This window comes from Wyeomyia smithii, chromosome 2 (assembly GCF_029784165.1).
Source record: "Wyeomyia smithii strain HCP4-BCI-WySm-NY-G18 chromosome 2, ASM2978416v1, whole genome shotgun sequence".
In the NCBI taxonomy this organism is placed as follows: Eukaryota; Metazoa; Arthropoda; class Insecta; order Diptera; family Culicidae; genus Wyeomyia; species Wyeomyia smithii.
This window is the reverse complement of record NC_073695.1, coordinates 23,023,949-23,168,127: the sequence shown is the minus strand read 5'-3', so window position 1 is coordinate 23,168,127 and position 144,179 is coordinate 23,023,949. Positions and strand designations below refer to the sequence as shown.

The following is a 144,179-nucleotide window of genomic DNA, read 5'->3' as shown; positions in this document are numbered from 1 at the left end:
GGCAAATGTTGCGTCAGATTTCAAACGTTAATAACAGCATAACCACATGATGGATAACAATAACCAATATGTTGTTGGATACATAAAATGTGTAACAATTTTATAAAACGCTAGTTATCATTATAACTTCACTGCTCAACGGTGAAAATTGATGAAAAGTTACAGGGAAACTTACGCGAACAATAACCCAATTACATGCGAGCATCCCTAGCACAGACGACGTGAATGGACACCATCCGTTCTCCGTGATATTCTCTGTATTAATATCGATATAAAAATTGACAGAGTCTCCCCGTCCTAATAGATCAATTTATTTTTGCTTCCATGAGCTTAGACTAGAATGATGTCTCGAAGGTAAAAGTTTTCCGAAAAGTTTGAACCAATCTCCATTTTTGAACAATTTCTAAACATGCTTTCAAAACCTTATAAAAACTGATGTCTTGAAAGAAAACATGCCGGTATAAGCAACAGTACCAGTGGAGTAAAGAAGAGTAGGCCTCTCGTCGTCTATGATTGCAGCGGTACTCTTCTATTCGTACATTTCAGCGGTACACTTCTATTCGTACTGCAGCGGTACTATTCATATTGCAGTGGTACACTTTTGTTCGTACATTTCTATTCGTGTGCAATCGAGGAAAAACTGCAATGCTGCTGTTGATGGTGATTGAAAGTTTATCTCATAACTATGATTACCATAACCTATTCAACAAGAATTGTAAATTTTGCAACGGATATTTATTCAATTTTATCTTCGATATTCACTAAATAATCGTGACCGGATAGAATCGAAAGAGTAAATTCCACATATACACATTTATGGAAGAGTATGAGCCTGCTTGTGAATTTTTGGTTCAATTACTAAGATTCATTAGAATCTCCTTTTACATTTCAAATTGTTAGATGATATATTATTATTCAAAGCTTTACCATAATGAATGTATATTAGCAGTCTACGTAATACAGCGAATGTAGTTGTAGATGGATGAAAAACATTGTCAAGCAAAAAACAATGGAATTGTTGATTGTTATGTTTTTTTTTTGCTGGAACTTGTTAATAATTTTGTTAGAGATATCTTCTTATGTTTGCCAATTAAAGAACCTTCGTAAGGGCTTCTATATTATTTTGAAAGTAAGAACCATATTAAAGATTTGAATTAATCAGAGTTAAATAAGACAAAACCATTTAATAAAATAACGTAAGTATTATTGGATTAGGTTTTCGAGGATATAGAGTTAATTCTGACTTTGACGCATTACGAGAAATTCTTGGTGGTTTTTCAACAAGAATGATATGCTTGTGCCTTGTCAAATACATGTTGATTGCACAAAAAAATACTACAGGCTAATATTAATATCCCCAAATATATACGATATTCTTTCGAGTGTTGTTGAATATATTTCAAAAAATTGATTTCAAGGGGAGGCTGAAAATAAAAATACGTACAGTCGCTGAGCAAACACATTGATTCTGTCTGCAGACTCTGTATATTTTGTAAAAAAAATCCCCTAATTACAGTGTTTAGTCCCACGACACCATTTCATACAACTCTAGGGCTGTATACCTTGTAGTTTTTTTAAGACACCCTAGCTCTTTGATGGCTTCGGCCAAGTTGTTAGGCATCAAAAAACCTACCATTCGGAATCATGAATCCTATGGTTTGAGCCACTTTGAACTCTTTAGAATAGAAAATGCAAAAACGTTGGTTTTTCCATACAAATCTGCATATGAATTTGAAATGCAAATAATTAAAAATTAATCGAGCAATTAGAATCAAATTTGGCATGTGAAAATTTTTGGAGATCAAAAAATATTTCCATGGTGGTGTCGAAGCTCTCCCTCTTCTGGAAGGGAGGGGTCAAATACAAATAAAACACAAAGTTCTTCACAACTCAGGAACTAATCAAGCAAATGGCACCAAATTTGGCGTGAGAAGATTCATAAATGACGAAGCATTAGAGAGAGGAGGGAGGGGGTTTGTAGTTAGCTACGTCATTATCAAGAGGGGGTCTGCAACTTTGTGACGAAATGCTAAGGGGAGGAGGGAGTCAAAAAACCCGAAAAAAAATCTACGTCATTTATGCATGTTCCCCTTTTTCCCCTGATGGTATGACACCTCTCCCTCTTCAGAAAAAGAAGGAGTACCAAATAGCCTAAAGTGACCACATACCGCCCAATATGGGTATTTCCGTAATCATGATAATACATAGACAGACAATTTCGAATTTCAAAATGACGACTCCCGGTTTCTGGAAAAAATCTAATGCTATTCCTGTAATTGTAATGACAACATTTTGAATTCTAAGACGGCGACGTTCGGTTCTGGAAAACAACCCCAAATTCCCAATTACCTCGCAATACGGATATTTTCGGAACCAGAATGTTACACAGAAGCAAAACATTAACCCCGGACATCATTTTGAATTCAAAGTCCGATTACAACTCAAAATGGTTAATTTCGGAACCACAATGACGCTCAGAAGTCAGAAATGAACGCCACATGCTATTTTGAAATCCAGATAGTGACTTCTGGTTTCTGTAAAACAGCCATAAATGACCGAATACCACCCAATATAAGTATATTCAGAACCAGAATGAGGCCCAGAGTCCAGAAAATAGCTTCACATGTCATTTTGAAACTTAAAATGACGACTTCCGGTGTCTGGAAATCAACCGAAAGTGACCAAATATGGTATTTTCTTAATCTTGATGATGCACAGATACTAAAAATCCACACCATTTTGAATTCTAAGATGGTGACCTTCGGTTTCTCGAAAACAGCCAAAAATGACTGAGTACCACCCAATATAGGTATTTCCGCTATCAGACTGATGATCAGAGACCAGAAATTGACTCCACACGCCATTTTGAAATCCAAGTTGACGAATCCTTTTCTGGAAATCAGCTGCAAATGATTGAATGTCATCCAATATGGGTAATTTTAGAATCGAGGCGATGTACAAAAACTGAAAGGCAAGGAAGTTTTCGTTCCGATAAAACCAATCATTTCAAACGATTTTTATTTGAGTTTAATGTATCCAATTATTGATTCTATGCATTTGCAGACTATAAACAAATCGAAAAGTAAATCTTTGGATCTAGATGGAATTAATTTAGAGTGTTTTAAATTATTTAAATAAAGAAAAAAATAGACGGAACGAAGTTTGCCGGGACAGCTAGTATCAATATACCATCACAAACAGATTTACTAGCAATTTGTAAAGCTTTGTAACCGCAAGGTTACAGAGTCTGCTTTGACAAGCAAGTGGTGATAGGTTCGAATTTTAGTAAAACCAAGCCATTCGTTGGCAAATGGACTTTGAGTATAACACTCTTCAAAGGATTTCGAATAAAATTCTGAAAATGATTTTGAAACGTCCTCCTTGGTTTGGTACACTCGAATTAAATAGACTTAATGGTGTTGAAGCATTCAAAAACAAACAAAACATTCTCAGGCTCTTTTACATAAAACATCCCTCTAAACTTAATAACCACTGATTTAAAGCTTCAATGATATCATGGACTATAGCACGTTTTACGCTGATAGAGTGTGATAGCTTGCAGGAGGATATGATAGGGTCTATAAGGAAGGAAGTAGGTTACTAAGTCTGAAGGAGAAGATAAAAGCACTATGACACGAAGCAGATTACTTTTCAATAAGTAGCAATGCAAAAGGGTAAAAAAAAAACAAAATGTGCTAGCTGCAAAAACGTCCGGACAATGCCACAGAAGATAAAAAAACTACTGGTCGCAGCGGGACCCATACAAAAAAAACAGCAATCAAATGAAGATAGAATCAAACTTAAATAATAAACTATAACCAAACAACTAAATGACGTATTAATATTGTTTCAAACCCCCAAAACACCAAATCAATCTTTTTTCCGACTTTGAGTACCTTTCCGTCTTCGATAAACTCTCTTGCAAAGCCCAGCGCGTCACCAGCTTGGCAAAACCGGACTGCTTTCTAGAAATTTTTGCTTGCATAACATTTACTTTGCTGTTTAGTCTAGAAATTGTGCACTTGTTGTGTATGTTCGTTAAATCGTCATAGTGAATTGCTCCCCTTGAGATCAACTTAGTCGAAAAAAAACATATCATGCTTTACTGTTATTTCCCAAGCATGCCCTATAATTAGGTGTTTATAGTCTAGTAAATAGTAATAGGTTCTTTCGCGAGGGAATCGCTGACCGGAATTTTATTGAGGTGTAACAAATCAACTGCCCTTGATTAGTCATAACGTCAAACTCAATCAACAAAGCGCTCCACACATTGATGCTAGGCAAAGCCGGGTTCGTCGCTGTAGTGCTATAGTTGAACAAGCCTCTACCTTTCTCAATCATCGCGAATCCGAGAGAACGTCGTTGCAACAAATTACCCGGCGTAAAACCACCGGCCACAGTCATTTAAATTTTCCACCCGCCACCGACGCTATCTTGATCGATCGGCTGTCGTAAACGAATGTGAACAAGAATAATATAAAATAAGCTTGTATCATCGCGAAATTAGTTAACCACATAGTCCCCTCAGTACTTTGTCAGCGTTGGATAGGCGCCGCCCCAGAATTCTATTAGAATATAAATTCAACACTAATCACCCCGATGCTAAAATTTTCCTACTGAAAGGTTGGTTTGTACGCACATGGAAAACACAGCGTGCAATGTTACCGGATCAAGTGACTAGAGGCAGGTAAAATTTTATTCCAGAGTGGCGTCATACACGGGAGACATTCGATGCATATTTATGCATGAAAATCGGTTGTGGTATTCTCCGTTGTATGGTTGAGATCATTAAAAGATGCGTATCCGCCAACACGACGGTACAAACATGGTTGCGATCAAATTGGATTTTCTTGGGAACGTTTAGAAGCCTTCTAATGCCTTGAATCCATTGGCAAGTAGCTGAACCGATGATTTGGTCGCAGCTTTGAACTCAATTTCGTATGCTTGCATGAAAGTAATTTAGTGCCATTCTGACCGCGGATTGTTCAAATTACGGAGGTATTGGAAAGCAACCATCAATGTTACGTTTCTTTTTACACTAGATATGCCATAATTAGTTTGTGGTTTACCGAGAGCTCAAGTGCGTTCGGCGCAGCTTTCGCGCTCTGCGGAACATTTTATGCAGACCGGCAGCGTTGGTTACGATTTTTGCAGGCGGTCATATTTCTGGCTTGAAATTCCTCTGCGCACCGCAGCACATAGGTTGACATGCTGCTGTGTGTGTTTATGTTGTATTTGTATTTCGTTCTTGTTTAGGTGGTGAACTGGCGAATGAGGGCAGAGCAAAAAAGCAGGAAATGCAAAATGCCGCAGACTTTTCTCTAGGCAGCGTTATGGGTACTGTATATTTGCTGCTGGTCAAATTGTGTAATTTTGAAACTGGTTTGAAACGTCACACGTGCCACCCGGAAGGCCCGGTTCGACTGTATAAAGTAAGGGATATTCGTAACGCATGTTTCCAATGATGAGTCAATTTTTAGAAATTCCGCATGACAACAGTATCTAGTTGATTTGGACGATTTACGACTTCTAATAAATTCGTCAAGTTAATTCCATAACTACATTTTGGGTTAGAAAAATTTCAAAAATCACAGGAAGGTTGTATGCAAAGCCACGACCGCAAGGTTGAAGTAGAATACTTTTACAAGAAAGATAACCCGGCTGTTTGCGTGTCAGTCATTTTTTCTAGTAAATAAACGTTGACCGTTCATTGGCAGTATTGCAATTTCTTTTTGTTTGATATTTTGAATGAAGTTCGTTGAATATTTTTCAAATTTTGTGCAAATGAGAAGCTGAAGTGCTGCCAAATTGTAAGATGCACATTTAATACGACATCATTAAACGGGAACGGAACAAAGGCTACGGTTATGCAGAACGCGAATGACGGCGCGATGCGATTCGCCTTACCGTGGTGAAATGTACAGCTTTTTTCAAGGCGAAGTAGAGCAATACATTTCAACACATTTCGTCTTGCTGAATCGCATCGCGCCGTTATTTGCGTTCTGAACATATTTCTCACTTTTTTCAGTTCTAGATTTTCATTTCACATCCCAATGTAGCCGAACTTCCTGAGAGAAGTATTCTACTTCAAAAGACAATTTCCACGTGTTGTAACGTTCTGGAGCACGAAATCTATGTCTGTGATAGGAAACCTTCACGTTCACGAGGCATGACTGGAGAAACGCGTCTGATAATGCGGTAAAATTTTTAATGTCTTTTTGTGCAAATTATCGTACTCAGACAAAAACCTGTTTTGAATTGGATGAATTTTTAGTGAATAAACGTTAACCGTTTGTTATTCAAAGTTGGTCATGCTGATCGCAGCCTTCGCGCTGCCCCTACAGTGGGGGGTTTACTAAATAAAGTAAAAATAAAAATTAGACAACTACAACAGAATTTGATTGCATCCCGCACAGAATGTCTGCTTGTGTTGATGCCAGAAAATTATTAACCTTCAATTATTTGCTTATTTGCCTTGAAAAAATCATTTCGCGGTTCAAAATCGGTTGCTGATTACAACTTTTGAGCTGCCATAACATTGGGGGAATTAAGATACACGGACAACATGCACTGTGGAAGCTATTTCACATTCAGTAAATTAGACGGGTGCGACAAATTTAAATTGCTAGGATGCAACACAGAATGCTTGCTTGCGTTGACAAAAATTACTAACCTTCAATGACTTGTTTATTTGCTTTGAAAAAGGCATTTTGATGTTCAAAATTGGATTTCCTGATGGCAATCTTCATGCTGCCCCAACACGGGGGGAATAATGGCAGTCTGGCGACACACACTGAGAAGAACCGCGCTGCTTCTGAGACGTGGGACCAACCACAGGACAAGTGTTTGATTTGAAGGCAGCCACAGGCGCGACTCGCTGCTATGGTCTGTTACTGCTGAGTGCCGATATCTGCTGCTACTACTGTCAACGTTTGGGACGGTCCATCCAGTTCACCCTCCGACTAACGAATGTAGCTAGTTTTCCCAGAAACACTCTTCTATAGCCGAAGGGTGCTACGTAATAGGCCACGCCTTTCAGTTCAGGTTTACCATTTCCTTATGTTCTTTAAACGAATTATTCCACAATTCGCATTTGATTTTTGTATCCAGCGAATAAACACCGATGGTGCTCTCACACACGCAACGGTTTTAAACCGTATCTTATTGCGGTTTGTAACATCAAGCGATTTCGTTTGCTCGCTGTTGCGTGTTGCATCATGTTGCAACTTGGCAGCTGGGAGACGACGAAATTCTGTTTATGCTGATTGATTGAATCGACTTCATATTAGCTCTGCATAGTCGAACTAACTGCTTTTGTGAATGCGTTCTAACAGGGCAGTTTATTATTCAATGTCGGTTATGCTGATCGCAGCCTTTGCGCTGCCCCTACAGTGGGGGGTTTACTAAATAAAGTAAAAGTAAAAATTAGACAACTACAACAGAATTTGATTGCATCCCGCACAGAATGTCTGCTTGTGTTGATGCCAGAAAATTATTAACCTCCAATTATTTGTTTATTTGCCTCGAAAAAGCATTTCGCAGTACAAAATCGGTTACTGATTACAACTTTTGAGCTGCCCTAACATTGGGGGAATTAAGGTACACGGACAACATGCACTGTGGAAGCTATTTTACATTCAGTAAATTCGAAGGCACAGTGGTCCAATAAGGCAAAAAGTGGAACTCAATTCCATAGCGCCTTTCAACTTCATCCTAGCTTAAAAGTGTCTTCGGAGCAATTGTTTGTATGAATGACCCGCATAATTGCAAATTGTCAAAAAATATGAAAAGTGTACTATACTTAAAATAAAAAAATTAACTTTTTTGTGTTAAGAGATAGAAGAATAGTTTTATCAGCAAAGTTATAGAAAATTCAAAAATATGAAACTTTGTTGAACAAATGAAAATCCTATCTCTTTTCGGTGCAAAGTTATAAAGTACACTACATGGAACTTATTTAAAAGTTAGTTTTTTGTACTTAACTTTTGTTAGTTTCATTCTACACGAAAGTGTAGTTCGGAGGAATTGTTAGAGCATACAAAACACACATTTTTGCCAAAGACCATATATCTCCAGGACTTTTCCTTACAAAGTTATATCATATTTTAGCTTAATTTTTCGATAACTTCAAGAACGTATAGGTTAAAAAGGGGCAAGTGGAATCATGATGTCTATACTTTTCCTTGAAGTTAAGCTGAAGTACTATAAACTTCTTTAGGTTCCATTTGTCCCAATTCACCCATTTTTGAGTACGGCGAGCATATGTCACTTTAGGTTTTCATATATCAAAAATACTAACTTTTTTGTGTTGAGAGATAGGGGAATGGTTTATTCAGCAATGTTTTAGAACGTATAAAAATATGAAACTTTGTTGAACAAACAAAATTTCTATATTCATTGGGAACAGAGTTACAGAGTATTTCATGTAAAAGTTACTTGAAAGTTAGTTTTTTGTACTTAACTTTTGTTAGTTACATTTTACAAGAAAACGTTGTTCTAAAGAAGCATTTGGGCATACAAAATACACGTTTTTGTTTAAGGCCACACATCTCTAGGACTTATTCTTACAAAGATATAGCACATTTCAGCATATTTTTTCGATAATTTTAAGAACGTATAAAGAAAAAAGGGGCAAGTGGAATCATGATGTCAATTCTTTTTCTCAAAGTTTAGCTCAAGTGCTCAAAACTACTATAAGTTCCATCCGTCCCAATCCACCTAATCTTTATTCTATACGTTGTTGAAGTTATCGAAAAAATATGCTGAAATGCGCTATAACTTTGTAAGGAAAAGTCGTGGAGATGTGTGGCCTTCAACAAAAACGTGTGTTTTGTATGCCCAAATGCTACTTTAGAACAACGTTTTCTTGTAAAATGTAACTAACAAAAGTTAATACACAAAACTAACTTTTAGGTAACTTTTACATGAAATACTCTGGAACTATGTTCCCAATGAAGATAGAAATTTTGTTTGTTCAACAAAGTTTCATATTTTTATACGTTCTAAAACATTGCCGAATAAACCATTTCTCTATCTCTTAACACAAAAAAGTTAGTATTTTTGATATATGAAAACCTACAGTGACATATGCTCGCCGTACTCAAAAATGGGTGAATTGGGACAAATGGAACCTAAAGAAGTTTATAGTACTTCAGCTTAACTTCAAGGAAAAGTATTGACATCATAATTCCACTTGCCCCTTTTTAACCTATACGTTCTTGAAGTTATCGAAAAATTAAGCTAAAATATGATATAACTTTGTAAGGAAAAGTCCTGGAGATATATGGTCTTTGGCAAAAATGTGTGTTTCGTATGCTCTAACAATTCCTCCGAACTACACTTTCGTGTAGAATGAAACTAACAAAAGTTAAGTACAAAAAACTAACTTTTAAATAAGTTCCATGTAGTGTACTTTATAACTTTGCACCGAAAAGAGATAGGATTTTTATTTGTTCAACAAAGTTTCATATTTTTGAATTTTCTACAACTTTGCTGATGAAACTATTCTTCTATCTCTTAACACAAAAAAGTTAATTTTTTTATTTTAAGTATAGTACACTTTTCATATTTTTTGACAATTTACAATTATGCGGGTCATTCATACAAACAATTGCTCCGAAGACACTATTAAGCTAGGATGAAGTTGAAAGGCGCTATGGAATTAAGTTCCACTTTTTGCCTTATTGGACCACTGTGGAAGGGTGCGACAGATTTAAATTGCTAGGATGCAACACAGAATGCTTGCTTGCGTTGCAAAAATTATTAACTTTCAATGACTTGTTTATTTGCCTTCAAAAAGGCATTTTGATTTCCAAAATTGGATTTCCTGATGGCAATCTTCATGCTGCCCCAACACGGGGGGAATAATGGCTGTCTGGCGACACACGCTGACAAAAACCGTGCTGCTCCTGAGACGTGGTGACCAACCACAGGGCTAGTGCTGCTGCTAAGGAAGGACGACTACTCTGCCGTAATCTCGCAGACTGACGTAAGCGCCAAAGTGGTCGATTTGTGTTTTTTTGCGATTTAACGATAGAACACACCTATAGGCACCGAAATTTTATCAAAAGTGCAAAAAATAGCGTCATTTATTCACGAAAACGGAATGACGTAACCGCCATTTCTTTTCATCGTGACGTAAATCCAACCCAACTATGTTTGTGATGCTCTTATTGCATCCAAAGACTCGCAAATTGAACCAAATTTGGCATGTAGATGCTTTAGGGAGCAGAAAATATTCCTATGGTGGTACGACACCTCTGTCTTTACAGCAAGAGAAGGGTTCTGTCCAAGTAAAACACATATTTGAAACAATTTTTCCGGAAAATAGCTTAAAATGATCGAAATGATACCCAGGAGCCAAGAATTGCCCCCAAAGACTATTTTGAATTTTATAATGACAACTTCTGGTTTCTTAATAACAGACCAAAATGGCCATATACCACCCAATATGAGAATTTCCGGAATCAAAATGATACCCAGAGGCCAGAATTTAAGCCTTTTTGAAATCCAAGATGACGACTTCTGCTCTCTGGAAAAAAGCCCAGAATTATCGAATACCACTAAATATGGATATTTCCTTCAACGGGATGATGAACAGAAGCCTACAATTGACTCCAGAGAAGACCGTGTTAATCTCCGACCACGGATTCAGTTTAGCGGGGATGAAATCGAGCTGGTTGGCAAGTGTGTGCACCTAGGCTAACTGGTGATTACCGAGAACGACATTAGCAGAGAAATTCGTCGAGGTCCTATGGCGGAAAATCGTGCCTTTTTTGGACCCCGGATGTCGCACCGCTCGAATAAAATTCGTCACGGAACGAAGTTGACCATCTACAAAACTTTGATCATACTGTAGCCCTCTAAGGCCACAAAGCTTGGTCCATGCTCATGGACAACTAAAGCGCACTTGCTTTTTGTACGGAAGATGGCAGAGGTCACGAATGCTATTATATTCCAAACCAATTTCATTTCCAAAAAAGAATTGTCGAATCGCTACTATTTGCCTGATTACGAAAAAAAATGTTGAGCGACTTGTCGCATACTACGAGGGATGTACGTCAATGGGTTGTATAAACAGTGAAATAAAAATCGCTGTTTCTACAACAAAATGACGTTGGTAACATAACTTCAGTTAATAAACCTTTTTCCTTGAAACATACGTTCGGCAATGTTTTGTGATTATATTAATGCATTATGTACAGATCAGCTTGTTGAAATTCGTCCTAACACTCATTATACAAACGTTTTTGGGAAAAGCTTCGTACTGAAAATTTTACTCGCTGTCGCATACGTCAGTCTGCGAGTTTACGGCAGTGCTGTTGTCGCTGTCTAGAACTATTATGAGCGGCTCCGGCTGAAACAGGCTCTTATATAGGCCAAATAGCATGTTTTCAATTGCAAGGTATATGATCCTGTCGACCGTGCTTGGGAAGCAAGCATATAACGACCAATCAGAGGTCGAATTTTTCGTTTTGACAAGGCTTGACTATTTTCAATAGTACAATAGTGTGAATAATAAAATTACAATTATCTTATTTTGGGAAGAATCTGAGAAGATTTTCCAATCTATTACTGCAAGAACGAAGGAAATCCATCTTATACTAACCGATTTATTAGCATTTGCAATTGATTATATTTTTCACTTTTTTCGGTTTTAGATTTTCATTTTACATCTTTATGTAGCCGAACTTCCTGAGAGAAGTATTCTACTTCAAAAACCTAAATTAATCTATCTAGTGGTCAGACCCAGCCTTTCTCATTCAAACTTATTATTTGTAAAAATAGATTTACATGAACGCTTCAATTCAATTAATGATTATTCACTTTTTGGGTTGTAAAATAATGATGTTGTAATAGAAGTATAAAATATGAAATTTGACTTAATGTAAATGCTCAAGAAATAGCGAAATAAAAGAAATGACTTTTAATTTCGAACAATACAATCACGAGCGATACCGGGAACTTTTAAATTATATTGTAGCCACATATATTGATCAAAGTAGGTATAGTTTTAAATAGCCTTTGAATTTCTTTTCTTTCCATAACTTTTGAACCACATATCAAATTGTTATGAAGTTTGTTATTTGTAAGTTTGAGAGATGACTCGTTCGTATGACACTAGTTATGTTCAAATAAGTCGTGTAATCTTTGAGATAATAGACTTTCGTTGTTTTATGAACAATTTAATACATAACGGTTGCTTAGTTCGATTATAATCGAATGAAATGGGAACGTATAGGGCAGCCAAACTTTGAAACCACGTGTTAAATCACAATTCATCAATTAACCCTTAACTAGCCCGTTCATCTGATAATACTATTGATCAAATCGGTTGTGTACTTTCTGAGATAATGAAGTTTCGTGATTTTCACAATTCGGTACATTACAGACGAAGTTACAGTTCGATTGCAGTAAAATTCAATAGGGTGTTATGAGTCAGCTAGACCTTTCAAAGCAAAGCAAAGCCTTGGTGCTACATTCCGATTCGAAACTTGAACTTCTTTTTACTATACACAGACTTCGCAGCCAACCGTAAAGTGTACAGGACAATCGCGGGGCTAGCGCTACGATCCTACTGACACTAACAGTCTCTCCCGAGACAAGACTTGAACCTACGACGACTGGCTTGATAGGTCAGCATCGTACCTCGAGACCAGCTGGGGAGGCTATCCTTTCATTTGACACTAATTTCGTGAAAATCGGTTCAGCCATCTCTGAATAAAGTGAGTGAGTTTATGTATTCTTCGGAATATGTTTCTTTTCATGGCTAGATTTCACATTTTTAAACATAACAGGCAAAGTAATAGTCCGATTGCAAAAAAATCAATAGGGTCTTATGGGCAGTGCTATGAAAATGACTGCAAGACAATGACAGCAAATTTTTAACTGATCCGGCTCTCATTGTCAGTGCTGATAAAAGTCATTTTCCCCAGCAAAATTCTTCGAAAATTACAGCCAATCATTTTCAATTTTCACTTCCAATGATCGCAGCACTCTTTCAGATACACTAGATTTTCGTCCTAGTAACGTGCTGTTATACTCAGATGAAATTGACCGCGCTCATCGTTCACGGTTACGGAATAAAATTTGACGACAAATCCAACCAAATGATCTTCACTTCAAAGCGAAAAAGAAAAACAAACAGTCCTCTCAACCAAAATAAACCTCACCGAAACACTTTTTTTTTTTAAGGGGGGATTTGTTAGTAGCTTAAGTATTTATGATAAATATTAGTAAATAATGAGTATGTGTGTCCAATCACAAATGGTGACTTCTCAACACTGTTAGAAATTTGAAATTTTAATTGTTTGGATTTGTTTGCTTTCGCAATTAGGACTTATCATTCGTAGGGATTTAAACCTACTTGTCAGAAAAGGGGAAGTAAACTTACAACTAACTTAATTGCTAACTTATTGGCTATAAAAAGAGCTTATCGTTGCAATTGAGGATTGCAACGATTTTTGTCGAAAATTGTTAATAATTTTATTTGACATAGCTTCTAATGGTTCAACACCAGTAAGTCTATGTAATTCGAGTGTACCAAACCAAGGAGGACGCTTCAAAATCATTTTCAGAATTTTATTCTGAATCCTTTGGAGCGTTTTCTTCCTTGTTGAACAGCAACTTGACCAGATCGGTACAGCATAAAGCATTGCTGGTCTAAAAATTTGTTTGTAAATCAAAAGTTTGTTCTTTAAACAAAGTTTAGAATTCCTGTTAATAAGAGGATATAAACATCTCGTATATTTGATGCACTTGGCTTGTATACTCTCAATGTGCTCTTTGAAAATAAGTTTTTTTATCATAAATTAGTCCCAAGTACTTAACCTTGTCGGACCAACTTAAAATAACCCCATTCATCTTGACAACGTGATTATTGTTTGGCTTGAGGAAAGAAGCCCTAGGCTTATGCGGAAAAATTATCATTTGAGTTTTAGAAGCATTGGGAGAGATTTTCCACTTTTGCAAGTAGGAAGAAAAAATATCTAAACTTTTCTGCAATCGACTGCATATGACACGAAGACTTTTTCCTTTTACGGAAATGCTTGTGTCATCGCAGAACAATGACTTTGTGCATCCTGGAGGCAAATCAGGAAGATCTGAAGTGAATATGTTGTACAGGACTGGACCCAAGACTGAACCTTGAGGTACACCTGCTCTGACAGGAAATCTATCAGATTTTGAATTCTGATAGACAACCTGCAGAGTTCGATCAGTAAGATAATTTTTTAAAATTTTGATTAGGAAAATTGGAAAATTAAAAGTTTGCAATTTCGCAATCAAACCTTTATGCCAAACACTGTCGAATGCTTTTTCTATGTCTAAAAGAGCAGCTCCAGTGGAATAACCTTCAGATTTGTTAGCTCGTATCATATTAGTAACTCTGAGCAATTGATGAGTTGTGGAATGCCCAAGGCGAAATCCAAACTGTTCATTTGCAAAAATTGAATTTTCGTTGATGTGTGACATCATTCTGTTAAGAATAATTCTCTCAAACAGTTTACTTATTGAAGAAAGCAAACTGATTGGTCGATAACTTGAAACTTCAGCTGGGTTCTTATCCGGTTTTAAAATGGGAGTAATTTTTGCATTTTTCCATAATTTGGGAAAATATGCAATTTTGAAGCAGCAATTGAAAATTTTCACTAAAAATTCCATTGTGCTCTCAGGGAGGTGTTTGATTAGTATGTTAAAGATTCCATCGTCACCAGGTGCTTTCATATTTTTGAAATTTTTAATAATTGATTTAATCTCATTCAAGTTAGTTTCAATTATTTCTGCAGGTAAAAAATTCTGGGAAGAAATTAAATCAAATTGACGTGTGACTTCATTTTCAATTGGACTCACAAAATTCAAATTTGAGTTATGAACACTCTCAAACTGCTGAGCAAGTCTTTGAGCCTTTTGTTCATTGGATACAAGAAAACGTTCACCATCTTTTAAAACTGGAATAGGCTTTGAAGGTTTCTTAAGAATCTTCGACAGCTTCCAAAATGGTTTTGAATATGGTTTCAATTTTTCAACTTTAGTCTCAAAATTTTGATTTCTCAGAAGAGTAAATCTATGTTTAATCTCTTTCTGTAAATCTTTATAAATAGTTTCAAAAACAGGGTCACGAGAACGTTGATATTGACGTCTGCGGACATGTTTCAAACGAATTAGAAGTTGAAGATTTTCGTCAATTATTGGTGAATCAAATTTCACTTGAGCCTTTGGAACAGAATAATTCCTGGCATCAACAATTGCACATTTTAATGCTTCCAAAGCGGAATCAATATTCACTTCGTTTTGCAAATCAAGCTCATTATTGAAATTTCTCTCAATATGAGTTTTGTATCTTTCCCAATTAGCCTTGTTATAATTAAAAACAGAGCTCATAGGGTTTAAAACTGATTCATGTGATAAAGAAAAAGTTATTGGAAGATGGTCAGAATCAAAGTCAGCATGTGTGATCAAATCACTACATACATGACTTTGATCTGTTAGCACCAAATCAATTGTTGAAGGGTTTCTTACAGAAGAAAAGCATGTAGGACTATTCGGAGACAAAATAGAATAGTATCCTGAAGAACAATCATTGAATAAAATTTTGCCATTGGAATTACTTTGAGAATTATTCCATGAACGATGTTTAGCGTTAAAATCGCCGATTATGTAAAATTTCGAACGATTTCTGGTGATTTTTTGTAAATCACCTTTAAAATAATTTTTGAGCTCGCGTGTGCATTGAAATGGTAAATATTCTGCGGCAATAAATAAAATCCCAAGTTCAGTTTGAACTTCAATTCCCAAAGTTTCAATAACTTTCGTTTCAAGATGGGGAAGGGCACGATGTTTGATTCGGCGATGAATAACAATTGCAACTCCACCGCCGGAACCCTGAATCCTATCATATCTATGAACCACGTAATTGGGATCATATTTTAATTTAATGTTAGGTTTCAAAAATGTTTCAGTATTAATTGCAATATGCACATTATTTACTGTTAAAAAATTAAAAAGCTCATTCTCATTGGCCTTCAATGAGCGAGCATTCCAATTTAATATTTTAATTGTTTTATTTAAAATCATTGCTAAATTTTAAATTAGAAACAATTTTAATAGTAAAATTTGTGCCTATTTGAATGGCTTCAAACATTGATTTTGCCTGCAACATGGCGTTCATAAGATCGAACATTGCCTGTTGCAAAAAAGAAAGTTTACCTGCCGTAATAGGCCACAGGCAGTTGACATTAGAAAAAATATTTTCGGCAGCAATATTAGCTGGAGTAATAGGTGTACAATTATTTTCTAGCGTGTTTTGCTTACACATATTAACGGTCATTTTCGAACTACCAACACTAGGCGGTATAATGTTCGAACTACCTGTAACCTGTGCATAAGTTAAACGGGTATGCAAAGGAGTAGGTAAACTATGCGTCACTGGTACGCTTGGAGAATTTTGTTTTGAAGTTGGTTTTAATTGAGAAATTGAATTTTGTTTACCTTGCCTTGCCTTAACAATTGCTAAACGGACTGGGCATTGATAAAAATTTGACATATGGTTGCCGTTACAATTCGCACAGCGAAAATTTTTACTCTCTTTCACAGGACATGTGTCCTTTTTGTGAGAAGAGTCTCCACAATTAAGACATTTTTGGTCCGTGTTACAGAATTTGGAGCCATGGCCATAACGTTGGCAAGTACGGCATTGGGTGATATGCTTTTCACCTCCGCCATAATTCCTATAAATTTCCCACTTCACACGCACATTATACAATGCATGTGCTTTTTCAAAAAATTTTAAGTTGTTAACCTCATTGCGGTTAAAATGAATTAAATAATTAACAAGGGAAATTCCAGTTCTCTGACTGTTTTCGCCTCGTGATTTTTGTTTCATTAGAATTACTTGGGTAGGGGCTATGCCAAGTAATTCTGTTAAAGTAAGTTTGATCTCATCAACGGTTTGATCGTTGGTGAGACCTTTCAAGACAACCTTGAACGGCTTGGCGTTCTTGGTGTCATATGTAAAAAATTTGTACATCTTGTCAGTTAAATACTGAACAAGACGATCACGACCCTTTACTGAGTCGGCTAATAAGCGGCATTCACCTCTACGGCCAATTTGATAGGTAACTTTAACGTCAGAAACAAACGTTGAAAGTTCCTTTTTGAATATATTAAATTCAGAAGAAATAGTTACCACAATAGGTGGAACTTTCTCCTTTTTTAAAGATTTTATATTTTGTATAGTTTCATTATTGGTAACTTCCATTTCACCAGCTTCTTGCTCAGGCAAAATATCAAAAGGATTGTCACTACAGACACTTGATGTGTCAGAAAGAGATGCCTCTCTTTTCCTCCCCGCAGCGATGCGAGGTTTCTTTTTCCGTCCAGCCATTTCAGGTGATACGAAAAAAGTTAAAACAAATGTTAAATTTAAAGTAGGTAGTCTTGAGAAAGACTGATGGGAAATAACTTTCAGGTAGTCTTTAAAAGACACACTGACAAAACACAAACTTTGAAGCTATAGGCAGTCAAAGACCAGTCCACAAGCAACCGAAAAAACGTCTGATCTGTAGGACAGTTCAAGACGCACACTGTCACCGAAACGCTTTTTCACTGACACTGACCGATGCCTTGACAATCTTCGTTAACTGATAAACTGATTTTGCTGTCTCGCTTCCATTGCATGATATATGATGAGGTGTTTTGACAGTTCACTTCCATGCAAAAAGCGGGAAAGGAGAACTCTGAAAGGATTGTAAAAAAATAACGTTTATGGATGCTTATTTTCACTTTCACTCAAGAGTGTCAACAAATATCAACCCTGGTCATTGTATTGCACAGCTCTCTCTGTTTCCCATACGTTCGGTAACAGTCCGACAGCAACTGACGACAGCACACATGCAACACCATACGGGCTGTTAGTTTTCATCTCCTTATGTCTGTTGGTTATTCCAAGCTGTCGTAAATGACAGCCTATAATCTTCCGACATCCTTCAGCACGAATCCGAGCGGGATGTCAGGTGATTATGATACACGACAGTAAGGCCGATGAAAGAATGAAAGAGAGATGGTGCGAAGCACGTTTTTTCTTAAGTGGGGAATAATATCAACAATGGAAACGGTTTGCTTTGTATTCAATATACCACCAGCCTGTGAAAAAGGAGAAACGAAAAAATGCGAGTCAATCACAGCCGCAGCCGATCAGCAGACTGTCACACTGAGCAAACTAGGCTGTCATGTCTGAAAGAACAAATACATGCGCAAGAATGAACTGTCGTACGCAACACACGACAGTTTCTTTGCCTTGTCGTCAGTATAATGTCGCTCTCCAGTCATTCTCCTAAGCTTGCTTATGGGGTAACTAGACCTTTCATATGACACTGATTTTGTGATAATCGGTTCAGCCATCTCTGAGAAACATGAGTGAGATTAAACACTCTCCAGAACACGTTTCTTTGAATAACTTCTGAACCACACTTTCAATCTTCATTAAGTTAGGGGTTAAGGGTCAAAAGTTAAGGGTTTTTTGAGTAGCTCGTTCATTTAAAACCAATTTTGTTAAAATCGGTTGAATAGTTTCTGAGATAATGATGTTTCGTGATTTTCACATTTTTAAACATAACCTCTAAACTAAAAACCCGATTGCAATGAAATTCAAAAAGGTTTTATGGGGCAACTAGACCTCTCATTTGCAATTAATTTCATGAAGATCGGTCCAGCCATCTCTGAGGAAATCGAGTGAGATTGGGAGAGCGTTACATACACACACACATACACCGACCCTTTGGAGCACTTTTATACCTTTGGTTTTTCCAGTGATTGCTATACCTTTCTAGGAGAAAGGCAAAAACATGGAAATCGATTCATGTGGTAACCTTTTTTTATGATATTTTCAAACAAATTGCTCATGTAATATTTTAAACTCAAGTGTTAGAGTTCATACATCTCTTTTTGATCACCAACTCCTTTAAAGATAGCAGAAAATTTTCTGCGTCCTCTATGATGTAACCATTTTGCGTTCGAATAGTTGTTTGTGGAATTATTGTTATTGCTGTTAACTCATCGTAGTTAATTTATAGATTTTTTTTTTTTGAATTTTGGAGATTTTTTTTAACCTCGAAAAGTTGTTTCAATACAAGACTTGTCACCCTCCGTTACGCCCGTTCTATAACGCACCTCGTTCAAATACATATACCGCACGTAGGCAGCTATTACTGCGTCGTGAGTGTAGACATTCTCTCACTCATGAAAATGCTTTTCGTAAACACTGCATTACGATAGTTAAGATAAACGAGCTAGTTGAAATGAAAGTCTGAACTGTAGGAAAAATTATGTATTGCAAAATGCCGGGAAATTACGTTTCTCGCCTAAATTTCGATTTTCTCAGCATCGCATGGGCCCATAGGCCAAAAATAGAAAAAAAAATTTTTTTTTGTTTTCTAGTTATCATTAATTTAATGGATCGGTTATAAACCTAAGAATGAAGAAAAGTTGTTCTCCGTTAACTTTTTCTATGAACAGTTTACTTTTGATCACGAGATAAGTAAAGGTATTTGACATTTGCGAAATCAGCTTAGGCAGTACGTGTTTTTTACATTGTATACATATCCGCTGTGGAAAAAATTTAATTGCTCTATCTGCTTATTTTCATAATGAACCTTCAGAAGACGGTGTTGTTTCGATAGCTATGTGCTAACCTGAAATCATGATTAATCGTTAGAGGAAATTTAGTACCAGTCAAAAAGCACCACTCATACTGAAATTCATGTAAACTTTTAAATGTGTTCCGCGCGAGGTACTATCACCTAATTACCATCGAACGAAAGATTTAGGAAAAAATTGTTATAGGTTACAGTTGCATATATTTGCATCCAAGTCAATAGAAACCGGCTAAAGATGGTTACTTTTTCATTTGAGTTTTAAGCTTTTTACATAGTTTCTTAGAAGGGTTGTAGTACTTATGACCGCCCATGTCATACAATTCGAACCACTGTGCATCGGCTGAACCGATTTGATTGCTTTTATCACGTTCAAAAGAGTTTAGAGTCTAGTCAGTTTAGTTTGATCTGAAGTTTCGTTTGAAAGTTTCGCAACAAAATGTGATCTGTTCATATAGGAACTGCTACACAGATTAAAAGATATTCAAGCCGCAACGGCTTGTTTGATTGGTATGATGTCTTAAGGAAGCTTCGTACCCGTAAGATTACAGAGTCTGTTTTCACAAGCGGGTGGTCGTAGGTTCGAATCTTAGTGGAATCAGGGCCATCCGATGTCAACAGAATTTAGCATGGGCTTATTCTTAGGCACCCTATTAACCCTCCCATTACATTGAATTCTACAAAAAATCGACAAATACCTCTTGACAAAAATAAATCCCTCTCACAATAAAAGTTAGTTGAAACCTCTTCAGATAATTGTAATTGTCGATAATATTAGCCGGAGGCAGTAATGCTTGGGATAGTAACCGTGAAGAGGAAGGGCAAACACACAAGCATGAATTATAATAATCATGTCACTTACTCTCAATAGTGATATCGCTAATAATAGAAGTGCGGAATACAGCAAACACCCGTGCGATATCACAAAAGATCAATGCTTCTGGACACAGTGATGAAACCATACAAGAAAAAAATGTCTTCGGCTAAGTTGTAATTCTATTACAAAAGTTCACACCGTTGGACAACGTAATTCTTTTTCCCCAACAAAAAAAGTTTTGAATTCGTCCTTCCAGAAAAAAATATATACCGTAAGACAAAAAATTCAAAAGAAAAACACAAATATATTATATTTAATTGAACATATCAGAAAAATCCATTTTATGAAAATCTGAATAATTTATACACTGTAAACTTTTTTAAAAATATTTTAACTTTTTTTTTTATTCTCGCTTATTTTCCGTCGGTCTAGTTCCGCCACTATTGTGGCCAATCACTGACGCCCAGGTAGGCGACTCCACACCCAGGACCCTAACTCACGACCCGTTTATTAACGGACTGGCGCCAACGGCTTTACTTCCTCATGCGATGGAAGGCGTGATCCCAGAGATTTTTCGCCTCAGAAAATCTCCCGGTGTCGGCTAGAATTGAATCTAGACCAGTTGGGTTGGTTGTGAGTGGATCACGCCACCTCATAACCATCGACACCTATGTCGGCGGTGGGATTCGAACCCAGGCGTCGAGCGTGGTTGGCGGAGACGTTACCAACCACACTAGGCCCCCGCTCATTTTAACTTTTTAACTTACAAAACTATCACTGTTCAGCTAACATTGTTCAGATTTCGTAAAAGATATGATTTTCAAAAGCTTTTGTATTGATTTTGTATAAAAAAAAAAGTTTGTATTTTTTCTCAACTTTATCTGTTTTACTTACCTTACCAATCTTACTTTCCTTTGCTGTACGTAATAGTGGTCCATGGCTGCAGTTCGCCAGCTCTGTAGTCTGCGTAAAGTTCGTAGGTCGTGTTCCACTGGATCGATCCACCTTGCCAGCTTGCACCTTCCCGTCTGGTCCCTGACGGAGTGGTTTTCAAGAACCATCTTTACCGGGCTGTCGTCTGACATCCTTACGACATGCCCAGCTCGCCGCAGCTCCTGCAGTTCGTGGTTCATTCGACTTCTCCACGATTCGTTCTCCATCTGCAGTCCAACAAAGATGGTACGCAACACCTTCGAAGACCGCAAGGGTGCGTTGGTACTCTACAAGCATAGTCTAGGTCTTATGGCAGTAGAGGACTACCGGTTTTTTTGGAAGGACACAATTATTGTCTATAACTTTATCGAAAATATTATATCAATCAAACAAACCGTTCTGGTTGTGATTTCATTTTTAAATAATTTGAGTATTTAAGTTTTTATTTTTCCATGACCAGTCAACCGTTAATGTTTAACTAATCTTTCGTAGTTTACAAAAAAAAATTAAAATAGACTTCTTGAAATATTATTTTTTATTTTTTCTCAAAAATATTTTTATTGCGGTGTATGTTTTGCCTTTCTCCTAGAAAGGTATAGCAATCACTGGAAAAACCAAAGGTATAAAAGTGGTCCCAATGGCCGAATGTCATATACCACTCGACCCCTTTCGACGAACTGAGCAATTTCTGTATGTATGTATGTGTGTATGTTTGTATGTGTGTATGTTTGTATGTGTGTATGTGTGTGTGTATGTGCAACATTTTTTTTCTCACTCACTTTTCTCAGAGATGGCTGGACCGATTTTAATAAAATTAATTGCAAATGAAAGGTCTAGTTGCGCCATAGGTTGCTATTGAATTCATTGTAATCGGATTTTTAGTTTAGAGGTTATGTATCAAAATGTAAAAATCGCGAAACATCAATATCTAAAAAACCACACAACCGTTTTCAATAAAACTAGTTTCAAATGATCGGGCTGTCTCCAAAACCCTTAACTTTCAATTTTCGTTATGATTGAGCTTATGGTTCAAAAGTTATGTAAAGAAAAATTATCCTGAGGTTGTTTAAACTCACTCATTTTTCTCAGAGATGGCTGAACCGATTTTCACAAAATTACTGTCAAATGAAAGGTCTAGTTGCCCCATAGGTTACTATTGAATTTAATTGCAATCGGATTGTAACTTTGTCCGTTGTTCATAAAAATGTGAAATCATTTAATGAAAGTAAACATATTGACTTTCTTAAAAGGTAGAAAAGTGATCCAAATGGCCGAATGTCATATACAACTCGACTCAGTTCGACGAATCGAGCATTTTTTGCATATATGCATGTATAGGTGTATATGTTTGTGTGTGGGTGTGTACGTGTGTATGTGCACCTTTTTTTCGCACTCACTTTTCTCAGAGATGGTCTGACCGATTTTTTCTATCTTGGTGTCAAATGAAGGGTCTATTTGCCGCTAAGGTTGCTATTGAATTTCATTGTAATCAAACTTTTAGTTTTGGCGCTGCGTCAGAATGTGAAAAACGCTCTTATATCTCAGAAGCTATGAACATAGTTGTATTCAAATTAATGGGCTTTTAAACCCTTAAACAATGAATTTCATAAAGTTTAAACATGTGGTTTAAAAATTATAACTAGAAAGAAACGTAACCCGCAGACTGTTTAAAACTATAGTTACGATCAAAATATGTGGCCTCAACATCATTTAAATTCGATATTGTACTATTTCAATGTTTGCGGCCTTGCTCGGGATTGAAGTTGAAATTAAAAGTCATGTCTATCACTTTTTACCTTTCTCCTAGAAAGGTATAGCAATCACTGCAAAAACTAAAGGTATAAAAGTGCTCAAAAGGGCCGAATGTCGTTAATCACTCGACTCAGTTTGACGAACTGAGCATTTTCTGCATGTGTGTGTGTGTAACGCTCTCCCAATCTCACTCGATTTTCTCAGAGAGGGCTGAACCGATTTCAATGAAATTAATTGCAAATGAAAGGTCTAGTTGCCCTTTAAGACCCTATTGAATTTCATTTTAATCTGATTTCTAGTTTAGAGGTTATGTATCAAAATGTAAAAATCACGAAACATCAATATCTCAGAAACTATACAACCGATTTGTACAAAATTAGTTTCAAATGAACGGGCTATCTAAACAACCCTTAACTTTTGCATTTTATGGAGATTGAACCTGTGGTTCAGAAGTTATGGAAAGAAACGTGTTCTGGAGACTATTTAATGTCACTCATGTTTCTCAGAGATGGCTGGACCGATTTTTATAAAATCAATGGTAAAATGGAAGGTCTTGTTGCCCCATAAGACCCTATTGATTTATTTTGCAATCGGATTATTACTTTGCCTGTAAAGTTTAAAAATGTGAAATCCAGCTATGAAGAGAAACATATTTCGAAGACTACTTGGACTCACTCACTTTTCTCAGAGATGGTTGACCCGATTTCTACAGAATTAGTATCAAATGAAAGGTCTAGCTGCCTCATAACACCCTATTGAATTTTGCTGTAATCGGACTGTAACTTCGTCTGTAATGTATCGAAATGTGAAAATCACGAAACTTCATTATCTTAGAAACTACACAACCGATTTGAACAATATTGATATCAGATGAACGGGCTAGTTAAGGGTTAACTGATGAATTATGATTGAACACGTGGTTTCAAAGTTTGGCTGCCCTATACGTTACCTTCTCATTCGATTATAATCAAACTTAAGCAACCGTTATGTTTTAATTTGTAAAACAACGAAAGTCTATTATCTCAAGTATTGCACGACTTATTTGAACATAACTAGTGTCATACAAACGAGTCATTTCTCAAACTTACAAATAACAAGTTCATAACAATTTGATATGCTGTTCAAAAGTATTGGAAAGAAAAGAAATTTAAAGACTATTCAAAACTATACCTGCTTCGATCGATATATGTGGCTTCAACATAATTTAACTGTGGTATCGTACTATCTGAACGTCTCCGGTATCGCTCGTGATTAAATTGTTCGAAATTGAGAGTCATTTCTTTTATTTCGCTATTTCTTAAGCACTAACATTACGTCAAATTTCATTTTTTATACTTCAATAACAACATCAATATTTTAGAACCCAAAGTGTGAATATACCTTTATTGGATTTAAGCATTCATGTAAATCTATTTTTATAAATAATAAGTTTGAATGAGAAAGGCTGAGTCTGACCGCTAGGTCGATTAATTTAGGTTTTTTCGAAAACACGACATAATTTCCTACAACTTTGTACACCGATTTAATAAAAAAAAATACTAATAGCACAAAACGATAAATCAAATGACCTTATGGGACCATATGTGCAAAGTTTTAGCCTAATTAAAAATGGAAATTTATAAAAAATAATTATACTGTGACCACTTTTATATAAAATTGCCCTGATATTTAGCTCCTAATTCTAAAAATTACATGCTCACCAGCACCACTTAGCGGCTGTATACCATATCAAACTCTGTACCAACCAGAAGCCCTTGTCCTTTTGATTAACTTTGTTGAAATCTAAAACTTTTTGAGTGGTTGAAATCACAAGATAAATTATGTTCAAAATACTTAAGAGAACCGTCGTGCGGGGCTTTTTTTGACACTTTTTCCAAGTTTTTCAACTTCATGTAGTTGTAACTCCTATCAATTAACTCAACGTCATATTTAACGCGGATAAGTATGTAACAGTCACGAATTGTTTCACTTGAGTTCGTGAGGAATGAAAATCTTTATATAGCTATTAAAAAGTTGTTTGTTGCTTCCGACTCCCTACATTTTTTTAAACTAAATTATATCTCTACTCAAAAGTTACTATTTTGAGGCAAATTCTTTGGCTTTCTTTGGTGCAAATCAAAGAGTTTGTTGTAGATAGTCTGCCGACTGCATTTATGTTGTCTTGCAGCACGCGACGGATATGTCTCCGGTTTTAACTTTGTTGAGACATTCCCGTGAATGTTATTTTCAAATGATGGCCCTTGAATTTATGCAATAAACTTATGTAGTATATTTCCGGTAATTATTAGCCTTTCGGTAGGTTTGTATCATACAAATCCAAACATAACCTTACAAAATGTAAACTAGGCAATGTATGGGATTTTTCCGAGGATGCAAAAAATCAACAAGGGCTGAGGGTGTGATTGAGACTTTGAAAAAATTTCCCTCGTCCGGAAAAAAACAACTTTTTATTTTTTAATTCAATTTTCAATTTCTAAATCACGCCCCGGCCATTGTTAATTTTTCGCATCCTCGAAAAAATCACATACATTGCCTAGTTTACAACTAAAATGTAACTCATAAGACAAAAAATGTAATTAGTTCATGCAGTACTTTCAAAATGGCTAACGAAAAATTCACCGCATTTATAATTTTGCAAGAAAAACTATCTTTAACTAAAATCTAATAAAACTAAAAGCCAAATATGAAAGAGAATTTTTTTGATAAAGTTATCGGTTCACCAAAACTAAAGGTTAGCCAAAACATGAAGTTTGGAATAAAAGTTTCAGCAACTATGGTTTACTTCCTTCCGCACGGCTATTATAAATTAATCGTGCTCTGACAAGCACAAACGACTGATTTTCGAGAACAGTTTATGGAATATGGTGCAAAATACATTGTTTTATCAAAATGTAGAAGATATTTCATTAATTTAAAATGTAATTTTGACAATAAACATTATAAAACTGAAGTGTCAAAAGAAGCCCTGCACGACGGCATATAAAACTAGCGTCATGTAGCGTATTCCAAACCAAATTGTGCGTCAACCAAAAGCCATTGACCTTCTAAATAACCTCGCTAAAGACCGCTACTTTCTGAGTGGATGAAGTTACGTGATGATGTAAATAAGAAATTTTGACTGACGGTTTAGTTCATTCTAGATTTTCTAAATTTTTTGTTGGGTGTGCTGTGATTGGTTTACGACTTATAATTATGTCGAACCATTTTTATACGGCGTTTATCAAGCATATGTTATATCTGATGATCCAGCACACTTCTCCTTCCTGGACCTTATCAAATTTCCTTGGATAGTTCCGAAATTTTGTGTTTTATTTGTTGCAAATGGTTTTTTTTTATGTGACAACAGCAAAATGCTTAACGGCCCCATTCAGTTTTTATTAGGCGTTCTGATTTATTTTCGAAATACAGTTAATTCCTACAACGAATATGAAGCTTTAAATTTCAAGCACAGATTTTTGTTCGTAATTTTAAATTAGGCAATAAAAACGCCTAATTGGTCTGAGGTCATCGAAGCAAACATTTGCTAACCTATGGTCCACTGCTGACATCATGATGAGTAGATCATGGTGTAACGGTTTGACCGAAAAGTAGGCGCGGGGTGAGGAAGCCTTTTTTCGGAGGGTTGGAGACGAAGCATCACTTGCAACAGCGAATAAATTTTTCGTGTTTGTTGATTTGTCCTTACTAACTAGGCAATTGAATACCGCAAATTCAGGTGTTTTAAGTTGGAAATTGTTTGCCATATTTATAATCTCAATGCATCCAAATGATATATTATGAGATGCGATAATTTTTATGCCCTAGTTGTTTATAAGCAAACCTACTCGCTGGCAATTCTTTTCCAATATGGCCGATTCTGCTTTTGACTTACCGTTACACCATGTCTGTATACATCATGGCTGACATTAGGATTGGGATTGGAATAGAGATTAAGAATTGGATGGGAATTGAGACAGAGATTGGAAATAGGAATGGGAATGGGATTGGGAATGGGATTGGGATTGGGATTGGGATTGGGATTGGGATTGAAAATATGAATAGGATTAGGATTGGGATTGGGATTGGGATTGGGATTGGGATTGGGCTTGGGATTAGGATTGGGATTGGGATTGGGATTGGGATTGGGATTGGTATTGAGATTGGGATTGGGATTGGGATTGAGATTGGGATTGGGATTGAGATTGAGATTGGGATTGGGACTGAGACTGGGACTGGGATTGGGATTGGGATTGGGATTGGGATTGAGATTAGGATTGGGGTTGGGATTGAGATTAGGATTGGGATTGGGATTGGGATTGGAAATAGGAATGGGATTGGGATTGGGATTGGAATTAGGATTGGGATTGGGATTGGGATTGGGATAGGGATTGGGATTGGGATTGGAATTAGGATTGGGATTGGGATTGGGATTGGGATTGGGATTGGGATTGGGATTGGGATTGGGATTGGGATTGGGATTGGGATTGGGATTGGGATTGGGATTGGGATTGGGATTGGGATTGGGATAGGAATTGGGATTGGGATTGGGATTGGAATTGGAATTGGGATTGGGATTGGGATTTGGATTGGGTTTGGGATTGGGATTGGTATTGGTATTGGGATTAGGATTGGGATTGGGATTGAGATTGGGATTGGGATTGGAATAGAGATTAAGAATTGGATGGGAATTGAGATTGGGATTGGAAATAGGAATGAGAATGGGATTGGGATTGGGATTGGTATTGGTATTGGAATTGGAAATAGGATTGAGATTGGGATTGGGATTGGGATTTGGATTGGGATTGGGATTGGGATTGTGATTGGGATCGGAATTGGTATCGGAGTTGGGATTGGAGTGGGAATTGGGATTGGGATTAGGATTGATTGTGATTGAGATTGGAGTTTAAATTGGGTTGGGATTGTTGGAAGTATAGTGGGTGGTGAATTCAGGTAAGAGTTCGGGTTAAGATTAGATATGAAATTAACTTTTAGATTGGGAAGCACCGCAGCCGCGAGGTTACAGAGTCCGCTTTGGTAAGCGGGTGGTCGTGGGTTCGAATCTTAGTAGAATCAGGCCATTTGGTGGTCAAAGGACTTTAGCATGGGTTCCCACCACGTACCTTTCTTTCAATCTGAACTCTACAGTACCTCTGTTGACTCTCCTTCTAACAAAAATAACTCCCTATTATAATAAAACTGGTGTGAGTAACGTATGAAAGTTCTCTCCAGGGAATTGTAATTAGGCGATATTGTTAGGATGGACAGAGGCTCGGTATAGTAGGGTAGTGAGCTTGAAACGGGAATGTAAAACTTACACACAAGCATGGTTATGAATGATAAGCGTATTACTTACTTCAATAGTATCAGGGTTGATATTTGTTGACACTCTTGAGTGAAAGTGAAAAAACAATCCATTCAGAGTTCTCCCTTCCCGCTTTTTGCATGGAAGTGAACTGTCAAAACACCTCATTATATTTCATGCGATGAAAGCAAGACAACAAAATCAGTTTATCAGTTAACGAAGATTGTCAAGGCATCGGTCAGTGCCAGGGAAAAAATGTTTCAGTGAGGTGCATTTTGGTTGAGTGGACTGTTTGTTTTTCTTTTTCGCTTTGAAGTGAAGATCATTTGGTTGGATTTGTCGTCAAATTTTATTCCGTAGCCGTGAACGATGCGCGCGATCTATTTCATCTTAGTATTACAGCACGTTACTAGGACGAAAATCTAGTGTATCTGAAAGAGTGCTGCGATCATTGGAAGTGTAAATTAAATATGATTGGCTATAATTTTCGAAGAATTTTGCTGGGGAAAATGACCTTTATCAGCACTGATAGTGATACTGCCAATAATATGAAGTGGGGAGTACAGAAAACACCTGGGAAATATCACAATAGATCTAATCTCTGGTCGCAGTAATGAGCCCACACAGAAAAAAAAACATTTAGATTAGCCCAGTTTCAAAAATTATGTTGGGATTGGGGTTAAATCTAACTTTTTAACGTCAGCTAACCTCAAGCCTCAAGCTTAGCTTAGTAGACTGCCCGTAGTTGCACTCTGTGATTAGTCGAACTAACAAAATTGTAAAATGAACCAAGATAAACGTTGCTTGGGGCTAGCATCACATTTTCATTGTGCAATTTTCACTGGTTCACAATTCTTTTACCAAGGAAAGGGATGATGAAGCTCGTTTTGTTTAAGGACCGCGGGTACCACTGCATCTCTATGAGTATCATTGGATAGGAGTTGTATTAATAGGGAAAGGTACAGCTCTGTCACGTTTAATAAATGATGCTATATTAACCGAAGTAAAAATGTTAATACTAAAAATCCAATTGCGTGATTAAACCGATGTTTGTTTCAATAAAGTTAGGTAAAATAATATCAGGATTTACCGTGATAGGAAATGTGATCAAAAATTTGTTTCAGTCTCGCATGCGGATGTATAATCTCGAACCGTATGATAAATCTAAATCCGTTGTGTGAATATATGCACAATTTTATAGATGCTTTTTGTCGAGTTAGTTTGATTCTTTGGAAAATTGATACTTTTATTATTTACCTATCTGAGGGTCGGTATTGATGAATTCTACAAACAACGCGATACAGATCTGCAGGAATCCAACTGTCGTACTGCATTCATCTCAAAAATATTTATAGCGAAATACTAAGCAACAAAAGGAAGAACGCGCAATGCGATCCAGATCCTATATTTCAATCCTTATTTTGCGTCCTCAATCGATCATACTCGTCTGTCAAATATCACTCGACTTGGATAAAATTGAAAAAAATTCATTGAACATTCAGTATCCTCGGCTCCTGTTGCGAAAACTTCGAGAACTTTCAACAAAAGCCTAAGAAATTTTTGACTCAGGCTCAGATGATTGCTTTCCAAATTTTAGGAGGAATTGTTTTTCAGTCCTAGCTTTACCTTCATGCACCGACCTTCATTTAGACTAATATCGGTTGTTCACAATGTCTTATCATACAATACAAATATATTGTATACTTAACTATTTTTACGTCAGAACCTTTTCTGTTCGCTTATTGTATTATTAAATTTAGTTTATAATTTTAGTCCACTAACTGATTTTGTGCAGTGCATGACAATGCTTGAGAATCAAAACCCAATAGCATAATTCACGATAGTTAAATTAAATTTCCTTGTCAAAACCGAATCGTCGTGCAATTCATCTAGATCATCGTGCATTCCCGAAAACTACTAAAAAAATAATCAAACCAATCTGCAAAATAGCTGGAGTTGTTCTATAATTTATAAACCCATCATTATTCAGACGAAAATTTGGAGCGGCTTCGCTGTAGAGACGAAAAAACAAAAGGATTAAATTTTAATGAACTTAATCCAAACTGACTAAGATATTCATATAGAGTACTTGATACACAAAAAAGAAACGAAAGCTAAGCAAATTTCTACGCTCATCGTCATTGAGCGATGAAATGTTTAAATTATATGCCGAAAGAGACAGGCTAAATCCACACAGTGGAAAGAATTCTACCAAGTCACCATGATAGTCAGCGTATTTTTCACCAGAACCAATAAATAGTTGCCCAGACCGGTTCGGTGATTTTTAGTGGGTACATTGATCAGCATTATGATGCTCACGTCCGCAATTGGGTACGCACGCTGTTCCGGAAATCCCAGCACACTTGAACCCAGCTGTGTCTCTCGGATACTGCAATGTTCATAAATAAATGAAGTCAAAAGCATTCAGCTACAATCCTGAACAGTCATCCAGCCCAAGGTTATTTACAAAACAATTAGTCTGGCTGCAGTTTTGTGAGTATTGTTTGGTCATTGACAGAACCCATACTTTGTGGGCTTTCGAACAAACTCCGGAGGAGAAATACAAGCTAACTACGGCAGTCACTCAACGTCAGCCGGAATCCACTTGCTGCTTTACATGCTTATTCTTCACGAAAAAAAAACGCACATACTCTTTGAAGTTTTCAATGGGTAAACAAAATGTGATGTTTGGATGCGGTTCGGTTCTTTGCGAGAATACGTCACAACTCTTGCGCAGAACATCCGACTCAACAAGTTGAGTCGGATTGATCTGAACTGAAGAAGAACTTCGTCATGCTCTTGAGGGCCGAACGCAGTATGTACTATAGAATTAGGATGAAGCGATGGGTTCATGTAAAATATGGAGAAAAACAAATGACGTATGCTTTTATATTCAAGATGCTGTGTCAGCTGCCTAGTAGTTACTTACTTACTAGACAACATCAACTAATTTGATTAAATGCAAATCCGATCAAGCTTCCTGATCTACGTCAAAACCAACCAACCTCAGATTAATTAGTGTAAACGATGTAGACCAAGAGCAGATCAATTTTTAGTGTCATTCAGTATTAGCACCAGTAGCATGATCGGTAACCTAATATGTACGCTTGTTTTCAGAGCAATCAGAATTTTATTATTTTCCACCACTCAGAAGTGACAGCCAACAAACGCTGACAAAGGACAAGTGAGTTACCAGCGCTTAATTAGGGTCAAGTTTGCGCGTTGGCTAGAGTTTGGCTTAAAAATGAAACAGTTCAGAGCGATCACCGCAACAATCGTGGAAGTGCACGCGGTTGATAAACTGCAACTGTAATTAGCTCATTTCGAACGCAACAGGTCGTGCGGTCAACGGTGCGTGTAGGCCCTGCAATCGGCTGCATGCCGTTGCGGTGTTGGCTAGGAAGTTAGCAGGTTTATCCGGAAGTCAAGTACGGTACTGTTAGGAAATCCTTGCGAAGTCCCGCTGGTTCAGTACGGCAAAAGGGCAATAAATACACTTGTCGGCTGGCGTAGATTAATGGACAGTGTAAAATGATAGTGGCTGTCTTCTGTCACTGTTCGATTGCGCGATGTATTCTGAAGTTTATAATTTATTCAGAAAAAAAATAAAATTAATTACGCTCTGTTAAGATTTGATGTTCGATTTATTCTGTTCAAATATGACTAAAGCTCTAATAATTCTTTCACAAAGTCAATAATTTTGCTATTAACATGGAGCGCTTATACTAACAGATTCTATATTAGATCTTTTTGGAAATATGGCAGCTTTTTCATATTTTAGCTAATAAAAACGATTAACATATCTTTCTAATCCCATAAAAAAACAAACACGTGTGATTTGCATCCGAATCTATGTCACTTTACTTAACCAGTAAAGCTTGTCGAAAAGCTAGATTGAAGAAATAAGCTAAAAGTTTCAAAAGCTCTCAAAACGCTTTTGGCGAAGAGCTTTTTCTTCGCCAGGTTAGCGCTGAGTTGACGGCAGTAGCACGTTCACAGAGTCAGAAACACGTAACAACATAGAGTAAATAAAAGGTGCGACGTTACTTACCCACCAAAACGGCTCACAACGTATTATGCATTAAATATTTATTAATTGAATTGTGTTGTTGTTAATTCGGAAATAATCAGCTTGTACTAAACATTTTTGACATTTTAGGGTGACAGTTGCGACATATTTTTTCCATATTCCTACATACTGTAATATATGAGGTAGAATTTCAACTGATTTGTTAAAAAAGCAATCAAATTTTAGCATCCATAACAGGACACTCTGCTCAGCTTTCGGCAGAAGCTTGTATTCGTGCACATTTGAATGTCAAGATCAATCTCCGTAGCATTTCCGCTCAACCGTTAGACAAAGAGCGTTGCTCTCCGGTGCATCTTCTACTCAGCTACACTCACTGTTGATCCAATGTTTATGTTGACAACTATCACCCCTCCTATGCTAACAAGAAGGAAGCGCAACAGTCTCGCACCGCCAAGCCAGCAGCAGGTAAGCCTGCATAAACACAAGCAGAGTGGGTGGTGGGTGGTCACATATGATCCGGAGAGATAATGACCGACCCGATAGGATTCCGAACACAAGAGAGATGACAAACGAGAGGACTTCGGTGAGCGCAGGAATCGTCTTGAGCAGTTTTATCGAAGAGCTTCCTAATCATATTGCAGTGGAACTTTATCGAGTGCGGACGCGTTTTCTCGGTACTCCGCCAGGCACACCAAACACAATTGTCCCACTGTTCCAGAATTCACCAACTATACACAAAGAACCCATCTTTGTGCACACATACACACAACTACATCCTCCCGCTGCATCTTTCACTCCGGAAAGCCTCGCATAAGTAAACTCGAACGAAACTTAGGAGAAAGTGGTCCGTGTCTAACCGTTAGCAAACAAGCAACAAAATATAACTTATTTGTCCGCAATCAAGTGTAGAAAATTGTGCAAGTGTTCTGTGGTTCGTTACCAGTAGATACCGGGATCGCTCGTTTCTGTTATGATCTTCTGCATGAACAGTTTGCTGACGAAAACAGTCCTCCGCCTATATCTCACTGTTTTCGAGAAGTGAATGGGAAAAGAAGCCAAACTCAAAGGAAAAGTTATTTTCTCGAAAGCGATCTATGCGTTTTCGGCCAGTGATAAGTTGGAAAACAACTGATAATTAGGTTTGCAAAGTGCACTTTTCGAAAGATCGGAAATAGCATACGCTGTTTTTTACTTTCAATCCACCACCCGTGTCGCTTTTCCGCCGGACATCTTTATCACCGCAGCACCAGTCAACCATAAAATTTTCAGTGCACACTGAAGCGGGAAAAAACTGCCTCCCTCCTGGTAACCCACTTTTAAAATAATTCACAGCAGGACTCCCACTCTCAGCGCCTCAGGATGGATAGTGGAGGCAAGAAGCAGGTCGTGTCGGAATTCAGCTACATGCTGCAGAGACAGGTAAATAAGGACCCAAATTTATTGCCCTATTGTGTGCTAAGCGTTGTTGTTGTTTACGTACCACAGAGACGTAAGCACATTTAAAAGTCCATAATTTCAACAACCTGACTCAATTGCTGCGGATCAACAGAACGACAACTTAAACTGCAATTAGCTTTAATATTGTTCCTCACTTGTGTGTGGGAGGGGCAGAACAATTGTATCGCTTAACCCTATTACGGTCGTCCTATTACGGCCCAATTCTAATGTTGAGGGTAATACCAGGATAAGCGGAGCGAACCGTGCGTCGTTAAGTGTTACTTCCCGTTTGATGCGAACCAATCGTAGCTGAGCTGCAAACCGCTTGAATTATGCAATTAATTTATACACTTATAATCGCGTTAGAAACTCTTTCCCTTTTTTCGCTTGTCGAGGGAAATTATGCACCGTATTATGTGATAAATTTATGAATTAGTTGAAAGCTCGTTGTAGCTTTTTTTGTTGAGAAAATTTCAATAAAAACTTGAATATCAGGTAACAATGTTTCTTTTCTAAATAAAGCTTCCATTTTCTAGTGATTATTTTAATCCTCTCTTAAGTGCTCACAATGAGCAGAGCCTAGAATAAAGAGTTATTCTATCATATCAGACCACATCAGACACTTCTTTGCTAAGATTATATAAACTGGTACAAAGCAAAGCAAGTGATCAATGATACAACCGTAAGCATTTTAGTGAACAACTAGCTTTTATTAACCCTTGCTACTTCGGAATAAAATTTGAAGTCATTATCAACACGACAGATTTCACTTTAATCACTCAGAACTGAACCACATTTTGATAAACTAGAAAGATCAGAAGAAACTCTTAATCATAATCATAATCATCAATAATTTTTGTCGGTACTTTTTTTCCTGTAACATGTGCCTTTAACATCTTTGAAGTTCCACAGCAAAGTAATGGACTATGCCGCAAAATGTTGTGCCGTTTCAGCTAACTGCTGCTCATTCTTCACTAATGATTTTGATTTCTTTTTTTAACCGTGCAAAGTGTAACTATTCTGAGTGGAGTCACCTCCCCGGGCGTAAAAATTGCGGAAATACTAATAATAAACTTATCAACTTATTACTTATTAACTCATTAACTCATCAAAGAGCCATCCACATACCACGTGGACAGATTTTTGACGATTTTTGACATTTTGCATTTGACATCTTGAGTAATTGATTTTCTGATATTTTGGCTTCATGAGTTTTTACGTTTTAATTTTGGACTCTTCGAACTTTTTACTTTTAAGCGTTTCAATATTTTGCCTTTTTGACTTGTTGATTTTTTGTTAAGGCTGATACAAATTTGGAATAGTTTTTATGTCCACTGTTATCAAAGTTAGCTAAGGGGAGGGCAAAAAATAAATAACACTAAGAAGAAAAAAAAGGAATCCCGCATAATTAATAACCATAAAACTTGCTTAACAACTAGTTCGGAATATAGTCACAACTGTGTGGGTTATCGTTAAACGATCTGCATTATCATCCGTTTATGGTTATTGATTATGCGGGATAGCTTTCATAAAAAATTGTCTGCAAGGTACGTAGCTTGCATGCAAAAGTGTGTTGAAAAATATCACATTATTATCATAATTGATCATTTGGTTTGCCTTTTGATGACACTCTCACTGGATTTGTTTGTTGCTAAATTAAACTAATTACCAGAACGGCTTGAACTTTTTTTTCTTCCCCTTCCAATTTTCAACATTTTTGAAGGGGGGGGGGGGTCTAGAATGAAAATGAAATTTGTATCGGCCTTATTGAATTTATGGTTTTTTCACTTTTTTACTTTTTGGCTCCTTTTTTCACTTTTTTATATCTTCACACCTGCTTTTTGAATTATTGACCTTTAGAATTGCTTCCTTACTTTTTTGACTCTTATTTTTAGTTGGTTCATTAGTTTATTTATTAATATAATTTATCAAATAATGACTAAATTTGTTGACTTGTCTAATTTTTGATTTTCTGACTTCGTGATTTAGTGACTTGACTTTTAGACTCCTTTTTGGCTTCATCAACTTTCTGATTTATTGTCGAGGCAATATTTCGGTGTTTTGTTTGAAAAGTTTGTGGCAATTAGATTTTCTACCTTCTTGTCTCTTAAACTTTTCTATTTTTTCAATTGTCTGACAATTGTTGTGACTTTTTTATTCTTGACTTTTAATTTTTTTTCGACTTATATACATTTTTCAAATTTTTAGTTTTTCTGGCTTTTTGTTTTTAATAATTTCAAATTTATAATTTTTTGACTTTTTGTTTTTTATTTTGCACTTTAAGTTTTCTGAATCAGTTTGCCGAATTTTTGACTTCTTGAATTGTTGTTTGATTTTTTAACTCTCGAACTTTTACGTTTCAAATTCTCATTCTCTTGACTATTTGCTCTTCTATATTTTGACTGGTTAATTAGCTTACTTGGAATGATACAAATTTCGAATTCTTTTTATGTTCAAGGTAATCAAAGTTAGCCAAGAGGAGGGCCAAAAATAAAAAACACTGAGAAGAAAAAAAGGAATAACTTCAATGAAAATTTGTATGCATGTAACGATGTTTGTAACTTGCATTCAGGGGGAGCTGCGTAGCCGCAAGGTTACAGAGTCCGCTTTATCAAGCGGATGGTCATGGGTTCGAATCTTAGTAGAATCAGGCCACCCGATGTCAAAGAGGACTTAAGCATGGGTATATTCTCAGGTTCCCCACCAGTTACCCTTCCTTTACGCTGAAATCTACAAATACCTTTGCGTGACTTCCTCTTAACAAAAAATAAGTCCCTCTTATCAATAAAACTGGCCAGAAGGACGCACGACGAAACTTCTCCAGGGAATTATAATTGGTGATATTTGGCAAGAGGAACGAGTATCGGTATAGTAGAACAGTAAGCGTGTAAGGAAGAGTAGCACATTACACACAAGCACTGATGAACAATAATAATAAGCATGCCACTTCTCAATAGAGGTATTGCTATTAACAGAAGTGCGGGATACATTAGACACCCGGGCATATCTAACAATAGATCTACGATTCTGGTCGCAGTGAGGGAGCCCATACAGGAAAAAAAAACTTGCATTCAAATGAATGTTGAAAAATAACACTTTATCATTGTTTTCAATAGTTTGGCTTGCCTTTTGACAACACCCTCACTGCACTAGACTGCAATATATAGTATAGAAATGGCTTGAACTATTTTTTCTTCCCCTTCCAATTTTCAACATTTTTAAGGGGGGTGACATAAAATAAAAATAAAATTTTATCGGCCTTATTAATTTATTAACTCAAACATTGTTGTTTTGCTTACATTTTAATCTGTTAGCTTTTCAACTCTTTCACTTTTTAAATTTCTAATGTTCGACTTCTTTACTATTTGGTTTTTTGATTACTTGAATTTAAGACTTGTTTTTTCTTGAATTCATGACTTTTCCGGTTTTATGATTTTTTGACGTTTCAATATTTTACCTTTTTGATCTGTTGATTCAATCTATTGAATCTGTGACTTTAAGCCTTCTACCCTTGTTTCCATTTCATTTTTTCTACTTTTCAATCGTTATATTCTTCGATTTTTTGACTGGTTTTCTTCCGTATTTTTCGTTTATTGTTTTTTGACTTATTGACATTTCCTGACTTTTTGTCTTTGCAACTTTTTGACTTATTGATGTTTTCATGTTTTGACTTCTTGGCTTTGAAATAATTAACTTCTTGAGCTGTTTCTTGATTTTTGTTTTTTGTTTTTTTTTTACTTTCTGAGTTATTGTTTATTTCACTTTATTACTCTTTTGTTTTTTGACGGGTTTATTAGTTTACTTACTAATTTTTTGTTTTTTTTTTTTAATTTTTGAATTGTTGACTTCGTGACTTGGTGACTACTTGTTACTGGATTTTTAGTTCCTTTTCTTGACTTCATGAAATTTTGACTTTTAGATTTTTTGACGTTGCTATCTTTGATTTTATGTTCAATAAATTTGTGGCTCTTAGTTTTTCTACGTTTTTGTCTCTTCACCTTTTTTTAATATCTTCACTCTTAGAATTTTTGACATTTTGTGACTCTTTCATTTTCTGAATTTTCATCTTTTTTGACTTATTGACATTTTCTGGCTTATTTTTTGCCATTATTAAAGAGGGTTTCAGTTTTTAGCTGACCCGCTTCTAAACTTTCGACTTATTGTCTTTGTGATATTTTGATTAATTTACTTCGAAATTTCAAATTTTTGACCTATTGATTTTTTAATATTTCAACTTCTTGGCTTTTTTAGATTTTTGCATCAGTAACTCTTTGAATAACTGTTTGACTTTTTGACTATTGAACTTTGTCTTTGAATTCTTATTATCTTGACATTTTGACTGCACTGGGGTCTTTTTTTAGATGACACCCCGTTAAGCATACAGACGCGAGGCATACGGACGCGAGGCATAGTACGCTAGGCATAATGGACGGCAGGCATACGGACACGTGGCATATGGACGCGAGACCGAATGAACGCGAGACCGAATGAACGCGAGGCCGAATGGACGCGGGGCCGAATGGATGCGAGGCCGAATGGATGTGAGGCCGAATGGACGCGAGGCCGACGAGACGCGAGGCCGAATGGACGCAAGGCTAAGGGGAAGTGATGCGAAATATGTTATTATCGTCATCATCATCACAGCCCTCTTTCAATAACATGTTTTTCGTTTTAAAGTGTCATTTGGAAAGCAATACACTCGCGGCCTTCGGCTGACTCGCTGTTCGAGCGAATGCTGTCCTTACTCGCTACCGCTCGTTCGAACTTAACTAAGGGAAGAAAACTCTGTTTGAGTATACCTAGCAAACCAGTAGATCAGTCGTTTGGGTGCGAGAGGCCGCCTTGTTTCCTTGCCCTCGATTATGCGTCTTCGCCGCATGATTTCAAGAAAAGTATTATACCCAACTTAAACTCTTTAGGAATATATTTACACCTGAACTACATTATTGGATCTAATGCGATCGTACAACAGCGCATTCGGCCCGCGTCCATTCGGCCTTTCGTCAATTCGGCCTTTCGTCCATTCGGCCTTGTGTCCATTCGGCCTCGCGTCCGTTATGCCTTGTGGCAGTATGCCTCGTATCCATTCTGCCTCACATCCATTATGCCTCGCGTCTGTATGCCTAGCATACTATGCCTAACATCCATATACCTAGCGTCCATATGCCTCGTGTCCCGTCCTCCTTTTTTTACGCGGGTTATTTTTATGCGGTTTTTTTATACGCGGCTTTTTTACGCGATTTTTTACAATAACGCGGAATATTTTTACGCGATATTTTGAAATAACGCGTATTATTTTTCCGCCATTTGGAAGATTATTTTTATGCGGTATCAGATGAGCTTAGTATGAAAACAGCTAATAAAGTGAAAAATCAATCGTATGGTTCATGACAATAAGATTTTCTGTTTTATCAATCTAACTAATGCATATTTAATATGTTTGCCGTTATTATCAAATAATAGGCGATTTCCGCTGATTCAGGAAAAAGGAACAAAAATACATTAATAATTGTATAACAATACGATTCAGAATCGTTGCAATTAACTTCCGATGAAGGAAAGAAAGTTTAAAAATATGGCAAAATCATTAGAAAAAAGCTATTGTCTTCAATGAATTTTTATTTTGGAAGCACTATAAACTCATTTTGTGTGTTCTGTTACCATTTTTCTATCATTTTTCAAGTTTATATTGACTTATGTGCTATTATTTTTAAACGGATCTTTTTATTGAAAGGAGTTTTTTAACGCGATTCTTTCAAATAACACGGTTTTTAATACACGGATTTTTTCAACGCGGTACAACCAACCGCGTCAAAAAAGACCCCAGTGTATTCCATTTTTGGCTGGTTCATTAATTTACTTATTGAGTCGTTGAACTGCTGCCTTGTCTACATTTTATTCCTTTGACTTTTCAACTTTTTACCTTGTTAAATTTCTAATTTTTAATTTCTTGACTTAGGAACTTTTCGATTGCTTGAATTTTAAACTTCTCTTTCATTGGCTTAACGCGTTTTTAAGTTTTTGATTTTTTTCAATATTTTGTCTTAATGATTTGTTGGCTTTTGTTTAACAAATTTGTGACTCTTAGACTTTCTACCTATTTGTCTTTTCAGCTTTTTACTAATTAATTTCCTTACTCTTTGACTTATTGACATTTTGTGATTCTTTCACTTTCTGGGTTTTCGTCTCTTTTGACCTAATGACATTTTCTGTTTTTTTTTGTGTCTCTGGCGTTATGATTTATTGACTTTTCAACATATTAAGTATTCAACTTTTTACATTTTCATTTTTTCACGCTTTGAATTTCTAGCGCATTTAACGGTTTTAATTGTTAAATTTTTTGAATTGGAATTGTTGTTTGACGTTTTGACTGGCTTATTTATCTTCTGTCCTATTGATTTTTTGAGTTGCTGGTTCATTTAATTTTTACCCTCAAACTTTTCAATATAAAAATTCTTACTTTCTAAACTTCTTGACTGTTTCACTTTTCACTATTCAACTTTTTGAATGGTTAAATCATTGATTTGTTAACTCGGTACCCAGTACTACAGTAACTCATTGACTTCTTGATTTTTATGGTTTCTCTACTTCTAATGTTCAAATTGATTGGTTTGACTTTTTAGTTGTTTGACGTAGCGTAAGTTTTGGCATTTCATCTAATTCTCTTTTTTTACTCGTTGGTTTTTCGGTATTTTACTTTTTCACTGTATGATTTGTAGTCGTTTTTTCGTTTTTTTTATTTTTCGACTAGTCAAATTTTCGAATTTTGACTATTGACTTTTAGTTTGTCTTTTTAATTTTTTCACAGCTTTTTAATTTGTAGACTTTTTAAATTTTTTTGTTGTTTGAATTTTTAAACTTTTTGATTTATTTAGTTCTAATATTTTATTATTTGGTCTTTTTGTTCAATTAATTTTATATCTTTTCGACTCTTCGATTTTTAAACTTTTTAACTTATTGTGCTTTTGATCTTTCATTACTTTGCTTGTTCAAGTTATTGGCTTTTAAAACCCTTTCTGTTCTTCAATTTGCCGGCCTTTGGGCACTTTAATGCAGGCTTCGGAAAAAGACTGCGGTTGGACACTATACTGACGACTGTTCTCTCTTTTTACTCTAACTGCCTCATGAATAAGCTATTCATGAGAGCGAGCTCACATACAGCTAAAGTTTACACAGTCAACTAAGCTGTCATGTGTTGCACATGACAGCTCACTCTTGTGCATGGTTTTTGTTCGTTCAGACATGACAGCCTAGTTTTGTTCATTTTGAGGATGTCCTATTGGCAGTGATGCCACATTCCCAGATTTGTCTGTATTTATACAGATTTGTCGCGTATTTTTTATACAAATGTCTGCATATACAGATTACAGATTTTCTGGAAACGATACATATTTAAGCTTGGATGAGCTTGGATGAACCAACATTCATCAGGAGATGAGGGGAGCGGGGAGAGCTGTGCAATACAATGAGAGCCGAATTAGTTTAAAATTTGGTCACGGAAAGACAGTCATTTTCAGAAGCCTGTTTTGGATGTATTGTTTTTTTTTTTGACATTTCAACTCTTTGACTTGCTGGTTTGTTAGTTTTTAACTTTCTGCCTTTTTGTCTTTGTGGCTTATTGAATTTTACGACTTTTTTATATTTTCATTTCCTGGCATTTTTTTCTTTCGTTTGTTTTTTTTGGAATTGTAATGACATTTTTACTTATAACATTCTGGCTTATTTACTTTTTCACTTCTCTTTTTTGTTGTTTTCATTTATTTATTACTCATGAAATTTTGACTGATGACAAGCTTGATGATTGATATTTTTGCATTTCAATAACCCCTTCTTTTCCTTATGAAGTTAACCCGGGACATCATGTTTCGGGATAATCTTCGGTGCCAAAATTTGATTCTCTAAGCGGTAACTTGTAAAAAACATTTTTGTCCTTCGAAAAAATATATACATCGTAAAAAAAAAACAAACAAACCATTTTGGCTTAAATAAGAAAATAGTTTCTTTTTGGAAATTGTAACCTTTTTGACCATCACCAAATTTTGATAGCTCATTGAGACCATTATTGTTATCTACAATGGGTGAAAAATTAGATTTTTTTAAAGGTTATGACAAAAAGGAAAAAGTTTCAGCGAAATCGTAAAGGACATGTTGAAAATAAATATTCATTTTTGTTCATTTTCTATAAACATTTTCAGTTTAATAGCGGACCATCGTTTATTAAGTGATTTTTAGTATGAAACGCGGTGATTTCACTTCAACCTTTCCTGGCCTTTAGAAACATTTTTAGCAATTTTCAACATATTTTGATACAGGTTTTGAGATCATTTCCTTTTTCAGATTTTTTCTAGATCAATTTGAAGTTTTGTTTGAGGTTTTGCGATTAGGCTTGAAAAAAAAACTATTCTTCGTTTATTTTGTAAACATTTCTATTTGACCTTTTTTTGTCTTTCGATAGTGTTTTCGGCGATCATTTGCTATTTTGGTCTGTTCTGGTTCGCAGTAGCGTTTTAAGCACTCTGAGCATAAACGTGTAATATGTGTGGTTCAAAAAATTAACTAAACATACTGAAAGCGATTTGGTGAGAGCTGTAAATTCAACATCTAGGGTAATCGCTCCTATATTCATCTCAGTACCTTTATTCATCTCATCACATCTTTTTGATAAATTCTTCGTCAAATTTTACCATATTTTCAATGTAAAACTTTCAACCACTTGACAAAATCGAGAAGCAAATAGATTTACAATCAAAACTTGTAGAAATGTGACGGTAAATTCGACAAATAAGAGAAATAAGAAGAATATATGTGTACCTAGCTGTTAAGATTAATAATGAACGATTACCCTACTTTTGTTTATTTTCAACCCTCTAGTGCTCGGTGCCGCCTCTAGACATGCTGTAGTTGAACCTCTAAAAAGCTTCAATAAATACTTTGAAATTGTTAATAAAGATTTATAGTGATTTTAGCGAGTTCCGCCTGAAAAATGACTTGAGCACTAGAGGGTTAAGTGCATATAAAATCGTCTAATATTAATTCATTGAAATAATTTGACTACAATTCTTCTAATTTTTAATTTTTCACCGTAGTTTTTGGATATTTTAATTTTGTTTTTTTTCAATGAATTTTATTTATTTATATTTAAATTTAAAATTATATAAAAAGCTGTCCTAATGACAAAACCTAGAAGCGCACCACGTAGTACAAATTATCGACGGTGATTATGTCGCGTGAACAAACCACCGTTCGTTAGCTTTTAACCTCTATAGGTAAATGAGAATCGTGTCGATAATTATCGCATATTGACACCGGTAATTTTTGTACCTGTATTATTTATCATTCGCGCTATACGCTTCAACCCTGCTGCAATAAATTAACACCCCAACGTTACGGCGGCGTTTGCGTGGGTAGAAGTTTCACATTATCATGTTAGCATCTACCTCAACGAGGCGTTTCAAACGACTCTAACGGATTTGGCACCCGATTAAAAAGAAAATACACCGTTCAGTTCTAATCACTAGTAAGAGAGTGAAACGTAAGTGAACAAGGATACATTGATTATTCACTACCCTTCGCCAACAACTTGGTTTAGCAGCACTTTTCGTTGCGAAAGAGGTGGAACTGGGATTGGGTCAATTGCCCATCCCAGAGGATACAACTCCGGTGTCACCTGGTTACCAAACTGCTAGCAAGGGGGCAGCGTGGAAGAGAATAATGTAAACACACATGTGTCGGTAACTAACGCTGGGGAAAGTTCAAACCGTCCTCTTCCGTGGATTTCGTGCCAGCCAGCCGCACACAGTCAGTTGTTTGTTTGATATCCTCTACACGATGTTAGCAAATTGCTTAGTGGCTCTATGTAACTTATCGACCTCTGTATGTGGGAAACATTTTTTTGGCATGTAAACATGATAAAAGTTGCTCTACGTTGGAACAGTTGGTAAATCGACTTTTGATTAGATTTGCTTTGATGTCGTAGGTGGCATTTGCTCGAAAATATCCTACCACATTATTCTTTCAGTTACGAGTAGGTTATGTTAGCGCCTTAGATTGACTTTGAAATAATTTTAAGAGTGAACTTAATTTCATTTGGAGTAAAAGCTTTTCACAATCACAAACTTCGCAGAATTCGGTGCAGACGATTAATTCTATAGATTAGAACGACGTTAAAATTTTATTATTCAAAACCTCATCACAAGCCTAATAATGGCTTTCCCAACTTGCAACGATTACCGTTATAGCGCTAGCTAAGGCAAATTTTACGAAAAGAAGAATGAGAGATGATTTTCGCAATTTATTATGAATACCACTGATGAATTGGGAAACCAAATAAATAAAAGATAAACACTGATTCCGGTTATTTCCCGATCCAAATGCGGTCGAAAGGTGCCATAAACTTCAGCCTAGCTCGGGTTCCCTTCAGCTCTTCAACACCCGCCCAGACGAATTGGAAAAAGATTCCAATGGCCACATTGCCGACTAAACAAATGGTCAGTCAACGACGAATCCTTTTTGATCTCGCCCAGTCAGCTCATGAAAGTTAGATGAGTGGCAAGCAGTGCGTGGAATACGAGATACCAAGCCTGTTTTGATTTTTTTTTTTTTTTTTTTTTTTGTGAAAGGTGTGTTGCTACCGGCGAACGACCGGAACGAGCACTGCTAATAATTGAAGTCGCTCTGGGAGTTCCTTTCCCACAGTAGTGGTGGTAGAGCAGAAAAGGAATTTTGCAGCTATCCTGGCAGTATTTTACCAAGGTGGGAATGTGATAGGAGAAGGCGTCGAATGTGCCAAGTAATGGAGTGAGAATTATTTTTCCGGAGAATTCAATTTACGCTATGACAAAAATTTCAGATATTTCAATTCAATTTCATTGGGAACGCCATCACGCTTCTTTGAAAGGCGAATTTCAGCTAAATGCTAAATTCAATAAAACTTTTCTAGACCTCCCGGGGATACAAGTTGGGAGGGCGACGATTTGTGGCTGCCGTTTGCAGTAATGCTACATAAATCGACTGTTTGTTGGTCGTTTATAATGAACTTTGATGCCCTTTGCAAGCAAGATGTTTTCTAAACGTATTTTTTTTCACACGGTTTTTCTTCTCCGTGTAAAAAAAAAATTTACTGTAAACGACAGTAACAGATCACGGTAAGGTGTTTTCTGACGATAAAGCGGTTCTTTATACTCAAAACACATTTGTCAAAAATCATTGCTCTTAAATCTACTTGTTTATCGTTAGCAAAGTACAAGAAATCAATCAAAATATTGATTGATTTGATAAACTTCTAAAAAAGTAATTTGATACATTTTCAATTGCTATTATGATTGCCTTTCTCCTAGAAAGGTATAGCAATCACTGGAAAAACCGAAGATATAAAAGTGGTCCCAATGGCCGAATGTCATATACCACTCGACTTCTTTCGACGAACTGAGCATTTTCTGTATGTATGTATGTATGTGTGTATGTGTGTGTGTGTGTATGTGCAACTTTTTTTTCTCACTCACTTTTCTCAGTGATGGCTGGACCGATTTTCATAAAATAATTTACAAATGAAAGGTCTAGTTGCCCCATAGGTTGCTATTGAATTTCATTGCAATCGGATTGTAACTGTGTCCGTTGTTCATAAAAATGTGAAATCACATAATGAAAGTAAACATATTGACTTTCTCCTAACGATCACTAGCTAATTAAAAGGTAGAAAAATGATTGAAATAGCTGAACGTCATATACTACTCAACTCAGTTCGACGAATCGAGCATTTTCTACATATATGCGTGTATAGGTGTATATGTTTGTGTGTGGGTGTGTACGTGTGTATGTGCACCTTTCTTCCGCACTCACTTTTCTCAGAGATGGTCTGACCGATTCTCTCTATCTTGGCGTCAAATGAAGGGTCTATTTGCCGCTAAGGTTGCTATTGAGTTTCATTGTAATCAAACTTTTAGTTTTGGCGCTGCGTCAAAATGTGAAAAACGCTCTTATATCTCAGAAGCTATGAACATAGTTGAATTCAAATAAATGGGCTTTCAAACCCTTAAACAATGAATTTCATAATGTTTAAACATGTGGTTTGAAAGTTATAGAAAGAAACGTAACCCGCAGACGGTTTAAAGCCATAGCTACGATCAAAATATGTGGCCTCAACATCATTTAAATTAAATATTGTACTATTTCAATGTTTGCGGCCTTGCTCGGAATTGAAGTTGAAATTAAAAGTCATTTCTATCATTTTACTTTTTGCCTTTCTCCCAGAAAGGTATAGCAATCACTGCAAAAACTAAAGGTATAAAAGTGCTCAAAAGGGCCGAATGTCGTATACCACTCGACTCAGTTCGACGAGCTGAGCATTTTCTGCATGTGTGTGTGTAACGCTCTCCCAATCTCACTCGATTTTCTCAGAGATGGCTGAATCGATTTCAATGAAATCAATTGCAAATGAAAGGTCTAGTTGCCCTATAAGACCCTATTGAAAATTTTATTGTAATCTGATTTCTAGGTTATGTATCAAAATGTAAAAATCACGAAACATCAATATCTCAGAAACTACACAACCGATTTGAACAAAATTGGTTTCAAATGAACGGTCTACCAAAAAACCCTCAACTTTTGAATTTTATGAAGATTGAACATATGGTTCAGAAGTTACAGAAAGCAACGTGTTCTGGAGACTGTTTAATCTCACTCATGTTTCTCAGAGATGGCTGGACCGATTTTCATAAAACCAGTGTCATATGGAAAGTCTTATTGCCCCATAAGACCCTAATGATTTCTTTTGCGAACGGATCATTACTTTTCCTGTTATGTTTAAAAATGTGAAATCCAGCTATGGAAAGAAACATATTCTGATGACTACTTGGGCTCACTCACTTTTCTCAGAGATGGTTGACCCGATTTCCACAGAATAAGTATCAAACGAAAGGTATAGCTGCCTCATAACACCCTGTTGAATTTTGCTGTAATCGGACTGTAACTTCGTCTGTAATGTATCGAAATGTGAAAATCACTAAACTTCATTATCTAAGAAACTCCACAACAGATTTGAACAATATTAATATCGAATGAACGGGATAGTTAAGGGTTAACTGATGAATTATGAATGAACACGTGGTTTCAAAGTTCGGCTCCCTCATACGTTCCCTTTTCATTTGATTGTAATCAAACTTAAGCAACCGTTATGTTTTAATTTGTAAAACAACGAAAGTCTGTTATCTCAAGTATTACACGACTTATTTGAACATAACTAGTGTCATACAAACGAGTCATCTCTCAAACTTACAAATAACAAACTTCCTAAAAATTTGATATACTGTTCGAAAGTTTTGTAAAGAAAAGAAATTCAAAGACTATTCAACACCAGTAGCGTAGCTAGGGGGGTGAGGTTTTTTTTTTTTTGTTAGGGAATTAGAATAACGTTGTCCATTGATGTGAACTTTTGTAATATATACCCCAGTCAATTGCTATACGTGTCCCCTTGCAAAATACAATGACCACTATTGTTGAGTGATCAGGTACCTGCACCGACACGCTCCCAGTCAGGTTAAATATGGTTTATGAAGCCAATCACCTTCCCAGGATTCAAAGACCAAATCTCTTTGGGCTGTAAACAGTCACTGCCAAGAAACCTTGATCTGCGTTTATATAATGCACCACAACTGCACAGCAGATGTTCCGATGTCTCGCTTTCCATATTACAAAAGCGACAGATATCATCCTGAACCCGGCCAATGTTCCTTAAATAATATCTACTCGGACAGTGCCCCGTTACTAGGCCGACGTATGTACAAAGAGCTCTTTTGTTGAGCTCTAGGAGCTTTTTCGAATGATTCTAGTTTGGTGTGATAAATCTTTTAGATTGGGAACACTTTTTGACATCAAACCAATTGGTTATCACCTTTTGTTCCTCCCAGCGTTTAAGCTCCATTTTCACTGCACAGTTTGATATACGGTAGGGGGGTGCGGTTGGTGCGGTCCGCACCAGGCCCACCACTCAAGGGGGCCCAAAAATCTTGCGAACACCGAACCAGTCCAACTGCCCATCTGAACTTAACCTCATGTATTTGTGCTCGCCACTTTGCTCTCGTGATCAACACGGACAAAGTATACGTGATACCGATGTTCATTTTTACCATGATTCGTGATTCTACTGACGCCGAAATTGAATGTTTTGCGATCGCAAAAAACATTCGATGCAACGTGGAAACACGCAACGAAGGAGCGAATTTTTGCAATCCTGAAAACCAGACTTGGTAAAGCACGCACCGCACTAGAAGCGGAACAAAAATTGAGCTCTTGCTTGTTAGGTATCACGCATTTGAGCTGGGTGCTTCGGTCGATGATTTGGCACTCGAAGAATGAAGAATACCACCACAGAGCGGATACCTCTTCGTTGGTGTTTTTTTCTAAAGTTACATAGAGCGCACGGTGTAGCCCCGAATCATTTTGCTTACTTTTTTGCTTCGTGGCATCTCTGTCTTCTTGTACTCTGCTTTTCTTTGCTATGTATATTTTACGTTACAGCTAGTGCAGAGGGTGAGCGCTGACGACATATGCGGGTGAGTGGGTGACTACAAACACAAATGTGTTGTTTTTGGAATCAAATGTCATGGATTCAATGAAATGAAATTTAATGTAATGAAGCAGCAAAATAATGTTCTGTTTAATAGTTTCAAAAGAACATGCCGGAAAATTTTTTTACCTGCAGCAGTTGCAATTACTTGGATTTGTTTGTTTTGTTTAAAGAAAGCATGCGTTTCGGTGAATATTTCCTGTAATATGAGGTTGGAATTGCTTTATATTTTTGAGCCTAAAGCCAGAAAATACAGTGGAATATAATCAATACACTATTTTGATACGAAAATTTTGAAAAACGAGTTTATATTTAAAAAAATGTTACAAAATTCTTAATCAAACTTGAAAAAGTACGCAAAGCATCTCAAGCAGAGCTTGATTGTAGCTCTAGCTCCATAACCCACACGCACTCGGGCTAGTTGCGTTGGTCTTAAGCTTGGTGCGCAACAAATTAAGAAAAGCGTCACACAGTAAATACACTAAGGTCGCTTTTTACGTGGTTTTTTACGCGGCTTTTTTTACGCGGATTCCGGAATTTACGCGGTATTTTTTTTTGCGCGGATTTCAGTCCCCCTTCACTTGGAATGCAGAATTAACGCTGGTTTTTTTTAAGCGGATTCCGGAATTTACGCGTTTTTATGCGGATTCCGGAATTCACGCGGTTTTTTTACGCGGTTTTTTTTACGCGGCACGTATCCCCCGCGTGAAAAACGACTTTAGTGTATCTCTTCACGGATCAAAACAAAACGAAAAAGAAAAAAACGCTCAACGTGCCTACAGGTGACGAACACAAGATTAACGCACCGCTTTTTTAGCTCTTGCGCCGAGCTGGTGCTTGCTACGAATGTCACATAAGACGATACGCTCGTGGTGCTTGGTGTCTATAATTTGGCGATGTCACCGAGCGGCTCGGAGCGGTGCTTTTACCAAGTCTGGAAAACGCTGTCTATCTGTGTTGCTGTGTGGCTAACGAAAACATGAAACAGAGCGAGGGAAATAATCTGCGTTCACGCGAGATTATATGCACCCGAATACAGTTGGCTCTAAGTTAAAGTTGATCAAGTTTCTCTAAGTTAAAGTTGATCAAGAACAATTTGAGGTCAACGATGAGTAACTTTAGATTAACAAACCTTGGCATTTTATCAATCGAACGTAAAATCACTGATTCCATTGATTTTGAATCTGTGGTTTCTGATTTTGCCAACCAAACGGCTCGAAAAGTGAGTATCTAAATATCTAATTATTGATTTTGCGGACAACGGAATAAATATGTAGAAAAATCTAAGTTTTTTGTTTGTCTCAATTCCTTCTATGGAAGAAAAAACTGCCCAGTCATTTTCATTGGGGGCCCACATTTCTGTTACCGCACCAGGCCCACCAAACCATAGCTACGCCACTGTTCAACACTATAGCTGCTTTGATCAATATATATGGCCTCAACATGATTTAAATGTGGTATCGTACTATTTGATCGTTCCCGGTATCGCTCGTGATTAAATTGTTCGAAATTAAGAGTCATTTCTTATATTTCGCTATTTCTGAAGCAGTCAAATTTCATATTTTATACTTTAATTATAACATCAATATTTTAGAACCCAAAGAGTGAATATACCTTTTTGGATTTGAGCATTCATGTAAATCTATTTTTACAAATAATAAGTTTGAATGAGAAAGGCTGAGTCTGACCGCTAGGTGGATTAATTCAGGTTTTTGATAACATTGTTTAAATTTTTAATCTAAGTAAGTAGTAACAGTTTTATCGGTTCAAGTTTACTATACTTTAATTTTTTCACATGCTTATATGATATAGCAGAAATTATAGCCAATAAACAGTATCTAAACATTGATCGAAATGGCTTGAGTGGAGAATGGTTAGCTTGGTGTAGAAAGAACCTCATTCTGCTAGCAAAAAAGAAACCCCATCAGCGGGGTTCGCCTGGGTCACGCGATCGTCCAGTTTATAGACGGGAACGGTTGATGTGTTTAATTAAACGAACATTATCTCTGTAATTAAATCGACCTGTTTAAACTAAAATACGTGTTTGTGTTATCTGTTGTTCATATGCAATCAATTCCTGGCTATGACATGCAAAAACACGTGTAATTCTAACTGGGACGATTCTAATCATACCGTTTCTCTTTTATAAATTATACTTCTCTTCTATTTGTTTTATCTTGAGCAGTACAAGGTTCTAACAAATAATAAGATAACATAAAAGAACAAAAAAAATTGACGACGCCTCATGTTTTTCCAACTCAGACAGTCTGTGATTTTCTTAGTTATCTAGAAACATTTCCAATGCCTGTTGTTTCCGGGCAAACTGCCACTGTTGAAGTGACGCCCACGGAAGTAAATAAATAAAATAACTAGCACAGCTTGGCCTATACAGGGACCGAGGGAGTAAACTGTGGGCGCCAGTTCGAAAAGATTGAGCGTCACACGGCATAGTCGTTGTTACCGACCCGAACGAGCGCGCTCCGTTGCACCGTGTTTTGTGAATGGAAGTGGGCGCACTCGCAATGTTTTCCAGGAGTGAACTGTAGAAACGGGAAAAACCTAGTGTTGTTTGTTTGTTGCGGTGTTATATTAGATTCTAGAAGTGGTTTAAAGTAACGGGTGAAGAATTGACTGTAAAATTGAAACTGATATTGATCTGAATCGAATTGAAATAACCTTTTCCATTATTTGCTCTTCATGTCTGAAATACGTACCGAGGGGATAAAGTTTTCAAGAAAATAATTTATTGATACATAGAAATCTGTGTTCAAATCAATATTTGTAGAACTGGGTGAATAAAAATAAAATTGAGAGTTGATTATGTAAACTGTGTTACCAACGTATTTTCATCTGGTAGTCTAATATAGGTAAAACAATTTCACTTATCATATAGATGGAAAAGTTGCTGTTATTCGATTCAAAGTTGAACATCATCTCTGAAGTTTTCTGTTGTTGACCCAAACTTTGCACGTGTAGGCAGGCACAATAATTGCAAGTTTTCTTCAAACTTCTACTGATTTTGTAAGTCTTTCGATTCGATAGGAATTGTTACTTGTGTGACAAAAATAACACGAGTTTCACGATCTTGACAACATTCTTGACATTCTTCATTTTGAAGCTTGTATTTTCACTCAGGATATTTCTTTTGGTATTTATTTTTTCTGCAATTTAGACAAAACAATTTAAAAAAAATTATAAGTCGACAGCGTTGAACTTAACACACAAACAACTAGAAGCTCAAGCTCATTTCATATAAGATTCCATGGGATAATGTTAACACGTGCCTTCCAATGAATTTTTGTTAAATAATGTTTGAATTTTGTAACACTGCGTTGTCACGAACCTGTTTCGTTTTTTTAGCAATTAGAGCTGGAAAACTTAGTTTATAATATACTGTTTCTACTCGCCTCGTGGTGGAGTTAATAGAAACATACTATTTTTAATCATGGACAGGATTCAAAATGGATGTTGGCAGTAATTAGACAGGAAGGTAACACCCATTCTTTAGTTGATCTTTATCATCTTTAACGGTTCTTTTAGCACGGTCTCTGGAAATAATACGGGTTTTCTGCACTTTTTTCTCTATACAATACAGAATCTGAACTACAGCTATTCACTTGCTGGATGGTGTTTCCACTCAACGTAATTTCATAACAAAGTTGCAATAATTGTAAAATATATAAATGTATAGGAAAGAATGATAAGTCTCCATACAGGTTGATTCTGAGCTACGAGATCTTAATTTTATATTTCAACCTTTGCCGTTAAAACTGTTCCATCAATTCAAAAAACAGGTTAAATCACAAATTTCTTTTTCTTCTGATATACACTGGTTTATCTATATCTATAAATGCGAATGTCTGTCTGTTTGTCTGTTCCCTATAGACTCAAAAACTACTGAGCCTATTACCGTGAAAATTTGTACATAGAGATTTTCGAGTACGGGGAGTAACACCAAAATATTAGTTTCGCTCTATCTCATAACCGTAGGCAAAGGGGAGTCAATTTGTACTCTGTAAACGTGAAAACGTCTTCTACGATAATCGTGCAACTTGAAATACAGAAAATGTAACGGAAACACATCTGACCGGAGATTGGAAGTTGTGGGTTCGAGTCCCACCTGTTGAACTATATATTTTCGTAGTTTCTACTATCATATTTTCAGTTAATTTAATTTTCTATCTTAATTACTACATTTATTCCTTGAACAAAAAAAAAAATAAAAATAGCATGACTTTGCTTAGAGTCAAAAAAAGAAAAGTAACAAAGTTTGTGACGCAAGTCGATTTTGCTACTAGTAGAGATGGCAACTCACTGGCACATTTCTATCTCTCACACTGAGAAATCATTCCAACTTCCACTGAGAGTGTTGAAACAATAGCCAGCTATAAATAATAGTCTCTACTGAGTAAATGTACGAAGTGCGAGAATTGTATAAGCAATACAAAACTTGATTCTAGAACTACGACTTCAACGTTCTGCGGTGGTGTAACGGAAACACATCTGACTGGAAATTGGAAGTTGTGGGTGCGAGTTCCACTAGCTGAACTATATTTTTCGTAGTTTCTACTATCATATTTTCAGTTAATTTGATTTTCTATCTTCATTACTACATTTACTCCTTGAACAAAAAATTAAAAATAGCATGACATTGCTTAGAGTCAAAAAAAAACCTAAATTAATTCACCTAGCGGTCAGACCCAGCCTTTCTCATTCAAACTTTAATTTGTTTCAATAAGTTTACATGAACGCTTCAATCCAATAAATGTATTTTCACTCTTAAGGTTAAAAAATATTGATGTTGGAATCTATACATATAAAAATGCAGTCCGGTCTGTCTGTCTGTCTGATCCATATAGGCTCGAAAACTACCGAACCGATCGACGTGAAAATTCGTATATAGGGGTTTTTGGTGCCGGTAAAGGTTCCTATGATAGTTTGAAACCCCTTCTTCTTCTGGAAGAGAGGGGTCCCATACAAATGAAACATAAATTTCTGCACAACTCAAGAACAAACCAAGCAAATGAAACCGAATTTGGCATGTGGATGTTTTAGAGGTAACAAATATGTCCATAATGGTTCGACACCCTTCTTGGATTGTAAGATGGCAACTTCCAGTTTCTGGAAAACAACCAAAATGGCCGATTTCCACCCAATATAATAATATCCGGATCTAGAATGATACTCAGGAGCTAAAATCGATCGGAATTGTCTTCAAATGTCATTATGAAATCCAAAATGGCGACTTCCGGTTTCGGAAAAACAGTGGCAAACGAGCAAATACCACCCAATATGGGTATTCCCGGAACCGTAATCATGCACTAGAGACATAAATCGACTTCAGACAACATTTTAAATTATAAGATGACAACTTCCGGTTTCTGGAAAACGGTCTGAAATAGACGATTTCCATTAAATCTGAGTATCTCCGGAACCAAAAAGATGGACAGAAGCTAAAAATTGATCAAAGACACAATCTTGAATTTTAAGATGGTGACTTCCGGTGCCTGGCAAACAACCGGAAATGACCAAATACCATTCAATATGAATGTTTTCGGAACCAGAACTACGCCCAGATAACAGAAATTGATTTTTCAGGCAATTTAAAGTCCAAAATGACGACTTTCGGTTTCTGAAAAACAGCCCAAAGTGACCAAATACCACCCAATATTAGTATCTCCGGAGCCGGAATTTTGCAAGAAGCTAAAAATTGACCTCAGACACCATTATGAATTGTGGAATGGCAACTTCTGGTTTCTGCAAAACAGCCAAAAATGGCCGATTTCCGTCTTACATGAGTATCTCCGGATAGAATGCTAGACAGCAGCTGAAATCGATCACAGCTAACAATTGTCCTCAGGCACCATTTTAAATTGCTAAATTGCAACTTCTAGAAAACAGTCGAAAATGAACGAATGATGCTCAATATGGATATTTCCGTAATCGAGATGATGCATAGAAACCAAACATTGACCTTGGACACCATTTTGAATTTAAAGGCGACCACTTTTAGTTTCTGGAAAACAACCAAAATAACTAAATACCTCCCAATATGGGTATTTCCGGTGTCAGATTGATGCCAGAAAATCAGCTGAAAATGACCGGCTGAAAAGTCGAGGTTGTTGTCATTCAGATAAAACCAATCATTTTGAACGATTTGTTATTTGACTTTGATCATATCCTATGGCCGATTCGTCGTGCATTTGCAAGCTTTAAACACATCGCAAGGAATCAATGAATTTGGAACGTTAAAATAGTACAAAACCACATTTAAATTATGTGGAGACCACATATATCAATCAGCCTTTGAATTTTTCTTCTTTCCATAACTTTTGAGCCACATATCAAATTGTTATGAAGTTTGTTATTTGTAAGTTTGAGAGATGACTCGTTCGTATGACAGTAGTTATGTTTAAATAAGTCATGTAATCTTTGAAATAATAAACTTTCGTTGTTTTATTAACAATTTAATACATAACGGTGGCTTAAGTTCAATTATAATCAAATGAAATGGGAACGTATAGGGCAGCAAAATTTTGAAACCACGTGTTCAATCATAATTCATCAGTTAACCCTTAACTAGCCCGCTTATCTGATAATAATATTGATCGAATCGGTTGTGTAGTTTCTGAGATAATGAAGTTTCGTGATTTTCACATTTTGGTACTTTACAGACGAAGTTACAGTTCGATTACAGTAAAATTCAATAGGGTGTTACGAGGCAACTTGACTTATTAGCTGACACTAATTTTGTGGAAATCAGGTCAGCCATCTCTAAGAAAAGTGAGTGAGTTCAAGAAGTCTTCGAAATATGTTCCTTTTCAAAGCTGGATTTCACATTTTTAAACATAACAGGCAAAGTAATAGTTTGTTTGCAAAGCAAATCGATAAGGTTTTATGGGGCAACTAGACCTTCCACTTGACACTGATTTTATGAAAATCGGTTCAGCCATCTCTGAGAAACATGAGTGAGATTAAGTAGTCTTCAAAACACGTTTCTTGTCATAACTTTTGAACCACGAGTTCAATCTTTATGAAATTCAAAAGTTAAAGGTATTTCAGGTAGCCCGTTCATACCAACAAATTTTGTTCAAATCGGTTGTGTAGTTTTCGAGATAATGATGTTTCATGATTTTTACATTTTAATACACAACCTCTAAACTAAAAATCCGATTACAATGAAATTTAATGGGGTCTTATGGGACAATGAGACCTTTCATTTGCAAGTAATTTCATGAGAATCGGTCCAGCCATCTCTGAGAAAAGTGAGTGAGAATAAAAATCTGCACATACACACACACACACACACACATACACATACAGAAAATGCTCAGCCCGTCGAGCTGAGTCGAGTGATATTTTTTTCTAGGAGAAAGGCAAAAAGAAATGTAAAATACAGAGGTTTTCAAGTATGAGGCGTATTTTTGTGGCGTCACTGTGTCATTCGGGGCTTTTCTGTATCTCATTGGCGTAGCAAGGTTAAGGAGGGGGATGACGATGTCACCCTTTAACCATTTTAAAACCGCTGAACATATCATCATTAATTTCGGTGTTTGGAAGCTATAGTGGGTGATGTATTTCAACGACTTTAAATTTAATGTATTTCATTAGCGTGGAAAGGGGGGGGGTCAATTAGTTATTTTTTTGTTTACACAACATTTATTTGACACGGCACAATACAAATTAATTGCAGTTTGTTATTTGTAAACTCTTTGAAACCTAACTAGATTACCGTGCCAATTTGTATACGTGGATTCTCAAGTAAGATATCGATAGTGTAGCCAAGTCAGCGATCCCGTCTCCCAGCTGCGTCCCATCGGAAAACCGTCCCCCAGCTGCGCCCCATCGGAAAACCGCTCGCAAGGGCGTAAAATTTTTTTGCAAGTGAGCTGAAGTAATTACCTTCCATTGGAAATTTATCAAACTCGATTATCTGTTATTGTAACCGAAGTTTTCGACTGAAATTGATGAATTATTTCAAGGGATTGATATTTCGGATTGCAGTCTAATGAATTGCGTTGATTTCTTTCTACTCATCATCGACGTTTCGGTCTTTCTATGGAACCATCATCATCATCAGACTCGTCACACTCGTAAGCAAATAGATACATGTAGCGCTGATACCATCAGTGTGCGTACGTTCGTATGAGAAGTGGTGTATAATAGAGATGGTCGGGTTTCGGGTTTTCAAACCCGAAACCCGAACCCGACCCGTACCCGACGGGTTCGGGTCGGGTTCGGGATTGAAAATTTTTGAAAGTGTCGGGTACGGGTCGGGTTCGGGTTTGGCGAAAAAAAAATTTCGAGTTCGGGTCGGGTTCGGGTTTGAAAATTTCTGGCTCAGGTCGGGTTTGGCTATGAAAACCCGAAACCCGACTATAAAAAACTATGTAATCTCGGGTTCGGGTCGGGTTCGGGTTCCACAATTTCAGGTTCGGGTCGGGTTCGGGTTTCATAGAAATAAAATTTTCGGGTTCAGGTCGGGTTTGAATGAATAAAAAAATTTCGGGTTCGGGTCGGGCTCGGGTTTCGACCGAAAAAAAAATTCGGGTTCGGGTCGGGTACGGGTTCGAAAAACATCAAACCCGACCATCTCTAGTGTATAAGTGGCGCATCTCCTATACCGGCAGCGCCTTCAATACACAAATTGGTATCGACGATCGACGATTGTTTATATCGAACCGGTGTTGTTGGTCTATAGCGTGCTCCAACAGGGCAAATTTCTCTCTGAGGAGCTGTATCAGAACGACGGAAAGCAGCCCGTCAGCCCCAGAGTGACACCAACGAAGGGTTTTATTCCAATACTCACTCATGCACTTAGACACGTCTATACATAATACAGTAATCACCCGATTATATCTGTATCCCCCGATTTCATCTGCCCCCGATTTTATCACATTTTTCACCCGATTTTATCATCATAAAGCATTTCATTAAAAAAATGTCAGGGTGAACTGATTTTCTATTACGCTTCAATATATAAGATATTTTTCATAATTCTGTGTATCATTCTAGATGCAGTTTACATTAAAAATTCAACCGATGCACAATGTTACATTTTGCTGTTATCGTGCGAATAATTGAATAGTGAAACAAATGTTTATTATAACCTTATAATATGTTCGGAGAGGTTTCAAAATATTTGAAAACGCATCTTTTGGTGTAGAAAGCTGGGTGATCAATCCTCCTAAAAGTGAGATAGAATATTTACTTTTTTATTAGATAAAGATAGACGCTTGGTGTCTTAGGCAAAGTATTAGGTGATCTCAAAACAAGAAACTTTAAGAAGACACCATGTTTCTATCTCTTACATATTGCAAGCAACATAAAGTTTTCTATGAGAAGGTATTAAAAATCGTTATTTACATTTTAAAATTTTTCTGGTTGCAATATGTGAGAGATATCAGCATGCTGTCTTCGGCAAAGTTTAGTGTTGTGAGAACATCTAATATTTTGCTTATGGTACTGCGCTACAAAAAAGCAAGTAATTCATTTTACTAATTCAAACAAAAACATGAACGAATAAAAAACTTAATTGTAATTTATTTGCAACTTTACAACGATTTTTTTGGGTTTTTTATTTATTTAGGTTTGTTCAGAAAAGTTTTAGGCAACTGAATTATCTATCTAAAAAAATGTTTTAAAAAAATAGTGATGATCGATTTTTTATAGTCACTTTTTGTTTCGATTTTTTTTTTTCAGTACAGGATCTCAAATTGAATTTTTAAAATATTTTTTATAAAAGCTCAGACAGTTTTCTCAAATTCATCCCTTGACAGCTTTTCTCTATCTTTTGTCATTATTCAGATATATCGATTTATGAAAAAACATATGCAGCTTTTTTCATATGTTTGTACAGATAAATTTTTCCAAAAAAAAATTAAAATCGCTGATTTTACGTATTTAGTTATTGATTTAACATCTTCAATAGAAAATAAATAAAATTTTAAAAATTCCCCGATTTTAATCACTTTCCCTATTTTATCACGCCAAATATCATCAGGGTGAGATATAATCGGGTGATCACTGTATACCTTCCTTTTCTGTGTGGGTGTTTTGGCTAGAGTCCGATAGTTCGAGTGGGAAAATTTTGTGTGATGTATCGCTTGATAGGATTTTCACCAAAATGAACTAATTTGCATCTGCGCTTCGGATGTACGGCTTTTAACCCTTTACGACCCGACCTTTTTTACGTTTGCACAAACTTTTTAACTTGCGTATTACCATTTCGAGTGAGCAATTTTTCAATGTCGTGTAGTGTAATTTTATCCTGATGTAAGTCAATTTGTACGTAAAATGTTAAATATATTGAAAGCCCTGATGATGGTCCCATAGAAGGACCGAAACGTCGGTGATGAGCAGATAGAAATCAACGCAAATCATTAGACTGCAAGCCGAAATATTAATCCCTCAATGATCTGTCTTAGGTTTTCTTTATCACTATTACCGTCCGAAAAAAGTCCATTTGTTAATGCAAAGTTACATCTGTTATTATCTGTCTAATTATTACCTGTATTCTCGTTAGAGTGATTCACCCCAATCTTGTTTCACCCAGCTGTGATGTAAAAAGTAAGTGTAGTAATTTTTCTAGAAGCGGGGGAAATACAGCAAAAATAAATAAAGCAGAAAAGAAGTGTGGTGCAAAAAATTGCTACACACGGCGCTCTCGCCAAACAAAAAGTGAGCGGTGAATATTCACTCTACTTTTGCCACATATTTATGACTATATCCCAGTCCGCACAAATGACATGTTGGTGACCTTTAAGAGAAGATTCATATTCGTATTAGGAATATGTTCTGTGAATGGTCAGGAATGCTAAAAAAGCGTCGAAAAGGCGGGGCTTAAAGCCTTATACAAACTTTAAACAATTGTTCCAAAGTGGTTTGTTGGAAATTTTCTACACGTTTCTAATTTTGTTTTAAATTGTCACCGCGAGTCCTATTTTTATCAACGCATTCATGAATATTTTTCGTGACAAAGTTCTAAAATAAAATATATTGTTCGTGACCAACTCCCGAACATTGCTATTTTTTTTTATTTCGCCGATAAAATTTAGAAATGATTGAATGTGTACATATTAGTAATAACATAGAACAAGTTGAAATTGCGATGAATGCCAAAAAGATTTCTTGTCAGAGCAGGTGCACCTCAAGGTTCAGTATTGAGTCCAGTCCTGTACAACATATTCACTTCAGATCTTCCTGATTTGCCTCCAGAATGCACAAACTCATTGTTCTGCGATGACACAAGCATTTCCGTAAAAGGAAAAAGTCTTCGTGTCATATGCAGTCGATTGCAGAAAACTTTAGATATTTTTTTCTTACTACTAGCAAAAGTGGAAAATCTCTCCCAATGCCTCTAAAACTCAAATGAAAATTTTTTCGCATAAGACTAGGGCTTCTTTCCTCAAACCAAACAATAATCACGTTATCAAGATGAATGGGGTTATTTTAAGTTGGTCTGACAAGGTTAAGTACTTGGGACTAATTTACGATAAAAACTTATTTTCAAAAAGCACATTGAGAGTATACAATCCAAGTGCATCAAAAATACGAGATGTTTATATCCTCTCACTAACAGGAATTCTAAACTTTGTTTAAAGAACAAACTTTTGATTCATAAACAAATTTTTAAACCAGCAATGCTTTATGCTGTACCGATCTGGTCAAGTTGCTGTTCAACAAGGAAGAAAACGCTCCAAAGGATTCAGAATAAAATTCTGAAAATGATTTTGAAGCGTCCTCCTTGGTTTGGTACACTCGAATTACATAGACTTACTGGTGTTGAACCATTAGAAGCTATGTCAAATAAAATTATTAACAATTTTCGACAAAAATCGTTGCAATCCTCAATTGCTACGATAAGCTCTCTTTATAGCCAATAAGTTAGCAATTAAGTAAGTTATAAGTTTACTTCCCCTATTCTGACAAGTAGGTTTAAATCCCTACGAACGATAAGTCCTAAGTACGAAAGCAAACAAATCCAAACAATTCAAATTACAAATTTTTAACAGTTTTGAGAAGTCACCATTTGTGATTGGACACATATACTCATTACTTACTAATATTTATCATAAATACTTAAGCTACTAACAAATCCCCCCCTTAAAAAAAAGAAGAATGCCAAAAGCTATTTTCAAATGCAATCCCATTTTCATGGAGAAAATATGTCGCCTATCCCTTAAAATTTTCGCACGCCTTCCCAAAAATTAGGTTTTAGATAGTATTCGTAAAATTATAAATATCTTAGAAACACGAAAAATTAAATTTTTTGATTTTTTTAAGCGCCTGTCTGTTAATGGATAACTATTGTTGTAATTTTGTTACAAAATATATGAAAATTATCAAGGAAAACTTCTAAATCATATTATGGTTTAATTTTATAATATATGTACTACTTTCGTCAAGCATTGGCCCCATTTTAGTGAGCCAACAAACTTTAGGTGCTCGTCACCAATTCTTGATCGTAAAAAAGATGCATTTCTCTTAATAACGGTTATAGATCATTTCTTTATTCTTCGATAAACATCAATTAATACGAGGATTCTTTTGAGACTAATCGAACGTTAGTTTCAAGAAATATGTGACCTTATCAAATTGAACTAATCTTTTCGAAGTTACTTGATTAAAAAGGAAAGTTACTAAAATTCCACGAAATTTTTGAAAAGATCACATATTCATAACAACATTTGACATATTCTTTACAAAAGTCACGGTGACTAAAAAGTAACTTTTGTTTATTGAAGCCTGATGTTCACTTTTTCTGATATTTATTTAAACTAGAAGAGATGATTACCAAAATCACCGCGACAATGTTAATAACTTATAAGTTTTTTTCAAAAGGTCACAAATTCTATTGAACAAAACTTTTGACAGATATTCTCTTACAGAAGTCACAATGACTAACAGGGGAAACTATTCCTATGAAGGTCACCTTGAAGTTATCAGAAAATTTCAATGTACCACTTAATGACTTAGTGACTATTCTAAGACAGCATACCATTTGTACTTCAAATTATCACCGTGACTACTAAATGGAAAAAATAATTTCATTTCACAAGTGGAATAATGTCGTCTGTGACCCTTCAGAGAAGAATAAATAAGTTTCAGTTCAATTATCACAGAGACAAAATAAAAGAAAAATTTGTTTTATAATCATAGTGCTAGTGTCTTTTGTAAGAAAACTCACACAAAACTCAAAACATTCGGGGGACAATTGTAAGAAAAAAGTTTTATTTTATTTGTGGCTCTCGTGCGGATTGGAATATAACTAACTGGAAATTGCCAGTCATGTTTCCTGTTTACAAAAAGTGTCAAACGCGGTACAGAATTATAGAGGCATTACTTTTTTTTGCGCTTGTTTCAAAGTATTTGAAATAATCATTTACAAAGCACTCATCGCTAGCTGCAAGCATTAAACTGGATAGAATCCGATACATTCTACCGATATCAATCTCCTGCAATTTACTACTACATGCATACAGAACATGACTAAAGGTTTCCCAATCGACGTAGTTTATATTGATTTGAGTGCTGCGTTCGATTGCGTTGATCATGGTACCCGACTCATCAAGTTGGAGAAATAAGGAGTTGCTTCTGCTCTTGTGCAATGACTAAGGTCCTATTGAAAAGTTAAATTCAGCATTCTGCACACTTTTCGCAAGCCAGTAATCCAGGACCTCTGCTCTTTGCACTGTTCATAAATGACGCATCCTCATTACTGCCAGATCAATGCCGTATGTTGTTTGCGAACGATGTCAAGTTAATAAGGATTACACAAACTATCACAGACTGTCACGAAGCTCATCGACATTTTTCATAGATGGTGTTCCGATGACCTACTGACAATTAGTATCCAGGAATGTTGTGTAATCTCTTTCCATAGGAAAAATGGTCCTTTAATATTCGGCTGCACCATGTTTGGTCAAACATTGACTAAAGTCAATCAGGTTCGAGATTTGGGTGTTACTTTAGATGCAGCGCTATCATTCAGGAGGGGTACTACAACAAGATAATTGCAAGGCAAACCGACAACTTGCATTTATTTATAGGATAGCTTGGAAATTACACGTGTCTTCGATTACTCTAACGGGTGTTAAATAAAAAATGAGAATTTTTCAATACCTTTCAGTAACTCAAATACAGAGCGTAAAATTTTCATTCTCCAAGAAAATTGCTCTTTGGGCTCCCTAGAAACAGTAGGCGTGTTTGGTTTTGCTAGTTTGACTTTAGTCAAAGCAAAGATGGCGTCGAAACAGCACGTGCTCCGCGAACGCATTGTACGGTTCTACGAAACGCATTTCCAGCAAGGAAAAAAGCTCACGGTGACACATTTTAAGGAAGAAAATGTACCTGTCAGTACGGTATATCGTATCCTGGGTTCCCTGAACGTAGAGCGGAAGGTCGGAAGTGGTCGTCCGGTGACGATAACGACGAAGCAGAGGAAGACATCGTTGAAGAAGCTGTTTGACAACAAGGACGCAACCAGCCTGCGTGACGCCGGTCGGAAATATGGCTGCTCCCACGTATTGATCCATCGGACCCTCAAGATGGAAGGAATCGTCTGCAGGAAGAAGACGAGGTCGCCGGAGTACACGGAGGAGCAGATTGAGACGGTTAAAACACAGTGTCGGTGGATGACCAAAAAATACCGCGGGACGTCTTTCGTTCTGGACGACGAAAGCTATTTTCCGCTGTTCAAAACGCATATTCCAGGAAATGATAATAACTACTCCAGCGACAAGTCATCCACACCGCCTGAAGTGAAATACAAGCTCAAGCACAAGTTTGAAAAAAAGGTTATGTTGTACATCGCCATTTCCGACCGGGGCATTTCAAAGCCTTGGTTTAAGTCGAGCGGTCTGGCAATCAACCAACAAATCTATCAAGAAGAGTGCCTCGATAAAATCCTGCTGCCGTTCCTGAACGAGCATCACGCGGATGGGAAGTACGTCTTCTGGCCAGACAAGGCGTCTTCCCATTACGCCAAGAAGACGCTGGCGTATCTTGAGGAGAAAAAGATACCGTCCGTGCCGAAAGATCGTAAACCAACAAACTTGCCCCAGTGCCGCCCAATAGAGTATTTCTTTGGCTCACTCAGTGCCCTAGTATATAAAAACATACTAGTGCGCGCGCTTTGAAAAGAGTCTAGATTTACAGGGTGAATGTATATTTAGTTCATGGGAAAAGTGCTTGCGTGCGCGATATTCTGATATACATACAGTGAATGAGTTATTAATAAAATAAAATTAAAAAAAAAATTAAAAAAAAAGCTTAGTGATATTTGATAAGTTCTTATTATGGCTAGTGACGAAGAGAAAAGTTTGGGTTACGGGCTTCTAAGCGATTCGCTAGAGTTGTTGCGCTCACCATCTCCGTCGGTAAATCCGCTAGAAGTGTACCAAGTGTTTGATTCGGATGAGGAGGATGATGGTGTTAATATAACCATTAGAGCGCTGATGCCGCCCGCAGTGGTAGTGAAAGAAGAAAAACTAGATCCAATCCAAAATAAGAGTGAAATACCAGTCGAAGCTATGGATGTTGACTTAGCTAAGCCGGTTCGTCACGGGCTGTGCGGTTCGGCGCGCAGACGGCTAAGAAAGCTAATGGATGGCGGAATGGACTACGCTGCGGCCCGGGAGCGGGCTAAACTTCCTTTAGCCAGTACCCCAAAGAGGCAGAGGAATGCTGATCACGACCGTTCCAACAACAGCAAAGAAAAGCCGGCCTCAAAAGAGATATGTGAATACCCACATCGACAGGTAAATTTGAATGTTGTGAACAACGCGATAGCAACAAATATTCGAAGTGTTGAGCAAACCGCTGGTGAATCTCACAACACGGGGCGCCCTCACCGTTCGAATGTGGTTCAGGGACTAAAACGTGAAGATTTTCCAGCACCCACGTATAGTGACATTGCCAATAGGGTAAGGGTAGGTATTTTGCCCAAAAATTACCCTGCAATTGAAATGTCGACTAATCAACTTGAAGTGGTTCAAGAAGCCCTCTTGTTGAAAGTTGTCCAACAAAGACGGGAAGTATTCAAGCCCAAATTTGTCTGTTGTCGGTTTAAGCCAGGATATTTAGTGCTCACGTGCCAAGACAAAAAAACAGCAATCTGGGTTAAGGAAAAGCTACCAACTTTAACACTCTGGGAAGGAGCTGATTTAGTAGTAGTGGACGAGGACAAAATCCCACGTCCTGACGTGCTGATCGCCTTTCTTCCTTGGAGTGCCAAATATGACAATCAGATGATTATGTCTCTAATCGAGAGTCAGAACGACTGACGCGTGGAGAATTTTAAACCGTCATGTGAAGGGCGATCACGTCGAACTTGCCCTTACCGCTGATGATTCTTCGCAGCGCAAATTAGAGAAAAGAAAATTTGTTCTGAATTACAGATATGGGCAGATTCAAATGAAAAAGAAACGCCCCGTTCAATCAAATTCTTCAGCTCAAGACAATCAAAGAAACGTGTTCGAAGATGCAGCAATGGATTCCAATGAAGTCCATCTACAACTACTCGGAACTAGTGGCCTTGGAAACCAAGGTAATAACAGGCCAGAGGAGTCCAACCAGATGCCCTATTGTGAAAAGGGTAGTGTCGCGGGGAGTAGTGGTTCAAGACCGCCTTCAGCAGAATGAACATGCTTCAACATGAAGGGGAGTTTAAACTATATATATATATATATATATATATATATATATATATATATATATATATATATATATATATATATATATATATATATATATATATATATATATATATATATATATATATATATATATATATATATATATATATATATATATATATATATATTTGGCAGAGCTGTATGCCACCACGGGTCGGTATTTGGCGATTACCGTAGGCCACGGAAGTGCTAACTGCAAGAACGCAGTCCCGGACCATCAGCGAGAGCTAGCCTAGGTTGTGGTGAGACTCAGGCATTGGGCCGCCGAATTCTCACAAAAGCCACATTATCCGGAAGCAGCTCTGACGGAGCGAATAGTGCCGCTCCCACCACCCAAATGCACTAATTCGCCCATTGGGATTGATGCCAGTAAGTTCCCAATTACGGTAACTGGTCGCAACGCCATATGATAAGAGTCGGATTTCGTTTTCGTACCACGATTCTGGGCTGGCACCTGCGCCGAGCTCCCTTAGTAAGGTCGTGTGACAACGGCTTGAAACGGCGAGACAACAACCGGTGCAGGGGTCTCCGTCCCGTAAAACCTGGCAGGCCTTCCAGTACGTTCCAAATTCATTGCCCGGTGGGAACCGGGCAGGAGTGGGATCAGATGTCCTTTCCTGACTTGCGCCGGTCGGGGGTGTCATAGTTGCTCATAAGGCGCTATGGCAGCCGCCCCTAGCCATGGCCTCACTGCTTCGGCATAGACTACCATGGGACCAGATAGGCGACCACTCCAGTATGGATAAGGATAGCGGCTGGAAGGGGGACCCATTTAACAAAAATGAACAAAAATAATGAAGATCAACAATTGGGCGCAGATGGGTTGAAAAACCCGTTTGCACGAGGAGGCATCCAGAGGTCTCCGCCGAGAAAGGCGGAGATGGATGCAGTAAAGGACGCCTGCGAAGACGGCAAAGGCAGTACGCCTACCGGATCGACGCAAGACATCGCAGTGGCTGGTCCACTGTTGATAAAGGCGGTCGGAAGACAGCGAGACACGCTACCGAAGGTAGAAGCGCTGTCGGAGCAGCTCGATGCCATAATCGAGTTTGCGAAAAGTCGCACCAACACGACGAAGTACCTGAAGCAGGCTCTCCACATGCTTCGGTCCTCCGTCGATGCTGCGAAGAAGGAGCACGCCGAGCTCAAGGCAAGAGCGGTGGCTGCAGAGAAGAATGCAACGGAGGTGACCGGAAGGGCGACGAAGTCGGTCCAAACGGACACCTGCATGTTTGCAGCGGTTTGCGCCTCCGGGTCAGCCGCAAAAAGAGCAAGGCAGTCTCCGGGGGAAGCCCCCGAGAACAGCAAGAAACGGTTGGTTGTGCTAAGCCCGCGAGATAGCACACCAACGGCCTCCAAGTCCGCCGAAAAGTCTGCCGAAGTGGCAGCTACGGGAAACCCTTGGGTTACCGTGGGAGGAAGGAAGCGCCAAAAAGACAGCAAGCGCAACGACGAGAAGGCGACAAATCGTCCAAAAATGGGAAAGAAGGCGCGAAGCAGGGGCGACGCCCTCATACTCAAGACGGATGGGTCCAAGTACTCCGAAGTCTTGAAGAAAATGAGAGGCGAAACCCAGCTCAAGGATCTGGGAGCGGATGTGCGGACCATCCGTCGTTCTCGCACCGGCGAGATGATCCTTGAGCTCCGTAAGGATGCTAAAAACAAGGGCGCTGCCTACAAGACGGTAGCCGAGCAGGTCCTCGGGAAAGATGTGCAAATTCGGGCACTCACCTCAGAGGTGACTCTCCAGCTCAAAAACCTGGATGAAATCACCGAGAGGTGCGATATTGCACAGGCCCTCAAGGAGAAGTGCGGAGTGGAAGTAGCCACTGAGGTAATTCGCCTCCGAAAGGGTCCAGCGGGGACCCAGGTGGCCACTTTCCGGCTTGCATCGGCCGATGCAACTCTGGCCCTGAAGACAGCCAAACTTAAGGTTGGCTGGTCAGTATGTCCCCTGAGCATACTCCAGCAGCCGGACGTTTGCTTCAGGTGTTTCGAGGGAGGACACAAGTCCTGGACCTGCAAGGGGCCCGATAGGAGCCAGTTATGTAGGCGTTGTGGTGGTGCTGGCCATAAAGCTAAAGACTGCGGGGAGCCTCCCAAGTGCTTGGTATGTACTGGAAAACGGGACGCCAAGCACTTTATGGGAGGCCCACGGTGCCCAGCCGGTAAGGCGGCCACGAAACCACGGGCGTGAGGGTGACACAATTGAACCTGAACCATTGCTATGCGGCACAGCAGCTGCTATACCAAGCAGCGTCTGAGTCGCGGTCGGACATCGCAATCGTATCGGACCCCTACTGCATTCCTCCCGGAAACGGTAATTGGGTTGCAGATAAGTCCAGTACGGCGGCCATATGCACGACCAGCAAGTTCCCGGTTCAGGAGGTTGTGTCAACCTCAAATGAAGGATACGCGGTTGCCAAGGTGGACGGAGTGTTCTACTGCAGTTGTTATGCTCCGCCGCGTTGGTCTATCGAAAGGTTCACCCAGATGGTCGATTTGTTATCTATGGAGCTGACGGGACTAACACCCTTAGTAGTGGCGGGCGACTTCAACGCTTGGGCTGTTGAGTGGGGAAGCCGCCGCACGAACCGGAGGGGTCAGATCTTGTTGGAAGCTTTGGCAAAGCTCAACCTAGATCTGGCCAACGTTGGAACCAAGTGTACATTCAGCAGAAATGGTGCGGAGTCGATCATCGACGTGACGTTCTCCAGCCCAGGACTGATCGTGAACTGGAGGGTAGACGATGGCTACACCTATAGTGACCACCAGTCGGTCTGCTATAGCGTAGTCCAGAACGTGAGGCGGCAGGCGACGGGTAGAGCCAATACTCCGACCGTCCGCGGATGGAAGACATCGCATTTCGATGCCGAGGTATTTGCAGAAGCAATGAGAAGAGAGCGCGAGGGGGGCAGTTGGCTCCGCCCGAGTGCTGACCAATTAGTTGCCACATTATCGCGGGCGTGCGACGCCACCATGCCTAGGACCCGCCAACCTAGGAATGGTAAGTCACCGGTATACTGGTGGACCGACGCGATAGCGGACCTCCGTAGCGCGTGCCTCCGTGCAAGACGGATGTTGCAACGTGCACGTACCGATGCACAGAGGGTAGAGCGCCGTGTAGTATTCGGATCTGCAAGATCGGCGCTTAAAAGTGCGATAAAGGCGAGCAAAAGGGCCTGCTTCGATAGGCTATGCGCGAGTGCCAATACGAATCCGTGGGGCAACGCCTACAGAGTCGTAATGGCGAAGACCAAAGGCGTGTTGGCGCCTGCAGAGCGATCACCAGCGATGCTGGAGCGTATCATCGAGGGACTCTTTCCACGACACGAGCCAAATCCTTGGCCTCCGGTTGCTGAGTCTCACGTCCGACGTTCCAGTATCTCAGACACAGACCAGGGATGGTCGGCCAACCTGCCGGGCATCCAATCCGTGAGAGACGGCAGCCGTGCAGAGGTTGTGGAGGAGGTAAGGGTTACGAATGAGGAACTCATCGTGATCGCCAACTCCCTAAAGGTGAGCAAGGCACCGGGACCGGATGGAATCCCGAACTTGGCCATCAGGACGGCCATGAAAGTGGCCCCCGATCTATTTCGAGCAGTCATGCAGAAGTGCCTGGATGACTGCCTCTTTCCGGACAGGTGGAAGCGACAGAGATTGGTGCTGTTGCCGAAGGCTGGGAAACCGCCAGGGGACCCATCGGCATACAGACCTATCTGTCTGCTGGACACTACGGGCAAGGTGCTTGAGAGGATTATCCTCAACAGACTGGTGAAGTACACAGAGGGTGTAAACGGTCTGGCAAGTAACCAGTTCGGCTTCCGGAAAGGTAGATCCACGCTGGATGCTATTCTCTTTGTCACCAAGACGGCAGAGGTAGCACTCCAGCGTAAGAGTTGGGGCATTCGCTATTGCGCAATCGTCACGCTTGACGTGAAGAATGCATTCAATAGCGCCAGTTGGGACTCCATAGCGCTCGCGCTTAGGAGCATCCACGTACCGGTGTCGTTGTACAAGATTTTGGAAAATTATTTCCAGAATCGGGTACTAGTTTACAACACGGAGGAGGGTCAGAAGTGCGTCCCAATCACCGCAGGGGTACCGCAAGGTTCCATCCTGGGCCCGGTGTTGTGGAATGTCATGTATGACGGGGTGTTGAAACTAAAGTTCCCTGTAGGGGTTGTGATCGTCGGTTTCGCAGACGACATCACGCTAGAGGTCTACGGCGAGTCGATCGAAGAGGTCGAGTTGACGGCCGCGCACTGCATACGCAAGGTCGAAGACTGGATGCACTCTAGGAAACTGGAGTTAGCGCACCATAAAACGGAGGTTACGGTTGTGAACAACCGCAAATTAGAGCAACAGGCGGTGGTCAGAGTCGGTGACTGCACCATTACCTCAAGGCGTTCCTTGAAGCTCTTGGGGGTTATGGTTGACGATAAGCTCACATTTAAGAGTCACGTCGACTATGCCTGTAAGAGGGCTTCAACGGCCGCTGCAGGACTATCTCGAATGATGTCCAATAGCTCAGCGGTATATGGCAGCAAGCGTAAACTTCTTGCCAGCGTGGTTTCGTCCATACTTAGGTATGGTGGGCCAGCGTGGTCCAAAGCGTTAGGTACCAACAGTCATCGTCGAAAACTGGAAAGTACCTACAGGCTCATGTGCCTGAGGGTTGTGAGCGCGTACCGTACAGTGTCATACGACGCAATCTGCGTCCTGTCCGGCATGATGCCTATCAGCATAGCCATCAAGGAGGACGTAGAATGCTTCGATCAACGTGACACAAGGGGTATACGAGGCACCAGAAGGTCATTCTCGATGATCAGATGGCAGCAGGAATGGTCCAATTCCGCAAAGGGTAGATGGACGCATCGACTTATTCCGGACGTATCCGGATGGGTCGGGAGGCGCCATGGAGAAGTTAACTTCCACTTGACACAGATTCTGTCAGGTCATGGTTGCTTCAGGCAGTATCTACACAGGTTCGGGCATGCGGGGTCCCCCATGTGTCCCGAGTGCGCGGATGCGGAAGAAACTGCTGAGCATGTCTTCTTCGTGTGCCCTCGTTTTGTGCATGCGCGGAGCGACATGATGGTAGTGAGCGGGCCAGACACCACTCCGGACAACCTAGTTCGGAGGGTGTGTAAAGACCCAAACATTTGGAGGGCGGTTTGTACAGCCGCCTCTCAAATAGTTTTAGAATTGCAAAACAGGCGACAGGTTGACCACCGACACGCCAGTGTTAGCTAACGGCCAGTCTCCAGGTTAGTTAGCTAAGTTAGCAAAGAGATCTATAGAACCAAGAGGGTGCACAGAGCACAAAAGCCGCTCCCCGAAGCAATACCTAGCGGTGGTCCCGGGGAGTATTATGGGCTGGAGACTGGAGGGGTTTTAGTGGGTCCGGTCACTGATTCAAACCAACCCCACACTCCCTGAGGCTGGTCACCCCAGGGGTTTGGATGCAAATTTCCCCTCCACCTGAAACAAAAAAAAAAAAAAAAAAAATATATATATATATATATATATATATATATATATAATAATAAAAAAAAACAATGAATGTTGTTAAATTTATTCAGATAAATCTTCACCATGCGAAGGGTGCTTCAGCGGTGCTCAGCAGAAGATTTTCCAAAGAAAATCTTGACGTGGGTTTGATTCAGGAGCCCTGGGTTAATAATGGGAGAGTACTGGGTTGCTCTCTGCCTAACTGCAATCTTCTGTACGATAGCAGCGAGTCTAGACCTAGGACAGCAATTCTAGTAAACAAAAAGACTAAACTTTGTCCCAATTACCGAGTTTATAAGTAAAGACATAGTTGCGATCATGGTGGAGGTGCCAACGACCCGAAGAAAAACAGAAGTATGCATTGCTTCAGCTTATTTTCCTGGAGACACTGATGACATTCCTCCTCCACTGATTGAAAATTTTAAAAACAACAGTAAAAAATAAACGCCCAATTTGAAATAGGGTGTGATGCAAATGCCCATCACACACTGTAGGGTAGCTCAGATATCAATAAAAGAGGCGAAAATCTGCCGAACTACATTTCGTCCAACAATATTGACATATGTAATGGAGGAAATTCGCCCACATTTATAAATTCTAACCGAAAAGAGGTTTTTGATCTTTCGATCTCCAGTGACCTTTTATCAAGAAAGATTGTGAACTGGCACGTTTCTGATGAAGAATCACTGTCGGACCACAAACATATCAGGTTTAATTATAAAACCGAACCATTAATTACTGAAAACTACAGAAACCCAAGGAAAACAAACTGGGATCTGTACCGATTCTATTCAAAGAACCACAATACAATTGAAGATACCCCAATAAAAACTTGTTCACAACTAGATAATGCCTCTGATGAATTCATTGATAAAATGACTTCATCATATCAAGCTAGTTGTCCTGTTCAACATAGATCATCAAGCAGAGATGTTCCTTGGTGGAATGAGAAACTAGCAGAATTGAGGAAAAAAATCTAGACAATTGTTCAATCGAGCAAAAGTCACTTTAGACTGGGATCACTACAAAAAAGCCCTGACTGCATACAACAGAGAATTGAGGCGTGCCAAAAGACAGGACTGGAGACGGGTCTGCGAAAAGATCAATAACGCTCCAACAGCTGCGAGGCTGCACAAAATTCTTTCAAAAGATCATTCAAATGGTCTTGGCAATCTAAGAAAAGAGGACGACAGTTTTACAGTTGATTCCGCTGAAACTCTGGAAGTAATGATGAGAACTCATTTTCCACGGTCAACACCCATATCCGGTGAAATACAGGACTTAGAAGAGGCAGGACTTTTATGGTCAACTGAAGACTATCTTAAAGCCTGTGAAATCTTCACGCCTGGTAGGGTTGAATGGGCATTGAGTTCTTTTCAACCTAACAAATTTGCTGGAAAAGATGAAATCTTCCCAGCACTACTCCAACAGTGAAAAGAAGCTCTTATTCCCCAGTTAACTGAGCTCTTCAGAGCCAGTGTTACCATGAGTTACATACCAAAAGCCTGGAGAAAGGTTCGAGTTGTCTTTATTCCTAAAGTGGGGAAAAGAGACAAAACGACTCCCAAAGCCTTTAGGCCCATCAGTCTCTCCTCTGTTCTATTAAAGACAATGGAAAAAATTTTGGACGACTTTATCAAGTCAACAGTCTTGGTGAAGGTTCCATTGAGCGAAAACCAATTTGCTAACCAATCAGGTAAAGGAGGGGGCATTCGATAATGCATCCTATAGCTCAATGCGGTCCGCAATGGAAGCAAGGGGCCTGGATAACTGTATTATTGAATGGACAATGGCGATGCTAAGAGATCGAGAAATTTCTGCTGATCTTGGAGGTGCGCAGCTAAATATCAGATCTAATAAGGGATGTCCCCAGGGAGGAGTACTTTCACCCTTATTGTGGTCCTTAGTTGTAGACGAACTCCTTAAAAGGCTAACAGAACTAGGATATGAAGTAATTGGATACGCAGACGATGTAGCCATAATAGTTCGTGGGAGGTTCGATGACACAATCTCTAATCGGCTACAAACTGCGCTCAAATCTACTTTAAAATGGTGTAGAGGAGCGGGTTTGAATGTTAATCCCTCCAAAACTGTTATAGTACCTTTTACCAAAAGAAAAAAGCTAAATTTAAAACGGCCTATTCTAAATAATGTTCAAATTCAATTTGCAGAAGTTAAATACCTCGGAGTAACTTTAGGCAAAAACTGAATTGGAATTCTCATCTAGACAAGACTATCTCTAAGGGTACAAATGCCCTTTGGGTTTGTAGCAGAGCCGTGGGAAAAACATGGGGACTACGACCAAAAACAGTCCATTGGATTTATTCGGCAATTGTTCGTCCGAAGGTTACATACGCTTCACTTATATGGTGGCCTAAAATTAATGAGGTAACCGCTCAAGCGAAGCTTGGTAAACTGCGAAGGCTTACCTGTATATCAATAACTGGGGCAATGAAAAGCACACCATCAGTTGCTTTGGAAGCCCTCATTTGTATGCTACCTTTGCACAAATATGTAAATCAGCAGGCTGCAAAAAGTGCTCTAACATTTTAACGTTATAATGAGATCTCAGATGGTGACTTTGTGGGACACTTAAGAATCCTTAAGGAATTCAGACTGAATTCTGATGATAAAACAATAGAAGATTGGATGACAACGAAGACAAACTATGACATCCCCTTCAAAGTAGTTAAATCAAGCCGCTATGAATAGGAGTCAGGAGGGCCGAGTCTGCGTCCAGGTTCTGTTGTGTTTTACACCGATGGATCAAAAATGGGTGAAAATACTGGAGCCGGGGTGTTTGGCCCTGGAATCAGTAGAGCTATACCAATGGGCCACAGTCCAACGGTATTTCAAGCAGAAATTCATGCTATTATTGAATGTGTGGATATCTGTTTAAAAAGAAATTACAGATTTGCGAAAATCTGCATATTTTCTGACAGCCAAGCAGCTTTAAATGCACTTAAAGCTTTCACATGTAAATCGAGGCTAGTGTGGGAATGCCTTCTTTCTTTAAGACAATTGGCCAGTAGGAACGAAGTTACTCGTTACTGGGTGCCTGGCCATTGCGGCATTGAAGGAAATGAAAAAGCCGACAGCCTAGCAAGAGAAGGCTCAGCATCAAATTTTATTGGTCCGGAACCATTCTGCGGAGTCCCAAAATGCGCTCTGAGGACTGAATTTAGAACTTGGGAAATGTCCACGGTAGAATCAAGCTGGAACGCCACGGATACATCCAGACAAGCTAGAAGATTTATCACACCGATTGCTGTGAAAGCTCGGATCTTATTAAATCTGAATAAAAAAGATCTTCGGGTACTAACGGGTCTGTTGACCGGTCACTGCCCGAGTAGGTATCACCTAAACAAAATTGGAAAAACTCGATCTACAGAATGTCGTTTTTGCCAATTTGAAACCGAAACTGCTGAACAAATACTCTGCATCTGTGGAGCCTTGTTCAATCAAAGGATGTCAATATTTGGAAAAGGGCTACTAGAGCCCCATGAAATTTGGCAGTGTGATCCTAGTAAGGTATTAGACTTCATAAAACGAGTCGACCCTAACTGGGATCGGGTATTATGTCAACCAGTGTCCATCACACCTTAGTTGTGATAAGATAATCGACTAATACCAAATCAAACATGGGTCATACAACAATAGTCCTTACTAATGGACGCAGTTGTGTTTCGGCCCTACAGGGAAAAAAATATAAAAAAAATTGGAGGGCCAAGGATACGCAGCAACTGACTACAAGAATCCGGAATATTATCCGGAAAATGGACGTAAGTGCCGTACAATGTTCTTGTGAGAGCATCGCAACAAAGTTGCGACGAACAGCAAACCCCGGCCCTTACTCAAACATTCACTGATAATTTTTTGAAGAAAATACATAATGTTATTAATAAAAAATACTGAAATCGATGAAAAAAAAATTTTTTTTATATGTGATTGAAAAAATTCTCATTTTTTATTTAACACCCGTTACTTCTCTTCGGTGCGTTCTGTTCTCGAAACGAATTCTGTAGTGTGGCGAAGCCGTGCAACGAAAATTCGTAAGATACGCCCTACGTTTTTTACCGCGGTAAGAAGCCAGCTTTTAGGCATGGAAACACACGGCAAAGACAGTAAAGCAAAGCCCAGGCTATCTTTGTATTCTATATTTTGAATGGTGTGATTGACGCTTCAAGAATTTTACAGCGGTTGAATGTATATGCTCCGGGGAGGTCACAGAGGAATTTTCTTTCTTTGCCCCAGTGCTTTATGTGAACTATTGCAGCATCATCAAACTTTAACATGTTGATAAATCTGTTTAGGCAACTTCTCCGTAGTCGTGAAGTTTGAGTATTCTCCAAAAGTGATTTTTATTATGAGTATGTACTAGATTTTCTTTATCATTAAGATCAGATTATGTATGGTAATATTAAACAAACAAAAATACAAATATATGGTTAATAATCATGATTGATTGTTGTTGTTGATTGTTTTATTTTTTTTGTTTCAAAATAATGATGGACGCATGGAAAATTAATAAAAACCAAAAGGTTATCAGGAAATTGATGCAACTTTGCAGATTTATAAAAAAAATCGTACGAAAAACGTAATTAGTGCACTCTAGTAAACATGTAAATTTTATTATTTGATAGACACTACGATTTTTTATTCAGAGTATTTTTTCTAGCTTGTTTGTTGATGAATTATATGATGAAGAATATGCATAAGACAACTCAAAAGTCAAGTTCTATTCTGATAAGTCCTAACCTGAGACAGTGCAGTCCGACCATCTCCCAAAATATTGAATTTGTTTATTGATTTTGTAGTAGTATTTTTCGAAGATGATAAAAATTATCTTCACCATTGACCAAAATATTGCAACGTGGTTTAAGTACGACCCCATGTCAAACTTTTTATCAGTAAATAAGGAGATTGTTTTAGTTCTATTGAAAATACAGCATAAATTCAATAAATCGAAGTGAATAGTTTATTAAAATATATAATAATATTTTTATTATTTATGTTCGTATTCTTTTAAATAATGCAAGGAATCTGTATTTAGAATAATTTGGAAACTTTGCTTTTGATGCCATTGAAACGCTATTTTGTACTAAAAAATATTAGTAATAATAAAAATTCATTTTAGAATAGCAGCCATCATTTTAACTTTTTTTATTCCATTCAGAGATATTTAAGTCGAATCATGCAGGCTACAGAGCTACCACAGCACCTATTTTTAATGGAATGTTCCGGCCATTTCGACGTAATTTTGACAACACTTTTGAGCATACAGTCACAGTCTTTCATTAACCGACAAAATTATCCGTTTTATCCGATTTTCTTGAATTTCATTTAAGTTATTTAAATTCCTATGAAATAATTTGAGAAATCTCCAATAATTAAAAGCTTGGATCATGTTTCCCCACCGGTGCTGCAGAGAGTTTCCAGGACGACTCTTAAGAGTACCTTTGCCAACTGCTGAAAAAAGGAAAGCCGTTAAGAGACACATAAAGATTGTTATGAGAGATAAAGATTATGTGATTTCATTATCAGCCCAATCCCGAACAGAAAACAGGTGTAGAATGGGGTGGGAAAAAATTTATGACAATAGAAGAGTTGAATGAAGTCACATTCGAATTGCTATATCTTTCTCTGTACCCTAATGCTCACCCAACGATAAACCGGCAAACCGACTTGATCACAGACGGAGAGCTAGTGAATGAACTTTCCATTAAATTCTCATCAGATTCGAATAGGTCCACATTTCGTGACGTGTATACCGACACGACTTGCTTTATGTGCATCATATTTTCACATATCTCATCGGAATTCTTGTTCACTGGTTGAGCATCCCAACTGTGGCACATAATGCCAAGTACGACTTTTTTCTTTTTCATTTTATTCGCATCGCCCGGCTTTAGTATCGTCGCTATTGCTTAGATCAGCGGTTCTCAACCTGGGGTACGCGTACCCCTGGGGGTACTCGAAAGCCTTCAGGGGGTACGCGAAAGAAAAATCAGTAATGGCGGACAAAGTAATTTTTCTTTATAATACTTTACTTTCTGTTCAATCTTGCTCCTAAAACATGACTAAAGCAATCAAACAAACCATAGTTCAATTAGAAACCTGAACTAGACTACCACAACATGATCTACCACTGCCTCTCTCCTACCCTGCGAGAAAATTCCAAGCCAGGGGGTACAATCGATATGCAAAAAATCGCCAAGGGGTACGCGGAAAAAGGAAGGTTGAGAACCGCTGGCTTAGATGCTTTTTTTTTTTGCTTCTATTCGGCTGCCAGTATTCCCGTCGACGTGAGTTCCGTCTGCTGAAGGTCCATTTCACCAACCACTCTGTTGTCTAGTCGAGACAGAGAGCAAGGGGGAGAAAACTGGCATCAGGTGGCATGACGTAAATCCCTAAACAATGTGGGAAATTTCCATCTCGGGTGGAAATCAGCCGTGAAAATGGGTTTGCCCTCATCTGTTCAAGCGAAATCAACCGCCAACGCGTCAGAAAGCGGGTTTTATGCGATGAAATGTGGTATAAAGGTTTCTAGAAAAAAAAATGGCACGAGAAAAGAGGATCGCGTTGAGTTTTTGTCAATGAGGGCACGAAAAACCACCCCAACTCGAATCTAATACGATAGGCGATATGCTGGGGGGAATGTGAATGCGGTTTTGTGTGTGTGGGATTAGTCGTGTCGGCACATGACATCCGTGCATATGACAGGCTACGATGAATGTGTTTATTCCCGAAATAAATAAGGCTAACGAGCGCGGACACAAAGACTGCAAATTACTCTGGATTCTATCGTCACCAGGAGTTATCCGAGAGATCCGGGTATTTGTTGAGTTCATATGGAGAGGGAGGGGATGGTGAGGTCGAAGTAATTTCGCCGAAAGTAGGAACTGGCTGATTGTGCCAGCCAACAGCATTGCACCCGAGAGTCATTTTATTACGTTTATGTATTCCTAGCAAGTGCTTTGAATATAAATGCCTTTGCGGTCGATATATCAGGAATCATCCACGACGACGATGATAAGTCGAAAGGTTGAACTTTTCCGCCACTGGGTGAATATTTATCGGTTGGCATATGTCGAATACTGCCTTCTAGTATGCATGACAGGGAGCATAAAAGCTGGGGTGAGTTTAAATGAAAGCTTCGAACGCTAGGATACCAGGTGAAAAAATATGAGATGATGCAGATGATCGCCTTCGTACAATGAAAAGCATGAAGTAATTGCCTACATGATGGAAAATTCAATGAGGTGCAAGGAGCAACATTAAGCGTTCAATTTGTGTGCGAAAAATTTTAACGTGCTCTCGCTTTTTTTATAGCTTTCTTCAAACTACTGAAGATTTCAAATGAGACACAGATTGAAATTATCATTATTATAGTTTTTCACATATTTTAAGTTAGTAACATATAGCTCAAATTGTAATGTTTTAGTAGTTCTCTTAAGAGCATTTACCGATCAAAACACTGGAACCAATGCCAGTTTTATCTCAGCTATTTTTTATAGAATTGAATTTTCGCTTTAATATTGGATATACCTCAACGATTTTAACGTCCGCCGGATCTGTAAACCAATAGACTAAAGACTGAAGCGCAACCAAATCTAAAGCCTTTTCTATTTTTCTTTATACCAAGTAGATCGATTTTGATCCCGACAAATCGACCGATTGTTGCTACGATGCTTATTGGATTTTGAAAAGGCAGATGATGGAGTATTATTCAAATTTTCATTGTATTTTGTTAGAGATGATATCGGAACCTATCCATCCCTTCAATAGAGAGTCGCTAGAATTTTGTAGAAGGAAGACTTGTTGCTGATACTATCATGTTGGCAGGCTTGGGACTGCAACTGCCGACGGCACTACTGCAATTAGTTAGAAATGATTTTAAACTAGCGACTGTTGCCTATGAATCAATGGCGATAAAGTTTTTGCGTCGATGAAAAGGGCTTTATCTTTCAAGCATCTGAAAACAAAATTTATCCTTTAATTGAAACTCAAAATTTAGTTACTATCATCTGTTCATGATTATAGATAAAGAAAAAAATCTGTTAATGATTACAAAAGTCACACTAAAAATTCATGGAATTTCCACACAGTAGGAAATCCGTTTTCGTTTGATGATCATTTAACATAAAAAAACATCCGATTAGACTATCTAAACATATAAAAATGCAGCTCTGTCTGTCTGTCTGATCCATATAGGCTTGGAAACTACCGAACCGATCGGCGTGAAATTTTGTATATAGGGGTTTTAGGGGTCTAAATAAGTTACTAAGATTGTTCGAGACCCCTTCCTCTTCTGCAAGGGAGGGGTCCCATACAAATGGAACCCAAATTTCTGCACATTTCAAAAACTAACCAAACAAATGGAACCAAATTTGGCATGTGAATGTTTTTAGGGGTAACAAATATGTCCATAATGGTTTGACACCCCTCCCTCTTCTATTAGGGAGGGGTCCCATGCAAATGAAACACAAATTTCGCACATCTCAAGAACTAATCAAGTAAATAGAATAATGGTTCGACACCCCTCCCTCTTCTATTAGGGAGGGGTCCCATGCAAATGAAACTCAAATTTCGTACAACTCGAGAACCAATCGAGCAAATACAACCGAATTTGGCAGGTGAATGTTTTTAGGTGTAACAAACATGTCCATAATGTTTTAACACCCTTCCTTCTTCTGGCATGTCTCCAAATACAATTTTGAAATCCAAGATGGCGACTTCCGGTTTCTGAAAAACAGCGGCAAATGACCAAATACCACCCAATATGGGTATTTCTTGAATTGTTCTGATGCACTAAAGCCAAAAATCGACCTCAGACAACATTTTGAATCGTAAGATGGCGACTTCCGGTGGCTGGAAAACAGCCGAAAATTACCGAATACAACCCAATATGAGTGTTTCTTTAACTAAAATGACGCTCAGAGGCCAGAAATTGTCTCAAAATGCCATTTTTAAATCCGAGATGGCGAATTCCAGTTTCAGGAAAATAGACGAGAATGGCCAAACCCCACCCAATATGGGTGTTTCTTTAACCAGAATGACGCTCAGAGACCAGAAATTGTCTTTAAATGCCATTTTGAAATCCAGTATGGTGACTTCCGGTTTCTGAAGAACAGTGGGCAATACCACCCAATATGGGTATTTCCGGAATCGTAATGATGCACTTAAGTCACAAATCGACCTCAGACAACATTTTGAATTGTAAGATGGCGACTTCCGATCAAGGATGGAAAAATTCATTCTTTTGGAGAATCACTTCCGATTTTTTATCGCATGCAATCGTTTTGTTGATTTTCACTTACCAACAATGATACGGCATTTATCAACAATGATACGGCGTTACAGAAATGAAAAAGAATCGTTAATGATAATGATAATTTCAGGCGAATACTGAAAATTTTCGTTACTTGAAGATGAAAATTCTCTCATCGATTTTATTCAGTACAATAGCTTTAAGCTGCAATTTTTGCAATACATCCAACATTGAATCAACTACATAAAATGATGCCATACTCTGAAGATTTGTCTCACAATGATATAAAATAGGGAACTAGTCATTCGATGATTCTCTAATGTATTTCTTGGTTGAAACCTCCAAACTATAAGGCAATTCAAATCTCAATCTTGCATGTACTTAATGTAGGGTAGCGAACGGCTTCATCAGTGGTTTTCTTCGGCAGGTTTTCTGCAGCGATCTTATACGACCTGCTATATTACATGAAAGCTTACATGTAATATACTTGAATACATGCTCTCTGGAAATCTGTTTTATGCGCCCCGGCCACAATACCAGTATCTAAATTCCTATTTATAGAAGACAACACCCCGTAGAACATTTTATTCTAGCTTAATTATTTCAAAAGAAGAAATTTAGCTTTTCGGTTTGCGTGAGTTATAGGTATATATTTACACGTGTGAAAAAAATCGAAAGTGCGAAACGAAACGAACAAATCAAAGTAATCGCGAGTGAAAATTTTTCACCACATATCCTTTTGAAATTAGCAAAATCGATGGAGAATCAGTTTGGACTAGTGATCAATTAACACGTGAACGATTTTTCCCATCCTTGCTTCCGATGTCTGAAAAACAACCAAAAATGGCCGATTTCCATCCAATATAAGTATCTCCGCAACCAGAATGATGCACAGAAGCTAAAACTCGATCACAGACACCATTTTGAATTCAAAGATGGCGACCTCCGGTGGCTGGTGAACAGCCGAAAATGACCAAATACCCTTCAATATGAATGTTTCCGGAGCCAGAAATGACCAGATCGAAATGATGTAAAGATGCCAAGCATTGGCCCTGGACTCCATTTTAAATTCGAAGATGACCACTTTCAGTTTCTGGAAAACAATCTAAATCACTGAAATGTACCCAATTTATTTGCGGAATAGAAGTGATATACAACATCCAAAGGTCGAGGATGTGGTCATTCCGATAAAACCAATCATTTCAAACGATATAAACAAATCGCAAGGAATCAATGAATTTGAATTGTTTAAAATTATTAAATTAAACACTGAAATAGGCGGGACGAAGTATGCCGGGTCAGCTAGTTAGTACATGGTAAATCGATAACGACCTGATTTAAAAATGTACTTTATGCTATCGACTGAGAAATCGTATCCGTGGGGTTTTTTCGGCCTCGCAGTCTTTCTGGCAATAAAACGATTTAATATCTTTCTATCATCCGACGTTTCGGTGTATATTGCACCTTCATCTGGGAATTCTGGTTTTTAGACAAGAACAAGAACAGTGTGAAAACATTAAAATCACACTCGAAAATCAGCGCTTCCTATTCTAGAAGTCTGTGAGATTGTCAACACCAGATATGCAGGAAACAAGAAATCAGGTGACAAAATAGTCAACATACGTGATCTGAGGAAGTTGGCACTCGATCTAGTTGGCAATAGCAATGGGCAAAATCGATTCGATTTCTGCAAAATCGATCTTTTCGGGCCAATTCATCGATTTTTCGAATCGATTTCTATGCGCGCGATCTACTGAATCGATCCTTTGGATGGCAAGATCGTTTTTTTTTCGCCTGAAAAATAAATGTGTGCAAAACGGATTGAAGACAATAGTGATTGCATTTATTGTTGCTAACGTAATTTGCGGCCGAATTCCGAGAACACTTTTTTTGAAGAGAAGAAAATTTCTTCATTGATAGTATACAAAATTTTTTTCTTCTCTCCGAAGAAGTGTGTGCTCGGAACTCGGACACTGATCTGAAAAATGTGTCAATTTTTTACCGGGATGACCATAGTTGAAGATTGGGCTAAAGTTCAATAGACATGAAACCGAGGAAAACGCATTTCAATTGTTTTTGTTGGTTCAAACAATTGTCCATGACAACTTTTTTCATGAGTATGTCACCACCCCCACAAGGTTCCAGAATATCCAGCTTTCCACGAACGGTAATGACGGATAGGGCACGCTGCCCATTTTGACGTTTTCTGTAGGTCAGAGAAGCTGGATAACCTTGTCGTCGAGCTGAAAAAGAACAATCCGCAGCCAAATTAAGTCCTTCCAGCATTTTTAACGCAGTAACCATTTTTTTTGCCTTTGTAAACGCGACATCAATAGACAAACCCGTATGAAATTTGGCTAATACGCATGCGTTGTGAAATATATCAAGGTTTAGGGGTGGGTGAAACGGCTCTTTTGCAAGAGCGGCTCTGAACTGACTCATGGTTCACAATGATTCACGAGCGTTGACAGTTCTCGTTGTCTCGGTAAACTTCGGGTTCACGCGAACCAAACAGTTCTGCTGCGCCCAAAGAACCGTGGTTCTTTTTCGTGAGCTGTTCGTTCTTTTGCTCTTTTCTAAGAACCGGTTCATATGAACGGCTCGTGAGCTGTTCGCCCATCCCTAGCGAGGATGAAACCTCGAACTAAATATATAAACTACCGACCACAAGACCGCCTCGAAAGTTTGACATATATTGTATACAATCATTACTAACTGATTGGTGTATATTGGGCTTTGACAGTTTCATTTAGAAGTAGTGTTCAATGTTTCGCCCTCCCGAACAGTTAGCAAAATTTCGATTTTTTGGATAACACCCGACCTCGACGTTCTAACATTTCTAATAACCCGTTCACATGATGTAATATTGCTCATCTTGACTCCAATCACTCCATACTCCAAATTTTCCGTGAAAACTAGATGTATGTATGTTTCAAGATACGCGATATCACGTGATATCTGCTATAGTGTGAACAAGGCATAAGACATTTGGTCGGCGTGCGACCAGACCGAGCCAAGCGCCAAACACATTGTTTTGAGTAATTAGCATTTAAAGTTTGACCACCTATAAAATAATCGTGTTTGAACTTATCATTAATTCAATGCAAACATGTAATGAACAGGGCTTAATGAATGTCCTTTTATCATAACTACACGAAAAATAGCAATAATTGATAAAATATTTGGTTTTTATTTTTGACACCTATGCACTCAGTTCACTCTGGTCGAACAAAAATTTTAAAAAATGGTCTTCAGTTCGGTCTGGTCAAACCTATTTACTGCAACATATCAACTTGACTATTAAACAAGCTAATTTTTCTCACTAGTCAAACGTAATACATAGATATCAACGCTGCTTTATCTCTCAGTCCAATCTGTATCAAAAATTATACAGTTGATAGACAAGCAAAGCTTCATTTCTGTTGCTCTATTTCCTGGTGCGAAAGCGCACCAAGTGTTAAGTATTAAGTTAGTATCATTATGAAATGCTCTGGTATTTTGAAGCGGGTATTGTCTAATTTTATTGATTTACCGTATATTAACCCAGTCCTGACGTTTGTCACAAGAAAAAATTTAATATTATTTGAAAAATATCAAATGGAAATAAAATGCACTTGGTTCGATCTGGCTCAACAAGATCTTGAAAAAAAGTGATGTGACCATTGAAACGAAATTCGGCTCTACGAAAACCACCTGGCAGTTTATTTATCTAATTCTGATGACAGTCGTATAAACGAGCTGTCCGAAGCGGAGAAATCAGTTACTGATTAAAATAAATCGCAAAGTTAGCTTTTAAATCACAAACAATCACTTTATTTAGATACCATGTCTGTGTTTATGGTTCACTCTGGTCGAACGCAATTTCGTTCTTTTTACAGAGTGCAACAGAGATTTTTTACTATAACACGCCTATGAACTGTTCAAATGATTTCATTCTTTAATGGAACATAGATTATCAGTTTGCACATCCACTGGTGCTAATAACTCAATTTTCAAGAAAATGTCGCTTGGCTCGGTCTGGTCGCACGCCGACCATTTGGCACAAAAAAAAACTATTACAAACTGTGCTTTTCTTCAGAAGTCGAGAAAGTAAAATTTAGACCAAATACTCCTGAATTCCGATTGAGCTGAAATTTTGCTTTGCATTGGATATTGAATTTACCATTTTGGATATTAGCCAACATTATTTCATATTTGCTACCTCTGCAAGTGCACTTTGTTTGTGCTGCGGATGTTCCGATTTTTTTATGAATTGGGTTGTTCAGCTATATCAGTTTTTTCTATCATCTGAAAGATCTGAATTCTAAGTAAAACGTGATTTAAAAAAATTATATCATTGTCCTTCGCTTTTTAAATCACGATTTGAAACTGCTTGAAATTTGCTCGTAACTGCTACAATGACAGATCGCCCAACTACCAACTGTCATTGTAGCAATTTAGAGCGAATTTTTTTCTTAAAAACCGAAGGAAAATGATATAAAGTTTTAAAAAATCACGTTTTACTTAGAAAGTTACACTCTTTTGGATGATATATAAAAATCGAAAATCCGTGAATAGCTAAACAACCCAATTATACAGGTTTGGATTGCTCTTAGTGCATCCGAAACAATAGACCATTTCACGAACTGACAGGTGTCACGGATCCTGCTGATGTTGATGATGCTTTCACGTGCATTATGTCAGCGGTTCCAAACTTTCAAAATTTCGTTCATGAATCAAGTTCACAAACGTCTCGTGAAATGGTCTATGGGATGAGCGACAAAGAAAACTCTTAGTAGAAAAAAACCGCCAAAAGAGTACACGCGGTAAAAGAAGATGGCAATAAACTAAAAAAGCCGTATCGTTAGTAGATGTTGTGAACGAAAACTCGTTGAGCATGATTGATAAACCAGAAAACGCAAACAAAACAAAATCTCCATGAATATAGTCAAAAAAGGTCGTAAAAAGCTTATAACGAGCAAAAATCGATTTTTTGTTGAAGCGATTTTCCAGACTCGATTTTCTTATGAATCGATTTCATTAATTTTGATTTATCGGTGCAGGAGAATCGATTTTTTTTTCAAAGATCGCCCATTGCTAGTTGGCAAACGCGTATAATTCAACCTGACAATTTTTATAACGGGAAACGAATGTAGTACAAGAGCACTGTCTGCTGACAGATAGATAAGCTATGCTATAAAGCGTCCCATAAAAAATTTTCACACGAATGATTCGCGAGGAATAGATTCGTGTTAGTTGATGTTCTTTAATCAAACTCTATTTTTACATGTTTTCAATCTGGTCTAGAAAATAGAGAGAACGTAGAAAGTCTTCTATTTCTTCGGCATACAGAAATGCAACAGGATTTTATACGTTTATACATATACGGTGCTATACCACTTCATGTTTTCGTTGGCTGGCGGAAAAGATTGTCAACATAAGAATTATTCTCTCAAGAAAAAACTACTTCGTTTGAGAAAATAAAAGCCTAACTCAACAAAATTTCAATCTGGTCAAAAATAGAGGAGATACAATGAATGACTTTTAAAGCTGGAATACCTTCTGCTTAGTCTTTTGCTTACTGAATATTTCTAGTGCGTTTCAGATATACTCAATTTTTCAATCGAACTTTTGTGGCTGGGGAGATAATCATATTCATATTAAAGTTTATCAACCATTCTTGTGAATTTTAGTGTCCATAGTGCAAAAGTGCGTCAAAATGTACTTTAATTTCGTTCGCTGCTACGCTTCTACGTTGGCTTATGGGAAAACTAATTTAGGTCTCTGTAGAAATTACCTCCACTTAGAGCTGAATTTCTGAAGACCGCCTCTAGCCAGCGTTGGCAAAATGTTTGTTTGTGATGTATTTCGCATATTTTTTGCGGATCTAGGAATAACCAACTTATCCGTCAGTCAATCGTTTTCGGAATGATCTACGTTCTTTCTACTTCATAAAATGTTCCCTCCATTTCACGTAACTTTGTTTTAACTTTGTTTCCGTTCTCCCAAGTTATCGATAACATAATTCTTTTGCAGATTTTTTTAATTCTCCTGAAAGCTGGCGAACTGTCATTAGTTGTATTCTGTATTTCATGCTGTCTCTGTTCCCACAGTTTACTATTAATATTTGAAAATTTGCCGCCAAAAAGGACTTAAATATAAAACGCGTAAATTGTTTTCGATTATTTAATTTATTCTAGTGATGAAGAAAGTGATTTCGCAAAACAAATTTCCTTATACGCGATTAAGAAAATGTTTTTTGGAAAGATTCGGGGCGACTCTCAGCCTAGTAAATAGCCAAATATTGACCGCCATACGGAGGAAGGTGCCATCCAGCGTTTTAACAACGGTCTATACCGATGACCATTTCCAACGCCGCTTTCGAACGCATCTTAGGTTGTTTTTGAAGATTGAAACAGCGGTAAAGGAGAAAATGATTTTTTATACAACGACCGAGCGAAACGGGAAAATAGTTGGTAATACTCCCGAGCAGATTTGCTTAAACCTTCCAGGTAGGGATACCATCTGGTCAAAGTTACAAAAGGACATCTATTTTTTCGGCACAAATTTGATCCAAACTATTTTTATTCTGGTTTAAACTGGTGGTATGTGATTTGCACTTCAAAATGCTATTCGGTTGTTAATTTATTCAACATGTATCTCGAAGGATCCAATTTTATCAAGCAACTTTGAAGTTTTAAAAATTTGTATGTCCCAAAGAATTCAGCACACGTGAACTGTTTAAAATTAAATATAAAAATTGTCAAATGTTTAACACTACTCACTTTACTCAGGCTTAACCAAAGAAATAATTTACGCAATGAGCGTTGTGTGGTCAGGTATCGAGATTTATCTGAATTATCCACATTATTGAACATGTATCAAGATAGACAGGTCTAATGTCTAATCTCCCAGATATTTCAAAAATAATGCAGATTTTTCCTGATTTTGGGACCGATTACAGGTAACGAGGCGAGCAATTTGCCTCGCCTAGAGTCACTGACGAGCAAAATGTTGTATTAGGAAACGCGAGTGAAACTTGGCTGGTGACAGCTGAGTGGAGCAGTTTCGCAGACGAGCTACTCGTCTGAGATCCAGCCGTCTCACCATCTGTTATATCTATATTGGTCAGGCGAGTAACTCGCTGCTCACCTTGTTGACTGTAATAGGCCCCTTTATTTCCTTTAGCCCGAAAAACGGTCATCACTTCAAATTTTACAATTTTACCTCATGAAATGTTACGTTAAGATTTTTATCGGAGAAAAATCTCCTTTTGTTTTTATTTTTACCAGCGACGAATTCAAACTACCAACAAGAGATTAAAAAAAAATACTGGGTCATCTCCAACTATTTCTGATATCAGGCAACATTCACGTTTCTGTTAAAAACTTACCGACTTGTGCCTTGCAATATGAGTCTAGTGATTGAAGATAATTGCATGCCTTATAAAAAACAGGACAAATGCTAGAATATGAAAAATAAATCAGGACGCCCAAATATGATTTCAAAATCAGGACATGTCCTGCTAAATCAGGACGGATGGCTTCCCTACTTCCAGGTTTATTGAACAATATTGGCCAATCTTGTGAAGATTCGAGCTTTCCGCATCGTGTAGGTTGCAGACCAAAATGCCAACCAAAATGGTCATCTCAATATAAAACTTATACAAAATGTTTACCTGCCCGAAAAAACACCCTGTGCAAAATTTCAGCTCAATCGGAAATAAAATTGAGTAGTGGTTCACGCCGACACTTGCGTCCTACGACGTGTTTAACAAGGGGGGCAAAAAACTTCGTCTTCCGAGGCCGACCAATTGAGTCCGCATTCGAAACACTCATCATCTTCGTAATATTATTACGAACATTCACTATCGAGCACAAAAAAACAACAGTTTGACATGTCATCAAATAGCAACGATTCGGCTCGTTGCTATCGCGTTGCCAAATTTAATAACTCGCTACGACCCAAGGTGGGGATTGCTATTTCCCAAACCAACATAGCAACGCCCGGTGCGGTTGCCGTGTTATGGTGGGAGTTGCCAAACTAGCTTTAGAAACTTCAATTTAGCCACTGGTGGGCTTGCTCTAAGCGCGCTAAAACTCACAGGAATAGTTAAAAAGCTATAAACTTTCCTTTTTTTTTAAGTAGAATACTTCTCTCAGGAAGTTCGGCTACATAGGGATGTGAAATGAAAAACCTAAAACCGAAAAAAGGGAAAAATATGTCCAATTTCAAATGCTAATAAATCGGTTAGCATTTGATCGATTTCCTTCGTTCCTGCAGCAATAGATTGGGAAATCTTCCAAGATTCTTCCCAAAAGAAGATAATTGTAATTTTATTATTCAAACTATTGTACTATTTAAAATAGTCAAGCCTTGTCAAAACGAAAAATTCGACCTCTGATTGGTCGTTATATGATTGCTTCCCAAGCACGTTCGACAGAATCATATACCTTGCAATTTAAAACATGCTATTTGGCCTATATAAGAGCCTGTTTCGGCCGAAGCCGCTCATAGTAGTTCTAGACAGCGAAACAGCAGTCGTCCTCCTTTAGCAGCAGCACTAGTTGTGCAGTGGATACCAGCGATGGCGGAAAGCGGCCACAGCTGTGGCGTAGCAATGGATAGCGCACTAGTTGCAGCAGATTCCAACAACGATAGCAGCTGGGCCAGCTGATGCAGGGACAGTTGATATCAATGGCAGCGTATAGCGGCCACAACTGTGGCATGGATATGGATAGCGAACTAGTTGCAGCGGATCTCAGCATCGATAGCGGATGATGCAATGGGGCACTCTAGTGAAATGCAGTCTCTGTGCGAGAGTGGGCATCAGTAAATATATTCAATGAAAAGTTGACTCATTTTGTCCCTGGGCTTGGTGGTTGAGCTCCAATCGTGGGTTCTTATAGCTATACAGAACCCTTCGAGATAGAGCCACAAAGTTATTTCAGCTTTGACAGCCCAAGGGCGCGTGCTTCCGGGTGGCGGATGGGAGCTAAGGGAGATCATGAGAATCAGATACCTATGTTGTAGCCTTCCTACTCTGATCTCGGCAGTCTCCTATGTGGGGAGGATTCATGACAATATTAATTGTTAATAGTTTTGGTGAATTCTCTTCACACGTGGACCAGACCACATTGTGCAAGCTCTGTTCTCATCTAGAAAGTGATAATTACATACTTCTTAATTCTGTGCAATTGTAGTAGCCAATTGTAGTAGTAGTAGAAACAAGTGTCTGTGTTGTAAGGCGAGGTGCGCAAATAGAAAAGCAGTAAACTCGGTACCTATCTGCTAATGTTTTATTTTATTTGGACAGTTCTGGTAATCAGATTTGACTTCGCATGACATCAAGTACGCACTGGAGGGTGTCATGAACTTTGTGAGAATAAATAAATTTTGAGGTTTGTACTCGCAAGCTCAACATAAAGACATTTCGTTGAACTACAATGGTGTGTGATTTAAAAAATGCATTTTAAGTACAACACATATTTTGTACGAAATATTAAGCTCGAGATTGTTTTCTTTGCAGCCTCAATTCAACAGTTCTACAAGAGTTATTGATCTCACTCTTTGCGCAACACGTTTTGGTCTAGTATTTATGTGTCAGTTCTATTCTTTCTTTCGTACAGGTGTTTATGCGGGTTTGTGGTGCGGGGGTGGGACCTATCGACTTCCGATGGGTTTGGGATTGTTTTTGGGCCCCGCATAAAGCGGGAAGAGCTTAGTTCTGGCTTTCTGCTATCAAGTTTTTTTTTGTTTTCCACAAATCAGCGCCCTACTCTTATGTATTTGTGTATGTTTGTGTTTTTCTTTTTATGTGTTTATGTATGTATGTATTAACGTTTTTTTTTATATAGTTACACTAAAACAAATTTTATTCCTGATTTTTTTTTCTCTTGCCTTTTTTTATGACCTCTCACACGATAAAATGAGTACGATATCGATGAGAGGCAACAATTTATCATTCACAGATACAAACTCGATGAATTTCTTCGATATTCGCCGAATCAGGACAGGCAAATAAGAAAAGAGACAACACAACCAACCATTACCAATCCAGACAAACACCAGAACCAAGGCAAATAAAATGAAGGAAGTATCAACACAACCAAGTTTGTAGATTTTTTTTATTATTATTATTATTATTATTATTATTATTATTATTATTATTATTATTATTATTATTATTATTATTATTATTATTATTATTATTATTATTATTATTATTATTATTATTATTATTATCCGAATTTCGCACTTCTCAGCATATTGCTGGAACATTTCACCTACCCCGGGCTATCTTGAATGCCGAAGGGGTTAGGCTCGGTGGATTCGTCAAGTTTGATCCTAATCCTACTACCGTCTGCTTTAGTTGGATGTGTTGTGGTGGTTCAGAAACCTTCGTACCGTGTTGCAGGTCCCAAGAACCACTGCTTTCTGTATGCTGTGTAGTTTATTTCTCAGCTCCAACTCTTCCAGGGAATTTATAAGGGCATAGGGAACCAGTCCAGTAGCAAAGATTACTACCGGGACTATACGTACACCCTCAAGGTGCCACATCTGCCTCAACTCCTCAGCCAAATCGTGGTATTTCGTAATCTTGGTCGAGAATGTTGATTGGACATTACGATCTAACGGTACAGCGATGTCGATGATGGTTACCCGCTTCATCCTTTTGTCGTAGACCACAATGTCGGGACGGTTGGCACGTATCAGGACGTCCGTAGTGATCTCGCGATCCCAGTACAATTTTACGCAGCTATTCTCCAGAACCGGACTCGGCAGGTACTTGTAGTGGGGCACATATGGTTCACCAAATTGTGCTTCAGTGCAAGTTGTTGGTGCACAATTTTAGCGACCGCATTATGTCGACCGAGATAGGCTGCCTCTGCTAACGCCTGACAACCTGCGACGACATGTTCGATCGTTTCCCCTACCGCATTGCACTTTCTGCATCGATCTTCCACCTCTTCGTGCAATATGTACCTACGGTAGTTCTTCGTCGCAATGACCCGGTCCTGGATGGCTATCATAAAACCTTCTGTCTCCATAAAAAAATCACCTCGCACCAGCCACGCATTTGATGCCACCTTATCAATATGTGTTTGAGCTAACTGATGGGGGTGCGTCCCATGCAGCTCTTTCAGCTTCCACGCTGCGATCTTCTCGTCCGTAGTTTTTACATCGCAGTTCAGCTGGTAGTCCTCTTGCGCCAGATGCAGGGCGCTGAACCCGTGGTCTGCTCCACAAACAGTGCGGTAGATTTCGTGACGATTCTGGCTTTCTACGAAGTACCTCCGCAACTGTATCTGAAAAGCGCAGAGCGCTTGTATATCGGTGACACCCCTTCCTCCTTCAATACGTGGCAAGGTAACTCTTTCGGTTGCTGATTTTGGGTGGTGCATACGGAATTTGGTGAGCGACACTCGCAACGCGCGTTCTATCGCCTCCAAATCCGTTTTGGTCTATTTGACCACCCCGAAGCTATATGTCAACAATGGCACGGCAAACGTGTTGATTGCTTTCGTTTTGTTGCCGGCTGAGAGGAAGGACTTCAAAATACGGCTGACACGATACAAGAACTTTTCCTGCAGCTCTTTCTTGATCGCGGTGCGGTGTGGAATACCTTTCAGTTGCAGGAAACCCAAGTATTTGTACGATTCACCTTCAGCCATACTTCGAATTTCATCTCGTTCGTTGATTCGGAAACTGTCGGCGTCCACTAATTTGCCTCGATGAAGGATGACAAGTCGGCATTTGTCGACACCAAACTCCATCCGGTTATCGTTACTGAACGTTGTCACCACCTGTAAGAGATGGCGCAGCTTCTCCTTTGATTCCGCAAACAACTTCAAATCATCCATGTAGAAGGTGTGGGTTACTTTTGTACTTATAGTCCCACTTTTCAATTGATAGCCATAGCTGCATCGGTTGAGTGCTCTGCTAAGGGGGTTCATCGCGAGGCAAAACCAAAGCGGACTGAAGGTGTCGCCTTGGAAAATCCCCCTCCTTATGCTGAGAGTTCTAGACCGTAACACTGTTGCTCCGTCGGTAACGTGGAGAGACGTGCTCCACATTCCCATTGCGTGCTGCATCAACCTGATGACGCCATCGTCTATTTTATACAACTTCAGTACCCTCATGAGGTACGAGTGAGGTACCGAGTCGTATGTCTTCTTATAGTCGATGTACGCCATACCAAGGTTTCGTTTGCTTCGGCTTGCCTGGCCAACAATAACCGCATCAATGATGACCTGATCTTTGCAGCCTTGCGTGTTTTTGCGGCAGCCTTTCTGTTCCTCAGTCATCACTCTGTTCACCTCGCAATGGTCCTGCACTTTTCGAGTGATTACCGACGAGAGCACTTTATACAGACTTGAGAGACATGTTATTGGTCTGTACTTAGCTGGATTAGCCGTGTTACGATCCTTCGGTAGGAGGTAGGTTACCCCTTTCGTGATGAATTCTGGTAACTCCTGGGGGTCTCTTAGCACCGTGTTGAAGCATTCCGCTAGTCGTCCGTGGGCTGCTGACAGTTTTTTATACCAGAAGTTGTGCACAAAATCTGGTCCGGGTGCGGCCCAATTCCTGGTATACCGTGTAGTCTCCCGGATATCCTGGGTGGTTACTACTGCAGCAGCCATGCGTTCAATTCCATCACAATGTTCTTCCTCTCCTACCAACCACATCCCGCTGTCATTGTGTTGAGCGGGGTTCTCCCATAAATTGGCCCAGAACTGTGTAACTTCGCCAATCTCCGGAAGCCCCTCGCTGTAATCGGGTTTGTCGTTCCTGATGTGGTTATAAAACTCTCTCTCGTTCGTGCTGAACATCCGATTTTTTTTCTTCCGTCTCGAACATTCACCATAACGCCGCATCCGTTTTGCAAGAGCACTCAACCGTTGTACATGGGTGTCGAGAATCTCCGTGATTTTGAGTTCACTGAGATCTCGGAGCTCTGCGGGCTTTACGATTTCCGCTATTTGACGAACCAGCCTCCGTGATCGGTTTCCCCTCGTGTACTGTGTCAACCGACCGATTTTTACCCGCAAAGTTGCAATCCTAAATTCCAGTCGTCGCATCCATGCGGGCTTCTGTGCACTGGGACAGGGACGACCTTCACCGTTACCTTGGGGATAGGTCCGTAGTCCCAGGGTTCTCACGACGGCTGAAGCTGCGCAATACACTATAAACTGCAGCTCCTCAAGGTTCTCAGCGGCTTCCGAATACTGTGGCAAAATATCCTCATTGAAGGTTCTTACTGCATTCGTCAGCCGGTAGGAATACTGTAGTTTTGGTATTCTGTGTCGGGAAGTGGGTTCTGTTCCCCGAAACTGTGCAACCGCTGTGTCCATCTGGAAAGCTAGTTCGTCTCGTAGTTGTTGTCGTTGTTGGTCCATTGTTTGTTCCGAAGCGCGTAGCTCCTCCACTGCCGTGTTTATCGATGCATTTTGTTCCGGCTCCTCACTCGCAACCGATGCATTATGCCCTGCAGAACTCCTGCTCGACGTATCGCTCGATCCATTCCCTTCCCTTAACTCCCTCTGCACTTCCAGCCTGATGGTGTCCAGCTCCGTCACAGTGAGCATATTGTTGGATAGTATTGCTCGCTGTCGGCTGTACAACTTGTTCCGGTCAAGCTGGTTGGCAAACCGAGGGTACTGCTCAATGAACATGTCTAGCATGTTTGGCCTGCCAGACATATCCGTCTCCAACTTCGTGCAAACGTGGTAGCAACGAATCACATACATGTTCATCTCCCTAGTCCACATGATCCGTTGCCGTTGGCGGCCTGCCAACGTGAGCGACTGACGACGGTCGGTCGCAGCATCATCAGCAGGCGCAGCAGTGCCTTGGTGGTGTCTGTTGCTGCTTTGACTGTTTTGCGTGTAGTTTACGGGCTGTGCCCGTTGACTGGAGAGCCGCTCTTGCACCTCGTTCTCCTCCAGCCTATTATTATTATTATTATTATAGTTTTATTATTATTATTATTATTATTATTATTATTATTATTATTATTATTATTATTATTATTATTATTATTATAATTATTATTATTATTATTATTATTATTATTATTATTATTATTATTATTGTTATTTTCCAACTAAACTGTTTCTTTTCAGTAATATCATGTTAACATATATTGTTTTTCATATGTTGCGTTTGCGCTTAACACCAGTTGCCCGTCGACCTTTCGTCGGGGAGCCTCCGGAATCAATTCGCTGTGTCTTTCGAAGCCGGCGTAGGCTTGTTTCGTCAGGCGGAAATGATTTTTGGAAACTCTCTGACTTGGTGTCTCGGGCCTGGTGCAGAGCTTCGAGCGCTTGACACGCCTTGCCAGTAAACCCACAAAAGAACATAAGAACAAAAGAACACAAGAACAAAAGAATTGTTTTTTGTTTTTTTTTTTTTGTTCATTGATATTATAATTATATTTTTATTTATTTATTTATTTATTTATTTATCATTATTATTATTTTATTATTATTATTTTTTTTTTTCTTCAATATTTTTATTTATTTATCTATTTGTTTATTTATTTATTTATTTATTTATTTATTTATTCATTTATTTATTAATTTATTTATTTATTTATTTTTTTCGAACGCTCAAACACCTTCCCATTTTTTCCCCAATCCCTTCCAATGGCATTCATACAGTCCCGCAAGTGGCAGTCAGCCATTATCCTTCCTTAAATATCGGGGTTGGACAGACTTGGCTCTAACTGCCCCACCATCTACCGCAAAATGAAAATGAAATGAAATGAAAAGTTGACTCATTTTGACAACACGTGAGCCGTCAAGTTTTGAGTATTATATCAGCATTTCATTGTTAACTTTATCACAAGGAATACTTTATTCACCCTGTCAGTGATCACGCAAAGATGTGATCGGCATCTTATCCGATACTAAAATGAACAACAAATTATCCTTTTAAGGATGAAATAAAAACTTGATTGAAGAGTCAATATTTTCTAATGAGTTAATTCACCTTTTTAAATTTGTAAAAGTTATAAATTTTACTTTATCTCCGTGTCTCAAAACGTACAGAATTATCTTTTCCTTCAGTCATGAGCACGACATCCGAAAAAATTTCATCTCAAAATTTAAAAATTGTCAAGCCCCAATCATGACAAGCAACTTACTATATTATTGAAAATGGACAATCCTAGTTGAAGCGCACAATTCGATTGATCTGATTAGTCAACGTTTATTCACTAGAAAAAATGACTGACACACAAGCAGCCGGATTAACTTTATTGTAAAAGTATTCTACTTCAATCTTGCGGTCGTTGCTTTGCACACAACCCTCCTATTTTGTCAGTTTGAACTCTAGGATGAAACCTGTGCTACAAGTGTAGTTTTCCAATTGGTTGCCGCAAGAACTAAGAAAACCGTTAAAAAACAAAATGACTTACAAGCCATTTAGAAAGGGATAAATTTCGTTCCGTTCAGAATTTCCTGTAACAGAACTTCTGAGAGACGTAGTTCCACGTCAAAATACTACTGACACCCTATAACATTCTAGCAGAGTAGGCAGTGCGACTTTGCCCTCGCATCCTAGTGAGTTCTAAAACTTGCATATACATCTATTTCCGGTTGCACATTAACCCTACCGCCAGTGCAGCCCTTCGAGTTGGATTTGAGTTTGAGTCCTGCTGACAACAACTGCTTAAAAACCGAACTATGACGTGTCTACTGCAACCGTTTGTTGCAATGTCGTTCGAAAGCATTAATTCAATCTAAAAACAAAACTTATCGCATCAATTTGATCACCTGCACCGTTGAATACATCGTGCACTACATGCTTTGCATGCTAAAATCACAGACTAATAGACGTAACACTGGAACCCAGCTCCATCGCCACAAAAAAGCGATCATTCCAAAATTTACAATCGAATAACAGCCATCGCGCGATAACGCCGCTTGGGGCGCTGTCATGCGGTCTCATACACATTTTGTAGTTCCCAATTTGACACATGCACGTACGCTAGCGCTGATGTCGAAATACAAGACGAAGCGCGAACACAGCAGCAGATGGTGCTAGTGTTACTAACCTAAAGTACTGGTATCATCCGAACGATGATATTATTGAAAATTTTTTCAAAGTGTCATGTCTGTTAGTCTGCGCTAAAATGTTGCATTGCAACTCAATCGATCAAAGTGTGCGAAACTCAAACTATTGAGAGGAAGCAGATTCAAGTTAAATTGAAATCAGCAACATCTGTGCAAAGTATCAGCCAAATCAAACGAAAAAAAGATAGTAAAAAATATATTAAAATCGGCACATTTTCCATGTAATTGCTGTACTTGAGATGAGTTTGCCTCCGAAATTCGTTCAAGAATCGAAAACTAATGACTAAGAATCAGTGCCTTTGGTTATCAATGGTTAATCAAGAGTAGACGAATTGCTTTTTTCTCAGTGTCAGCACATTTTTGTTCTGATGTAACTCAGTAACCTATGCTCATTACGACAATGCATGAATCCCGTTTACCATATTCAATGACAGAACAGTGGAATGAATATCACAGGCCCCGAAATGATATTCAGAGAAGTTTTGGTGATTATCAATTCAAGTAGTGAAAGCCTGTTTTCGAGATGTATACCTCACAGTACAGCATAAATTGTCGAATGAGACTTTTTGATTCTCACTATTTGGAAATGATTTTCATTTTTGACGATCAAAATATCAACACGACTGTTAATGTTTTTTTACCGTCAGCGTTCATCGGTTGTTTGGTATCATGAATATCAACGTTCGCATGGGTAGTATGATTATCAATATTAAGAAGGCTTAAAATTGCGGCTCTTGAATATCATGACAGTGAATATTCTCAGCGCTGCTAAGAATACGCTTCGTTGCTAGTAGTTTAGACATTCCTTGATCCGTTTCTCGGTATAATAGGTTCAAAATTCGCCCATTTGGCCATCATGGATCTCATATTGGACGGTACAGTGCTTTTTCGATTTGATCACGGTCAAAAAAAATTTTACCGTGAATTTGGCGAAACCGTGAATTTAGCAAAATGATAAAAATTTAATTTTTTGTGTTGGATTGCATTGAAATTAATGATATTTTGAGTAAAATGATGCACTTTCATGGTTGAAGGGGAGATAAGATCAAGATAAAAATGAATAAACAAGAAAAGGTTAATTTATGATATATTTCTCCATTGCATTTTCGCAGACTTTCTCCTGGCTATTATACATGCAATATCAATATGATTTGTTCTGTCCATTCTTTAGCATAGCTAGCAGACTCTGCTGCTTGTTTATGTAAAATTGTGGAACCGCTAGATTTTATAATTTTTAAATCCACGCTCTATGAGGACCAAGCTGTAGGGCTATTTGAGTTGTTAACAGATCTTTTTCTCAACCGCTCTAATAATACGTAATTTTTTCTTCAAAGTCAATGAAATACGTATTCCACGGTTCATTTTTCTCAAGATTATGACACAAATTATTTGTAACAGATATGACACTTGGTTGCCTCAGAAAATTGAATAAATTGAGTTCATAAAACTATACACATGCAAGGACACAAGGCTCAAGTAAAAATGATGTTTCGAATGCATTTTCTACAACTGGAAGTACATTATTCTCGATTTAAAAAAACGTGAGAAAATCGAGCGTGAATTTGGCGAATAGTGATAAAAACGACTGTTGATAAAAGTGAAAAAGCACTGTATTTGGTCATTTTAGGTAATTTTCCAGAACCCGGAAGTCGCCATCTAGTAATTCAAAATGAAGTGTGGGGTCGGTTTGCGAACTCTGAATATCTTCCGGATTCCGAAAAACCCCTGTATAGGATCAAAGCTGGAATCGGATTGGTAGACATCTGCGTTCAAAACACGGTTTAAAAGTACAATCTTCCGATTGATTGCTGCGAAAACGAGGGAAACCCATTGAAATCTAACCGAATAAAAAAAACTATCCAAAAATGGACATTTTTTATTTTACACCCTCTCTCAGAAGCCTCCCGAAAGACATAGTTCCACGTCAAAAACTACATCCCAGCTGCTAACACGTATAGTTGTGAACGGCCCTCATAGCAAATTTGGCAGTTTACGTCACATACTGAACCAAAACAAAAGTACGGCCCTTATGACATGATTCAATTGGGCACAGACCTATTTGGTTTTATGAATCAACTGCTTTGCAATGCATTGCAGTTTATATATTTAAAAATTTTGTAGGATTATAAAATCAATATTTGGATTAACTTCATGTTAGATTTTTTCATTTATTATTTGAAATTTAATCGTCCATACTAAGCCCTAAAATCCTACATTTTAGTGAAGCAGAAGCAAACCATATCTAGTATTTATACGCCTAGAATAAATCACCTCAACTTGACCCACATTTAATAGTTGTTTTCCCCATGTTCTTCTGATTTCGTTGCAGGCAAGCGATGACTCAACCGAGGCTGCCGCATTCGACGATATCAATTCACTGATGAAGGTAAGCCCCGTTTGCAATGTTGGCATGCACATTCGTCGTTCCGTTTCCAGGGGGTCATGCAATGCACTATTGTCGGAAGTGGAATGAGGAAATTATTGTTCAGTATCAATCAATTCGATACCTAATCGATAGCTCCACTAAACACAATGTGAATATTGTTGAATTCTGAGCTATAGCTACACTCACCACTTTGAAAGGGAAACCCATAAATTTTCAGCAGACATGTAGCAACTTCCGGTTTCAATCAAACAACTTCCCATCCTCTACTTTCGATGTTGAATGAAGCAATGCTCCATCGCCTCTCCAAAACTAGCCTGTTGATTTACTAACCACGACCTTGCCCCCTTATTCATTAGCAAACGATTCAACTTGATGTCCAGTTTCGGTTTTATTTTCACCTTGCCGTCCTGGAAAATGACAAACAGACTAGACGAAGATGATAGCTCACCAGCAGCGCTTGAATTTTAAATTGAAAATTTAAATTGCTCTTGATTGAAGCACAATTCATGCTTCATTGTCGTTACCGCACTAAACAAACTTTCCTTGTGGGTGTGCATCCCCTTGTACGATAGTCCTGTTCAGAACGGAGTGCTGAAACTGTATTTTGCAAGCTAAAATAATATGCGAAAACTGAGTTTGAACAAAAAAAAAATAAAAATTGCTCAAACCAATTCTTCGGCTTCAAAACGCCTCTGCACCTTTAAGACTTACAAATAGTTAAAATTTGCAAAAGATGTTAGTTCGCTACGACGTGCAAAATGATTTTATTATCCAACACAATTTTGTTGGAAGAAATTTAATCCTGATTCAAGGGAAAAAAAGCCAAAGGGAAACTGCCGGCATCCCTTCAACCAGCTTCGGAGCGTGAATACATAGTAGAGCTGCAACAGAGCGTTTTCTATTTATTTCCGTCTAGTTTTCCATTTATTTCTTGTCTAGTTTTTTCCTCTCCGCCTTCGGAGCTTTTACAGAAGGGCCGTTGTTTTTTTTTACTACTTGAAGTAAAGTTATTCTAACATTTCACTGTTGGAGATACTGTATGCCACTATCCGGATCAGGATTCTGGGCTGAATTTCGTAGCGGAATCGCTTCAGATCTTGAAAAATATTGTACGTGACGGTTTGACGAATGGGTAAAACTAGCGGCAAGAGTTCGGATCAGATAAATTATAATATCTGGTGGATCGCTTGACGGCCCGAATAAGTTTTCGTGCATATTTTACGAAATCTTGGTCTCGGTTATACAGCAACTACACTAATGAGGGTTTTATATGAAAATTATATTGTAATGCGCTGTTGCTCGTTGATGTGGAACAATTAAAAGCCTTCATCAAATTCCATACGCTTCTCAATGAGTCGACTGTGTAAACTTATAATTAGTTTTAGCTTCTTCTTTCGAGAACAAAATTATGTTTCGAAGCTCAAACGCATAAATATCTCGTAAAAGTTAGAAAAAATAACTTTATGTAAACAAATATCAATCGCGTTATTAATCCATCGCTTACACCTCTAAAAACGATCGAAGGAAATAACAGGATGCCGGGAATGCCGGAAACATCTTCACACTGTAGCATGATATCCGTAAACAAGAGTGCTGCCCTTTACAGCACCGTTTCGCACATAAATCACTTGAGCTGATTGAGAGCAAAACATATTTGCTCTGGGTGGTGTTTCACGGTGACCATCTTCACAGACGGGGTGTCCACAGCAACAGCACCTTCCGCCACTGCTGCCGTGGGCAGACCGTAAAACGGATGTTTGCTCAGCTCCGTCGCAACGGTAACGAATAGAAACCACCCGAATGACAGCAATTGTTGATCGAAAGCAACCGGTTGGTACCGGGAAGACAAACAATTCCGTGCTCGAAAATCAATAATTGTCTGGACTGCCAAAACTATCGATTCTGCTATCACTTCCGAGCGGAGAAACCGAACGGAATCACGTTTAAATGCCATTGGCTATTTTTTTGTCTGACAGTATAATTTGTTGCAGAGCACTTTAGGCAAGATTGATTTTTATTTCCATACTGTTGTTGGACGTGACATTTAATGTTATATATTGTATACAACTAAAAATTGTCTTAGTTCATGTTTGTTCTTGGAATCTGATGAATCCCGAATTATTACGTTTACCTTTTCTATAGATTGCTTCGCGTGGGTAAAAATAAAAATAGATAAGGAGTAGCCAAGAATGGCTTGACATCAAATTTTCTCTCCAATCACGCAGCACGCTTATAAGTATGTAAAAATTAAATTAAAAAAAACTGCAACATTAATTAAAATATAAAGGAACGAAATGAAACCGTTGGAATATTCAACGTTGTCTTTGTACATCACAAAATTCGTCATAAAAAATGTCAGCCATAATGGACTTCAGGCAAAATGAAATTCGAGCCCAATGAACATCAAACGTAATAACCGGAAGGTATAATGAGGGATGCGTTTAATTAACGGTGGGTAGAGCAGACGAAATGTGATTGTTGTTACTCAGACATACTCTCATATAATTAGGCTTCTCCTGTAACAATATACGGCGCAAACCTCGTGACTATCGTAGGGAACGACATCGGACTGGGTAGCGTCCGGAAAGCTCGTTTACCCGGGTCCGATCGAGACGAAGTCTTAAAGTTGAAGTTTGATGGAATTTGGCTGCTGCAGTAAATAATTTGGAAATTAATGACTGAGCGATGAGATCCGGTAGTACTCTTCATTCAGCACATACCTATTGGTTACCTCGGTTACGGTGGCGTGTTGGTGATTGACCCGCCACACACGTTGTAGCTCCAGGACAATCTGGGAGGCGGCCGCACACGCCGCGTTCCAGATGTCCGGGTCGTCGCACATCCTCCGGACAAGATTGTCCGGAGTAGTGCCAGGCCGGCTCACAGCCATCATGTTGCTCCTCGCTCTTACGAAACGGGGGCATACGAAGGAGACATGCCCTGCAGTCTCCTCCTCTTCCACGCACTCGGGACACATGGGAAACCCCGCGTGCCCGAACCTGTGCAGATATTGCCTGATGCAACCATGGCCTGACAGGATCTGTGTCAGGTGGAAGTTCACCTCGCCATGTCGCCTCCCGACCCAGCCGGATATCTCCGATATAAGTCGGTGCATCCATCTGCCCTTTGTGGAATTAGACCATTCCCTCTGTCAACGGAGCATCGAGAATGACCTACTGGTGCCTCGAATGCCCCTTGTGTCACGGTGGTCAAAACACTCTCTGTCCTCCTTGATGGCGATGCTTATAGGCATCATGCCGGACAAGACACAGATTGCATCGTATGACACCGTCCGATACGCACTCACAACTCTCAGGCACATGAGCCTGTAGGTACTTTCCAGTTTACCGCGGTAACTGTTAGTACCTAGCGCTCTGGACCATACTGGCCCACCATACCTAAGTATGGACGAAACCACGCTGGCAAGAAGTCTTCGCTTGCTGCCATAGACCGCTGAGCTATTGGACATCATACGAGATAGTGCTGCAATAGCCGATGAGGCCCTCTTGCAGGCATAGTCGACGTGGCTCCCGAACGTGAGCTTGTCGTCGACCATAACCCCCAAGAGCTTCAACGATCGCTTTGAGGTGATGGTACAGTCTCCGACTCTGACCACCGCCTGTTGCTCTGATTGACGGTTGTTCATAACCGTGACCTCCGTCTTATGGTGCGCAAGCTCCAGTTTCCTGGAGCGCATCCAGTCCTCGACCTTCCTTATGCAATGCGCAGCCGTCAACTCGACCTCTTCGATCGACTCGCCGCCGTCTGCAAAGCCGACGATCACAACCCCTACAGGAAACTTTAGTCTCAACACCCCGTCATACATGACGTTCCACAACACCGGACCCAGGATTGAACCTTGCGGAACCCCGGCGGTGATTGGGACGCACTTCTGACCCTCCTTTGTGTTGTAAACCAGTACAGCGACACCGATACGTGGATGCTCCTGAGCGCGAGCGCTATGGAGTCCCAACTGGCGCTATTGAACGCATTCTTCACGTCAAGCGTGACGATTGCGCAATAGCGTATTCCCCTTCTCTTGCGCTGGAGTGCTATCTCCGCCGTCTTGGTGACGGAGGCGATGGTATCCAGCGTGGACCTGCCCTTCCGGAAGCCGAACTGGTTGCTTGCCAGACCGTTTACATCCTCTGTGTACCTCACCAGTCTGTTGAGGATAATCTTCTCAAGTACCTTGCCCGTCGTGTCTAGCAGGCAGATAGGCCTATATGCCGATGGGTCACCTGGTGGTTTCCCAGCCTTCGGCAGTAGGACCAATTTCTGCCGCTTCCACCTATCCGGAAAGAGGCAGTCATCCAGGTACCTCTGCATGACTACTCGAAACAGCCCGGGGGCCGTTTTTATCGCCAGCCTGATTGCCAGGTTAGGAATGCCATCCGGTCCCGGTGCCTTGCTCACCTTTAGAGAGTTGGCGATCACGATGAGTTCCTCATTCGTAACCCTTGCCTCCTCCTGAACCTCGACACGGCTGTCGTCGCCCACGGATTGGATGCTCAGCAGGTTGGCCGACCATCCCTGGTCTGTGTCTGAGATACTGGAACGTCAGACGTGGAGGCCAAGGACTTGGTTCGTGGCGCGGAAAGAGTCCCTCGATGATTCGCTCCAGCATCGCTGGTGATCGCTCTGCAGGCGCCAGCGCGCCTTTGGTCTTGGCCATTACGATCCTGTAGGCGTCACCCCACGGGTTCGTATTGGCACTCGCGCATAGCCTATCGAAACAGGCCCTCTTGCTGGCCTTAATCGCACTCTTCAGCGTCGATCTGGCAGAACTGAATGCTGCGCGGCGCTCTGTCCTCTGTTCGTCTGTTCGTCTGTTCGCGCACGCTGCATCCTCCGTCTCGCACGGAGGCACGTACTGCGAAGGTCCGCTATCTCGTCAGTCCACCAGTAGACCGGTGGCTTCCCATTCCTAGGTTGGCGAGTCCTAGGCATGGTGGCGTCGCACGCCCGAGATAGCATAGCAACTAGTTGGTCGGGCGTCGGGCGAAGCCGACTGCCCCCCTCGCGCTCTCGTCTAATTGCCTCTTCAAATACCTCGGCACCAAAATGCGATGTCTTCCACCCGCGGGCGAACGGAGTGTTGGCCCTACTCGTCGCTTGCCGCCTCTCGTTGTTGTCTACACTATAACAGTCCGCCTGGTGGTCGCTGTTAGTGTAGCCATCGTCTACCCTCCAGTTCTTGATCAGTCCTGGGCTGGAGAACGTCACGTCGATGATCGACTCCGCGCCATTTCTGCTAAATGTACTTTTGTTCCCAACGTTGGCCAGATCTAGGTTGAGCTTTGCCAAAGCCTCCAACAAGATCTGGCCCCTCTGGTTCGTGAAGCGACTTCCCCACTCAACAGCCCAAGCGTTGAAGTCGCCCGCCACCACCAACGGCGTTACGCCCGTTAGCTCCATGGACAGGAGATCGACCATCAGGGTGAACCTTTCGGTAGACCAACGTGGCGAAGCATAGCAACTGCAGTAGAACACTCCGTTCACCTTAGCAACTACGTACCCTTCTTCTGAGGTTGAGACAACCTCCTGAACCGGGAACTTGCCCGTCGTACATATGGCCGCCATACTGGACTTATCCGCAACCCAGTTACCGTTTCCGGGAGGGATGCGGTAGGGGTCCGATATGATGGCGATGTCCGACAACGACTCAGTGGCTGCTTGGTGTAGCAGCTGATGAGCCGCGAAGCAATAGTTCAGGTTCAGTTGCGTCACCCTTACGCCCGTGGTTTCGCAGCCGGCTTACCGGCTGGGCACCTGGGGCCTCCCATAAAGTGTTTGGCGTCCCGTTTCCCGGAACATACCATACACTTGGGAGACTCCCCACAGTCCTTCGCTTTATGGCCTGCACCTCCACATCGCCTGCACAACTGGCTCCTATCGGGCCCCTTGCAGGTCCAGGACTTATGTCCACCCTCAAAGCACCGGAAGCAAATGTCTGGTTGCTGTAGTATGCCCAGAGGACATACAGACCAGCCGACCTTCAACTTGCCTTCTTTCAGGGCCAGGTTAGCATCCGCCGACGGTAGTCGGAAGGTAGCTATCTGGGCCACCGCCGGACCTTTGCGGAGGCGGATTGACTCCTTAGCCACCTTCACCCCGCACTTCGCTTTGAGGGCTTGTGCAATGTCGCACCCCTCGGTGATTTCGTCCAGGCTTTTAAGCTGGAGAGTCACCTCTAAGGTGAGTGCCCGCACTTGCACCTCCTTCCCTAGGACCTTTTCAGCTACCGTTTTATAGGTAGCCCCCTTGTTCTTGGCGTCCTTCCGGAGCTCAAGTATCATCTCGCCAGTGCGAGATCGGTGGATACTCCGCACATCCGCCCCCAGATCCTTGAGCTGGGTTTCCCTCCTCATCTTCTTCAAGACTTCTGAGTTTTTCGACCCGTCCGTCTTGAGTATGAGGGCATCACCCCTACTCCGCGCCTTTTTGACCTTTTTCGGTCCTCTAGCCACTCCGCCGTCTTGGCGCGTCGCACCTTCCCGACGTCTCCTACCCTCTACAGTAGTCCAAGGGTTGCCCGTAGCCTCCACTTGTGCCGTTTCCGCGGCGGACCTTGAACCGGTTGGTGTGTTCTCCCGTGGAAGTAGCACAACCAACCGTTTCTTGGGGTTCCCGGGGGCCGCTTCCCCCGGGGACTGCCTCGTTCGCTTAGCGACCTGCCTTGTAGAGCTGACCGCCGCGAACGAGGGGGCGTCTGTATGCACGTCTTTAGATGCAGTCGCCCTTCTGGTCCTTACCTCTTTCTCGGCTGCCTTCACCCGAGCTAGAAGTTCTTCGTGCTCCTTCCTGGCTTCATCAATAGTGGCCCGAAGCAGGAGGAGGCTCTGCTTCAGGCCGCCAGCGATATTCCGCCTATTCGCGGAGAACTCGATTATAGCGTCGAGTTGTTCGGACAACGCTGCCACTCTTGGCCGCGTGTCCATGCACCTTTCGACGGCCTTGACTAGCAAGGGACCGTCTACCGAGATGTCTGGTGTGGACATCGACGAATTCGCCGGTTTCCCAACTCCAGACTTCGCCGCATCCGTCTCCGCCTTCTTCTGCGGAGACCGCTGGATGCCACCTCGTGCGAAGGGATTAGGTAACCCCTCCGCACCCGTCTCTTTTTGGTTTTTGGTTTGGCTCATTTTTGTTAATTGGGTCCCCCTTCCAGCCGCTATCCTTGTCCATAAATGAGAAGTCGCTTGTATGGTCCCATGGTAATCTATGCCGAAGCAGTGAGGCCCTGGGTAAGAGGGGCCGCCATAGCACCTTATGAGCACTATGACGCCCCCGCCCGCGTAAGTCAGGAAGGGGGATCTTGTCCTAGGACTAGTTCCCCCCCATCTGAACCTTCTCTGCCTGTTTCCCACCATGCAATGGACGCGGAACGTACTGGAAGGCCTGCCAGGTTTTACGGGACGGAGACCCCTGCACCGGGTACCATCTCGCCGTTTCAAGCCGCTGTCACGCGACTTTACTATGGGAGCTCGATGCAAGTGCCAGCCTGTGGTCATGGTTCCTTATCGTATCCGACTCGAATCCGTTTCGTTCGCTGCCAGTTGCCATAATTGGGACCTTACTGGTGTCGGCCCCAATGGGCGAGGGAGTGCATTTGGTTGATGGGAGCGGCACTACTCGCTCCGTCAGAGATGCTTCCGGGTAATTGTGGCATTTACGAGGAGTCGACAGCCCAGTGTCCGACCCTCACCACCCCTAGGCAATCTCCCGCTGCTGGTCCGGGGCTGTTAGGTACTGTCAGCGGTCGCCCTCATATAACGGGACCTCGGCGGTCGCCACGCGCCGACCCGTGGTGGCATGCAGCTCTGCCACCCGCCGCACCTCATGGTGGCCAATTCTGCCTGTAGTCCCTTTTTCTGACCGATTCGGTCTCAAAGATTTTCTAATATATGTTCGCACCATCACTGTGAACAAACACTGACTGTGGAAACAGACAAACTCACAAGTCTACTGAGATGAATTTCAGGTAAGCTTATGTGACAAGGTGTGCTCATTTCACCCCACCTAGAGGTGACCATTTCTCCCTTTTTGAATTAGCTAAAGTTAACATGAGATTTTAACACTAATTATAGCCTAAATAAAATCAAATCTTCAATGATGGTGAAATTTGGGTACGACCCATACGTCATATTGATATGTCTACATACTTGATTGAGCCATTTAAACGACGGTAGAAGCTTATCTTGTAGTGCGCAATAACAATAATAATTTTTCCAACATCCGGGAACCAAGTTGATTTTTTCAATATATTCCCATATTTTAAACAGACAAATCACTGTTGTTCTATATAAAAAGATACTGTAGTAACTACGGAAGAGTTCACATACCATATTGTATTAAAAAATGCGTAGTTTCGCATAAAAGAGGGCTGCTCATTTCGCCCCGTGTGCTCATTATGCCCCTAATCTCCCTTTTTGTACAGTAATAAATATGCAATGGGAGGAAACACTCGAGGTGAAATACAAACATGAGTATATCGAGTTGTTCATTATTTTTTTCTCTGCAACCCCTTATTTTTAGAATATAATACCGATTTGGCAAATTTTTGCAACAATCAATTGAAGTTTCCAATCGAAGACTATTTCAATCGCCCCTTATGTATTTTAAGTAATTCGCATTTGTTTTTCAACACCCATAAGATAACTACAAATTTGGTTGATTTTCCAATTGATGCATATTCAAAAACAATCTTTGATGGACTCATGTTACTCAGCGTTTTCGTTCTCGTCATTGAAATTGTCGATATCAAGATTCAGGAATTTGGAGCTCGTTTTTTTTCGAATGATGAAAATATGATGAATCCCTGAATAATCCGTTCCTTACCCTGGTTAATATTTCGTTTTTACAAGCTTTAATGTTATGTTGTTTCACATCTTTTTTCGGCACTGATGACAGACAATTCTCACTCGCATTTTAAGGTGGATTAATGCCAGACATTTTCCCTTCGTTGGGGTGAACCAGTATAAACGCCTACTCGATAGCAACAAGTGAAGGGGGTAGTTTTGGAATAACAATCGTATTAAGCACGTTCAAGAACCCTCTCACGTTGAGAGCCACCGACCGGATCGAATATCGGAGTGCGAAGTTATTGACCGGGCGCACGCTTCGATTAAAAAGTAAATGAAACTCAGCATGAATCTGAACTTGATTTTGAAACACTGTTTGCTTTCGCAATTTGAAAAACTGATAATTTAATCGGAAACTTAGCATGTGATAGTACTTCAATTGTGCTTAAATTGCCTTTCGCTGCTCATTGTTTTTCTACGAGCCATAATTAAAACATTTTGCTCTGTTCTCCATAAAAAGGAGAAACTACACTACAGCTTTATCCTTCCCTTTTGAGCTGTAAAACACCGAAACACGCTTCATAATGCATCGGCAAGATAAAATTTAATACCGTGTAATCCAAAAGTTCATCCTATCCTCGATCTCGTTTCTTGCAGAACGAAGAATCCCAGGCGTCAGGCGAAACGTTGTCATCCCTGCCGCAGGCATCGTTCAACTACATCAACTCGATCGTCGGCAGTGGAGTGATTGGCATCCCGTATGCGCTTCACCGGGCCGGTTTCGGTCTGGGGCTGTTCCTGCTGGTGATAGTGGCTGTGATAACGGATTACTCGCTGATACTGATGGTGAGTGTACATCGATGAGGCGAACGAGCCTCCGAATCGATTGTGTGGAATGCATTACTTTTTATCGTGCTAGTAGCTGCATCGTCAAGTATATATTGCACTCCAGTGTCTAACGTGTCTTTATACGAGTATTGGAGTCTTTTCCGGTATATTGCAGAGTGTTATATGATATGAATTTTAAGTTTTATGGTATTAAAAAATTCAAACCAATAATTCACATGGACGCCTTGAGTTATTATTAACCAGTTACGCTGACTATTTTTCACGTTCTGGTCTTGAATAAGCCAAGGCACGCTTTCATATTTATGGTGAGCAACGCAAAAAGCGTCAAATAGGGTAGATAAATTTATTGAGTCCTGCACTTTCACGAATTTATGGTTATAAGAGCATTTAGGATGAGAGAATGCCAACTGCGAATGGATAATACAAATCTAGGAGAAACTACAAATATTCCGGAACGAATCGGTTTACCCTAAAATCCGAAACTCAACGAACCGAGTTTTTATGTTTATGTTAGTTATGTTAACCCAAAACGTGAAATAATAAAAGTGGATCTTAATTTTACGAACGGCAATGTCACGCCGGTAGACTGAATGTTCACGGTCATACAGCCAGAACAAACAGAACATCCTGACCTGGTTTATGAATGCATTGTTCGAACCGGGGATTTGGATGACCTCCATCCAGTTTGCCAGTCGCATTCTTTATGTGAACCTCACATTTGCAGTGGCACACTAACGAACAAAGGCAGCCGCAGCGTCTGCAGCCGGGAATTTCACATAGGACGTGTTCTCTTTTATTATGGCGTTTGGCGGTTGCCTACCTCCCCGCCCAGCCGTTATCAGCTCTAAAACTCTGCGGTGAGCATTTCCGGTGCGCTTTGTTAGCTAGAACTGTTCACAATTATGTGACGAACCACAATAAAGAAAATTCTTTATATTTTTTCTAGGGCTTTTACCGAGGACTGCGGTTGCTCTTGGCCGAACAAAAGTTAAACGCAATAATTCAGATTTTAATACTGGTGAATCCGATGATTTAAACTACCTCTCGGAATTCGTTCGCTGTTTGTTCTGTGACATTTTTCGATGTTTTGTTTTTCACTTGCTTTCGCAAAGCAAAAATGAATTCTCGCGTAATTTTTCAAACGGACCTATCTAACATTGTTTTCCCTGACGTATTCGTTTTTTTTTTGTTGTTTCCGTAGTTTTCAAATTTCATTATTTCCAAAATTTTCTCTCCATGCGTTTCCTATTGACACTACCCCTATACTGCCGTTATTCGCATAACAGTTCTATGTAAAATTTGGATGTTTTCTAAGAATCCCAATTAAAAAATTTACAACAATCTTTTAGGCTCATCCTTTTCAGTCATATTGGCGACTGGAACAAACTGGGATGGAAGCGTCAAAAGTGAAGAATTTTTGTGGAAATATGTTTAATGTATTCAGGAATGACAGGAATTTTCAAGATTCCGATAAGAAGTCAGGCGGAGGAGTCCTCATAGCGGTCTCTGTGAATTATAATTCAAAAACTGTTGCTGCACCTAAATTCAAAGAATTCGAGCACATTTGGATAAAATCGCACATAGCAGGTGAAACACGTATTCGCCTCTGTGTACTTTCCTCCATACAACGCTAACAAAATTACTTATGAAAAGTGTTTTAATAGCACAATAATTGCGCAGAAAAAATTTCACATCTTTGCGGACATCAATCAAAACACCGCTGACTTCATCTTGGACCCTGAAAACGAAAGCATCCTACTCCCAGTCGTTGGAGATAACATCACTTTGCACTTCATGTTTGACGAAATTGCTAAACTAGGTTTGAACCAGGTTAACCATGTAAGAAACCGTGAAAATTGCTATTTGGACCTACTCTTAACGAATATCCAGGAAGATTTCTGTGTGACCCCACTAAGCCACTGTGGAAAAACGAAAAGTTTCACGCAGCAATTGAATATTTTCTATTCTTACATGAATATCAAAGACCCAACGACTGCGAATATAAGGAAGTCCTTGATTTCAAACTAGCGAACTATGCAAATATTAAAAACAAATTAAACTGTGTCAATTGGCAACAAATTTTTAGAGATGAAGGAAATGTCGAATCATCTGTTAGCGTCTTTTACAAAATTCTATACAACATCATCTCTCAAGAGATTCCATTGAAGAAAAAGCGACGCCACGCTAACACCAAACATCCAGTCTGGTTTGACAGAAAAATATAAAATTTAAAAAACCGTAAACAAAAAGCCCACAAAATTTTCAAAAAACACAATAGCAGTGAAAATCTAGCGATTTACTTGGAAATATGTGATCAACTGAACTTCGCAATCATTAATGCATTTGAAGAATTCAATGCAAAAACTGAGCTAGAAATTAAGTCTTGTCCAAAGAACTTCTTCAATTACGTCAAAACGAAACTGAAATCAGACAATGTTCCATCAATAATGCAACTCGATGAACATGTTGGTGATAACTCGGAGAAAAATTGCAATCTCTTTGCAAAATTTTTCCAGAAAATCTATACCACAGTTTCCGAAGAAAATCGCGACCGCTATTATTTTGCATTTTATCCAGAACATCCAAGAAACGTTGGTGTCAACCAACTTCAGGTACTGGATGTTTTGCAGTGTCTAAGAAATTTAGACCCTTCCAAAGGACCTGGACCTGACGGAATTCCTCCAGCACTCATAAAAAATCTCTCAAAGGAACTTACATCTTCTTTGTTCTGGCTGTTCAATATGTCGTTGAAAACTGGAGTCTTCCCAAATGTATGCAAAAGCTCAGTTTTGGTGTCTATTTTCAAATCTGGGCGGAAATCTGACATACGTAATTATCGTGGAATCGCTATTATCTCTTGCATTCCTAAACTCTTTGAGGCAAATGCCAATGAAAAAATATTTGCTCAAGTCGAAATTCGAATAACAGACAAACAACACGGCTTCTTCAAAGGCCGCTCTACATCCACAAATTTACTTGAATTCGTAGATTACTCATTGAATGTAATGGATAATGGGAACCATGTTGAAGCTCTCTATACAGACTTTAGCAAAGCATTTGATCGTATTGACATACCAATGCTACCTTTCAAACTGCAAAAAAATGGAATTGAGTCTGGTCTTCTGAAGTGGCTTGAATCATATTTAACAAACAGGCAACAAATAATAAAATTTAATGGAAAATAGTCAAATCTCATTCAAGTTACTTCAGAAGTTCCCCAAGGCTCCCACTTAGGACCGTTTGTTTTATTTTGTACGTAAACGACATTTCCTTCCAACTTCCTCAATGATATCAAAGTTCTAATATATGCCGACGACATGAAGCTGTTTTTGACATAAAAAACAAGAAGACATCAATGTATTTCAGAATGAAATCCACACATTTTACATCTGTTGTAAAAAAGCCTACTTGAATTAAATGTGAAAAAATGCAATGTAATATCCTTTAGCAGAAAATTATCAACGCTCAAAAATGTAATTGCATTAGGAAATCAGAATGTAAAGAAATGTGATAAAGTTAGGGATTTAGGAATAATCTTTGATTCTAAACTTAATTTCATCGAACACTATAACACTATCATACACAAGGCAAACAACATGTTAGGGTTTATCAAACGCTTCTACTACAATTTTCAAGACCCGTACACTATCAAAACTTTGTATATTGCCTATGTGAGGTCAATACTGGAATACTGTAGCATTGTGTGGTCTCCTCGTCCTGACGTACTTGAAGAAAGAATAGAATCGTAAGCTAGGTTGGACCTCACATCGTCTTCCGTCATATGAAGCACGTTGCATACTGATTGACATTCAAACATTAAAAGAACGGCGAGAGTACGCGATGGCTTCATTTGTAAACGATATCGTTTTCGCAGAACGTTGACTTTCTAAATTGAACTTTTATGCACCCATTCGACAACTTCGACACCGTAGTTTATTTGTAGAAATGGACCTATAAATAGTATGATGAATTCTTATAATCAACACTGCGAAGCCATTGACTTTACGATGTTCCGGTATAAACTGATACAGTATTTCAAGTCCTTGAGGCTGAGGACACAAAATTAGTTTGTTTTATGTTTGTGTATAGATTAGAAATTAATGTAACAAGTCTACATATATGATTGACGAACTAATGGCTATTCTCGAAGAGCATGCCAAAACGGACCCATTCCCGCAAAAAATCAAGAAAACACAAAATTTTACATAAGACTGTTATGCGAATAGTGGCAGTATACCCGCCATAAGTTTGAAGCCGCTTTATCAAGTATTGCTAATCACCACTAAAAACTTTAGCATCATCTGAAATTAACAGAAATGCGTAACTCTATCTCGTGATTTCAACAACCTAGAGGGTTGAAAAATTTAACAAAGCTGTTCAGAGAATCTAGCGCCAACAGTATAGTTCGGAATTCATGCCGAAACGCGGCGTTAGGGTACCTGCAGTTTTGATCAGAAGTAAAAAAGGCTTCTGATTGATATAAAGTTTGGTTTGGAATTTAGCTGCTATGTGGCGCTAGTGTGCATATCATTTTGAGCATTTTGAAATTAATTTATCTAGTGAATCCATCCACTTAAAAAGCTGTGGTCTTCAGGAAAGTTGTCTAGAAGGGCTTCTCATTGGCTTATAGTTCATGAAGTTTACTATATTTTCGACTTACTTTATCTCTTGAATTCACCGCTTAAAAAGTTGCAGTATTCAACAAAGTTGTTCATGGGGCTGATTTATGGGCTAATTGGTTGGTAACATGACCACTACGTGGCGCAAGGGTATGTTTAGTTTTGATTGTTATGACCTAAATTGATCTCGAAAATCCAACTACTTAGAAAGTTGCAGTATTCAGCAACTCAGCGATTTAAATCAGAACTCCCAAAATTTTGGAAAACTTGATTTTCTCGACATGAGAATATTAGCTGCCAAAGCTGTGTTTTTAAGAGAATTTTCAACTGAAACAATTGCTGGTATATTCCCCTGCAAAAATGCTTGTTTGCGCGTAACTTTATTACTTTTTGGTTATTGGCGTCTAAGCAGTAGCAACAACAGCAACAACATAAAACAGTTTTGAAGTGAATAAATAAGTGGTTAAGCGAAATAACTGTGTTAAGGTCCAGCAAGCAAGATGAATAACACTACGTACAAAATCAATGTATTCGACCTTTCGACGATAAAAAATTTTCGAAGCAGCTGCGAAAACTATCGAATAATAATATCCAAAACATAAAATTTATTGAATTTTTCAGTTTGTGGAAAAAAATGAATGTAATATAGAACAAAGAAAATCTTGATTTTTTATTGCACTTCCTTTTTGGCCATAGTACATAATCTTGCGCGTCTTATTTCTAAAACCATCTGATAGCTGGAATAGTCGCTGAGTTACGCATATTAGATTTCAATAGGGCCAGTATCAAAATGATTGATTATGTAACAAAACCAGCGCGTTGGATTTGTATCATGCTCTTAGCGATAATTTATAACAATAACAGAAAAAACACCCAAAAAAAAATCTTAGTGAAAATGACAAAGTATTCAAACGTCCATAACTTTTTTGTTCTTATTTTTACCATTACCATCTTGACAGATAGTAATAAATATTGTCGTCTTCAATGTGTAAAAAAATTAGGTTTTTAAAAAAGGTACTTTTTGAGATATTTTTGTGACAATTCGGAATATTTGGCCCAGACAAAAAATTTTGTACAGTGCATATATTTTTTTTAGAATCGCAATTTTATTACCTTCATTTTTGCTGAAGACACCATTTTAATGAAACAAGTCGTTTTTCTGATACAAAATATATCATTCATCAGTCACATTTTTGGATAGGCCCTTCTGAAACAGCAGTCGTGAGTCTACGTGAAGAACTGATAGTATTGAATGACCTCTTTATCAACTGGAAACAACTGTGCAAAGTTTCAGCGAAATCGGAAATGGTTGATCAGAATCGATTTGCGAATTAGCGTGAACTTGCTCAGCCGTGTTCTTCAAAACAATTTTCAACTAAAACAATTCAACACAGGGGGTAAAGGGTTGATATCAACTCATAATTCCCAATACACCTAAACTCTCAACCAAACTTATTATTCTCCTCAACATGTGAAAAGAGCGAGGTTAAAATACACCACACACTTCTTCCCCTGCACGAGCACTGCGTGTGGTATTTTTTGCTCCGCATTTCTTTCTTCTGCTTTGTGCTGTGTTTCTGCCGCTTGCAGAAAAAATAGCACACTTGCTGCTCACACAGTTGAGCGAAAGAAAAGTGAATCACTCTGTTTAGAATACACAGAAGTACAAAGCGGTGCTGAGATAATATGATAAATCTACTTTGGACGGACCAATTATTACAACACAACTCGAATGATTTCCAGAAAACTTACATCGGGAAACATCTTATTCAGCCAATCTGCATCAGAATCACCAGAAACTTAGAACTAAGAGAAATTTAGTTGATCTGACGAGTGGTCCACTATTCGTTTCTCACTGTTGAGCAGGTATTAGACGAAGCAAATATTTCCTATTTTTGGTACGGATTTTATTTTGTGCAAATAAAATTCGTAAGAAAAATAGCAAATATTTGCTTCGTGTAATGTCCGCTTTAAGCAGTGTTGCGATTGGAGTGCGAAAATAAAACCTTCTTCACACTCCTGCCGGAGCACGAGCAGCATGCTATGTTTTCCAAATCATATTCGCACACTTTGGTGAAGCTCCTGAAAGCTCACGGCTCCAGCCGGAGCGCGACTAGCAAAAGCAACACTCCGGTTACTCTTTTATATTCAACGCTCCGACGTGATATTTCTAGATAAACATTTCAAAAGGTCCTATCTGCTTTTTTCGTTTTTCTGGAGCGTCTTTTCGTTTTGGTAATAGTTCAGCTTCAGTAACTCTCCGAAGCGTGGTTTTCCTTCAGAAGGCTAGAATGATCCCTCCGATATCAACTTGTGCAAATAACGTACCATAAAAGGTGTTCAATAAGTTGTGGTGATTGAATGAAAGTGATCGATCAAAAAATCGATCAAAACAGATAGGACCTTTTGAAATGTTTCTCTAGATTTATCACGCCGGAGTGCACCTATATGAGCGAACACCAGGAGTGAGTCGATTGCTATGATTGAATTTGGGCGCAAGAGTAATTTGAACCACATGTTTAATACAATGTACCTACCTATGTTATCATACGATAGTTTGCGCCAAATGCTGCGTATGAGGTATCTCTTTTGCAATGAAATGTCGGCCTTTTGCTTAGATAACTGGAGATTATTAAAAGGTTAGACTACAAACATTTTAACAAATAAACGTTCAGTTGTTATTCAACATGTTTTGAAGAACAACATTTTTAAAACTTCTGCTTCTATGATCCAGAGTTGGATGTTTCAAAATGTAAGTGAATAAAAAAAATAAGCAATACATTTCAATCCGTTTTGGGTTTAGTCCGGTTGGCTCCGTTCGGTCCAGTTCAGAGTCTGGAAACAAAAGTCCCCTGTTTTTTTCGAACTACAGTTTAATGACAAATCAAACAATGTCTGATATGCATGTTAGAAACAGTTTGATGAAATGAAAGGAATGCAAAGTTTTGTTGTAAAATTTGAAAGACTTCCTTAAAACGTTTTTTTTTGTCGAAGGGTAAGTGCCCCGGAACTCCGGCAGCGGTTTCTCCGTCAGATTGTCTACATCATTCTAATGCAAAACCTGCCAAAAAGCAACCGCTATCGATGTAGTGTGATTCATTACCTGATAGCAAATTGCATTACCTCGGCAGCGGTCGCTCTTCGGCAGGATTTGCATTTGGAAGCTACAAAAAACCTGACGGAGAAACCGCAGCCGGAGTAGCTCCATACCCTGCATGAATTTTTCAAACAGAGTTGTGATCGTTTGAATTACAAAAAAAAATCAGAAAATGTTCTCCATGTTTTTGCACAGTGGTAGAAATTATTTAGGTTTATTTCATCAGCGTATAAAAAACAGAGTATTCAAAAATATTCAGTATATATATTAGGGTGGGACAAAAAATAAGTACTAGCTCCAATGCACTTTTCGTGTTCCTTATGGGTCCTGTAACAACTGTGTAACTTTTCAGATCGATCGGTGGAACCACTGATTTGCGCCCGATTTTTAAAGTTTCCATACGATTTTATATGGGAAAATCCACTTTTTCAAAACTTATCCTCTAGAAATTTCCAGTTGGCTCCTAAAAATATACCAATACATGATTGTAGGAAATTTTCCTGGGAATAATTCTTCTGAAGACTGTAAGGCGCTACAAAATTTGTAGAAAAAGTTATTCACCTTAAACTGATCGAATGTCTGACGAACGGCTCAACATTGAATTTTTCCAGCAACGCTGCTGCAGCATACTGCTGTTGCAAACTCAACAACGTGATGAGAAACAGTTTCGCGTAGAATTAAGCTTGAAAGCGTGATTTTTTGCTCATAGTATCTTCGGAGAAAATGCTTAGAATATCAATCCCTATATTCGATAGTATTCGTTGTGTGATTCATAGCTGGCCATGTATCTGCGCAAGTTGTAGCTATGTATCTACCAAACTCCTTTCTGAAAGACACCAGGGTATGATCTATTGAATTGGCACCAGAACCCAAGTTGTCACACGAGGTGGGTGTTTAGAAAGTTTACTTCCCTCTTTTAGGGGGAGTAATCAATCTACATTAAAACTTAATAATTAATATTTTAAGCAAGCTCTCCGATAATGAAGATAACGTGAGCAAAATATCATACCTTCAAGCTTAATCCCACACGAAAATGTTGTTCACTACGTAGGGGTGTTTAGAAAGCTGATTTCTCACTTTTAGGGGTATGAATCACACAACGAATACTATCAAAATATAGGGATTGATATTCTAAGCATTTTCTCCGAAGATACTATGAGCAAAAAATCACGCTTTCAAGCTCAATTCCACGCGAAACTGTTTATCATCACGTTGTTGAGTTTGCAACAGCAGCATGCTGCAGCAGTGTTGCTGGAAAAATTTAATGTTGAGCCGTTCGTCAGACATTCGATCAGTTTAAGGTGAATAACTTTTTCTACAAATTTTGTAGCGCCTTACAGTCTTCAGAAGAATTATTTCCAGGAAAATTTCCTACTAATATCATGTATTGGTATATTTTTAGGAGCCAACTGGAAATTTCTAGAGGATAAGTTTTGAAAAAGTGGATTTTCCCATATAAAATCGTATGGAAACTTTAAAAATCGGGCGCAAATCAGGGGTTCCACCGATCGATCTGAAAAGTTACACAGTTGTTACAGGACCCATAAGGAACACGAAAAGTGCATTGGAGCGAAAAAATTGCACCAACGCTTTTTTCCCATACAACTGTGTCCCAGTCTAATATATATATATATATATATATATATATATATATATATATATATATATATATATATATATATATATATATATATATATATATATATATATATATATATATATATATATATATATATATATATGTATTTTCTTTGCGATATGTCACTTGAATTGCTATTATGCCTTTTCAAAAAAAAATGCAACAAAAAAACACATCCTGCAATGTTATGTGCTGCCTGTGGTTTTAATGGCGTTGAGTTTAATTTTGAACGGTCCGAACACATTACTATTAAGATAAACTACAATATGATCATCACTCTTCGTCCGCCTTAACTTATGTATTAAATTTCAAAAAACCAATTCGAATTTGGCATAACTGATTAATTAAAATACTCGTATTTTGTCATTTACCTGTTTTACGTGGAAGTGCACAATATTAAGTCCTATAATATTTATACCAAATGTGCTTGGTGTGAAATGGAAAACGGAGTTTGGATGTACAGCCGGAATTCGTTGATTGGAACACGGCTGCCACCCAACTAGTGAATCGTGTTCGTTAAGATTGTAGTACACTCTTCGACCAAGCGTCAAATATTTGTCACTTTTTGACAAATAAAATTTTCAGAGATATTAGTAGAAGATAATTGTTTGTAAAAATTATTTGACAAACTTATTACACTAAAAAAATATTTATCGCTGGTTCGTTGCTCGGTTGATTGATTATCGAGAAATGCTGTTGTCGACAAAACGCATTTATCCATGACCGTTCACCAAGAGAAAATTTGTGTGTTTGTCATTTACGAGTTTTTAAAACTATGTCAAAGAAAATAAATTTCGTTCTTCTGTCTTGCTGCTGTGGTAAATATTCAATGTATTTGGTCAATACATTTTTATACTAAAAATCCAACGAAAAGCAGCGTGATAAAGCGCAAGCACATCACTATGCTTCCTGCCTAATAAATGGAGGATCGCGACGCTGAATATTTCCGGTGAAGACGTAAAGAAATAAAAAAACAAACAACCGAACAATTAACCTCTGAATTACACACAAAATGTTGTAGATGTATAACATGTACTATTTAAATTACGCGATTGATTATGTCAGAGATGATCTGCATGAAGTGTCCAACTAGTAGCACTGAGAAACATACTTATCAATGCTGAACAAATTAAGCGTTATAACTAAACATGTTTACAAATTATTCACAACAATAAATAATATAATTTTATTTTAGTAATATTTTTTTTCATTTCTCGGACCCCTTACTGAAATGCATTTGAATGATGTTGACTTCTGATATTAGAGTGCTTTTTAGTTGGGTGACGGCCTAGCGAATCACTACTGTATATGAGAAATTCCATTAAGATGGCCCAATTTATTAGATTTTTAAAATTGTTATTTTTGATTTGGCTGAAACTTGCCACTTACAAACATGTATTTGCATTTTTAGTTTTCAGGGGAAAACAGAGAGTATTTATTCCGCGTCGAACACTCGACAGAAACGGACGTGCAAAGTGGTCGTTCTATTACAATCCGGTCCGTGTGTACGAATATCCAAACAAAAGAGTGTATTATTCGCGCTAAATGCCAACTAGATTGTGAGTTGTGTCGCTACGTTCTGTACCCGGCTCGCAACTTTGGCTGTATTGGTGCAAAATACCAGCTGCAGTTTTGATCTGTGCACAGTGAATAGATCTTTCGAGTTCAAGGCCATCAGTTGACAGTCGAGTCGTGTCGCTGTGCTGCGTGATCTCACACCCGGCTCAATGCTGGTGGCTGTATTGGTGCTGCTGTACTGGTGCTGCTGGCTGCTTTGGGTGCAGCTTCGAACGATCGGACAACCACTGCTGGAAGGAAGAAGTAAAAAGGTACGTGTTCTTGTCGGCGCTAGTGCGCTACATTTAGCGCGATGGATATAGATCCCTCGCCTCCCGTGCCACCATCCCCGAACCCCCTTGACCCTGACCCTTCTGTTACCCCCTCCCCTGTTCATTCTCCAGTCCCCCCTCGCCCCAGGCTTTACCCGGACGGATCTCAACAGGGCAGCTATACTGTTTATTTTCGTCCAAAGGCAGGAGTGAATTCAAAGCGATTAAACATACTGCAAATTTCTAAAGACCTGACGAAGGGGTACAAGGCCGTGACCGAAATTTTCAAGGTCCGACCTAACAAGCTCCGTGTCGTGGTCAGTGATCTGGCACAGGCCAATGCTATCGCTTGCTCTGAGCTCTTCACACGCGAGTATCGCGTTTACATTCCCGCACGAGACGTGGAGATCGACGGTGTCATAACCGATTCGAGTCTGTCTGTCGAGTGTATCCTAAAAAGCGCAACCGGTTGCTTCAAAAATACCGAAACACAGGCGAAGATTTCGGATTGTAAGCAATTGCGGTCCATGTCTCTCGTCGGCGGTAAAAAAGTTCACACTCCGTCAGACTCGTTTCGCGTTACGTTTGCCGGATCTGCACTCCCTAGCCACGTCTCGATCGACCGGGTTCGTCTGCCTGTGCGATTGTATGTACCCCGTGTTATGAATTGCACCAATTGCAAGCAGTTAGGCCACACAGCCGCCTACTGCTGCAATAAGGCACGATGTAGCAAGTGTGGGGAGACTCATGCGGAAGATTCTTGCAGTGTTAATGCTGAAAAATGTATTCACTGTGGGGAAAATCCGCATGAGCTCTCCACATGCCCGGTGTACATGCAGCGCAGAGATGAAATCAAGCGGTCACTTAAGGAGCGTTCAAAGCGTTCTTATGCTGAGATGCTGAAGAAGACCGTGACCACTTCTACCATAACATCGAACCCCTTTGATCTGTTGTCCTCTGATGGAACCGATTCTGACGATTCATCAGCGGGAACATCTTATGCCAATCCTGGGGAGTCTAGGAAGAGGAAAAATGTTTCTTCTCCTAAACTTCCCCGTAAAGGTCCTAAGATTTCCCAAAGTGTAATGAAAAGTACGAACAAACCAAACAGTGCTGCGGAAAAACCGAAGCAAACTCCTCCTGGGCTTGCAAATTTAAAGTCCCAGAAGGAGTTCCCAGCACTGCCAGGAACATCTAAAACCCCAGTTGTTCCTTTTGCACATCCAGTTGATGAAACAAACTCTGGATTAGTGAAATTTTCTGACATTGTGGACTGGATTTTTGAAAATTTCAATATACCCGATCCAATTAAAATTTTTCTTACAGCATTCCTCCCAACAGTTAGATCATTTTTGAAGCAGTTGACTGCCCAATGGCCCCTCCTTGCAGCGATTGTATCCTTCGATGCCTAATTCAACTGCGTATATGAAGGATTCTATCTCTGTCTTACAGTGGAATTGTAGAAGTATTTTACCAAAAATTGATTCGTTTAAAGTTTTGATAAATAAAAACAAATGCGATGCATTTTCCCTTTGTGAAACTTGGCTTACTTCAAATATTGATCTCAACTTCCATGATTTTAATATTATTCGCCTTGATCGAGACATCCCATATGGAGGAGTACTTTTAGGGATTAAAAAGTGCTATTCTTTCTATCGTATTAACCTCCCCTCGATTCCAGGCATCGAAGTTGTCGCATGTCAAATGACAATACAAGGTAGAGAGCTTTGTATTGCCTTAATATATATTCCTCCCAAAGCACAAGTTGGGCAACGGCTGCTCTTTGATTTAATAGAACTTCTTCCCTCGCCACGTTTGATTTTGGGAGACTTCAACTCTCATGGCGTGGCTTGGGGTTCCCCTTACAATGATAACCGCTCCTCTTTAATCTATAACCTTTGCGATGACTTCGACATGACTATTTTGAACAACGGTGAAATGACACGTATCCCGAAACCTCCAGCGCGCCCAAGCGCTTCGGATCTATCCTTATGTTTGACGTCGCTACGGTTGGATTGCACATGGAAGGTAATCCTCGATCCTCACGGTAGCGACCATTTGCCTATTCTTATTTCAATTAATAACGGGTCAACTCGCATGCGACCAATCGACATTCCGTATGACCTCACACGGAATGTCGATTGGAAGTTATACGAGGAAATGATTTCAAAAGCGGTCGAGTCGATTCAACATCATTCACCACTTGAAGAATACAACCTCCTCGCGGGCTTGATTCTCGACGCCGCGTTGCAAGCCCAAACGAAGAAATATCCCGGCGTGACGATCAAAGAACGGCCTCCCACTCCGTGGTGGGACCAAGAGTGCTCCGATGTCTACACGCAAAGATCCGACGCGTTTTTGGCCTTCCAGAAGGGAGGTATACCTGGCGACTATTTACGGTATTCGGTACTTGATACCAAGCTTAAAAGTTTGGCTAAAGCAAAGAAACGCGGATATTGGCGTCGGTTCGTGAACAAGACGTCGAGGGAGACATCGATGAGCACTCTTTGGAACACAGCCCGAAGAATGCGGAATCGCGTAACGGTCAACGAAAGCGAGGAGTCTTCAAGTCGGTGGATATTTGATTTTGCCAGGAAAGTATGTCCGGACTCTGTTCCTGCGCAAAACTTTGTTCGCGATACGTCTACGGGTCACGACAGTTGGACAGTTGGACAGTTGGACAGATGAGTTTGGAGATCTTAGCTGGAGTACTACCATTAAAAAACCGCTTCTGGAGCCTGTCTTCTCGTATTCTAATCAAATGTGAGCTCTTGAACCGTCCCGTGATTGAAAATTTTGAAAGGTTAATCGAACTTAATTCTCAAACCCGTTTTATGACATTGTATTTCAATCACATGTCCCAAAATTTTAACCCTTCTTCGAATATTCCAAATCGTGTCGACTTATCAAATACTTCTGATTCTACTGTGTTTTTCGATACATCCATGATAGAAGAAACTCGTGGAATCCCGGATCATTTACGCGTGCAGCAGATCCCTAAAATTTTTTCCAATAAATATCGAAACATCAACTGCGACAATATGTTCTACACTGACGGATCACTTCTTGATGGGTCCTGGCTTCGGTATCTTCAATAACAGTTTAACCGTCTCCCATAAGCTCGATAATCCTGCTTCTGTTTACGTCGCAGAATTAGCTGCAATTCAGTACACCCTAGGGATTATCGAAAAAATGCCCACGGACCATTATTTCATCTTTACGGACAGTCTCAGCTCCATTGAGGCTCTCCGATCGATGAAAGATGTTAAGCCCTCTCCGTATTTCCTGGGGAAAATACGGGAACATCTGAGTGCTTTATCCGAAAAATCTACTCAGATTACCTTAGCGTGGGTCCCTTCTCACTGCTCGATACCGGGTAATGAGAAAGCGGACTCTTTGGCTAAGGTGGGCGCAACAAACGGTGATATTTATGAAAGACCAATTGCCTTTAATGAATTTTTCGCATTTGTACGTCAGAATACGATCATCAGTTGGCAAAATTCTTGGACCAAGGGGGAACTGGGAAGGTGGTTACATTCCATAATCCCCAAGGTATCGACGAACCCGTGGTTCAAGGGGTTGGATGTAGGTCGGGATTTCATTTGCGTGATGTCCCGGCTTATGTCCAATCACTATAGATTTGACGCGCATCTCCGTCGTGTTGGGCTCGGGGAGAGTGGTATCTGTGCCTGTGGTGAAGGTTATCACGACATAGAGCACGTTGTTTGGTCATGCCCTGTACACCGTGACGCCAGGGCCAGATTAATAGCTTCCCTGCAGGCCGAAGGTAGGCAGCCGGCTGTTCCTGTTCGTGATGTCTTGGCGAGCCGTGACCTATCCTACATGTCCCTTATATACGTTTTCCTGAAATTCATCCACGCCCCAGTTTAGTCCTATCCCCTTCCGCCTACATCCAACCAAACGACAAGAACACGTTAAGACCCCGGATCCGGAAACAGCAATCAGACCCGCACGATACTCTCAAGGCCCGATGGAAACAACCCAATATGCCAGTCCGTAATATCTTGGCCCAGCAGCGGAACAAATTTAATATGCTGCTTACCTATGGCAATGAAAACCATCAAACAGCAAACCTGTGCTTTTAATGCAAAATATTCTAGCTTTAAGTTAGATTTAGTTTCAGCTCGTAGTCGGCAGCGAGGATAAAAAATTTGCTTTTAGTTATTAAGATACTTTAGAAAGTAAGCTACCAGATATAATTGGCGCCGTTAAACATTGAATTGTATTTGTGCCGTGTCAAATAAACTATGGATGAAGGAAAAAAAACAGAGAGTATTGAAACTAAATTGCGTTATAACCTCCCCAACAAGTGAAAAGACTCACCTTTCGAAAAATGTTTTTTGCTTAAACTGCACTTTTTATTATTTGCATCAACCCATTCACCACTGACATCACCTGACATTTAAACTTTGATCAGAGTTTACCATTTGTTCTTCGAATTTCGAAACAAAAACTGTTAAACACGTTGTACAGCTTGTGCAAATAAGGTTTGTGACTAGTTGGTCAACGTTTAAATTTCGTTTATCGAGGTAGATACTAATTTTTCGCCGCGGGAAGTGTGCTAAGATTACATAACTGACTATTAAAAGTAAAAGCAAAAACCCAGCCTCTTCTGCTTCTTATAACGTGGTTTCTATATAGTTCTGTGAATAAAAAAATATTCCCGTTTAATCCTTGATTTTATTGTCATAAATGTATTTAATGATAAGGAACATTACTACTAAGTCCTATCCCACCAGTTTCGTTTGCAATTTCATTCGCGAAAAGGATAACTAATTGCAGCAAACACAAGCTGTGTGACGCTCCGCGGAGCGCTCCGGAGCGAGGCATATGCCTGCAGCTCACGTCGGAGCGCGAGGCGGTCGGAGTGGCTGCTATGATGCTCCACGTGCGCGCGGAGCAAATGAAATAGAAATCCAGCGTGTGCATGGGTTGCTTGGAGTAAACTCCACTGCGTGTATAGCTGATAATACGCACTCAGGAGGGCCCGCCAAGCAGCTGGAGCGAGTGTGCTTTGCGACACTGCTGTTAAGTGGATTAATCACAAAATTGAAACTTCCGCAAGTTCCGTACTAATATGTGAAACATCCAGAAGCTCTTGATCTTCAGGAAAAGTTTGCTAAAAACCGCGTCGTTTTAGACCGTCGGAAACAAGAGATATCTGCCAACTTATATAACATGGAGAAAAATTAATAGAACAAATCTACTAAAAACACTGTTGCTAAAATGTATTTCTAAGGGTTGAAATAATTTCAACCTCGTTTTTGCAGCCTTGGAAACAGTGTTGGGTGGTCCACTGAAAGAAGTGATCCATCCAAGATAGTTCTATCCAACGCAGTGCTTTTACAATGTGTCTCTTAATCATATAGGGTAGAACCAAGGAAAATTACCCTATAGTGGACCCCTTTCTTATAATGAACGCCTCGTCAGTATTTCACTTTTTACGAAATCTCGAGGGGTTTCCAAAAAACTTTCATCAGAAAAAAATTTGTCCAGCCAATCTACATCGAAATCACGAGATATTTTCATAAACTCAAACTTAATGTTAAGAGAAATTGAGTTAATCTGATCTGAGTCCAGTATAGCGAAGGGGTCCACTGTGGGTTAATTTACCCAACCATGGATGAACCACTTCGCTCAGTGGACCACCTTGACGAAAAACTGTTTAATATTGTGATATAAAATGGAATTTGGGGTAAATTAACCATATAGTCCTATAGTGGACCACCCGCCAGATTAAGCCAATTTAAAAGAAAACTCGCAAGGGGCCATCCACATACCACGTGGACAGATTTTTGACGATTACCCCCCCCCCCCCTCCCTGGACAAATACCCATATAAATTCTTTTTTTTTCTGTAAGGACCGTGGACATTACACATCCCCCCCCCCGCCAAGCTGTCCACGTGGATGGCCCCCAAGATTACAACGGGAAAAAAATGAACCGAAATTCCCACTAATTAGAAGCCGCTAGGCTGGCCACCTGAAATCTAGTATTTCTCATGTAAAATTGGTCAATAAATCGATTGCTGATATTTTCATTCTATGCAGGGACCTCCCAGCTGGTCTCGAGGTACGATGCTGGCCTTACAAGCCAGTTGTCGTAGGTTCGAGTCTCTGCTCGGGAGAGACTGTTAGTGTTAGTAGGATCGTAGCGCTGGCCCCGCAATTGTCCTGTATACTTAACAGTTGGCTGCGAAGTCTGTGTATAATAAACAGAAGGTCGAGTTCCGAATCGGAATGTAGCACCAAGGCTTTGCTTTGCTTTGCAGAGCACGGGAAAGGGTCTATATTTCCAAAAATACGCAAAATTAGGGTGAAAAGGGGCAAAATAGACCATTTCCCGTGCCCTTCCCAGAATGACACCATTACCAATCGATTTCCTAATCAATTTTACATAAGAAATGCTATACTCCAAGTTGCCAGCCCAGCGGCTTCTAATTAGTGAGAATTTGGGTTCATTTTTCCCAGTGTGCATTGCGTGTAAAAAGTTTCGACTTTTCGCGGTCGCGACTTACTGCGATCCGATCATTACACATAAGACCATCCCCATTAAGAAAAGCGGCCAAAATTACCAAACTGCGAATATCATATTCAGGAGGCTTAATGCTTGCAAGTTTTCAAAGTTTAAAAAATATTTTAAAAAATAAGAAGCTTGGAATATGAAATATTTTATCTAATCATAATGAAAATTTAAAATAACTCCAAAATAATATCATTGTCTTTGATACAAGGTGCGCCACAGAATACGGCAGTTACTTGAAAATTAAAGACAAAAACTCACAATTTCATTTCCAGCAGATTGTCGTTGTAAAAAGGCGCAACTGTATTTAATACCAAAAAGACACCCAGGAAGAAAGTTTACCGAAAACCCACTGGATAATTTGGCGACTTGAAGTTTACTCGCCCCAGTTAAAATGAACATCGACATTCCACTGTTGGTTTAGACTGTTACTATGCTCCTTAACAGCCCAAATTAGTAATTTAAACTTCCGGGCTAAAGAATAAACAACTTTATGTACTCTCTCGACTGTCTATTTGTCTTTTGTTCCGTGGTCGAAGATAATGGGCAAAACCGACTCTAGATTCACGAACAAAGGCTCTGCTGGATTTGCTGCGCTTGCATTTAAAGTGGGTTTGAAATTATTTCAAAATATTATGATAGATAATATCGAAAGTAGTATGAAAGTGAGAGCTAGAAAAGTTTTCTTTTCAGTCTGAATAAACAGAAAGAAAATAAACAGGAATACGAAATAATGCAAACATCTTTCAGATTATTCCAGCGAGAATCGTAGTAAAGCTTTAAACAATTTCCTTTTCAAATTACGTTTTCTTTTCCATGCCCTACAATCCGACAGGTGCGATGTGGTCATCTGAGTGGACGGTTCAGCTATCCCGGTGTAATGGAAGCCGCCTACGGAAAAGGCGGCTACTATCTTCTGTCGCTGCTCCAATTTATGTACCCTTTTCTCGGTAAGTTTCTATGCTGAAGCTCAAACTCATCTACGTATCTACTGATTCATTCCAGTGTGAAGCTATGGAAATTCTACGAATTGTATCCACCGATGAACTTTTCCAACAAGAGCTCACATTCTTTGTTTCCCGATAGTCAGCTGTGGGATCAGCAGGATGTAAATGTTTTCCGCGGGTTCAACCTTCACATTGCATGCTAGCCTCTTGCTTATGATGGGGCCTGAAAAGCCACTTCAAACTACCACAAACTTCCGCTGTACTTCTGTTTTCTTTACAGTATATGTGAAAATTATGCTTTTAGCATCGAATCGTTTTATTCACAGACAGACATTAGTAAATAGTCTTGAGATTTTATAAATCAATAACTTTTGTGATGTTTGAAGCTATGTAAAAATGTAAAAACCAAAAAACCAATTCCAATTTATTTGCTGCTGTAAACTCATCACCAAGCTAATTAAAGTCAATCCACTTTTTTTTTTTTCAAAAGGTTATACACCGCCTAATGAAAGAAAAACTATTTGAAGCGATATAATTACATTTAATTTCGACTCCACCGGGGGCGTTTCTCAGATTACGAACTTTTGGTTTCAACCCATTTCTAATTCAATTAAACCCTGACACAGCGAACGATACCCCCCGCTGAACACTTAGTCTACCGTGGGGAGGGGAGGAGAGTATTTAGCGGTAGATACCACGGGGTCAGTTTCACCCCCAGCAACCAACACGTTTAACCCTCTAGTCGCCTAGACAGCAGATAGCATCTAACAGTTGTTCCTATTGCTTTATATCTCTCTATTTTTCCCATGGTCCTGTGACAAGCGATGATATCGTACAACGTTGTCGTCGGTGACACGCTTTCCAAGGTGCTGGTACGATTTGTGCCGTCCTGGGGCAACTCGATGGGAGCGGTGCGCTTCGGTGTGGTCCTGGTCGTCACCGTGTTCGTGATAATACCGCTCTGTCTGTACAAGAACGTCTCCCGGCTGGCGAAGGCGAGCTTCCTCAGTCTGGCCTGCGTAATCATCATCTTGATTGCGGTGATCTACAAACTACTGGCGGGGGATTACAGTGTCGTGTAAGTATATTGCGTATATATCGTTTGGGTTTCGCTTCTGAGTTGCGGCAGCGCGTAAAGCCCTTCCGATATAACAAACCATCGTTAGTACTTCCGAATCGCTTTGGGCTCGCTTTCAAGCGAGACCATGATCATAAATTAACTATTTATTTGACCGAAATGCAACACATTTTATTGAAAATTTATGAGCTTGTCTTCAATATTCATTTACGTTATCATTTTGTTAGAAACTTCATTCTCAAGAAATATAACCAATTCATTTCGTGAACATGTTAAGCTGGAAATCCTTATTAACATTACGCATACGCTGAAAAAAAAGTCACAGTTTTCTGAGCGATTACCCACAATTTACATATGTGCAAAAAAGCTTATGTAGGTGTTTGACTTCGTAAACTAAGTATTTTTCATGGATGAATTTTATATAGATACTCACAAATAGTGTTGATGTTTTGATATTGACATCCCAAGTAACAATTAGGTTTAATGATACTCTTGAAGACTCTCTCGAAACTTATTTGCTACTTGTAATACGCTTCAAAACTTGAAATGTTACTTGAGATATTAGTTCAGAAACCATTGCAAACTGTTTCGAAAGCTGCAAAAACGTGATCGAAATTATTTTGCCCCAGAAAACTTAATTTTAGAGGCGTAATGTCTTCAGCTAAGTTGTTCCATTATCTATTTTTATTTTATAGAAGTTGCAATTTTGTGGTTAATTCATCTAAAATTGAGAAACGATTTTTACTTTTTACATTTCGCATATAAAAATTCACTTTGTTCCGCAAAGTTGTAGCCCATGCTATAAGAAACAAGACACCAAACTTATTTCCGTTCATTGAGGCAGACAATGTGTGCAGCAGGGAATCACAGAACTCTAACTTTTACAAAATGAAGAATTATTAACAAAAAAGCTTTGCTGAAGACACTACGACTCCAAAATCAATTTTTATTGGAGTAAAAAGCAATTAATTTAACACTAATTGCATTGTTTAAGTGAAATTCGTCAATTGCCAAAGAAGTATGTGAGATAAAAATGAACTTTCTTCAAAGAAATTGTTGGTTTATTTATAGCAAACAATATTGTAGAACATTGAAAAATTGTAGAAAATCACTATAAAATGTTAAATCAAAACAATCGATTTTTTAGGGTGATCTATAGAAAACTCCACAGAAGTCCATTTGAATACGAAAGACGTATAATGTCTTCAACAAAGTTCCGAAGTGATTTGCGATAAGGGCGCAACTGGCAAAAGATAAACATTGGGGAATATCAGTTTGAAAATTTGCAAGTACATTTTCAAATCGTAATTAAAAGGAAGTGACTAACATTGACATCAATACCAAAAATCGACGTAAAATAACACTGTCTTATAGTTTCATAACAATACTACATTAAATTTGTGCATTTATGGCTAAAATCTGCGCTTTTCTTCTAATCCTTTTCAAATGAGTCTTAAATCATTCTGACAACGAGATTCGCCCACCTCTATTTCGCCTTAAAACATTCTGTCAACGAGATACGCCCACCTTTTTTTCGCCTTGTTTATATTTTTTTTAGTTGCGCCCCTGTTTACGGAACATTTCGCAAGTAATCCCGTTGTTTCAAAACAATGTAAAGGGTCTAGATCCAAAGTATGTTTTGTTTTAGGTAAACTGTTTTGTTGCCCTTGACTAAAAACTTGATTTAAATAATTTTATCGATTTATACAAAAGAAAGGGTTCTTGCCATGAACTGTGTGAGGTTTTTCGAAACCATTGGTGTAATAAAACGATTTGTTTACATTTTGTTGGTTGCGCCCTAAACGCGAATCACTCCGGAGTTGTTTCTTTCAAAATGTGCCATAACTTTGCCGAAGCAGATTTTTATATTCCAATATGAGCAAAGTGAAATTTGTTTCTCACTGTTAAGTGGATTAATCACAAAATTACAACTCCTACAACATGTAGAACAATTTACGTTTTTGCAGCTTTGGAAACAGTGTGCATTGGTTGTAAAACAAATCTGTATGAGAATGAATTGTAGGGAATAGATGGAAAAGATATAAACCGTAAATTTTTTACTTACTACAAAAAAAATCTTAATAAATACCTGTTTTTAATTTAGCATTTATTAAGATTTTTTTGTGGTTTAGGAAAAAAATGATTTATTTTTCTTATTCGGAGGTCGTAGTTAAAGCTTTGAAGCATTTCCACATATCTTAGAATAAATTGTATTCCAATGATGTCAAATGATTTTAATAATTATTTACAATCAAAAGGCTTATTATGACAATCGATGTTATATACCAATTTTTAATAGTGTGTCAGTAGGTTGTTTGTGTTACATAAATTTAACCGTAGAAAAACTTCTGATCGGTTGATGCCAAAGCCTCGATATTTTGAAAAGAAATTACTGATATATAAAGGCTCAAAACCTGACCACTTTTCCCTGGTTGAATTACTAATTTTAGGCGCCTAACTTCGATATAGACGTTAGTCCAACGTCAAAAATAAATAATAAACCATTCAAAACAATGCCAATCGAATAAGTAATAATTGAACGACAGAATATCCAGAGAATATGGTTGGTGAGGCAGGACATCTCATGTGAGCATTTTTATGTAAGTTTTAACAACTTTGGCAGTATGAGGCCGAGCGATGTTTTGCAGTAGAAGCACTTTTCAGAGCAGATTTGGATTGGATTTGGATTGGATTTGGATTGGATTTGGACTGGATTCGGTATGGATTTGGATTGGATTTGGATTGCATTTGGATTGGATTTGGATTGGATTTGGATTGGATTTGGATTGGATTTGGATTGGATTTGGATTGGATTTGGATTGGATTTGGATTGGATTTGGATTGGATTTGGATTGGATTTGGATTGGATTGGAATTGGATTGGATTTGAATTGGATTTGAATTGGATTTGGATTGGATTTGGATTGGATTTGGATTGGATTTGGATTGGATTTGGATTGGATTTGGATTGTTTTTGGATTGGATTTGGATTGGATATGGATTGGTTTTGGATTGTTTTTGGATTGGATTTGGATAGGATTTGGATTGGATTTGGATTGGATTTGGATTGGATTGGATTTGGATTGGATTTGGATTGGATTTGGATTGGGATTTGGATTGGATTTGGATTTGATTTGGATTTGATTTGGATTGGATTTGGATTGGATTTGGATTGGATTTGGATTGGATTTGGATTGGATATGGATTGGATTTGGATTGGATTTGGATTGGATTTGGAATGGATTTGGATTGGATTTGGATTGGATTTGGATTGGATTTGGATTGGATTTGGAATGGATTTGGATTGGATTTGGATTGGATTTGGATTGGATTTGGATTGGATTTGGATTGGATTTGGATTGGATTTGGATTGGGATTGGGATTGGATTGGATTTGGATTGGATTTGTATTGGATTTGGATTGGATTTGGATTGCATTTGGACTGGATTCGGATTGGAATTGGATTGGATTTGGATTGGATTGGATTTGGATTGGATTGGATTTGGATTGGATTTGGATTGGATTTGGATTGGATTTGGATTGGATTTGGATTGGATTTGGATTGGATTTGGATTGGATTTGGATTGGATTTGGATTGGATTTGGATTGGATTTGAATTGGATTTGGATTGGATTTGGATTGGATTTGGATTGGATTTGGATTTGATTTAGATTGGATTTGGATTGGATTTGGATTGGATTTGGATTGGATTTGGATTGGATTTGAATTGGATTTGGATTGGATTTGGATTGGATTTGGATTGGATTTGGATTGGATTTGGATTGGATTTGGATTGGATTTGGATTAAATTTGATTGGATTTAGATTGGATTTGGATTAAATTTGGATTGGATTTGTATTAGATTCGTATTGGATTTGGATTGGATTTGGATTGGGATTGGGATTGGATTGAATTTGGATTGGATTTGTATTGGATTTGGATTCGGAATTGGATTGAATTTGGATTGGATTTGGATTGGATTTGTATTGGATTTGGATTGGATTTGGATTTGATTTGGATTGGATTTGGATTGGATTTGGATTGGATTTGGATTGAATTTGGATTGGATTTGGATTGGATTTGGATTGGATTTGGATTGGATTTGGATTGGATTTGGATTGGATTTGGATTGGATTTGGATTGGATTTGGATTGGATTTGGATTGGATTTGGATTGGATTTGGATTGGATTTGGATTGGATTTGGATTGGATTTGGATTGGATTTGGATTGGATTTGGATTGGATTTGGATTGGATTTGGATTGGATTTGGATTGGATTTGGATTGGATTTGGATTGGATTTGGATTGGATTTGGATTGGATTTGGATTGGATTTGGATTGGATTTGGATTGGATTTGGATTGGATTTGGATTGGATTTGGATTGGATTTGGATTGGATTTGGATTAGAATTGGATTGGATTTGGATTGGATTGGATTGGATTGGATTTGGATTGGATTTGGATTGGATTTGGATTGGATTTGGATTGGATTTGGATTGGATTTGGATTGGATTTGGATTGGATTTGGATTGGATTTGGATTGGATTTGGATTGGATTTGGATTGGATTTGGATTGGATTTGGATTGGATTTGAATTGGATTTGGATTGGATTTGGATTGGATTTGGATTGGATTTGGATTGGATTTGGATTGGATTTGGATTGGATTTGGATTAAATTTGATTGGATTTAGATTGGATTTGGATTTGGATTAAATTTGGATTGGATTTGTATTAGATTCGTATTGGATTTGGATTGGATTTGGATTGGATTTGGATTGGGATTGGGATTGGATTGAATTTGGATTGGATTTGTATTGGATTTGGATTCGGAATTGGATTGAATTTGGATTGGATTTGGATTGGATTTGTATTGGATTTGGATTGGATTTGGATTTGATTTGGATTGGATTTGGATTGGATTTGGATTGGATTTGGATTGGATTTGGATTGGATTTGGATTGGATTTGGATTGGATTTGGATTGGATTTGGATTGGATTTGGATTGGATTTGGATTGGATTTGGATTGGATTTGGATTGGATTTGGATTGGATTTGGATTGGATTTGGATTGGATTTGGATTGGATTTGGATTGGATTTGGATTGGATTTGGATTGGATTTGGATTGGATTTGGATTGGATTTGGATTGGATTTGGATTGGATTTGGATTGGATTTGGATTGGATTTGGATTGGATTTGGATTGGATTTGGATTGGATTTGGATTGGATTTGGATTGGATTTGGATTGGATTTGGAATGGATTTGGATTGGATTTGGATTGGATTTGGATTGGATTTGGATTGGATTTGGATTGGATTTGGATTGGATTTGGATTGGAATTGGATTGGATTTGGATTGGATTGGATTGGATTGGATTTGGATTGGATTTGGATTGGATTTGGATTGGATTTGGATTGGATTTGGATTGGATTTGGATTGGATTTGGATTGGATTTGGATTGGATTTGGATTGGATTTGGATTGGATTTGGATTGGATTTGGATTGGATTTGGATTGGATTCGGATTGGAATTGGATTGGATTTGGATTGGATTTGGATTGGATTGGATTGGATTTGGATTGGATTTGGATTGGATTTGGATTGGATTTGGATTGGATTTGGATTGGATTTGGATTGGATTTGGATTGGATTTGTATTGGATTTGGATTGGATTTGGATTTGATTTGGATTGGATTTGGATTGGATTTGGATTGGATTGGGATTGGATTTTAATTGGATTTGGATTGGATTTGGATTGGATTTGGATTGGATTTGGATTGGATTTGGATTGGATTTGGATTGGATTTGGATTGGATTTGGATTGGATTTGGATTGGATTTGGATTGGATTTGGATTGGATTTGGATTGGATTTGGATTGGATTCGGATTGGAATTGGATTGGATTTGGATTGGATTGGATTTGGATTGGATTTGGATTGGATTTGGATTGGATTTGGATTGGATTTGGATTGGATTTGGATTGTATTTAGATTGGATTTGGATTGGATTTGGATTGGATTTGGATTGGATTTGGATTGGATTTGGATTGGATTTGGATTGGATTTGGATTGGATTGGATTTGGATTGGATTTGGATTGGATTTGGATTGGATTTGGATTGGATTGGGATTGGATTTTAATTGGATTTGGATTGGATTTGGATTGGATTTGGATTGGATTTGGATTGGATTTGGATTGGATTTGGATTGGATTTGGATTGGATTTGGATTGTATTTAGATTGGATTTGGATTGGATTTGGATTGGATTTAGATTGGATTTGGATTGGATTTGGATTGGATTTGGATTGGATTTGGATTATAGCACGATGACTCCTTTGTTCACTTTTAAAATTGTGTTCCTCATTTATAAATTTCATTAAGATAAAGCTGGATGACTTAAAAAGCAAAATGCGTAAGGTATTTCAGTTTATTTTTGAAAAATAGTACAGATTATTGATTAAGATTTGCACTGGAGACCTGCATTGCAAAAAGGATTGTTTTTGAAGTTTCTTCTAGTTAGAAAAACGAATATAAAAAACAACTGTTAGCTAAAATATAATTACGATACTTTATCATTTCCGGTGAAACTTTCGGCTTTCGTTTGAATTTATACGGTAAATCAACTTTTTAATTCTATTCTACCTAAGTTGTCTGATTATTCGCTCTGCAATAAATAAATCAAACTTTCACCTATCTTTCTCTGCATACGACCGTTCGGGTGTGACGGTGTGTCCCCTTCAGACCGGATACGCCGGAATCGTGGCGGTTTGCTCACGGGGATCTCATTCCCGCCGTTGGAATAATGGCTTTCGGTAATACCCCTTGTATCGCATCTTACGCTCTAGCTTAAAACAAAAATCCTTCTGGGGGAAAAATAAACTTTCTTTTAACTAATCCTGCTCAACATTGTTTCGGTTTTATTCTGTGCACTTTCCAGCTTTCATGTGCCACCATAACACATTCCTGGTGTACCAATCGATGCGGAATGCCACCCTGGAACGGTGGGTAAAGGTGACACATCTCTCGGTTGGCTGCGCCTGGCTGGTGGCCGCCTTTTTCGGTATCGCCGGGTACTGCACTTTTCGAGCACTATCGCAAGGTATTTGCAACTTTTCTAATAAGAAAGTTTTCAGAACAGAACAGAAAATACAAGGCCTGATTATTCCGTAGGTGACCTGCTGGAGAACTACTGCTGGGACGACGACCTGATGAATTTCGCCCGGGTTCTGTTCTCGATTTCGATCCTGCTGACATTCCCCATCGAGTGTTTTGTGTCCCGGGAAATTGTCCGAACGCAAATTAAGCGATTCTACTCCAGTGAAGTTGTCGAGTACGATACCGATAAGGACCCGTCCCACGCGACCGGTGAAGAGGACCAGAAATCGGTGGCTACCACACTGGTTATCGTGTTTGCAGCCTTCATCCTGTCGCCATACACGGAATGTCTCGGTCCTGTGCTGGAATTGAATGTAAGTGTAGGCGCGACGGACGATGCAGTCGTTCCTCTAGTGCAGTGCAATGAATCATGAATGGTTGGTTGTTTTTAGGGTAGTACAGTCCAGCTGCTTTGTGGTAAATTTATCGTCTTTATCCGATTAATTCCAATAACCATGATACGGCAAAGCCGCTGGGAGTACTATCAGAGGAAAGACTGATTTCCGTTTCGGGCTCAGCCGCGTACACACAATTAATTGCCCCTTTTGTGGGCCAATCCATCTCTTCCGAATGATTGCAGGGTCTACTGGCAGCGATACCACTAGCCTACATTCTTCCAGGACTAGCCTACATCCAGCTGAGCCCACACTCACTGTTTAGCCAGGAGAAACTGCCGGCTGCCGGTTTGGTGCTGTTCGGTACGATTGTCACCATTTCCGGTGCAGCACTGCTGATGCCGAATCTGATTGGCGACTGCAGGACGGGCATTATTATGGGCTACTGCCGGGAGGACGAGTTGGCCATTAATGGGACGCTGTACCTGGCCTCGACGCCGGCTTGCGTCACCGAACGGGCCTAAACGCGGACGGACAGACCGAAAGGAGTTAACGGAAGAGGACTATTGGAGTTAGATACGTGGGAACAACAACAACAAACAGCTGTGCAGATGCTCCGGAATGGGAAACGACACACTGATGGTGTAGAACTGAAAGCTAATATGCCAAGTGTGACTACGCTCGATTTATAATGAAAATATATGACCTGCATCGTTCGGAACAAAACGACGGTTCCATCGTCACGCTTATCGATTCGTTCGTGGTTACTAAATGCAGCAGCAAAATCGCATGTCTACTAAATGGCTGGTTAAATTGTGAAAGTTAAATTGCAATTTATAGAACCAATAGTGGGATAATTTGATTATTCGTGAATGATCTATTGTTTCCTGATGTCAAGGGGCATTAATTTTTATTTTGAACACAGAGATAAAATTACGCATCGCATGTTTCAATCTGCTATTATCGGATGCAAGCATACTCAACGGAAATTAAAATACAATTATGCTGTTTTAGTTTTCGTTTCGTGCTAATTTTGAGTGCAAACTGACTACAAATCCACTAGAAAAACTGCTACGGCAACGAGTTTTTCGAAATTTTCTTGTGGAGCATAATTTAGAGTGTCAGACTAACATAAAAGATGGAACTTCGACTAACATAAAAGATGAAACTTCGAATAAAACGAAGTAGATGAAACTTCGTTAAATTATTTTTGAAATTAAATCTAAAAATAATACCATTTACCTGAGCAAACAATTTAATTACCACTTATTCAATTTTCCTTTTTTTATTTTTCTTACACTTGCGTGAGAATATGAAAGGGATGTAGATAACTATAATTTTGAAAAAGAGACTGTTACTCATTCGGAGCATTTGCATTACGTCAAAATATATGAATATAATAGCAATCGTGCGTATTGGCAAATAAATCAATCTGTGGATATTTGCATATCCAAATCAATTAATGGTCACGATGTGAAAAATATAATTTTCGTTTAGTTATTCTAGTTACTGCTTACAAATGTTTTGATTTAAATATTTAATTATGTTTATTTTTATTAAATCAACTAAACAGCATTTGCGTGTCATCATTGACTCCTGCAGTTTGCTGCTCAATACAAATATATACTGAAAAAATCAACCTGTGTTACAATCAAACACAACTTTGCGTACCTGTCAAACTATCGCCGAGAGAAGACTTCGCCCTACTATCCTGCACTATTTTGATCGTTTTTTAAATAGGTGTAATCTCAACAAAATGATAAACTTATTTAGGGAAAAAAGGTATATTTAAAATTCCGACGGATTTAGAGAAGCTTGGGTCGTACGTTGTCTTTCAGATTTTATAGTCTAAAACACACAGGAACATACTGATACAGACAGAAGTTAAGTTTTGTAGCGAAATTGAGTATATGAACGTGTGGCAGTTTAGCACACGAAACCGATTCTACATAATATAAATTACCGAAACTATTTCACTTAAACCGGAAATGTTACATCAAGAAAGCTGGCAACTCATCCATGAACTTAATCAAATCACCTTTTCAGTTCTACCTTTTCCGTGATTATGATAAGAGCTACCAGCTTTCTAGATGGAATATTTTTGCATAAGGCAATCTTAAGGGAACATAAACTAAATAATATATCATATCGAGACGAAGTGAAAGAAAAAAAATCCATGCAAGAGTCTCTGCTAGAAGCAAATACCGAATGCATCAAATGCTACATTAGTAGTATCGAATCTCTACACATTAGATCTCCTATCGTGAAAATTTCGATCAAATCTAAAGATAGTAGCAAATATACCAAATAAAAGTAACCAAAGCACTGATTTCGTACTGCACCATAGCCTAGATGTAGATCTAATTGGGAGTAACAAAACTAAAAAGCAGTATTAGCCAGTATAACGCCTAAATTAAGATTTCATTTTCAACAGTAACGCCGTTCAGCATTCGTGACAGCCTCATGACCATCCCTAGTTTGTATCGTATTTGCGCAAGCACAATCGGAACTCCATTGAAAATCAAATTAATTTCGAACTACAAACACAATAATTTTAAAATAACTAGCAAAACACTAAAACAGTGAATTTATTATCATAGAGGAACGATCAAAGGAGATTTTTTATTACGGGCTTTTACGGGATCGAAACAACGGTGTAATGTAACATTACTGTGAGACAAAATCCATGCCAGAAGAAGGAAAATATTTTCAGAAAGTTGTTATTATCGTCACGAGTAAATCAAACAAGTAAAAATGACTCAAGTATGTAGAAGAGTATTTAACGGCAATGAGGCTATTTTATTGTAGTATATATTTGAAGATATTTATCAAGAGCGATTGCTAGACAACACTATTTTACAACATTGTCCTAATTTTATGCGATCTTAGTTTTTATATATCAGTACTGATATTCGATAGATGAATAATGTGAATTTCGTTACATAAGATAAATGGAGACTATAATAAACGAACACGAAGATGCCTTTTATTGAATAACGAGAAAACTGCCACAACCCATGAACGATATCTTATGTGGGTCAAGGGTTCAAGATTCCGATATCAATTCTGGTTTATTACAGAACAAACTAAGCAGTGTATGGTAAAATTTTTCTGTTAGGCAATTATCATAATCCGACAATAAACTGCTGCTTATGGTGGTTTTTCCAAATATACATACAAGTTTCCATTGCATTTATATTACTGCTTAAATCAGTTTTATAGAGTTTTTAGTTTTTGTAGCGTATTTTTTTTATTTTTATCTTATTTGCATCGCAATATCGATTCAAAACACAAACAAATATGAATCGAAACTATCATTCGGGAGGCAATTCATCTACATAAGTGCAAGATCAAATATTTTTTCTTTTGTATTATAAAAATCCTGGCGACAAGAAGGGAAAAAAGATTCAAGATTTTTTTTCCTTGTAAAGTACAAGATTAAAGGACACTAACATTTGAAAGAGTCGCTAGTTTGCACGTAACCTAAATGAATATTCCGGATTTGCTCGGATATCACTTACTCAGAAATTCATATCTCATAAAGCGAAAATTAAGGTATCCAAAGCAGTATACAAATTTGTTGTGAGAAACTGTGTACAGCGATTTGAAAAATAAACATTCTTCGAAAATAACTACCAAGTAAATATAACTACACGCAAAAGTTCAAGCTTTAATCATCCAATGTGTCCTTTCAAAACGCACAATGATTGCTCTGATTTCGCACAAAAAATGTGTGAAATGCATAACGCATCAGTTGTACAATGAATACATGGACAGAGATCGGTATCAGAATGTGTATCATACACACAAAATCGTGATGTGTCGTTAAACTTCGACTTCAAGCTAACGATCTGTTTTGGGGTGCTCAAAAAACCGCTGCTTACTTTTGCGAGCCGGTGCGTATCGAAGGCTAGTGCATCCCTAATCACTGTTAGCAAAGGAAACAGCCAATAGCGAGCCTTGTTGCAACAGGATTTACTTACGCTGGTGCCCAGCGTTGCCAACCCTCCAGTTTTTCCTGGATATCTCCAGTTTTTTTCGGGAACGCCAGCGAAACAGCCAAAGGTTGAATATCTCCAGTTTTAAAAAAAAATTCCAGTTTTATCCAGCTTTCTATTAGTCATCTTATTTATTAAATTCTTTCCCCTCAAACGTATGGTCGTTTCAATATTTTGTGCATTCATGCCCTTCAGTTCTCTGGTTTTTATCGAATTCCAGTCGCATCTTCAAAATTTCGAGTACGTTAGACTTTATACCTAGTTAATATAAGCTACATCAGTGAAAAATCAAAATGGCAATGCATTGTCTCTTTCATGATTTCTGTTTTTATGAAATAATACGGTGCAATATATACGCTAGAGCATTAAACGCGTTATGCCCAGCACGCATTTGTTTTGCTGGTTCCAAACTTAATCAGTAAATGCGCCAATTTCGCTCATAAATGATCTGGTTACGCACATTCCAACTTTTGCGTGTACCAAGTAAATATTGGCCCTCCAGAAAACTTCTGCTTATCTCCGTTTGAGCCGTTTGTATTTCTAGGTATAACTTGAATGACTTACTAGCGAGAAGAACACCTGTGGGTGCAAAAAGCTCGCAGACATGCGGGATCATTGAAATATTCTGCAATTTTCATAATGAATCCCAACGTTCAATTAGCTTTGTCAATTATGATGGAGTAGTGGAATTTAAACGAGAGTTGGTGGGCCAACCAAACACCTAAATCCTAGATTTTGTCAACTCGATTCAGTTGTTCACCTTTGTTCGTATAGTTGAAAGTAATAAGTTTTTGAACGTCTTCGGAAGGTTGTAACGGAACATTTTGCTACACTCAATGTAAGAAAATTTAAGATGTGTGTGTGGAAACCAATTACTAGATGCCACTGTCTGGCAGTGATATTATGAAGAAGAGGCAGTTGCATTATCTTTCATTTCTGCAACTACATATCTTAGTTTCGGGATCGATTGAATCTGCACTTATGAAAGCAGTTCCGCTGATCCATCAATCATTGAAAGTGTACCAAAATTCAAAACGATCTATTAGTTTCTGCAAATCGCTACAGTCAGTATCACTTCGTACCACAAGATAGATTTTCAAATCATCGGCATAGATGAATATACCACCATTTTTCAGAAGAAATATTACGTCGTAAAATAGTTGAAACAACAGGGGCCGAAGTTATTTCCTTGGGGCACGCCAGAACAAGGAGAAAAAGATGCTTATTCAGATGGACCAATTTTCAGGCATAGAAATCTATGAGATATGAACGAAGCCAAAAAAGCAAAAAAATAGGATTTTTTGACAAAATTCACAAAGCATGCTTCTTATTAAACACCTGAAATGTAATATGAAAACCGTTTTCTGATAAAGTGTTCGGTTACGTAGTTGCAGGGTGATGGACAAGCTCTAAATCCACCATCCATGGACGAGATGGAGAAAGTAGTTAAAAAGCTGAAGAACTGCAAGGCAGCTGGGAAGGACGGCATTCCTCCATAAATTCCGAGAATTCAACTTACAGACTCACCATCTGTTCATAGAAATGAATTATGACAGATAACGCAGTGCAACATTTTTTTACCGTGGCTTCTATGAATGATTTTTTGATGTATTTTGACGCAAAAACAACTTTCCCCGAGTTTGAACACATTTCACCTTAAGAGGCAACAGTTGCGCCATTTTGAATTTTGGAAAATTCCAAAATTTCCGATGTTTTTTCGATGCCATTTTGTTTTGAAGCCAAATATCAAAATTCTAAGAGTTTGTCCGCATATTAGCATTTTCTTACCCATCTTTAAAAGAAAAGATTTTAAATCGGACAAAAACTGAGCTCAAAACGGTGATTCTACAAGAACGGTTTTGGCATGGTAAATATGTCACAAAGCGAAAAAATATCTAGTATGTGTGAGCATTATTGGTAATGCACTAATATCTAAAAGTGGTAGACAAATTACGTCTCATACTGAGTAAAAAAGTCTCTGATGTCGATTGGTAGGTGTCTGATCCACGTAAAATGTCAGCAACAAGTCAATTCTGCCCCAATTACCCTACAATGCTAAAATAGGTTTATTATTTGAAATCTGTTTAATGTAATATCAAGAGTGTAGACGATACTCAAAGATACAATAGCAATTCGTCTTTACATGATCCTCTCCCTTTTGCGAGGCACCGGTCGCATTTTTGGCCAGGACCGGTCAAATCATAAAAATCTCGCTTCGGGTATGAGACGGAATCATTGCGTCTTCGATAAAGTTTAATGCGACCCCCTCCTCGCGAGGTGGGGAGGATCATGTGAATACAAATTGTTATTGTATCTTTGAGTATCTCTTACACTCAACACTGAAACTTACACTTGAACAGATTTCAAATAAGCTAATCCAACGTCAGGATAAACCTATTTTAGTATTGTAGGGGGGTTGGGGCAAAATTGACATGTTACTGACGTTTCACGTGGATCAGACACCTGCCAATCGATTCCTCAGACTTTTTTACCTATTATTAGACATAATGTGACTAGCACATTTAGATACTAGCGCATTACCATTATTGCTCATTAGACTGGGACACGGTCATATTGGAAAAAAGCGATGGTGTTATTTTTTCGCACCCAAGCACATTTTGTGTTCCTTATGGGTCCTATGATACTCGTGTAACTTTTCAGATCGATCGGTGGAGCTATATTTTTACGCCCGATTTTTCCATACGATTTTATATGAGAAAATCATTTTTTTTTAAACATATTCTCTAGAGATGTCCAGTCTGCTCCTAAAAATATATCGATACATGATATTTGTAGGAATTTTTTCTGAGAAAAACTCTTCTTAAGACCGTAAGGCGCTACGATACTTGTAGAAAAATTTATTCACCCCAAACTGATTGACTCAAACTGACTCAAACACAGACACGACTCACCATTGAATTTTTCCAGCAACACTGCTATAGCATGCTGCTATTGCAATATGTCAGTTTGGGGTGAATAACTTTTTTTTAGCGCCATACGGTTTTCAGAAGAGCTTCTCCCAGGGAAATTTCCTACAAATATCATGTATTGATATATTTTTAGGAGCCAACTGGGCATCTCTAGAGAACAAGTTTTGAAAAAGTTTCCCATATAAAATCGTATGGAAACTTTAAAAATCGGCGCAAAATTATAGTTCCACCGATCGATCTGAAAAGTTACATGGTTGTTATGGGACCCATAAAGAACACGAAAAGTGCATGGGAGCTAGAATTTATTGCATGTCCCACCCTAATGCTCATACATACTCGATATTTTTTCGCTTTGGAAAATATACTAAAACCATTCCAAAACCGTTTTCGTAGAATCACCGTTTAGAGCTTAGTTTTTGTCCGATTTGAAATCTGTTGTTTTAAAGATGGGTAAGAAAATGCTTATATGTGGACAAACTCTTAGAATTTTGATATTTGGCTTCAAAACAAAATGGCGTCAAAAAACATCGATAGTTTTCGATTTCTCAAAAATTCAAAATGGCGCCACTGTTGTGCCTTAAGGTGAAATGTGTTCGAATTCGGGGGAATTTGTTTATGCGTCAAATTACTTGAAAAAATCAAATATAGAAGCCAAGGTTGAAGAAAAACTAAATTTTTGTTGCACTGTGTTATGGGCCAAATACGGCAAAGACTTGTTCCGAGATTCACAAAAATTCTCAATCATGAACTGATGTGTCTTTGGAATTCAAATCAAAAACATCCTCCAAAAATGGTAAAAAACAGAGTTTGACTTGCTCAAAGTTTTCGTGGGTGTGTTAGAATGTAATCTTTGCTTTGTTAGACACCGAGTATACCTCTGCATCTCTACAAAGACCACGGGAGGGAGTTTTGGTTAGTGGGGTGGGTTTTTGATCAGGATTCACTTTGATAAGTGAGTTGATCATGATTAAATTGGGTTAAGGATAGAACGACACTGTGACAGGTTTGTCGGGTTTCGGTCTTTCGGCACATATGGTAAATTTGAAGTTGTTGATGGAATCGGTCATCTCGGTACGCTTGTTATGTGTGACAACGATGTGGGGCGAGTGGTGAAACGACGAGTTGCAGCTGCGACCAGGGCCTTCTACGAATTACGTAACCAGATAAGGTCCCATAGTTCGCAAACTTGTAGCGTTGTATAGGACGCTGATCCACCCGGTGACCCTTTACGTACATGAAAAATGGACGCAGAAAGAAGCTGATCAACGAGGCTTCAGTAGGCTGGACTTGAAGTCAGAACGCCTGACGACAGAGCCGCCAAAACTATCTTCAGCAGAGAATCAGGAAGAAACCATCAACTCTGTGATAGGTCTCGCACTCGGTAAATGTGCACGACGGAAAAAGACTTACGTTCTGCTGGTGTACGAGGTGACTGAAGAACGGCTGCCCACTAATCTCAATTTATTCGGCCGAACGGTCAACAAAGTAAGTGAGGTATATTCTGGCTCTCCAGAAATATTAGCGTTTTTTTGGTACAATGCAATGTTGCTTTATCCGGCCAAAGCACGTATTCTCCACCCGAGTGATGTTTTCGAATGAATAACGTTTGCATTGTAAAATGGACCTTTTACGGATGGTAATAAAAAAAAAACTAAAACAGATAGCTGAGTTCGATAAATTTCCCAGGGAAGGTAATTTCCCATGGAAGGTGTAGACATGTTTTTGAGTTCTTTTTTCGTTTTATTTATCAATTCCTCCTCAGCTTTCACGACAAAATTGTTGGAGTAGATCTTACGCTAGAAATTCTCGATGTGTCACAGCTGGGGGACGTTGGGCGGGCTCGCCGAGTTGGGTAAACTGCTCCATCTCCTCCAACGATCATTTCGAGTAGTGGGCAGACGCCAGATCCGTTCAGAATACCGCGTCTTCGCCCTCATGGAAATTCTTGATGACTGACGCAACTTCCGGCAGG

At 38.9% G+C, this 144,179-nt stretch overlaps 1 protein-coding gene across 2 annotated transcripts; it reads left to right on the top strand.

The window, feature by feature from the left end:
• The first annotated feature begins 33,108 nt into the window (after positions 1-33,108).
• On the top strand, positions 33,109-138,251 carry LOC129721638 (putative sodium-coupled neutral amino acid transporter 11). Of its 2 annotated transcripts, XM_055674426.1 has the most exons (10): positions 33,109-33,601; positions 33,707-33,881; positions 98,332-98,388; positions 107,850-108,038; positions 126,603-126,717; positions 127,537-127,792; positions 134,531-134,601; positions 134,727-134,888; positions 134,960-135,258; positions 135,525-138,251. In XM_055674426.1, the coding sequence occupies exons 2-10, from the start codon at positions 33,822-33,824 to the stop codon at positions 135,801-135,803; spliced, it is 1,488 nt and encodes a 495-aa protein (XP_055530401.1). In that variant the 5' UTR covers positions 33,109-33,601; positions 33,707-33,821; the 3' UTR covers positions 135,804-138,251. The 2 variants fall into 2 exon arrangements, with proteins under 2 accessions (XP_055530401.1, XP_055530400.1); XM_055674425.1 differs by having other exon boundaries at positions 33,109-33,881.
• The last annotated feature ends 5,928 nt before the right edge of the window (positions 138,252-144,179 follow it).

What these genes read in the sequence shown, in the direction of transcription:
- LOC129721638 (XM_055674426.1), top strand. Translation starts at nt 33,822, where the DNA reads ATGGATAGTGGAGGCAAGAAGCAGGTCGTGTCGGAATTCAGCTACATG. An exon ending in GCGGGGGATTACAGTGTCGT is followed by an intron (nt 127,793 to 134,530) that starts GTAAGTATATTG and finishes TGTCCCCTTCAG; the next exon opens with ACCGGATACGCCGGAATCGT. An exon ending in GTCCTGTGCTGGAATTGAAT is followed by an intron (nt 135,259 to 135,524) that starts GTAAGTGTAGGC and finishes GAATGATTGCAG; the next exon opens with GGTCTACTGGCAGCGATACC.